Here is a 113,617-nt window from a genome sequence, read left to right on the forward strand (position 1 = left end):
TCTGGGGCTGCACAGAATAAGGACCACTGCTTTTATCTGTAACAGTGTTTCTTTGTGGTGTCATGAGAGTCTGTTTATACTATGGAAAATCCTGTCTTGGTGAGAAGGTTGAAATATTGTGTAAGCCTTGTCATGAAGAACTCAAAATACAATATTCTGGCCTCATGAAAAATGTAGCTATGTTAAGTAAAATAAATAAATGAAAAGGCAACCTGCTGGCAACTGGACTAGTGCTGCAAAAAGTTGTTTTACCTGCAGCTCTCTTATTCATGCCATGGCTTTATACAAGCAGTTATAGTGGATCTTAAAGTCTGTGTGGAATGAAGCAGTGGGGTTCTCAGGGTTGAGTGGACAGTTCACATGTATGGCTGGTGATAAGTATGACATGTTCACATGTATGACAGTTCAGGGATAACCTTTACTGAAAACTGGGAGCAATTTATGTGTAAGACCAGGTGCAGGAAGATGATGAATTTTGCTTATTTGGCATATTTTCCCAGGTTTTAACCAAGATGACAATACTCAAGGATTTCCTCTTGGTTTCAGCACCCGGGAGCTTGTTTTAAAGACTGTTTGTGATAATTACAACTTCAGTCCCAGGTTCTGTGCTCAGTGACTTATAAACTTTTCCAGAGTTAAGTAAATTTAAGCTATAACGTGTATTTCAAAGGGGTTTGGTCTTTAGATTTATCATTCCTGGTAAGTTACTTAAATAAAAAGTTAGATCACTTTTCTTCCAATAGAACAGAATCCCACAAATAGTTAATGCCTAACTTAGAGTGATTCGTTATACAAAATGTTGGCATTTTTAATAAGATTAATGTATTTCAATGAAAAAAAGCAGAAAATCTTTTTGAATTCAAATGTGCAGTTCCTTTAATCTAAAATGGTATTATGAATCTTTGGCTTTCTCTAGATGCAATCTAAAAATAAAAAGGTGAATTTCCTAACAAAGCCTTAGAAAATAAAGTACTGTTCTTTTTTCCTCTATGCATTATCATGGTTTGCATCAGCTGTAATACAGTTACAAGTGACTTGCAATAGTTAATATATTGAGAGCCCTTAAAATTATACTAAATTTTCAGGACCTAAAGAAAAGTTCAGTATAGAAAACAGTGTTGAAAGCCTGTGGCTGTACCAACTGAGGTCATCCTAACAGAGGAGGAAAGGATTTTATTTGTTCACTACCCATGAAAAAATGGGAAACAAAGTTTTGTAACTTTTTTCATATATAATCTTGAAAAAGTCTTTCTTCCCATTTGAAGTGAGGAATATTTCAGTGTCATTTTTTGGTGGTTTTCAAAACCAGTTACATAAGTTAATTTTAGCAATGTAGATTCTTACCGATTTTTCTGGACAAGAAATTACTACATAACTTTATTATTACAGTGTATTACACTATGTTGATGTGTTTTGTTTTTGTTTGTTTTTTTTTCCTCTGGAAGAACATTCCTATAGAAAGGAAATAGGAGCCAAAGTCTGAAATCTAAAATAAGGACTAAACAGCTTTTCATTTGCTTTTCTACCCTTTGAGATGCCAGAAGCAATTTCCTCTTGAAGCTAACTTCCTCTCTGGAAGTGATTTTCGTCTCCAACCATGTTGAGGCTCTCTTCTCATTCTTTCATTCTGACTAACTTGCTTTTTTCCCCTCTGACTTTCTACTGCAGTTGGGAACTTCTGGAGGTAAGTAATGACAGACAAGTTTCTCTCTAACTTTCTTTTTCAGTTCTTCTTCCCCCCCCCTCCCGCCCCCCCTCAGCCAGTCAGTCTAGAAGGACAAACAAAGCACTATTGGTGTCCTCTGTAAGAGAGCACTGATAGGGGCTGGCTGTAAATTGACGTGGCATGGAAAATCTCTGCTAGTTTGGAGCAGCTCTAATGTTGCTGCGAAATCAAGCCTACTCTTAACCAAGTTTGTAGCTTGAAATCATCACGGGCTTACGGGTTCTATGTTAAAAATGAATGGAAAGTACCTTCATTTTTCGGTTTGGGAACTGGATTTTTTCTCTGTTTGGATTTACAGCTAATAGAAAACAAAATCAAAGGGAATTATTTGGTTACTTTTTTTTTTTTCCTGTAGTAAGAGCGACAGATCTTGCTGCTCCCCCCACCTTTTCCTGCAACTTAATCATTTGCAGATCTTGCCATGGGGTGCGGACTGAGAAAGCTGGAAGACCCAGATGATAGCAGCCCTGGAAAAATCTTTTCTACACTGAAGAGACCACAAGTTGAAACAAAGATGGATTCTGCTTATGAATATGTATTGCTGGATTTTACTTTAGAAGGTATTTTTTTTTATGCTGTGTGTTTACTATTGTGAGATAAGAAATGGCATTTAACTTAGCTCTGTCTTGTTTGACTTACAGTAAATCTTAGATACTTTTAGCAAAGCCAGCCAGAGTGTAAGACTCTTATTTTGAAACACAAATCATGACGGAGGTCCTCACTTATATAAAATTACAGTGGAAACTACCGAAGTATTTTTAACAACCAAACCTTCCAAATTACACAACTGTCCTTGTTAAGGAAGCTGGCTAAAACTGTTAGAGATTTTCCTAGTTTCCTGTGAGTCAGATACTGCCATCCGTGCTCGCTCTGAATAATGGTTGTCTGAGTTCAGTGTGACGGTTCAGAAAATACGCTGTGCCTGAACCTTAATTGAATAACAATTTTTTTTAAATGCACTCCACTTCTGAAAACAGGCTGTCATTGTCCTTGTTACTTTATGCAGAAGTAAGTCTGTTCCTTAGTTGTATACTAGGAGTAACTTCCCCTCTTATGCCCACTCCACACTCTTGGTAGATATTTCTGTAAGGCTCTTAGAGTTTCATCTTACTATTTTTTTTCCAAGTGCTTTACTTGTAGTTGTTGAATAGTCTTTTGAAATCGTGACTGAAATGAAACAAAATCTGTATGCATAGCTAGAGGCAGACAGTGCTCTGTGGGATACTTCCTTCCCAAGGGTGTCCCATCTCTAACAGAGCAACTCCCTGTTCCACTAAGTTGAAAACATAAACAAGCCCAGATGGCTGCCCTTGGAGAACAGACAGCTCAGTTTTGCAGTCACTTTATAGAAACTTGCATTTTAGAACAGCTCAGTCTACTGGAACATCTTAATAACAAGGATTTGAAGTAAATGCAGTTGCTAGAAGGGTTTGATAAAGGGAGGAAGTGTAAGTACAGGTCTTACTGCAATTTCAGGAACTGTTTCATAAACAAAACTTGGCTTCTGCTTAGTTTTACCTCTAAATTAAAGGACTGTGGTAATATTCTATTTAAAATATAAGTATTTTCATTGAAAATCTGCAAGGTACAGATGAGAATACACATTCTACTAGGTTATAGTACGTGAAATCCAACTGTTTTTGTTAGTCTGTTTATTTACACAAAGTTTCTTTCTGGCTTGTTCCTTTTGAAGTAACAAAACTTGTAGTAGTGGTAACATGCTGGAAATAAAGCTAGGCTGCCTAATGCCTACATGGATTACCTCCTAATCTACTGGTAATAGAAAGGATAACTTTGAGGCTGAAGAGCATTTAGTGTTCTTAAATAGCCTGTGTTCTGGATAGCTTTCTTGTGTTTTCAAGTCACAGTTTCAGAAAGTGTTGTGTAAAGGATCTGTTATAAAGGTGGTTGTGACTTTTTTTTAAGTAAAAGCACATCAAACAACTGCAAATAAAGGTGCATCTCTGTGTTTCAATAACTTAGCAGTGAAGATTAATTTTCTCCTATCTAGTCTGATATTCAGAAATGCTTGGCTTCAGTGGCCTACTGTGGTATTATGAATGTCAAATAAGCAAAATCAGTTTCTGATAGTTGCCTAAATCGTTTTAGGTTTCTGACTGTAAGCAAGTGGATTTGTGGACACATTCTGTTGAGTGGTTCTAGCTTTGTGTGTATATGACCTTAAAATATTTTTTACTTGGAATTTCTTTCCTTTATAGAGAGATGATAATGAATAAAAAATGCAGTGTGTATACTGTCTGAGAGGTATTTGTGAACTCTGATTGCTTCTGAAATGGGGGGATTAGCTAAAATATTGTGGAGAATATGTTGGGCTTTTTTTTTTTCTTACCTCAGTCAACTCATACTTGCTACTACTTGAATGTCCTTTGGCTAAGTGAAACATTAGTGAGATCCCTTTATCACTTCAGACCAAAGTTTTCACTCTGCTGTCAGGTTGTGTTATATCTTCATGACACTCCTTCTGTCTTGCCAATTTTCCAAGCAAGGTCTTCCCCTACAAAGATTTCTGTTTGCCTGAGTGATTCATTACCACTGGTTCTTGCACTGTGTAAAACAGAAAATCAGCACTTAATCATCTTTAAGATCCTACAGAAAGCTATGTCCTGCATCAAGATAAAAATATAGCAACTCTGAGTGTGTTACTTCATTTCAATCTGCCTTACTCTGTGTTTTATCAGGTATGTGCTGTGTGAAGTGGAAATGAGCCTGCTGGAGAGACTGTCAGCAGTCCCTGATCTTCTCCCAAGCTGTGATGCAGATTAGGTCAACCATGCTGCAGCCTAAATTTGCTGGCTGGAGTCCTTGTGCGTCTTAACTAGTTATTAGCAGTGCACTGAACCTTGGCTTCTCCCCTCCTGGTCCCCATAAACTTCCATCTGTACTGTAAAAAATTAGCTTTCAGCTTCATGGAGGGTGATCTGCACCAGGAGAATCTCAAACAAGAAAATTAAAGCCCATCTTTTATTTTGGTGGAATTGAGTAGTACAAAGAAAAGGGAGCAGTGGACTCTGAAGTATAATTTTAAATGCCTGTCAGTGACTGTAAATCCCAAGGTCTCAATCGTGAGGCGTATCTCAGTTACAAAAACAGCTACTTTTTTTTCAAGTCATTTCAACTAAAAAGTAGGGATAGTTTAAATATTCCTACTGAAGCAGAATGTTTTATGCTTTGTCCAGAACCCTCCTGGTTAGGGAAAAGGAGGAACATTGATGCACCCTGCTAAGATGACAAGCTGTGAAGTTCTTGTCACTCTGAGTAACAGTATGAATGTGTATGAAGTAGCTGTTCTGTTGTCATCTTCAGTGTCCTGCATTGGAAGCTTACTGTGGAGCTGGCAAGTTAGCTGCAGTTCTGGTACCTGGTAAAAGTGTTTTGGCTACCTGTTGATAGCACATCAGGAGGGAAACTTTGTTAATGAAAAGGGGTTAAGACATTTGCAAAATAAGTGATGATCATGTTGCATCATTGCTGCTTTCTTGGCTTGTGGGTTGTGGAGCAGTTATTTCTCAGCATGTATGTCTCTAGATTTACTATGAGTGTAATCATGGGATGGAGGTATTGCTGAGGGCAAAATATTGTCCCTTTATGGAAGGGGATGAAAACTTTGGCAAATCTGTGCTGTCATCATTACTCTTCTGTTACTGTCTGTATATGATATTGATTTCCTGCTCTCTGAGAGCATCTGCAATTCCAGTTGTACTTGAGAGGAACAGGAATTACTGCCCCATTAGACTGACTGCAGCAGAATATACTGTTACCAGCATGGAATGTCCTTTGTGCAAGTGCTGTGGATCAGACAAGTCAAAAAAGATTCTCCAAGAAGTTTTCCCTTTATCTGTGCAGTTTTCCCCAAGAGCTGTGTATTACTGAGATGTTGCCTATTGATGCAAAATGCCTGCATGCACTCAGGGATCTTCCACAGAAATTAAACACCACAAGCTTACTTAGCTGATGTGTACTTGGGTTTACTGGAAAAAGGAGTTGGGACTATGTAAAAATACCAACCTGTGCTCCACAGATGACTTCTGAAGGGAAAAAAACAGAGAAACAAATTAGTTGTTGCAGGCTTAAATCTGTTATACAGGAACTTAGCTCAAAACTAAGGTTGAAGGGTACTGCATCAGTATGTTTAAGGCTTTGGATGGACAAAATAGTTGCTTTGTTAAATTCAGCCCTATTGTGTGTTTAGATGTTAACTCAGCTCTTAAATCAGCTTGGCAAACCTAGATCAAACAGAAAATGTTGCCAAGTACGTTAAAAATAGATCATATGAAGTTGTAAAAATAGTTACATTCAAGTGGTTGAATACTATTGAATCCTCTTTGAATCTGCTTTTTCTTGTATAAATAGCAGTGTAGCTTTTTAGCAAACGCCTTGGGATGGGTTTTGTGTGGTTTACATAAAAGAAACTCTCCTAAAACGTATGTGGATGTAAACAGGAATCACGTGCTTCTCTTCTGCTTTCAATGCTTTTAGCTTCATCAAATCCAGAAGTTATCAAGATCAGTTCTGTGTTGGATATAGCCTCCCAGGTGGAAGAATATTACAGCAAAGGATACGTTGTAGGAGCTGTTCATCCTATTATGCTGCCCATTGGACGTAGAAGGAGTTTCCCTGCAAGTCACATGTATCGAGTGGTACTTTCACGATTAAAATTAAGGTAACAGTGACATCATTTGAATACACTGATCCATTACTGAAGCCATTTGTAAATGGGTTGCTCAACTTGCATAACTTATTATCAGTTTGAAATGAGTGCCTCAGAGAATCAAATTAACTGTTTCTGGTCTAGAAAGGTTTTTTAATCAATGATAAGCACACTACAGGCTAATGTTTACTTTGCCATAGTAAATGTCCAAACAAAAATCCAAAGTGTAATATCATCTGTCTTAGAAACTGCAGCAAATAGAAGATTAACCAAAACAGTAGGAGAGGAATAAGCTGCTTTAAATTACTTTATCTTCTTCATTTTCAAAACTTTTGTTTTCACTTTTCCCAAGGAAAATGACATATAATTTGTGAAACAGCTTGTCAGGGAGAGTTTGGGTTTTTTCTTATTAAGAAGGAGATAATCATTCTGTGATCAGAGGTCTTACAGAAGCTTGGTTTTGACACTGAGGGAGATGCAAGAGTTGTTCCAGATCCATGGTCTTGTTTATTACTCATGTTTTCACTGCCTTATAATCACCATGTGATCATAAAGAACACAAAGAAATGTTACCATTAGTTTATTTGAATGTACAGAATATAACCTTTTGTTCTTATTTTGAAAAACTAGAAAAGTGAGGTTCTTAGTGCATTAAAAGTTGCTATGCTTCCCCTTCACTCCCGAGTCCTTATGTGAAGGGTTCTTTGATTTATTTGGAGGACTGGAAGGGTGTAAATTGGAAGCTGCCCCCTGCCACTCCATTAAGGCTTCTGTAGAACATGTTCATTTGAGGTAACTTCTCAAACCCCTTGCTTAAACAAGCGTTGTCCAGGGTATTTGCTGCTCGTACAACTTAACCTTGGTAAGTTCATCTGCAAACAAGGTGAATGGTTTTTCTTGTGGGCAAAAGCTTGGGTAAGAAAGCAGAATGCTTGCTCTCTGGAGCTGAGGCTTCTAGGGGCTGACACTGCCAGCAGCAGCTCCCACAACTTGCCTTATCCCTCTGGGTGGGGTATCCTTATAAAGTTGTTGTTTGAACCTTTAGGCCTTTGAATAGATGAGTGGTGAGACCCTGTAGCCTACCTGTGAAACTCTTGGTGTAGCTTCAGAGTTTGCTACACAGGTGCTTTATGTATTTCTGTTGGTTTTGCTGTAGGCAAATACACCTTCTCTGACTACTGTCTGGAAAGTAACCTTTTATATTTCAGTGGGTCTCATTGATGTTTCTTTTGAATTCAAATGGTTATGTGAAGGAAACATCAAATAAAATCCCATTATATTATTGATGTACACTAAATCAGACACTAAATTGTCTGAATAATAATCCAACTGGTTTTATCTAAAACATGATGAGTATTATTCTGTAACTTGAAATAGAAGTTAGTGCTTGTCAGCTTCTTAAATCTGAGAGATTTAAACACTATCTAGCTCTCAGTAATTGTTTGTGCATTGCGTTTCTAGTATTTGTCTGTACTGTTTCATACAACAGCTGCAACTCTGCTTTAGTTACAAAAACTGAGCAGCAGCATGTTGAGTGTAAAAGGACCACTTCTATTCATAGTGTTTTCTACAAAACCAAACCTGTTTTGTGCTTACTAAATTTATAGTTTAAATTTGTGGGGTTTGCATTATCAGAGATTTTTGCATTTATTACAATAGCAGGGGTGTTTATCAGTAAAGCTCAATTTCCAAAAGATGCCTATGAGTGGCCTTCAGATGAAATTCCTGTTAAATATTAATATTCTTACCATGGCATTGTAACACAATACCTGTCACTTTGCATAAGAAACAGAACAAGACACTAAAACCCACTGAGTTCTAAAAAGTATGAAGAAGCATTGTCAGGATTTCATAACTGTTTCAAAAGAGAAGAATTCTATATGCAAGCATGTGCCCAAGTTAGCAGCAAACTCCTGACAAAGACTGCTTTCTTTCTGTGTTCTAGCCAGAAGCATGCAGCACCCAGAGGACAAAGGCACCCCAGGCTGCTGATTGAGGAATGTCCTTTAATGTATGAAACACTGACAAATGAGGTAGTGAAAGAACTGTTAGAAAAGGTAATGGAGGCTTTTTCCAACTTTTCTTCAGACTTTTGTTGCTATCATACATATAAGTTATATTAAGTGGCTGATGTGTTTTTAGTTTTGCATTTATCTCATAGAAACTACAAAGCTTTTCTGAAAATGAAGAGTTCTTTTTCTTCACTAGTTAATGTTTCTAACGTAGGACTGAGTGTTGATTGCTGCAAAGCTTTGGGAGACTGGCTGGTTACACCACTTAAAGCAGAATCAAACCCAACTCGATCACTTTATATAAAATGCTTGTGTGATGTCTGAAGTTTCATGTTATTCCAAGTAAAGTACCTAAGAAAGTTTTTTTCATTCTTTAACAGAACTACAACATGTGCAGTAAGTGTATTAAGTATTTACTTGGCACAGCTTTTGAAAACATTGCATAGTTCAAGTAAACTAAAGTTCCACTGGAATGCAAGTTCTAGTTCTGGTTCTTTTTGTGTTTAACTTCCTCTGCAAAACTGAAGACTTGCTGAAACAGGAAACTATTGTTATTACAAGAGTTAATGATATCTCTTACATTAGTTGCCAAGGAAAGTAGTAGAGGAAAAAGCATATTGAAGATCTTTAATCATCTTTGAAGTTATCAGAGTTGCTTAAATTTTCTAAATGGCTTGTTTTGACTTTGGCAGGCATTTCAGTTTTAGTGTGATTCTGTTACATGCTTACACTATGGGGCTGTTGCCAGGCTGGTGATGTAGTGTACCAGCCAAAGATTAAAAGGAAAAACACACTTGAAATGAGCAGTGATGCAATCGTGGAAGCATATTTGGTACAGAAGTAGTATGGGAGAATAATTTGATTTTAAACTGTTCTCGGTGTTTGGATTTACCAGGGAAAACTTTCCATCACAGGGAGCTTGTAGCACAAGATGGCAGTGGGATCACCTTCCTAAATGGCTGCACTCCTTATCCCAGAACAAAAACCAACACCTCCAAGAACAGACACATCTCACAGGTGGCACAGATGTTAGTTGTAGATTGAGACTTCAGCGCAGAGAAAAAGACACACCACTGGCTGAAGGAGTTGAAGAGGATTATTTGCTTCTAGCTCCCTCCTTTCTCTGCTCCTTCAGTATTCTCAGTAATAATGAAGTTGAGTAGCCTCCGAGGGAACTAGGGGGTAATGAATCATGGCACATGACAAAGAGATATTTCTGTAGTATTGGAGGGCAGTATTTTTAGTATCAGTGGTATCACATGTTTAAAGAAACAATACTATTTATCGCTCCACTATGCTGCTTATCTCTGTGACACAGTAAATAAAGTACTTTGAGTTTGTTCTAAATGAAGGACTTTGTATGCCCTCAAGCCAGTACTAGTGTTGGCCACCTTTCTTGGCCTGATTCCAGATACATGCTGGAAAACTTCCATTTACTTTGAAGCATGAGGAGTGTCAAAGACAAACCACCCTTCTATAAGTACCCTTCTATGTCTTCATGTCCTCAGCAGTTCAGTTACACAGAACATGCATACAGAAGTTTTAAAGAAGTTCCATGCAATTCTAAAATGACTCTGCAGCTAAATTTCTGTTGTATTACAGGTTAACGAAGCTGCTAAAAGAGGCAAGAAGTTTGTGGGATTTGTAACGCAACACTTCCCTCAGCCTAAAGCCTGTAATGGAACAAGCCCAGATGGAAGTGCAGAGCTGGAAGCAACACTGGGCAGAAGAAACAGGGAACACAGGAGAGAAAACTTTGATGAAAACTATAAAAACTGGAATGAGGGGACATTGAGTGGTCATTCATCTGAGAGTGGGATAGAGGAGGAAATGCAAGGAGAAAGCAGACTATTAGAGGATTCAGACTTCCAGTTTGGAAAAGAAGTCAACCCTTCTAAACCACGGAAAGGAGATGGTAATAAATGTTGCTTGTTTACTGTAGAAATAAGGTATTCTATTGAGCTGTTAAGGTGTTGGAAAAAATAGAACATGCTGTTCTGTCAAATACTGGCTTTGGATGGTGCCTCTATATATGCATATGTAAATGCATATGCATTTCTAAAGAAGTTGCCAGTTAAAAAAGCAAAAGAAATATTTACCTTCTACTTTCTGTATATGAGCTGTGGTAATAGATTAAAATGATACTTCAGTTTTCATGTAGAATATTATAAATGTACAGTCCAAATTCTAATTTTTAACTTGAATAAAGGGAAACCCACAAACCACCCCCCCCAGAATTACCCACAGTGTAATTCTGGCTTGAAATATGGTGCAAGCAGGTAGCTTGTTTGCTTGACATGTGTGTAACAAACATGTGGCAGTAAAAATCTTTTCTCTTAGAAGGATGCAATTGCTATAAAACCTTTTTCCTAAATGCATGTTGTTTTCACTTAATATTAAATCCTAAACATTTCCAAGAATATGTTGTGATTGCAGTTGTGCCTGTTTCAAAGCTGACAACAGAGAGAGCCCCTTCCAGCCAGAGCTGTAATTTTACATGCTTCTAGCCAGCTCCCATAATGTACAGCAAACAAATCCGTTCCTAATGGATTCTTTCTGGTTAACGTGCCTTCAGGAAGCACCCTGAAAGAGATCACTTAAAATAATGCATTGACCATGAAATCAAAGACGATAATTGCTACAAAATGAATTTACTAGAGAAAAGTAAGCATTAGAAGTATAGGAAGGGAAAGTATAATTGAAAAATGTTGGTGCAGAGGTAGACAACTTAGTTGTAGAAGAGTCTGAGGTGCTTAATGTAGTCTGTGTGAAAGATTGCCTCAGAGTCTTCCAGGCTGCTAAGAGGAGAAGGTGGAAAGGAAGAAGTAATCTGAAGCATGAGAACTAACACAAGACAGTATTGTGTGGAAAGCAGGCAGCATGAAACTTCCATGTCAGGCTGCATTTTGACATAATAGGTTCTTCCCTGATGGGTCAGACGTGTTTTAATTGCTCTCAAAAGCAACCTTTTCACTTTGCTGTTAAAAGTAAAGCAGCCTCTCCAGTTTGTAGGCTGTCAGAAGAATGACTCTGTGCACTATGATCAGTGTCCTTCTTATTTTTAACACTTCAGTAAAAGCAGTTCTACAAGTGAGCCTTTATAGCATAATCTCCTAAAGCTCAACTCTTTCCTTACATCTTGAAACAGTGGGTTTGGTATATGTGGCAGAATAGAAGTCCTACAAGGAAAAAGCAGAAAACTGGTTCTGTTCAGGAGTGTTGTTTGTGCAGACTGGTGTGAGCAGGTAGATGAGCAACCAGTGCATCCCCTACGTGCAGTGCTCTCAGGAAACTTTTCAAAAAGCTTTAGAGGGGATATGCCAGGCTTCTCTATACTAGTCAAATAGTAAAGTCACTGGAACTTGTAAGGCAGAACTTTTGGAAACTTAACCTTTCTTGGAATATGTTGTATGTAACCATCACTTTAAAAAAACACTGATGTGAATTTTCCAAGGAAGTCTTATGAGTGAGTATGTATGTACTGCTGTGTCAATATGCCAGTTCCATTTACCTCTGCTCAAGTTCTAGATTTGGGGGTCATAACATATGAATTTTTACTATTACATTGCTTTTTGATTTATTCTATCAAATTTTGACTAATATATTGCTTGTGGAGGCAAACTTCTGGTAGATATGAGCGACTGAATAGTTGTATTGGAAAACAGTTTTCTTGGGAGCATAAGTGATCTCACTTAGCTGTATGGGAAAGGAAATTAAAGGTTATCAGGATTTATACTAATATAACCCCCTGTGGAGGGGATAAAATAAAACTGTATACTAGAATGACTAGAAAGAGTCATTCTTACTGAAAGTCCAGAATTTTGTTATTCTTTACCAAGAATAAGGTAAATTCATGTCATTTGCAGTGGGTGTGGTAACAATTCTCAGAACAGAGGGGTTCTTCCAGATGCTGATTCAGATTACTTGCACTACAAAGCCTACTTTGGAAATCTCTCTCTGTCTCTGGAGCCTAGAGAGACTAGCTTCTTATTTGGGGTCATCTAAGCCAAGTTCCTTTTGTTTTGGCAGTGTGAATACTTCCATGTTTAGGAGGTGGTTTTTATTGATTTATGCTGCTCAGCAGTATTAGACCATCTGAGAACATTTTTGGGCAACCAGTTTGTGTTATTTCTCCACAGCAGTGAAACACATGAGTGTATTGTGGAACACCTCTAAATAGCTAGGACTTGGTAACTTCCAGCAGTGATTTCCTGAAATGCTGTGAATCTGTGAATCTTAATCTTTCAATATTTGTTTGAATGTTTCTGTAACAGCAGTGTATTAATACCTACATATAAAATGATTTGAGTAGATGTAGGTTTTGTATACTTAACTTGCATGCTCACCAGTAGCTACTGAGAAGCCCCAGTAGGCAACTAATACCAGACTTAAATAACCTTCAGAAAATAATGGGTAAAAATTGATACAGTACATGACATTCCTTATGTTTACAAATGTAAAAAATTGTCATTGGTTATTAGAATTTCAAATATTTGTGACCAGAAGTTTTATAAGTGGCAGAAATGAAGTCTGTTTCCACGGGGTTCTTCTTAGCTCTTGTATATTTTCTTTATGCAAAACCCACCTACCCAGAGGGTCGGGTGGCAGCCCAAGTGTAGTAAGTTCACATTTTCCTTGTATCCCAAAGCATACTTCCCCTCACACCTTGTTCTGAGTGTGTTCAGATCTTAAACAGAGTACAGACACATCAGGAGACAATTATTAAAGCTGCTGCATAGAATTAGAAAATTACCTTGAAATAAGAGATTAGTAATATTATTAATTTTGGAGCACTGTCTTTAAGAGGTTCACTTTTCTTCCTTTCTCTTTTGCCAGAGAAGCTCTATACAGTCTTCAATGTTTTTGATGATGATTCCACCTGCTGGACCTATCATGAAGGTGTTTTGTCTATGAAAGTAACAAGGAAGGGGCCAGTTGTTAGTACTCTGGAAGCAGACTGGCTAGAATTAACTACATTTTATTATAAACAAGGATTGTCCTTAGTCGATTCTTTTGTACACTGGGAATCTTCTAAAGGTGAGTAAAGTCCCAGAATATAATAAAGCTTTTACTTGTTTATGTAGATCTACATAACTTGGAAAAAAACATAAGACCACGTTTTGTTTCTTGGTGTGAAGGTCAATATGTAAACATGTTCAGATAGTATATTGTAACTTTGTAGAATCTGATACCTAAAAAGGGAATAATTTGTCTTCTGGCCAATTAGAGATTGAAGTAATTGAAATTTCTCTTTTGGTTTATCAAATTGAGAATTTCCAAAGCAGGAAACTAGCGTAGTGATAAAACAAAATAAACTTTAGTTTGGTTTTGGTTTTTTTGAAGGAAAAGGTAATGGCAGGGGGGAGATCATTAGATGAATGTTTCTGTGACGTTCCTGTTCTGCTGCTCTGTGGATACTGTGCTGCACTCCAAATATTTCTAATGAGACAAAAGAGCACCTTGAGTTCTCATTAACCTTATTGTACCATTAAACCCAAGTTAGACTTTCCATGCTTCCTACTTTCTGAAAAATTCTTTCCAAACCACCAAACTGCATTAAAATTTGCTGTTCTGGTCAGATGTGGACACATGTAGGGAGTAGAGAAACCTGTTTTTGTCCTTGCATTCAACTGTAGGCAGATCCCCCAGGACTTGTTCACACAGCTGAGAGAGAGGTCTTCCCTGATCCCTCCTGCTTCCTGTGCTCTTCTGCAGGAATCTGCCAGCTCAGTTGACAGTCATATTGATATAATAGAGCAATTAAAATGATAGACCTCTGTGCCACAGGATCTTCAAATTTACTTCATTCTGCCATTTTTTTCTGGAGAGATCCTACCAGCTCTTTGGGAGTTCCTAGCCTTCATCCTCCTGATTAACAGATGCAAGCCTGTCAGTAGTGCCACTGCTGGCCCAGGCTCCTGCACACCATGCTGAGCCCAAAATCCTGCCTTTTGGCAGAGCTGTGGGTCAGTGCTGCACCACTGGTGACAACAGAAGCAGCTCTTTGCTGGCCAGAGTATCTAGAACTGTAAAACTGTTGCTGGTAAGATACATAATTTAGAGATTCCATTTCTATTTGAACTGAATTTGTCTGAAAGCCAGAAATGAAGTGTTGCAAAAAATATTAGGAAGCTACTGACTGTTGCACAATTGCTTGAAAAAAAAACTGGAAGAAGATGATAGTACCCTAGTGTTAGGGGTACAGATCAAGGCAAACTGACCTGGTTAATAAATTGTGAAACTATTAACTGCTATCAAACAACATTTGTTAAAATAAACCTAGACTTTATACTTCTCCAGAGTGATACTTTGGTTGAATTTATACATGTCTTGCTTGTACTAAGTTGCAAGTTGTTAGTGTTCCTGTATAATTAATTATGGCAGTTCAGTGTAAGCAGGCAAAATAAAGAGCTGCAGTGGAGGAAAGTCTTGTAAAATGTTGGTTATAAAGGTTTCAGGGCCCTTAAACAGTTTTTGCAATGCTCAGGCTGATTATCAAGAGCATTAGATAATTAATTGTCAAAGTTGCTTTCATAAGTCACTTTGTCTGCCTCTTATATGGGTTATACAAGGAGGGCAAAATTACTAGGACTTTGAGTAGTTGTTATATTTACTGTGTCTTATGCTTTTTTCTGTTAATCCTGACTTAAAATAATATGCACTCACCATCTCCTTTGCAAGGCAGAGCTTAAATAAAAAAAATTAAAACATAATCTTTAAAAGCTAAATTATATTGGTTCTTCAAAAGCAAAACCCTGACAACAATGACAACTCCTCAGTTTTCAGTGTTCTCTGTGGTTTTCAGTGTGAATCACTGCATTTCTGTAGCTCTGTGGTAAAGGAAATTTAGTGACTGTCAGAGGCACATAAGCTCATCAACAGGTTTACCTCAGATGGAATTTGGCAGCTAGTCCCTCTCAAACTGCAGATTTTATGCACATAAACAGTCTAATGGTGCAATTTGTAGTAGTTACCTTTTTTGCTCTGAAATTATTACTCCTGTTTATTCAAGTCAGTGGAAGAAGAAAATTTCCTTGGGAGGAAGAGAGGTGAGAATTCAGACTGCTAGATTTCAATACAGAGATTTTTTTAGTGCTGGAAAAGAACCCTCTGGAGATCTGTTACAGTTCACTGAGGGCTGGTTTTGGCAGCTGTTGAAATTAATCTTTGCAGCTGTTGTCCAACAAGTTTTACAGTCTTCCCATTCCTCACATAGAGAAGATCTGTCTGCTCCTCTCTGTGTGAAGAACTACCCCATCTTTAATGCCCAGGCAATAACATACCTCATCCAGTATTGGAGAGGATTTAAATCTGGTATTCTGAGGATTGCATAATTTTAATGTCTAATTTTAGTTTAAATTCAAGTTAGTCAGCTGTCAGGGTACATCTCCACAAAAGGCTTCCTGAAGGCTCTTGGGAGAAGCAAAAGCAGCAAATGACCCACTATTTGATGCACAGCTTTAGCTTGGGCCAGCCGGATGCTGTCGAGCTTGGATGTGTGAGTCAGGGAGTTGGGCTCTGAAACTTCCTTCCCATCAGGAATCTTCTTACAATTACTTGTGTTTCAGGCTCTTCCTGTGGCCATTTATGTTTTTAAGTAGCAATAGTTTGGCTTTGCACTTCATGGTTCACTTCTCTCTGTTCCCTGCCACCACACCAGAAGCTGCAGGCAGATGATATTGAGGTTGAGGAGAGAGGGTTTGTGCCCATCCTCTGCAGGAGATGTGTTGGATACAGGAAACTGGAATTCAGATTAGAGCAGGGAAGGGGTTAATGCTTTTGAGAAAATTAAATCATTCAGAGTTCAATTTGTGTAGAAAAAAAGGGATTTGAGTATTAAGTTGACTTGCATGCTCCAAGTTGTAATTAGATGCAGAAATAACCACAAATTTGAGTTTGCTAACTCATTTATTTTAGAGGACTGTTCAGTGAGGAGGGGGGGAAAACATCCCATATGTACCTCTTGGTAGTGTATCAACCTAAAACTTTGTTTCTGTTTATGTTCACAGGGGACTATTTGCCCAAATCTTTAGAGGGATTATTTATCTATGAAGAAGAAGGTGCTGGGGTTCCAGGTTCTAGCAGGAAAGGAAATGATGCAATAGTTGTTGAACAATGGACAGTCATTGAGGTAAATTAGTGATTATTTAGCAATGCTATTTCCTACTTTTATTTTTCTTGTTTTTTCCTTAGGGTGCTTGTACCAGTATTAGATAAATGTTCAGGATGGTTTCCTGAAGCCACTTGCATGGGCTAAACTCAAGCCTTAAATTATAAAAATAAAGTCAGGTCTGTGGCCATTGGTAAATGTACATAAAAGAAATATGCTGGAGGGATTCTGGCCTGCCATTTACAAATGATCATACCAACAGATACAACCACCAAAGAAAATGTTCTGGGATTTTTGTATGTGTTTCAGACCAATTTTGGATAGAATTCCAGCAAGTGCAGGTCACACTGACAATGTGAAGTATTTTTAAATAAAAAGGGGAAGAAGATAGCTAGAACTACAAACAGAAGGAAAATTATAATGAATTAGTTATGGCTTTCAGATGTATATTTTTATTAAAATGTTACTGCTAAATATGAAATACTTGGATTTTCCTAATTACTGTAGTAGGCTACAGCACTAAAATTTTTTAAATATTTTAATGTTTTAGGATTATTGCATCAATGACATCTGAAATTAGTCATTGTTGGAGGATATTAAGGGCTTACTTTTGAAATATCCAATGATAAATATGTTTACCAATGTGAAAAGAATTAACATAAAGCTTGTATGTTAAGAAAACCCAAACAAAAAAGCCTCACCAAAATCTTAATTATAGTGCTAGGTGAGATGCTTATTCTTCATATCTAAAGTAAAAACAAATACATAATTGACCCCTAAGATGGTGTTTAAAGTTTTGGCACTAATTTAGCAATGTGACAGACTGGACAAATGAGATGTGCTCTGTTGCTGAATCAGGGCTCATATCTGATGTTAATAAATTGCTTTCCTTGGGTTTTGTAGTCATGACCTTTCAGATTGTTTTCAGTTTGAAGTAGTGAATCTCCACCAAACAACAGTTTGTCATCTCAAAGGATCGTCCCACTAAAAGCGAGAGAGGAATTGTAGTTGTATAGAAATGTGAATAAAATCTGTACAGAGTCTCTTTACTACTTTTTATAATTATTAATGTAGGGGTGTGAAATTAAAACAGATTATGGACCTTTATTGCACACGCTGGCTGAGTTTGGATGGCTCCTGACCTGTGTCCTGCCTACACCCATCGTACGACATGACAGGTACCCACACTAGAGATTGCAGCATTTCTGGTGTACATGTCTGAGAATTATCAAGTAATTACTTGCATCCTTAAACGTAAAAAAAAGGAAAATGCTAATGTTAAATGCATATAAAACTTGAGATGTAAGTACCATTACTGTTGAGTCTTCTACTGTGGTGTTTTAGGTCTGCTGGTTTCAGTGAGTCTAATTCTAGACTTAAAATACATTGTGTAAATCTAAACATTATTTAGAAAACTTTTAACCACATAGTCAGCCCCCAGCAGTGGGGTTACTCATGCACTTCAAGTTTAAACAAGTATTGAAATGTTTCACTAGTTTAGGACCTTGGTGAATGACTAGTTTAGGTGATGGAAGAAGTCATGTCACAAGACAGTCATGCACTGTTTATTGCACATTAGAGTGGGGTGTGCTAATTCAGCAAGTTACTGGGCTGTTTCTCTTCTTTATAAAAATATTATGGTTCACTTGAAATATTGTACCAAACTACTGGATTTCAGTTTTCTGGTTGTTATACTTATTTAGATGATTGAGGGGACTCTGCTCTTTAAGAAGAACCAAATAGCCCACCTGAATCCTCCACAAGGTTCTAGACTTCTTTTTTTAACCCCCCCAAAAAGTACTGTGCTTTTCAGCACAGTATCAAGTTAAAAAAATGGCAAATGAAGCAGTGGATTAAGCACTCTTAATGCCCCTCTTCTCTCTCATCATCTTTTTTTAAGTTTTTCTTCCATTAGATTAAGATTGCCAAGCTTTGAAAACAAACAAATGTGCTGAGGCACAGCTTAGGGCTCACTACCAACTGTGGAAAGAGTGGATGACTTGAGAAATCTTTGGATCCCAGACCTCACTGTGTTAAATCAAGGCAGCATGAAAAAGATGTGAATGACAGTTTCTAAGAAAACTCCTGCAAGAAAGTGGGAGTTTTGTTCAAGTGATTTGACATAATTAAATCAACTCATGCATGTGAGAAGGAGGCTTTTCTGATCAGGAAATAGGTGTTGGGGTGTTTGGGCTGTGGATTTTTTTTTTTAATAGTTGATTTTAACCAACTGGTTAAATGCAAAGACAAGAAGTGGTAAAATAATATGGCATGTTCTGTGGAATTTTTTTTGTTTGTTTCTTTTTTTTTTAATAAGGGCCTCTGTATGTTTTGTTTTCTTCTAGAAGAAGCAGTTTCCAGAATACAAACCAAAATGGTTCTCCTTTCATTTCTTCAATAATTTTGCAGCCCAAATGTATTAGCTTTGAACATGGTGACTTGTAAGAGTATGTGAACTACTGAGCCTGGCTTTTGTAAACAGCTGAAATTTTTGGCCAAATCTTAGCTTGACAGTAAGTCTTCACAATGTGAATCTAATCTTTGAAGGATGTCAGTGGACAATGGGAGAGAGATTTTAGTAGTCATGGTGTGCTGTGAGTCATAGAATGAGGGACTTTTTAACCTACAAACTCTTGTGTCCCACAGGCAGTGTAACTGAACCCAGCCCTGCAGGGTTTGGACAAGCAGGGTCAGGAATGTCCTGAGCAGCTGCTGATCAACCACTCTGAGTGTCAGTCTGTGCCTGCAGCAGATGAATGGTGCTGCTTTGTACCTCATAGACTGCAGAGCAAAGGCAGGGCCCATAGAAAAAAATCCAAGTGCTAAAAGAAAAAAGAAATAGGAAAAAGGGCTAACAGCTTGATTAGGCTAGAGCTGTTAGTATTTGAATTAGTTAGAAAATGTACCAATCAGCAAAATATTAAAGTAGTGTTAGATTTCTCAAGTGGTGTTGCATCCTAGATGTGAAACAACCAGCCCATTAATAGCAGTGTTCATGCTAAAGGGGATTATATCCTGGCCAAATCTGAAGCTGGATTCATTTTATATCCACACTCAGATAATTCAGACTAATAAAAAGCATTTGTTTTCTGGCCTAAATGGTTGGGTAGGAGTCTGCGTGAATTGTCTAATACTTGTTATCCCACTGTGGCTTGAGTTACTCTTGGAAGAAATGGGATGAATCATGTTTTGTGTGCCTGTAGTATATCTCATATACAGCTATTCAATTTTCTTTAAAAAAAAAAAACTTGAAAAAGCCCATGAAGAAGAATTCCTAATTAGGAATTGAGAATTCATGAGTTGGAAAATTAACGACTTCCTGTCCTCATGGGCTAAGTAGCAATTGATAACTACTATTTTTAGGCATTGATGTTGGCATTTAAAGAGAAAAAATTCCTGAATGGTTACTGTGTGTCTGATATGAAAGATGCCATTACAGTGGTGGTGGTGATGGGTTATCCTAGGAATGCAAGTTAAATGTCTCAATAAAGAAGGATACTTTATGCTGCTCGACAGCTGGGGTTTTTTGCCAGACTTGGAACTCTGTCCTCAAAACCCAGCCTGAATATTAACAGTCTTCAGAAACACTGAAGAAATAAAATAAGCAACATTTTGAGATCATCTGACAAATTCATGTTTTCATATTTATTTTTATAAAAGAATTTGTGCACAATACTTAGATAAAATCTTCATTATCCTCATTTTTACTCACTGTAGTACTTTGGTCTATTCTGTTTTCCTCTTATTTATTGCAAAACTTTCCATCACTTCAGATCTTCTGTGATCTCTTCCTAGATGTTGTGCCCCCTGCTTGTCTGCAGACGAAGTGTGACCAGCTGGGGTGTGAGAGGGTTGCTGTGCACTGATGTGTTCCTTTTCAGGCTTTTGCAGGGTTAGGATTTGAAACAGTTCAAAAAAACACTAGGCTGTCATGTCTGTTCCTATGTGGTGCTGTTGTTGTAAAGTTTTTCATTTTTGACAGACATATGAATTAAAATAAAAAAAGAAAATAAATATATAAATAAAAATAAGTATAAAATAAAATGCCCAGAGCATTAAGCTGATGTGATAGCTGAATGTCACGCCTCACTGTCCTGTTTCAGGCAGGGGCAGCACTCTGTACAGCAGTTTAGTCTTTCAGTTCCTACCTCAATGGCTAAATCATGTTGGATGCAGGAAACATTTCCCTGAAAAGCTCTTTACTGTTACAAAGAGAGTGTACATGTCATTCTTGAAACACTCACAGTAGCCATTTTGTGCGGTGTTGTTTGAAAAATAAGCACTGTGGGGCTTGGGTTTGTTTTTTGGTCAGCACACTAGAGATTGCATAGAAGTTGCCCTCTCCTGACAGTGATTCTTTTTTTTTACTCTGGGGATATGAGAAAGCAGAGCATGAAAAAAAAAAAGCATATGATGCAACATTTGTTGTATCCATCCATGTCTTGGGTATTTAAACTGTGCCAGCAGTCAATAAAGAAATTTTTAGTCCAAAAAAAGCAGACCATAAAAGAATACCTGATGGATCCACAATAATATTAGTGATCTAAAGAGCCCCCTGTATTATATGCAAGTCTTACTTAATTGGTAAATGTCTTCAAGACAAGAATTTTGATAGTAATTATGCCAAGTTCAGATAAATAGCAAGAATAAAATGAACAGTGCTTTTAGGAGTTAAATCTAGTGAGTATCTAGGAGATACTTCGCTGGTAAATTTAGTGCTCCTGCAGTTTTATGATGATATTATAGGAGTTTGTAAAATTTCATACATGTTAGGGGTTGAAAATTAGAAGTATTTCTAAGGTTTTTCAAATGTTTCATTAAATGGATCCTTTAAGCTTAGTATCTCAAGCTGGTGTCAGTCTCATGACTGAAAGTTTAGGTGCTGTGTGGCTCCAAAGGAGTGCAAAGCTTTATTTTGAGAAATGTGAAAAAACCCACAACTGAATAGATGAAAAGAATTTCTTATTCCTTTTGTTCATTTTTAGAAAACTTTGTTTAACCTCTGTTTGCAGTGCTTTGTAAATAACATGTTCATGCATAACAACAAAATGGATCTGTAAAAATCAGAGCCATTGGAGTATTATTGAGCTTCTAGCTTGATGTTTGCTTTTGGGGACAGAAATATAGACATGTAATAGGACAAATTTCTTTGCTCATCCACCATAAGCAGACAAGCAAATTGATGAAGTTTCAACAAAAGAGTCTCTGTTGCTCTTCATCACTCTTGAGAGGAAAAAGCTTCAGCAGCCTGACTGTGCAGTGACCTTTATTTCCCTCCACTGATTACTGCAGTGCCTGAAAATGGACAAGGCAGGCTCTGAGCAGTGCAGTGCAAAAAACTGACTTTGGTTATTAATTTATCATGGCTCACTACTTAATCAGTGTTTTCAAAATGCCCTGACTTAGGAGGCAAAGAGGGAATGTGGAAATGTGAGGGAAGCTACAGAGCTTCCCTTGCTGTAAGCGCTTTTTCTCATTTAAATTCTGCGGAAATCCCACTGTCATTGAGTCCTTTGTGAATTAAGCTCATAGCAGCTTTGTCGTGTGTGGCATTTTAATAAGGTCAGACTTAGAAGATTGTTAATTTACTTATTGTCTACTCACCATCATGTCCTTTCTCTGTTCCAGTAGAATTTGTACAAGCTGTAGCTTAATGTTTGGGTTTTTCTCTTGTCTCTGAAGGAATGCAGACACTGTTACCAAATAAGCCGTAGGCTCTTCCCCATGCCCCGGACTGCGCTCAGCCTTCTTGCTTAGAAGAGAGATTTCCCAGTTGATGTTATCAAAACAGACATAACTGAGGCAGGGAGAATACCTAACCAAGTGGAATAAGGTTGCAGGACTGTGGACTTACTTGTAATGACATAAAATCTTAACATGTTTTCTTTTAATGATTGCAAATAGTGAGGTAGAGACTCTTAGAGCAGGAATCCTTGTTAGTTTAAGGAAATGAATGAATTTGCTCTCCTGCATTTTTGTGTTCCCCACTAGCTGGAGATTATGATAGTTCTCTGTTCTCATCCAAGGAAGACATGCAAAGATATGCCATGACCTGAGTTCAGCTGGACTGAAAGGAAAATTGGGAGGGGCCAAACACAGTCACAAACCCATCATCACCAGTTATTGATCTGAGTACACGTGTACTGAGTAGCTATTTATGCTGGGAACTCTTCCTGAGCTCATAGGGACAGTTTTAGTCCCTGATTTTTCTTGGAGCAAGTCCCTAATGTTAAATAAATTCTCAGTCCTAGCCCTGTCATGAAACATGCACCAGTTACCTGAACTTGGTATGTGAGTGGTAACCTCGTGACACACTCATAGTGAAGTAAAAGCTTGTGTTGTTTTAGTAATTCTTTCTGTAATGTTATGCATAATAATACTGGTTTATGATGGATAGACTAGGTAGAATCATAAATATTTCAGATGAACTCACTGTCTCTTTGGTGTTTCCATTTTGCTACTTGTCTTTAGTGCACTCTTAAATCTGAAGTCACCCTTTTACTGAAGCATTTCAGTATTTTTCCTTTATATGCATAAAACTCTTGCTGAATACTGCCCAGAAGCAGGAGTTGGGGAGAGAAGAGCTTCTAAAAATGTAGTATCTGCTATTTAGAAGAGCATTGGAATTTTTCAAACTCTTATTCTGGAGTTCTGGTCTTGAAACTCTTGCACTTTTTCATTGACACAGAGTTGAGCTTGGTAGTACATATGCTATCAATGTGGTGACCTGTATTTCTGGTGGAAAGGTTATGAAAATACATCTTCTGCAAGTTTTAATGTATTTATCACTTCTAAGAGTGTAATACTTCTGAAACATCATATCAGTAATGTCTGATTAGGTCTTGAGGAAAAACTTCACCTCATCATGTTCATTATTCTACAAGTATTTCCTTCTGGAAAAAAAAAAGCACCTGTACTGCTTTATATGTGTACCATAACAGTATTAAAATCTGTAAAAGTTCCAGGACTGAAGTTGCTCTTTTTTTTTTTTTCCCTTTATTTATCTTAATAAAATATTCTCTAGTCCTTCCTAGGCTCCCTCATACAAACCAGCCAGTGTCATTTATCTCATTGTTGATGTAGAGCTTATTAAAACTGAGCCAAGTCCTTTTATCCATAGGTGGGGGGACAGCAAGCTTAACCCTCTGTGCCAGTTAGATAGGTTACAACCAGAAAACAACTTTTATTTAGCAGTAAAGAATGGTAATTCCCAAGTTTCATGCCACAAAGTATTGAGATATTTGTTGAAGCTGTAGATCTATTGAGGTTGGGCCTGGTTGTTGTGGCATTAATAGGTAGTACATGTTAAATAACTCCAGTCATAGTAATACAAGTTATTGGTCTGTCCATATTTTTATGTGTATCACCTTAACCCAGCTCCATGCTTCTATTTCTTTTTTTTTAATATGTTTACAGAACTGTTCAGGAATTAATAAACTGATTAATGCTTTGTAGTCTGCCCTCTTCTTACTCATGGACTTAAATACACACAACTTAAAGTTGACTTTAAAAGGTATGAATGTGTTAGGGACAATTATTGCCATTAGAACACTGAAACTGTTTTCTTTACATTTTAGTGAAGGAAATCTCGCTACAAAGCAAGTAATTTTTCTTCAGAGACCTGTTATGTGGAGTTCTGCTGTCCAGACACCAGAGGTGAGTAACTCATTTATGGTATTAATATAAAAAAATTAGTATTTCACATAATGGTAAGATATAGAAACAAACTAGACTTCTCAATTAATAGGGGAAAAAAGTGGTAGAACAGGATTTCACTTATTACCAGTTCAAGTTTGTGGAGGACTTTTGCAGAGCTCACCTGTTATTTGTTTTCTCAGATGTTATCTCTTGAGTTAAGCCATGGAGAAAAGCATAAGCATGCTAAAAACGTGTTATTTGTTCTAAGAAATTACTGTGTCTCAGGTGGAAGAAGTTGCCTGTGTTGGAAGTATTTTCTTTGGAGTCTTTAGGAAGTCTTGAATGTTCTGATTGAAATCCTGTATTTGTTGCACATAAAAAAAGAAAAGTATTTTGACCTCCGAAATATCTACTTTCCCACTTTTAAAAGAAACAAGTGTCAAGCTGTAGGAGGGGTACTGCAGTCTGCAGGTTAATAGGGTGAAGGTTGTTGTTGCATGAAAATGTGTGACAGGATTTAAAACTCTGCAGCTGAACCTCCTCACCCTCTTATCCATTTTGAGGGAAGCTCCCCTAATAGAGGTTGTATCCAGTGCTTTTTGAGGGTTAAGGAACTCAGTCACCACACTCTGCTCAGTGTCACAGCAGTTACTGCTCCTGCACGGTGCTGCAGTAAATCCTGCTGGGCCAGCGAGGGATGAACTGCTGATGGGCTTTTCTTTGCTTTTGACATCCCATGGTGGTTATTTCTGGATTTCAATAGCTGTTCCACCTTTCTCTGTTCAACGTGGCTTTCCTGTGATAGTCTTAAGCTATCAATGTTTTCACTCATGTCCAGCACCAAACTTTACAAACTTTATAAACTTTATATACTGTTATAAGGCAGTGATACCTAGCTGCTTCTTTGTCCTGTACAAATAGTTCTGTGAGTCTCTAAACTTCATTCATATTTGATCTTTCTGTCTTTTACTTTCTATTCAGTCTATTACCGTCATCTGTGTTTTCCTCTGTTTAGTGTTTCTAAAATACGCTCTTCCTTTTTTTGTTCTTCTCTAAGCTTTTGCTTATCTCCAGTCTAACTTCCCTCCCACTGTGTCCCCTGATAATTAGTACTTCCATGCCTGAAAGAACTGCTTTCAACATGCACGATTCAAGTCCTGTTTTAATTTTTTTGTCTCAATTCCCATCTAGTTCTTGAACACTGTAATTTATTTTCTCATTTACTTAGCTGGAGCTTTTCTTTCTTCTCTTCAATGTTCTGTGTAGTCTTCCTTGCTGCTGTCTTAATCTTCTCTTCCACTCATACCCTCTTCTAAATTCTGCCAGTGGAATTTTTTGTCCTTTAACCACCTTCTATGTACAAAGCATCTTCAGCTTTTAGCTTTCAGTTCTTCTGCTCTCGTGCCTGAATTGTAGTCTTTCATTCCTAATGCGTTTCTGAGTATGTTTTGGAACACAATTTTGATACCAATATTGTAAAAATATGGAACATAATGTCAGTGCTTATAAAACAAAATAATGCTTTCCTATGTTTTTAATACTCTATATAATAAGGGCATGAACTCCTGATATGAGAACTCTTCCCTTGGTGAGACATAATGTTATTTCTAACTATAAGTGTCTCTTAAAAGGCAGCATCATTATCTGTCACAAGTTAGAATGGTTAAGACTCGGTTCTGTCAGGAAATGTAGTACAAACCAGTTCTGTAAAAACAGTCAGTATGAGGAACTGATGAATCTTTGAGATGTGGTTTAAATTAAAAACTTAAACTGTACTCACAGTTTAAATCCTGTCACCCAGTTATGAGGTGATGAGCAGCTTTGGTTTATACAAATAAAATGGTGTGTTTTGTAGTTCTTCTTTTATTTGTTGTAATAGGAAACCTTTGACTTTGGAAGTAAACAAGAAGTAGCTGATGTGTAGCCATTTACATCAGGATTTCTGTGTTTAAAATCTGAACAAACTTAAGATCTAAATGTGCTCTTTAAGTACCCGTGAATGTTTTACTTCTCCACCAGGAAATTTCAATATGATGAGGTCATTTTAGCATGGGATAAATAGGTAACTGGGGCTGAAGCTGAAACGTTTAGCAGAGTAACATTTTTCCTTCTGTTTTGCCAATTATGGTGGTTTTCCCTTAAATTTTCATCTTTTTACTTCATTGCTTTTTTACAAAAATGTTTGAATCGGCAAACAGCTTATTACTTTCATTTCCATCTAAATTCATGGATTTGTTATACCAAACTGGTACAGAATGTCATGATAGCTTTGCATTAAGTACCTGGATTTCAGGTGGAAAATAAGCTACTGAAATTTGAAAGCGTTCCCTTCTGCTCTAGAGACTTTTTGTTGTTGTTGTTGTTGTTTAAATAACTTTTACTTAAAAATCTCCTGGACACTGACAACACAGCTGGACTATTTTATTGAACTCTTGCAAACATTTTTGTAAAAACATTTCATTCCTGTGATTGTATATTGTTTGGCATGACGCTCTCCTTTTTATTTGTTGTGCATCTTTTCCTTGATGTTCATATTACATTAAAGCTGTCACTAGGAAAACTTTGGTATCCACAACTTAGGATGTTTTTGAAACACAAAAATACTTCAGATACCTGAAATTTTTAAGTTTAAAAACATTGCGTCACAACTTCTGTTTATTTAAGCACACCTTTATCATATTTGCAGCTCAGATACCTTGAGAAGAATGCTGCTGACAAGGCTTTTTCTTTCATAACTAAAATAAGAAAGCAGCCTCATACAGACCTTTTCAAACACAACTGTCAAGCCCCAGTGCCCTGGTCACATCACTTTGTGGTTCTCCACAGTGCAGGAGGGTCTGGCCATGGCTTTGCCCCATGGGCAGGTACAGTTGTTGGACTTGCATTCTGGAGAGTGGCAACACAGAGCCTGGGGTGCTTTGTGTACTCAGGGTTCTATTTGTTGATTGTTGGGTTGAAATTAGCATTGCTATTTCTTAAGGAAGTTTTGCTTCAGTAAGAATTGAGGGGAACTCTGCTATTACCTGGTTTCTTAATCTCACAGGATCTCTTTTCTGAGGATGGTATATTTTGTGTCCTTGCAGCTCATCTCTGCTGCCTTGTATATTCCTGGGGTAGGGTGTTATGAACTGGCTTATGATTTATGTAATGGTTCAAAAGCCTCTTGAGTTACAAGGGCTGTACTGTCTCAGTAGACTCTGTTTATCACATATCACTTGCTTTTCAAAGAAAAGAGTTCAGAAGAGGAGATGCCAGATTGAACCATGCAGTGCTTGAGGGGTTTCTGATTTTTTTTCTTTTCTCATTTCTTCGTTTATTTCCCTTAAGCAGACTTCTTCATTCTCTTGCTGTGGCATCCAGGCAAAACTTATTTCCTTTTGTTTCTCTTGAGGCAACACTGTTTCCCCTTAGCCTGATTTCCCAATATCTCCTGTAACAGCTTCCCTACATACATTTCCTTTAGCCACATGGTCCATTGTTTTTACTGTTTCAAAAGGGTTTGAGGAAAAACTCAGAAATGTGTAGAAGAGAGGCACAAACATGGTAAAAGCAACTGTCGTGTAGTTTTGTTTTTAAAGTGCTTGCGCTTGTGCAAGAGTGCTTGTGTCCTTCATGCACTGAAATGCAGCTCTGTGCTGAGGCTGGATTCCTTTGTTAGCTGGATGTGTTCCTTCTGTGGGCAGAGCTGTGTCCCTGGCAAGCATCTCCTGTGTTAGCAGTGCTTGTGCTGAGAGCAGGGCTCCAAGCAGGCAGCTTCTCTTAGCACTTCTGCCTTCCTGACCGTGTTCCTCTGTTGTAGCTCAAGGCTCTGACACTGTTTCTGGAGATGCTGCATCATCATAGATCTGATTAACTCAGGTAGCTCCTGAGGCTGAAATGAAATAAACCTTTTATTTATTTGTGATGGCTCAGAGGACCCTTGGCGTAGTCTGGTCAGTCTCTTGTTTGCAGAAATCATAATCTGCTTACTTTCTTTTTTAACATTGGCAACCATCATCATTCAACAACGTGCATCATTCAACAAGAAAGATATCAGTCAACCCAAGTACTAATGTCAGGCTGTATTTATACCAGGTTCTTCCTGTGCAAGGATTGTATAGAACTCGTTTCAAATGGCTGTACAGAAATAGCCATTGACCTCTATCTGCATAGATTCACCATGGGGATTGAATGCAATTCTCAAGGAATGTGCCATTATCTGAGGAGGCCTTTGAAGATGTTTATGGGCAGAACTGGAAAGATGGGAAAGCCTCTTGGTTGCACCATGAGATGGATCAGTGGGGAATCTTCAGTCCTATGAAGTGGTCAGGTCACACTTTTTGCAGAGTTCAGTATCAGTGGAGTTTCACTCACACCTTTGTGAAACACTGCACTGATGTTGAAGCTCCCAGAGAGAGCTTGGGTTCAGGAATGTGATCAACATCCACTGACTAACCAGAATGGCTTGCAGAGGAGGGCAGTAGCCAGAGACTGTATGTGGTGGCTTGTAGGTCTGTGAGTAGGGAAGAGTGAATGTGTGCCTGCAGTGGGAGCTGGAGGTGGTGGAGCTGTCAGCTGTACCTGACACTGCCAGGCCTTCCGACCCCTCCGGGCATGGGGATGCTGCAGGTGAGAGGCAGCTGACAGCAGGGGCTGGGCCAGCACTCTTCCCTGTGGAGCACAAGGAAGGGCAGCACATGCATATCTGTGGCAGAAAGTGTCAGTCAGGTTATTTTAGTCATGTATGTTAGGCAGAGAAACGATGCTTTCTTCAAAGAGCTGATTTTAGAGTGGGCTAAGATCTGTAAATTGGTCTGGTTCTGCCAAGTACTGCGTAAGAATTGAGCATTGTTGAGGTATTTTTTTCGTAGCATTCATTTGTGCTTTCTTGAATCTAAACTATGTATCTTTTTTTTCCTCTCTCAAAGTTTATTTATAGAGACCAAAAATGTATCTATTGGAAGTTTTCTCTCTAAAGGAGTTGGTAGTTTAAATGAAAGTGTTAAATGTTGCCTTGTGTTAAAATGCAGCTCACATTAAATCCATGCACAACGCATTGCAAAGTACTTGGCTAGGGGTTTTTTTTTCCCCCTAAATAAGCTAACATTTCAACATCTCTTGTATTCCAGAGGAAATCCTTAAGACAAGTTACTGGGGAGGAAAAAAGCAAAGTGTCTAGCAGAAGTGTTGGATTAGACACAGCTACTTCTTGCCCTCCAGAAATTGGACAACCACCTGGCGAGTTTCACCTGTCTCCTTCTAAACAGTGTTGGATGAAGGAGGGATCCTCCCAGTATGGAGGTTTTCCAGGATTCAGTAGCAGTGATGGAGTATTAAGGGAACTGGATGATGGACAGTATGACCAGGAAGATGGAGTCACTCAGGTCACATGTATGTGATAAAGTAAGTAACTGCATCAGATGGACATGTACATAATTCACACAAATGGATTTTTTTAAAAAAAATTATACTACTTTAAATGCATTGGTATAATCCTATGACTTTGCCCAGACTCATTTTGTATTGTTGTCAGTTTTTGTTGTGTTAATCCTACTGTAGTAATAATACTACTACAAAATCATTTCCTTTTCTGTCTCTCTTTAATAGTATAACTACAAGACTGGGTGTTCTCCTAACTTGTTAATGCTTTTGACAAGCAAGGAAGCACAAGCTGCAAAAGAGTGACAGTTTGAGTTGTGTAAGGAGAAAGGAATGAGGATGTTTAGTATTTTCCACAAACTGGAGGAATGTTTTTGGGTTTGATTGATTGTTTGTTGTTTGTTTTTCTAAGGGTGTTGTAAATATTGGTGGGGAAAGATGAACTGTCTGGCTGTTAAGTTTTAATGTAATTCTCACTTTATTTGCCTTGCATAAGTTCTAAAGCCTAGAGAAATGTCAGGTCTTAGCCTAAAGTGTTAGTAATTTAAGCTACATTCAGATTTGGTGTGGACAATAAAACTTGGGGTGCTGTAGGCAGACGTGTGCTCCTGTAATAGTTTCACCTCTGCAGGTTGTATCAGAGTTCCTTGTACGTGTAAGCCAGGTGCTGTCAGAGCTTCTAACTCGTGTAATGATGTATTTGTAACTTACTCATGAGTGGAAATTAAGAACCACTCATCCCCTGGAAGATACCTTGCAGTCTATGAGCAAGTAGTTTGAGAAGCTCAGGAGCAGCATTGACATCAGTGTGCCCAGTGAAGCTGCTAACAGAGGAGGAGGACATGGGCTAAACTTCATGGGCAGTATTAGATCATGCAGTATATACAAACATGCTGATGTGTATATAAAAACTGTCTCAGCTGAATGTATCTCACACTGGATAAGGTGTATTCAACTGCATCAAATACCAGACATCCTTACCATGGGGAGGAGCTGCTTGGGTTAAGTGAGAGTGATGCTGGCAGGGCTACGTGGGGAGAGGCACAAACAGGAGTTATTTTTATGCTGCTGTCTGGAAACTACACTTTACAGAGGAGAAGCTGAATAAAAATGTATCTCCAGAAAAAATTTCATTTTTCATTTAGTTTTAGAAGCAAAATACTATAAATGCTCTTCATATTTAAGCTAATGCAAAATAATTCAGTCAAGATGAGAAGTGAGAACAGAACTGAGCAATTGTATTCACAACCCTGCTCTCAATGTTTGCAGTACAGCACACACATCACCCAGGGATTCTGATACCTGTCTCTGTGTATTGTGCTGCAAACATGGAGAGAAATGTCATAAATATGTTTACCTACACCAGTCTGCTCCCCTGGGGGGGCATCCCACCAGCTGCTGTGGGAGTCTGCCTGTCCACAGTGGTAGGTTGCTGGCACTAAACACAGTGGGCAAATCAGTGCAGTAACACCAACAACTAACTCCAAATGAGTACCCCAGGAGATGACCAGGATAATGGAAGTGTAGCTGCAATCTCAGAGCTGTGCAGAAATAACATGGGCAGAAGCTGCTTATTTTGATAAGCAAAAATTAACTAATGAAGGAAAAAAGTTACACTTGCTGCTATTTCAGTTTATTTTTGTAGGGTGGGCAGGGGGGAAACCCATTCTACTGGCATAATTAGTGTAGTGGGAGCTTGAAATATTATTGCTGCTTCCCAATTTGATTGTGAAATTCTTGGGGGCAGGCTTGTTTATTTTTCAGTTTGGAAGAGGAACTCAACAACTATTTGTAGCTGGTTTGGGATTTTTTTTTTCCAAAACAGATGCACAGCCTTGGAGCTGGAGACATTGCTTCAGCTTCTTTTTCCCATTGCATGCACTGTGGGGAGCAATGGGAGCACAGGAGTACCTGTAAGAGGAGGCATGGTAAGAAATCCCTTCTTGCCAAGGCTTCTCTCCCAGCTTTCCCAGCATTTCGAGGTCAGAGATGTGGGGCATGAACCTTGCATTTCGTTCCCTGTCTGGGGCACTGTGTGGAGGAAGATCCCCCTGCTAAAGGGAGGGTGCTGGGCTGGGTGTTCCCTGCAGAGCCTGACCCAAATGCTGCTCTCTCTTGCAGCTGCTGCTCTGGGAACAGCAGTTGTGGTCACAGTTAGCAGGGATCTCCTCCGTGCTACACAGGGGGAAGAAATGACAGACATACATGTTACATCTGCCTCTGGCAGAAAGCCAGGGAACTCTAGCATTTTAAAAATGGAATAACAGCTGGGCTTTTGCAACTTAGAATACGTTGCTCTCCTTTTAAAAGTATTTTTCATGAGTTATCCAAAACTCTGGTGTGCTTGTAATTTTAACTACTAGTCATTCTCCATACAAGTCAAACCTGTAAAATAAGCAAGAATTGGTCAAAAACTTCAGCAATTCTGAATATTTCAAGTTTGAGCTTTTAAAATACATAAAGAAATTACTTTTTATTAAGCACTATTCCTGCTCATGGTGGTTAACAGTAGTGAATCCTTAACCAACACTGAACTACAACTATTAAGTTACAAAGTATAAAGTAGTAAATTTAATGCAGTTACTCTTTCTGGAATGCATTACTTGGATAAAAAGAGTCATTTAACTTTTAACTGAGATCCTATCAGCTGTTGAGAGTGCAAAAAATTCAAATAAAATAGTATCATTTTAAGAGATTTTCCCCTTACAAGTTATGGGAGGTACACAAGGGAGATTCTGTTCTGGTATGAAGGTACCACATGGATATCCACAGCTACACTCTAGAATATCATTACTTTTAGCAAGACTTGTCTTAAAATGAAATAAAATGGTATTCCTTTCCAGTAGTCCCCAGTTTTAACTGTGCTTTAGTTCTTACTTGTGAATCTCACAGGTGTTGGCAGTGCTGCAAACCTCTGAATTTCTTTCTTGTCTTTTTAATTCAGTATAAATATGTGAAATTGTTTCCTCTGAACACACTCAGCAATTCCTGTTAAAGAACAGCTGGGTTTTTTAAATGTCATTTTTCTCACAATATGAAAGTTGCCCCTGCTGTAGAAATATTAATCTTGTTTTCCCAGGTCTCCATTGTCTTTCACCTCACAGGCTCTGTATGGAAGAAAATAAAATACAGTTCTTCATATGGGGGGGGGGAAAGCCAACCTGACAGGAGTCAAGATAGAAATGTGTGAAGTGAGTGGCACAGAGGGTAGCAAAGGAATGAATTCCTCAGCATTTTTTTTTTTTTTTGGTACAAGAAATCAGGGCAATCATGGTAGTGGTAAGTAGCCAGTTTGAAATAAATCATGGTATCTGTTCAGCTGACTGTAGAATTCCTTGCTGCAGGATGTTGTGTGTAAAGTTACGTGGACTTAAAGGTGACCAAAAAACTCCTGAAAGGAAAAACATTATTCTCTCTGAAGGTCACTGAACCAGAAGCAGACTGTGAAAAACTGGTCTGACTGCACACCTCTCCTGTTCTTTAGATTATTGTGAGCACCAGGGGCTTCATCACTGGTGGCATGTAGCTGAGTGCTCTCCTGCTGCAAGGCTTGCTTTTGAAAGTCAGGGCAAGAGTTATATCTGACTTCACACTCTAGTCAAAGAACAGAGTAAACCACCTGTCCTCCTAAGGTGTGGATGCTGAAACAGACTAAATTGAAAATGCTTCTAAAACAAATTATGGAAAATCTTCTGTTTTGTTCCTTACAGTTAAAAATGCTGAAAGACAACTATATCCCACTTTGATAAGTGAGAAGGGGAGAGTTCATTTTGGGTATACAGGATTCTAATTTCAGAGACTCATTTCATCACCTGGTCTTACAACCAGAGCATTTAGCTATGCCTTTACTAATGTGGGTGGCCACCACTGTCCATTAAGTAAACAAAGTTTGTAAATCATAAGAGGTGTCAGAGTGACTAACAAAACTTTTTGTATGCTATTATGTGTGTATATGTACACACACTGCTCAGTTCCCATTTTACCAGAGTGCCTTAACTTACTTTTTATTGTAAGAATTGCAAATTAAAGCATGGATGCATTCTCTGACAGAAAAAGGAAGTACATTTTTACTCAATGACAGGGCTTCAGTCAGGGGCAGCCTGTGTGTCTGAACTGTAGTAGGAAAGTCCCTGACCTGTATGTGACGAGAGAAATGCTCTGCAACTATCAGAACAGAGATAGAAGGCAGCCAGTACTGTTCATGAACTTCTGCAAAAGAATGTTTATATTTTCTGATGCTTAAATTGTTTGGAGAGGAAATAGTTTTCTAGTGTTTACAAACAGGAAGAAACTGTCTAATGTTCAATGTTTTGTACCCTGCTCATAATTGTCAGAACAGTTTATTTACATACCTGGTCTTTTGCAATAAACTGTTGCTTAACTTCGGTGTTTCCTATCTGTAAAGTACTATTTTTGTAAGGGGTAAGATCTTTTCTATAGTTCATATAGGAAGGTTCTCACCATTAAAAGCACTTATCAAATCATTTGGTTTATGATGTTTGTCTCACACTGATATTAAATGGGTTAAATCAGTGTATGCCTTGCCTCAAGCTAGAGTTACTTTCTTGCAGTCTTGTCTGTCCAGTCTTGTCCAGACAGCTCACAGGGCAAAGCCTGATAGACTTACAGCCATCTATTAAAAGCTGATTAGGCTTTCCTTGTCGTTAGTCTGTTATTCTTTTGAAAGCAAAAAATGCAAGCTGCTGTCTTGACAATTCCCTGTGGATTAATTTAGAGAATCATGTAAGTTAAAATTTACATTTTTCAACACCAAATTCCTGTAGCAGAATTTAGACAAGTGTTATGATTTAAAGAAGTGAACATCCCTGGCTTGAGGTAAGCACAACTTGAAATGAAGAGACAAAGTGGTTTAGAGGAACTGGTCTGATGACCTGTTCTGATCTGTTTAAGCAGATGAACTTTGACATGTGAGAGAATTAAAATCTTAAAAGGAAAGTAGCAAAATCACCATGGCTGATGTGCTGCAAGATATGCTAAGCCAAAAATCAGGAAAAAATAATTTGGAAGTTAGTTTTTGCTTACAGTTGCTTTTGCATTTGTGACTTGCTGTCATAATGTGCTTACTTTGTGTCTGGGAGCCCCTCTTCTAGATCTGACACTTTTACTGTACAACCACCGTTTTATGTTTTGAGAGGTGTACAAATTTGAGGTCTGACTTCTGAGTTGCTAATGAGTATTGCATTTCTCTACTTTTGAAAGAAAACATACAACTTGACTTCAGCACACCTTGTAGCAGAGGGGAGAGCACTGAAGGTTCTCTTGGAAGCACACGGTTGCTGCATTCTTGGACGACGTGAAAAGTGAGAATAACTTGCCAAAATATCGTAGTATGGATAAAGAAACAGTTTAATTTCATCCTTTTTTTTTACAATATAATTCAAAGACAGTCTCAGTTTCCCTATTATGTAGAGTCTAAATTAAATGTGTTAATATTTATTAGACAAATCAATGGTTTGCTTAGGCTAACTGAAGTTTTATGGTACCATCCAGGCACATGTGTGTACACAGTACTCATGTAAACAATAGCAAGGGAAAATACAAGCAGTGTCTCACTTAGGCCTTATATATAAAATCAGCTTAGTATAGCAAGTCAACTTTACAGTGCAAATCTGAATGAGAATAAACAGGATTAAAACTTCCCGAGTCTTATTTTGAAGTGAAACTCTTAAAGCGTAAGAGGAAGAGGTTTAAAATTTTAATGCAGTCCTGAGCACCACATCATTTTCTTCAGTTTTGCAGAGGAAATGTAATTAGCAACCCCAGTTACATGTTTTTGCCTGTCTCAGTCACTGTAGCCGCTATACACGTGCGGAGTGAGTGGACAGAGGAACCACACCACGGATGGTCCTAGAGCAGACTGTAACAAAGCTAAATACATTTTGCTACCTCCAGGATGCAGTTCTCCTACCTGCAGTACAAACTTCAAGGTATCTGTCAAAATCAGGTTAACCCAGTCTATACAAGGCCAGTTCCAGCTAAGTGTATAGACAGCAACTAAAGCTACTTTCACTCAGACAACATCTCATGCAATTACCCTGCAATTACAATGATAAACATGAGACAAAAAGAGCTGCTGAAGTACTTAAGCTTAGTCTATTTTCTCATTGTTTAAATTCCCTTTACATCCAGGTGATACAGTTGCTTGAGGTGTGCTTGATTCATATAAAGAAACATAGAATTTAAGGCATGTTTAGTATATTATGAAAAAAGACAATAAAAATAGGTGGACTCCCTTCTTTCCATGTAAATATAATGTAGAAAACAAAGTGTAAATTATTGAAACCAGCTGAGCTAGCCCATTCTGACCTGCTGAAAGAAATAAAGAGGGCTCCTGGCAAACCTCAGAGAGAAACAACCAGCTAACTTCTTAAACAGCTATGCAAAATTCATTTTATATAGGAACACTGCTACTGCTTTTAGACCCTGCATTCATGTACACTTAGCAGTATTTCTGTTATATGCATCTCTAAAACATTTAGTTCTATCATTCTAGACATAACACAATTAAGCAGCACTCATGGAAATTGTCAGTTATTGCAAATCTGCAAACACAGCTTCAAATAAACATCTAATAGGGAACAGAAGCATAAATCCAAATCTTTCTGTCAGTATAATTCAGGTGGAATGAAGAGAAACAAATGTATGCTGAAAACATGATTAGCTCTTGCAAAGAATGGCATTCATTATTTCAGGTACTTAATGTTTGTTCTAGGAACACAAGCAGAGCCCATGCTAGTGTGTTATGTAGTGTAACATGAGTAGTTGAGGTATAATCTGTAAGCAGTTGCCACCAGAACGCACAGGTATTCTTTAGAGAGGTTGTGCACTGGAGAAGTCAAGTCTGCCTTAACAGGACAGCACCTGGCCCCTGCTGTACACAAACCTCCACTGTTAACAAAAAAACAAGTCCAGAAAGTGTGTTAGATATATATCAAGAATATATAGCATATATATTCAATAGCATAGTGAAATTGTCCTTTGGGTTAATACTATAGATCCTGTTAGCATTTGGATATACACATACAGCAATATGCACATCCAGAAGTAAATCTACAAAGCCATCTTAAAAAAATAAAAGGTAAATTAGGAGTAAGCTACATTGCAAGGAGACCCTTGCAGAATTATATATTTAAGGTGATAATCTTTGAACTAAGACTTAATATAGGTACTGCATTACAAAATGGCTTGATGTGAAATCTTCATCTCACTGTTTTCCCCACCCAATCAGACACCTCTTCAGGATTGTGATTCAATGATTGTTTAGCAGCAGTTTTAGAGAACTGTAAATTCTTTTATTAACAGGCATTATAAACAGATACTACTACTTTTATTTAAAAACCATGAGTGCCACATTGATGAATATACAGCTCATGAATAACTTAAAAGTATTTCCCATATTAAAAGGCAATGCACACAGCATACAAAAAGTGAACTAAACAAAGCTATGAAGATACGTGATTGAAGTGTCTAAAATGATATATACAGTACGTCATTAATGTTTTGTTTTTATTCAGTACAGGCTTCTGTACTGCTGGTCCCATCATGCCTCACTTTCCCCTGACACTGAATTTTGCACTTCTTCTTCCAAAATCGGTACAATCAGGTTATCCTTGGACATCAGATTATACTTCATCACAAACTTAGTGAACCGGTGACACAAGAAAGTTTCATTCTGGAGATGAAAAAAAGGGGAAAAAACAGTATGTACAGAAGGATTATTTTAAACAATTAGGAAGAACATAAAAAAACACCCCTGCTTATATGTAATTGTCTCATTAGATTTACAAGTCTTACAAAGAAATAGTCATGCTTAAATAGTACATTTTTAACTGCTTCTTTTTATCTTTACTGTTTGCTTAGTTGCTGCAATTAATAAAAAACCTACTGAAGTTTGTCACAGCTCAATTTAACAGCACTTAGACAAGAATATATTTAAATGTCAGTATAGTTCTGCAATTCCTCCTGCATGTACTACTGCAAACAAAACAGGGCACAGCCATTCCACAGCTGTTCCAGCAGCTTTAAGAGGGATTTGGCAAAGGCTTCCTTTTATATCCAGCTACACTCCTTATCTCCTTTTTATCTATTAATTTCTACTTTCCCATAACAAAAACAAACAAAAAAAGGTTACTGGAGGTGCACAAGCTGCCACCAGTCACTCCTTTTCTCTAGTTTTACAATTAAAATTCCTTAACTTGTACAGGATATATATCTATATATATAATATACATATTAGCAGTACTAACTATATCAAGTGCTTGAATACATTCAGAATCTTGAAAACAAGATTAATTTGAGTTCTTTGTATAAAAACCTTCAAATTTTGACCTTTTATGCCAAAATGAAGGGAAACCATAATCAGGTAACTAATAATATAAATGAATTTTTATGTGAACATATAACAGCTTTTCAGTTATTGTAAAACTGGAATCTACTATAATCAGTCCTTCACTTGAATACAGATCTTCTGGTCGGACTAAGATGTCTTATACAATTATATCAGAGCTGTAACTTCAGTAAATGCCCTGCTTTCCCGATGTAATTTGAAACTACTTACTTCATATTCATCAAATATCTGCCGGTGATGGAAATAAGCGTGTGAAAATATTCTGTAAATCCTTCGGCACACTGATCCTAATTTGGCTACAGAGGATTCCTTTATGCTAACCCTGTAAGCACCAGGAGAAAGGTTACAGAACAGATCTAATGAGTGAGATACACACTGACATGAATTCTGATTGTTAAAACTATACTGTGTGCATATTGCATATGGAATTTAGACTTAAGTATTGCAGATATCTGTGTCTGCAAGTGCTTATTTTTGGAAGCAAAGTAAAAATGTTGGTGTAAGCTCCACACTTACAAATTTTAAGTTTTTACAAATTACAGATTGTACTCTGACTACAAAAACAGTTTTGCATTTAGTTAATCATCACCACTTTTTCCAGTGAAGACTGGATTTCTGGTTTCCAGCATTGATGGGCAAAGAAAAAAAAGACTTCCAGTTGTACCTCCTTGTCGATACTGGATTCCTAAAGCAGCATGATCTTGACTTCTCTAGGGAGGTTTCTGTGATGTGAGCTGCCCATTCAGTACACTCAGTCTGTGTCTTGTGTGGTTGCTCTGTCCCACAGTACCCTGGTGTTGGACTCTGAAGCTTTCCTGTCCTACTGTTTTAAGTCCTTAGAGCTGCAGCATCTCTCTAAAGGCGAGCCTGTTATTTTGGTGGGCACTACTCCCATAGAAGCCCCATAACACTAACAGGTATTAGTAAAACAGTTTCCACCTAAAAAGCATCTGTCAGGTCCAGTAAATGGCAAACTATTTAAATAAGCAATTATTCCTTGGCTTAAAAGTGGCAATAGGCCTACAAACTTGTGACAGATGCAGGACTTCTGATAGTTCCAGCTTTAGTCCATAAAAAATGAATTACGCCTTTCCATGTGTTTTTTGAGTACAGGTGCCACCTCCTCCCTCCCTCCTCCCAAGAGAAAGTGTTTTTACCTGCTGGGGAAATATTTATTGCTATTCAGAAGACATGCAGCTCCATCAAGTGTGTGCCTGGTGTAGTCTATAGCAGGACACTACAGAAACAGAGAGTGAGTGAGCACAAGTATGAGCACATGCTCTTGTCATAGAACTGGTTTTAAAAGAAGCATTTTAGTTATGTCTCCTGATGCTTTCAAATTCACTGGTCATTTTTATTCCCAGAAGTTTCACATTGCTTCTGAAGGTATAACTACATTTCCTCCTTAAGTGAGCCATTTCTTTCCTCTGTTTCACAACCCATGTAAATTATTTCAAGAAAAAAATTTACTATGGAAATGTAATTATGCACATGAGTAAGTGAATTTAATGCATCTCTGTAAGTAAAGGTGCATAATAAGAATACATGCTGGAAGTGCACTGAAAGGAAAGATGATGGTTACCTCAAAGTTAATTTGTTTCCCACATAGTCAAGTTGCCAGACTCACTCTTTACAGGCTCTCAACCCAAACCTGCACCTGAATCTATCCATGCTTTTCCCTTGGCAAAGAAAACTAGAATCATGAGTGTAACTATGTGTATAACAAGCCAAGCCCTGGCTCTGCAGTCAAGCACAGGAGAAGGAAGAAAGTAAAGACGGACTGAGACAGGCTGAGAGCAGGAATGTCTGTCCATGTTGCTGTTCACCAGTTTCAGGAAAAGACTTCTCAGCTGTACATTTCTGTCAGCAGGTCGAGTTCCATGTGACCATTTCTAGGTAGATAGCACTGATGTGGAGAACAGGAGATGAGTGCTGCATGCTGAGGTAAAGAGCAGCCCAAAGTTCTCTGGTCCAGCTGAGTAAAACACTTACTGCCAGACATGCCAATATACCGAGTGGGGACAGGGCTTCAAGGAGGGAGGGGGAAAGAAGTTGACCTTCAGAGCTAAATCAAGACATCTCAGGAAATTAAAAGCAGAACAAAAAGGAAAAAAAGCTTACAGGAGAAAAGGGATAAGATGAAAAAGAACCAATACCCGTATTCAGGAAGATGAATACAAAGCTAAATATGACAGACTGCACTACTGCCATAACCAATAGTAACAAACACCTTCTGAGGGAAAAAAAAATGTATCAAGTTGTTCAGCAGAAGATCTGAACAAAATCTGAAGTAGCAGGACACTGAGGGAGATAAGCTACTGCCATGCTGATAAACCCACTCAACATGAAGCATTTTTATGGCTCCAACCTTTTAGGAGTAACTCCCCTAAGACTGTGCACATGCAGTCACTTCCTGAGTGCCAGGCTTACACTGTGGATCAAGGCCAAAATCTGAAGAGGACAACCTATTCTCAGCATGTACTCTTCTGTCCATTAAGGAAAGAGCTTTTTCCCTGGAGTTTCAGGCTGGCTCAGCACAAATTAGTAAAGAAAAGAGAGGAATGTGCAGAGTCACAAATACTGAGCTAAAAAGCAGTTCCTTCTTACCTCATCCTGTTCTTTTGTAAAACGCTACCGAGTGGCAAAGGGGAACAGCTCAAGTGATATTCCTAACCCACATAAGCACTTGGTCTGAGTAGGGAGCCAGCTATCCTGAACACACCAGCTGTGAAAAAAACTCCTACAGCACTGGGCTCAGTGATTTAGTTTTCCAAAATACATTCATACCTCTTTGGGAGTTTTATGTGCTGCACAAAGAAAAATCCATTGTTCAGTTGCTGTCATCTGAGTACATGTGTCAGGGTGACATTCACTCTGTTAAAACAATTGTTCAGTTAAGAAAACCACCCAGCAGCAAAAATGAGCTCATCTTTTCAAATCACTTCCTTGCCCTGTCCCCCACAAAAAGGGTTATTTGCCAGAATAAAACCCTACAAAACTCTTACCTCAAACCACTGGTTAGGTCTGTGTGTATAAATTTAGAGGAAAGCTCTGCAAACTCTGCATCTACACAATACAAAAAGTCTCCCCCCCATACAATATAAAAGTCTCAAGAAAAGAATTACCTGAAGCTTGACAGCTAATCCATTGAGCTCAAGGCAGAATTGTCTAAAAAAAATTTGAACACAGCAGCATAAAAATCAACTATTTGTTTATTCACTGGAAATATCTCATAAAAAACAGGGTATATACATTCTGATCTTCTTAACACCAGTAGATGCTTTTTTTTTAATTCAGCTAAACAATTTTATTTTAATTCTTAACTGACAGTACAGGCTGAGCTTAATAAATAATTTAGTGAGTGTTTAAGATACCAGCTTTGTTATGAAAGCAAGTGCTATTTCACAAATATAGACTAAAAAAAAAAAGACACTTCAATAAAATTAATTTCTTAAGACTGAAAGTTTTAAACTCATACAGCTGGATCATTCCATCCTTCTGAGATGTACTTGTAATAATTGAAGTGGCTAAAGTCCTACCACAGATCATTATCAGAATGGGACTTCTGAAAATACTGTTTTCACTGGAATGAATCTGGAAGTGCATTCTTTAACTTATGAGAATTTCCCCCTCCGTCCTACAAGAAAATCTGAATAAATTTTCCAAAACTGACAAGTATTTAGTGACAAGTCACTTCTATGAATCTACCAAGCTTTTTGGTGTATGTGAAAGGACAGGGGAAATCCTTACAATGTGTCTTTTGCAATTGTGTATGTACACTTTTTCCTTTCTTGAGGATTCTCTGTATCTATTAGAACTATTCCAGGCCAGAGAAGAGAAAAAGAAAACAGGAGGCAAAAAGTCAAGGTGTATAAATCTAGGAGGAGCTTGGAACTGTTCTTGTTCTTGAAAGTGTATTTGATGAACTCAGAAGATACACTTATGAGAAACATAAAAATCAGGACACAGGTACTCCTGCTTTCCCAGCTAAAGCCTATTTTCCTGCAAGTTTCAGAAAAAGCACTGAGAGCATGTGGAAATCACATTCCCAATTAGCAGAGATGAAGAACTGATGACACTATGAGAAGGTGCTATGGAAATTCATGACTATATTTTCATATTCAAGACATGCTAATACAACTTTTGAAGTGACTTAACATTGTCTTAAAAAACATCAAAAGCACTAGATCAGAATGCATTATAAATCTTTGGAAAGAACAGGGAATCCAGAAAATAATACCCATACTCCATAGCAGAAAAATCAGGTTACTTTTGATCTGTCACATTCCAATAGACTCACTACCACTCAGAACCAAGACACAACGTTGACAAAAGATGGATTCTTACCTTAAATGTTCATACTTCCACACGCCTTCATCCTGGCCTTCAGGAGGTTCGAGGATCTTATCAATGTTGGAACAGTCTGCCCTTATGTTTTGTTGAATATACTAGGAGAGGAAGGGGGAAGAAATCTAGAGCTTGTTGTAATTATAGTAAGACAGGATATCTAGGGCATTACATCTTTGAGGGACTTAGTTTTTCTCTTTAAGAAGTGATTGACAGACTAAAAAGTTAAAGAGTAGATGAGCGGGGTAAGAAAATGGGTATAAAAAATGCCAGATCTGAAAAAGGCTTTTCTTCAATTAGAGAAAGTAAAAGAATGGGTAAATTTTACAGCTTTTTTACAACATGTATGTCAAAATAAAACCAAACCTCATAGGAACCCCCACTATTTTCTTAAATCTGATTTGTTTAAACCAGACATGGGAATTCCAGTTATTTCTACTAACACAGTTACAGTTTTTTAATATAAATTGCTGCTTGTGAAATTCACTGCTGTGCAGCAACATCCAAAGCAGATAAATAGGATGACGTCATTAAAAACATTTCATGTAAGTAAGAATACCTGCTGAACAGCTAATGTACTATCCATTTCTTCAAAGGATTCATCAGGCCAGTTATAGAAATCCTGTTAAAAAAAAAAAAGTTTAAAGCAATTTAACAAACCTAGAGGGGGAGGGATAAAAACGCACAGCCTACAACAAGCTTGACCATGCAGGAAAATAGATGGGAGTTTATACAATTCCAGGAAGCTCCATCTTAACAGAAGCAGGTCCTGGCACACAGTCCTGGCAGAGACAGGGTGAGATGGGATTCACGCTCCTCTCGTTGCAATAGCAGAACATCTTGAAATGAAAGTTCTGCGTGACTCGGCATGTGAACATCATCACTTCTCCACACCTTGCTGTAACACCCACCGAGCCTGGATTTCTAACATTAAATACTGCACAGAGTGCCCATTTCATGTGGTAGGCCAGGTAGGAACGGGGAAGAAAAGAGGTCTGTAGAGAGCAGCACTGTACAATGGTTATAAAGCTAAAAATCTCAGCAATGACACAGCACTGAGAACATCTTCTCTGAACTGAGCTGTAATGCCACACTGGCCTAACGTGGTACCACAGTCCCTAGGTCAGTACCTGGGTGGTCGTCAGCCCTGCTAGTGCCAAAACCCTCCTCAAGTTTCACCTCAGCGTTCTGCAGCAATTCCCATCTGCTGCTCCTATGACCATCCCACACAGGCCTTTTCTTACTCTGCGCTTTCTGCATCTAAAATGTAGTGCTACTCCCTCATACCATCCAGAGATCCTGCACATCAGCACGCCCTGGCCATCCCAGGAGGTTCAGTGACTCAGTGAAAATGTCCCAGCTGCAAAGCTCAGCAATCTGCTCCTGAGAGAATAAGTCACCTCTGGAGAAAATACCTACAGGGAATACCCATGGCTGAAATATCATCAACTAATTGTATTCACACAATTAATAACTGTACCAGTGTAGTCAAAAAAAAAAAGAAATCATGTCTATAAAAAAAATTAATCATCACTATACACAAAACTCTTTAACCTACATGAACTTCATAATATTTGACAAAATCTAGGTCCCTGTCCAGCTTACTGTTTTTCAGGATAACCCAAAAGTTATGAAAGGCACACAACATTCCATCTCATTCACAGAGTAAACACCTATAGAATGAACTGATTTACATGGTTGTGTAATAGTTTTACTTCGATACGTCACGATAAAAGGAGGAAACACCTTGTGTCATACACTGCTCCGTTCTGAGCTCTCCTTCCAAAAGTAGAGTAAAAGTCTCACATCAAGGCCTCACAGATCACATCTCTGAAGCGAGACGTGCCTTTTCCAGCTGACCTCGAGACCCCAAACCACACGAATTTAGTTTCGATGAAGAGAGGCGATGTGACACCAGCGGCTCCCTGTGCCGGGAGCGCAGTTACGTAAGGGCGGGATGACTCCCCTGTGGGATGGGCCGGCAGGTGCGGCACACGGTGGGTGGGCTCCCTGCCGGGCCGTGCGTTCCGTGTTTTACTAACAACACCTCAGTGCCTGCCAGCGCCGGGAGCCGCCCCGCCCGCAGGGCCCGGGGAGCAGCGCCCGGGCCCGGCTGTCACAGCGCGCCCGGCCCGCCGAGGCGCCCGCCCGGTCCCTCACCGCCCGGCCGAACGCGGCCCCAGCCCCCGCCCCGAGCCCGGCAGCCCCGGGGGGCGGCGCCGACCCGCCGGGTCCGCGGGGAAGGAGCCGCCGCCGTCCCCGCTCCGCTCCCCCCCGGCGGCAACAAAGCGATCCCCGCAGCGGGGCCGCCGCCGCCCGCCCCAGTCCCGGCAGGCCCGGCGTGGCCCGCGACACCGCCCCGCCGGGCCGGCGGGTGCCGGCGCCTCGACAGCGGCGCTGCCCGTGCCCGCCCGGGGGCCGCGGGGCAGCGGCGGGGGCTCACCTGCGCCTTGGTGCCCGGGCGGTTCCGCCGCAGCACGGCCGTGCCCTCCGCCATGACCATGGCGAGCGCGGCCCGGATGTGCCGCGGGGCCCGGATGTGCCCGGGGCCGCGGGGGGGCGGGAGCGGCTTCTCGCGAGAGCGGGCGGGGCGGCCCGGAGGGGCGGCCTCGGCCCCAGCGCCAGCCCCCTCAACATTCCCGCCCCCCCGAGCCCCTTCCCTGTGGGGCGGCGCCGTGCGGGCAGCCGCGGGCGCCCCTTCCCCAGGGCAGAGCTTTGTCCTCCTGAGGGGCAGCAGCGACACCCCGCACACACGCCCGGCCGGGAGGGGGGCACGGCTCCGGCGGCTGCAGCGGCGAACGAGCTGCCGGGTTTGTGGAGCGGAGTGGTTGCTGAGGAAATCCACCCCGCGGATTTCACCCTGTTTCATCAGCACCCCCCCGGCAGCCCTGGCTGTGCGGGCGCCCCCGCAAGGTCAGTCAGTCCTGTCTTGTCTCCGCACAGTCCGTGGAGTTCTGTATGAAACAAACGGTGTGAATTTAAAAAACATTCCAGCTCCTATATTCGAAATATACAGTTGTTAAGCGAAGAACAAGCAGGTAAACATTTTGGAAGACCAGAGTGGCTCATGTTATTTACGCAGGATTAGCAGGAAGAAAATATTTTGGAAACTTCCCTGTTTCTAGGGAATAGATGGCAGAAAGGAGTACAGAGTAAGGGAGGGTGAATTGGTTCAGTCTGAGAGGCTGCGAAGCAGCAAGGCACAGGTGAGATACCTCCCTTATCCAAACAGCGAATAAGTGGCTGCAGGTGTGTGTCGTGTCCTGAGAAGTGGAGAAGGATTGTACCTGGTGCTGCCTCTGCTTCCACCACCGCACAGGATGAATGCTGTGTATAGTTCCCCCCCTCACTCAATTAATTTGCTCTAAATAACACGTGCTCCCCCATGTTAAAACCTCTTCCTTCTACCCATAGACGGTTAAGTTTGTGAAACATTTCTAGATTGAAAACATTGGAAAATGTCTAAGTAGGCTTTCCCATGAGAAAGAGAAGTGCACTTTGAACCCTGGCTTTGCTTGGGCAATGCCATGGGCAGGACCCTGCGGTGTTCTGGAGGCCAGGGAAGAGCTGAAAGCTGGGCAATGTGGGAGCCAGGAGAAATGGGTGCTGGGGTCACTGCCTGGCTCAGCTAACCCACAGGTTACACTGACCCTCACGTTACACTGTAACACAGGGCTGGCTCCTGACTTCAGGCGCCCCAGTTCAGTTTGCATTAGTTACTTTTTTACTGCTGGTCGGCACTGCTGCCCCAGAGATGTTAGTTAGCTGCTGGGGGTCGTGTGGCGAAACTCAGCTTGTGTAAGGAACCATCAAAAGGTTAAAAATGTTCAGGGAAATTGGTGTATTAGAATGAAGGGTATAAATGTCCTCTCACCTCGTGAGATCAGCTGTGTTCTGACATTAATTTTTTATGAGATTGATGTTACAATTAGTCTCAAAATAAAAGCACTTCTAGCTAAGTCCTTCAAAATTCAGCAGCTTGTTTGGGTTATTTTTTGTTTGTTTTCTTTTTCTTTCCCTTTCATCATGTTCAAGGTTTAACTGGTATCTCTAGCACAGGAGAGTTGGGGATTTGACATTTCCATTTGTCTCTGACTTTTATTTCATGGCCATCTTGCTTTTAAAATGGAAATAAATCTGACTGTGAACAAATACCTCTCAGAGAGAAATATGTATCTGTTAGTTTAATCTGCAACTGGCTCAGGGTTTTGTAGAAAAGAGGAAAGAAATCTGCCCTGTTTATTAAGATGTTGAAGTCTGTAGGGTATCTCATGTTGCCTCTTGATAATTAACCCTGTGTTCCTGAAAGCTGCTCATTATTTTATTGGATTTCAAGTTGCTTTTAAACAAAATCTGATCAACGTTAATTTCTGGGTTTTGATTCAGCTGGTCCTCATTGCCTCATGGCTTTCAAGAATGAAAAATTGAATATTTGGCCAAAATCTTACTAACCCTTCATGTGTTGTTGGGGTCCTGGCCTTCCTTTCTTCTCTGTTGGCATGTAAATGTTTCATCCTTGTTTTACCATGGCAGGATAACATAACCAGGATGAGAAAACCTTTCTGAAAATAGTAAAGCTGCTGCTCATGGAAACTGTTCTGAAATGTTAAGACAGGAAAGTCACAAAAGGAGGGGGAATCCATCTTGTTTCTTGATGATTCAGATAGACTGAAGAAAGGTGGAAAAGGACTGTATCCCCCCAAAAAGGGAGGTAGGGCAACATGCAACATTTATGCTAAAATTGAAGTTCTGAAATAATCTAGAAAACAGTGGAATAAAGAAGCCTAAATTTCTACAGGAACAACACAGCAGATAAAGAGGATTTGTGATTGATTCTGTCCTCCTCTGTAGAACCTGAGGGATATAGAATTTGGCATGCAGTCATGGACTAAAAGACAGTAACAGCAGACGGATCACCTTGGCTATGCAGCAGTAGCCTTGTCCTTGCTAGCAGTGATAGCCTCACAGTGCAAGAATAGAATGTTCCCTGTCTGTCCATCCAGCAGATGTTCAAGCATGTCCTCAATTTGATTAGGCTTAGGAATGCTGTTTTTCCCCCACATCTGTAAATTACTTATTCCCATCTAAGTGTGACCTCTGGTTTTAATCAGTTATGTAAACACTGGTAGATCCAGCCATGCTAGATATTTTACTAAATAAGCACGGTATCAAGCTGCTGAAAATCTGCTGGGGCTGAAAGCATGGGCTGGAGGCAGAGCTGGGGGCAGCCAGGCTTGCATGGTGAGACCTCAGTGATCCTACCTAATTTGTCTCTAAAAGCCATCATGGAAAGAAATGCTGAAATGTCAGGCCTAAACATTTCTCCGTTGGGAGTTAATTCCTACTGCATTTTTTTCTCATTGAGATGGGGGTCCAGTTTCCCTAAGTAGTTTGGAAATATCTAAAATACCTTCCCCTCTTTGGTATGTAACTGCACCAGAGCGCCTCCCTTATCGTGGAAGATAAAAGCCTGCTGGCTCTAGGGGGAGATAATGCTTCTCAGGGAGTTAGTGTTTCATTACACAATCGATTGTCTTTCAAGGTACTTGTCCCGTGGTTATCTTAAGTTTCAGCTCTGACCTGCAGTGCTGGAACTACTGAAGGAAAACGCCAATAGGGCAAATTTCATGTTTTATACTAAAACATGTATTTTTATTAATTTAGTACCTCCTCTGTCAGTACATAGTTCTGTGCAAATTGAACCACTGGACTGGTGCCTGGTTTGCCTGCAGCTCCAGAGCAGGCAGGGGTAACCAGCCAACCCCCCCAGGGCTGTGGGGAACAAAAGACATTGCAGCCAAGACTGTCAAATGCAGCTCCTAGTGGGATAGCTGGGGGATCACTGCAATCTAGGGAAAAACGTGGCTCCAGCTCACCTCTGTGCTCAAGTTCAGCTGATGGAGGAATTTTCTGTTGGCAGAAAATACATTGTTGCAGACTACAAACATATTCAAATGTTCAAAATAGATTGCGTGTCAGAGCTCAAGTCCCTCCCTAGTGCAGCTGCTGAATGGAGTCCTGAAAAACATTTTTCATTACAGTTCTTTGGTGTTACTTCCAGAATAAGGGTTATAATGTATCTAGCAATGTTGATTTATCAGCTTGAATGGAATGGCAAAGAAGTTCAGTTCAACTACAGTCAGTAGTTTCAGCAGCAGTAAGTCATATACTGACTTACTTCACTCAGACAAGAGCATCTTAACAGTGTCTGTTCTTAGACTGCACTAGGTCACTGTACCCACACCAGCTTTCAAAGTGTCACTGGGAACAGTGTGTAAAGTGCAGATTTGTGTACTCCTGCACCAACAACCTTGAATCTTTTTCAAGGCAAGATAGAGTGGCTAGAAATATGCAAATCTGATGACTTCAGCATTACTTGAGTAAATGTCTTGCTATTTAAGAATGGTGTGCTAAGTATAAAGGAAATCAGTTTGTGAAATCAGGTCTCTACTGAGGCATGGGAAAGCTGGAGATCTGGGTGCAACAGCATAGTAATCACTAAAGAAACTTCACTGAAGCTCAGCATTAGCCTCATTTCTGCCTGACTGGTGTGGGGAAGTAATTTTCTATTGACAAAATTCACTGAGAGATAAGCAAGAATAACCATTCTTATCTGCTTCATCAATGAACTGGGTGATTCAGTTCTAGCACAGACAGGACTAGTACCAAGCTCCTCCATTCTCCCATGGGACAGGCTGGTTGTGGCAGGGTGCTTTGTGTGCTTTAACCTTCCAGTGTTTCAGGGTCTTCAGATAAGGGAAGTTAACCCCCTCCATGCTGTCTCAGGAGTTCAATGTGCAAGGGAGATAGCTGAAAGGCCCAGCATGACTGCATCTGCCTGAGCCCTTTTACACTCATTTGGGGAAAATAACATATTATTACAGTTGAATGTTTCAGAGAGATTAGTTCATTACACAATTGAGACTCAGTTTCACTGAGCAACAGCAGAAACTGAGACAGAAGCAGAAGAGTTTTATAAGTTTATTGTAAAGACCTTTACAACCTCATTACAGAGATAAGGATATAAAATGGTGTTGTTTGGAATAATTAAGGCTGGTTGGTGGTCATCCAAATTTCACTGTTCAATGGAACTCAAGCAAGATAACTGATTTCTGACTGTACATATTTTTATTTGTGTTCCATCCTTACAGTGAGATCACAAGTTATTTCAAAGACTCAATGCCTGCTTATTATAAAATAAAGGACATTATTTACATGATGAAAGAAAAATTTCAGCATTTTAGTGGAATGGATGACTGATACTGCAACAGGTTTAGTCCAGGTATTTCCCAAGAATGTCACCATCTCTAAACAAGTAGTAGTCCTGCAAAGAAAAGAAACATTAGTATCTGACATAGCAGGTTTTTTGTTGGTTTGCAAAGCCTGTTTTGTTCTGAGGTCAGGGTTATCACACTCATGAAGTACAAGAGCAAAAGTGAGCTAACCAAGAAGTCAACATGTAGAGCTAGTCTGGAAAACATTCTTTTTGTTCATAAGATACTCTTTGGAGAGCTACCAAGTTACTACTTTTAGTAGCGGGAAGCACAAGAACTGTGAGAAAACAATTCTGCAAGCTTTCCCCGTCAAAAGCAAGGATAACCCCAGTGATTTCAGAGCCTTTCTGGGTTCCCTGTGATCTGCTTGACATATGGAACCATTTTGTCCACCCAGCAAAGATCAGATCAGAGGTTTCCTTTTATGCAGGGGCCAAAGTAGCAAATACAGGTACCAGAAGGTGGCTGGATCCCCCTGCTCCCATTTGAATGCCAACCCCTGCATTTCTGGAATGCTGCTAACACTACAAAGTAACTCCAATGTTTATTACAGGCAGTGTGGCATTTGGAGAACCAGCCTAATTTGCTCTCATGAAATTGGGAAACCTACCTTGTCTTCTAGTACAATCTTAGTACCACCATACTCTGGTAGCAAAACCTTTTCACCAACTTTTACACTCACTGGCTGAATCTCACCATTCTGAAGGAGATAAAAAAAAAAAGAAATCCTTAGAATTCCTCTAAACTACAACGATCCATCCACATATTAAAAAAAGTTCAGGAAATCGCAACAACTCTGCATTTAGTTTTGACTGTAAGTACTGTGAGGTCTTTATTTGACACACTGAACAGGACTTTACTTAAAGGACCATGAAACCCCTTTGTAAAATCAAGGGAGAAAGTCCATTTCTGTATCCTATAGCCAAGGCTAATTTCTCCAAGTGCCAGTTAAAAGCACCTTCCCATCTTTGTTACTTTGATCAACTTGTCACTGTTTCTGGCAAATCAGTTGTTTAGAAACACCTGACAAAGTTTAATTAAATTTTTGCATTATAAATAAAACATTAACACATTAGTCAAACATTATCACCATTTCACAACGTAAAGCTTTACAAATCAGACAGTGACGCAAACCAGCAGGGTATGTATGGAGGGGCTCATGGTAAAGAAGGGCCAAGTCATCATGCCCAGGTTGAAATTTAACCTGTTTTCCAGTGTTGCTGCTAACTCAACACTGCCTTGGTGGAGAAAAAGCCCTTCTGATGCTGAAGCCCACAGCCAGTGGCATTTTTGTGAAGACTGTTTTCTTTTATGGTTTCTGGATATGTAATCAACGTGCAAAATTAACAAAGTTATATGATGCTTATTTGGTTTGATTCCCAATTTTGTTTAGTCCAATAAGCCTAATCCTTATGGACAGTAACATTTTGCACAGCACAAAATACCACATTCTGGGATTCTACCCTTTTCAAGTTACAGAAATTTGGGCATGTAGTAATTTTAACTAAGAGGTCTGCTGGTCCTTCCAGGACCACAAAAAAACCCCCACTCCATTTTACAGCTAATGAAAGGAATGCTGGTATTCCAGGCCAGAGACAGTTAGGAGAATTTCCACTTCCTTTCTGAATCTGTACTTCCAACTTCAGCCATCAGTCACCCATTTTTGTGAGCTATCACATTTGCACTATAACCACCCCATTCTTATGGCAATATTCCAGCTACTCCCATCCCATTACTAATTCTACCCAAATGGAATGCTTCAGGATAGTTACCTTTCCTCTGGCTCCAGATCCAACTGCTACTACTGTTGCTTGCAGCACCTTTCCTTGAGATTTTTCTGGTATCATGATTCCTCCTTTGGTTACTGTCTCGGCCGCACACCGCTCGACCAGTACACGATCAAAGAGGGGAAGAAATTTCCTAAATGCTTTTCCCGCCTGGGAAAGTAATTGTACATTGTAACAAGAGGACTATTAGGAAAAAAAAAATGCAAGTTTAAAAAAAACTCCAACACATAGTGATTTCTCTTATGGGATAAATTAATAGTTTGAGAAAACCACTAGGCATTTATTTAACAGCAGCAAGCAAATACTACCTCTGATTGCATCAGAAATTGCTAAAGGCACAGGCAGATGCTGGGCAATCCTGACAGTTCAGCCTCAGGAAGATGTTCTCTAGCTGGGCAATAAACCACCCACAGATGGAGCAGACTCCTCTGGCTGGAAAGCTCTGCAGGCTTTTAACCCCAAACCCTTAACTGTTATAGTGCTGTGAGCACAACTATTGATTATACGAACTGTATTTATTCAGTTCACAACCAGATGTGAAGATTATTAAGGACCCCTTGGGACAGCTGCATCTGTATTTGTGGAGTGGCTTAAAGTAAAGAAGCAGAAGTCCAGTTGTGTGGCCCCTTGTCAGTCTTTTTCAGGTGCTTTGAAGACTTAACCTTTCATATAACGGTACGTGAAAATCCAGGAGTCTGAGCCTTGTCAAGTTACTTGTACTGACTTCTACAAATAGACTTTACAACAAAGTTTAGGTTCAAGCCCCTGGAAACAGGAAGGTAAGCACACTTCTGCTCAACTGCTTCTGTATCTGCCTCTGCTTAAACAGAGTCAGGGTGGGTTTTTTTGTTGAGTGTTCTTTGGGGTTTTTCCTCGCATTTGGTTTTGAGGTTTTTTTTGCAACTACTCACTGCTCCTTGTCTGCATTTCAGAAATATCAGTTTAATTCCCACGTGCTAGATATATGCAAGCACATGCATTTATCCCAAGGAGCAGGGGTCAGGAAGAAGGAACTTGCTTTGATTTATAAGGATAGATATGGCAACTTGCCAAGTCACATGGAGCTCCTGCTCCGCTAGACAGGTACCCAGAGCCCCTACTCGAAAGAGCTAGAAACAAGGGCCTGGCATCCGTGTGCCCTTTGCTGGCACTCACCAACACACACACACACACAGGTGGGAGAAAACACAGTTACGGGCAGAGCTCGAACAAAAGACAGCGCATGAAAGATGCCCGTCCCTCCAACCGCTGTCACTGCCACAGTGATGAAAGACAACAAAGGGAAAAGGCAAAAAGGTTGCTTATTGTGTCAGTTTTCATTCTGTAAAGACAGAACATCTCTTAAAAAAGAGGATCAAAGATGCTGTTTCACAGAAATAAAACTGCCAGACTTACGACCATGAACATTTTACACTAAGTTGCAATTCTTCACGTCACTATTATCGTAAAAATCAATATCGCTGAAAGAACAGGGGCAGTGCAGTCTTTACCCAGTTGTTCCTCAGTGTAAGTTCTCTATAAAAACTGTTACAGAGCACACAGCAGGAGCGCCCGGGGAGTGCAGCACACAAGGTTCATTTCTGTTTCTGCAGGATCACGCCGTGGCCTGCACGGCCCTCCCCGCAGAGCCGCTGTCCCCGGGCTGCTCCCACCATCGTGGCGGGAGGAACCCTCAGATGGCGTTTCTGGGCAGCCAAAGGCGGCCCCTGCGAACCCCCGACACGTCCCGGCCGCAGCCCCCGCGTCAGACGGTGTGGCGGCTTCTGCCGCACGTTCTGCGTGACCTTGCGGCGCTGCCCGCCCGCCACCTCCCCTTCCCTCGTTCCTTCTCTCCTTGCCTCCCGCCCGCCCTCCCGCCCTCGGCGCTGCCCGCGGCACGGACCGGGCACACCCGTGCGCGGCGGTGCGGCCGCGGCTACTCAGGGGCCCGGCAGCTGGCCGCGCCAAGGGGACGAGCAGGGGCACCGCCTGGCCCCGCGGCGTGTCGGTGCCCGCGGTGCTGGACGCGCCCTGCAAGACAGGAGGTGCAGCGGCGCTCGGGCGGCGGCCCTGGCGCTGCCCGCTCCCTCCCTCCCTCACTCACCATGGCGCTGCCGCTCTGCCCGCACCACTGACCGCGCTGCCGCCAACACACACGTGAAGAAGGTCATGGTCTGCGCATGCGCGCCCCGCGCCCCGCCCCCCGGCGGGGCCATCTCCCCCCGCGCCGGCCCCGGATGCCTTCAGGGCCACCGTTTGTTTTCGACTACTGGGGCTACGTCCCGGTCCCGGCGGCGGCCGCGCTCCGGCGGCACTGCGGACCCGCCGCACAGCGCCCGCCGCGCCCCGGGCCGGGCCCCGCCCGGAAGTGAGGTCAGTTCACCTCTGACCCGCGGCGGGCATGAGCGTTCCAGAACGTTCTGGAATCGGCGGGCCCCGGAACATGAGTGCTTCATGCTGCAGCCCGTAGCGCATGCGCAGAGGCGGCCAGCGCCCCAGCACTGCAGGCGGGCCTTGGGTGGGCGCGGCGGCCATGCTGGTTCCGGGGCCGGGCGGCCGGGGCCGCACATGGGCTGGCGGTGGCGGGGGGCGGGGCCGAGGCGGTGAGTGCCGAGCGCCGCCCGCCGCCGCCGCCGCGCCTGACGTGCCCCGAGCCCGCAGAGCCGCGGAGCTGCCCCCGCGCTGCCGCAGGTGAGCGCCTGACAAGGCCGGAGGCGCGCGCCCGGCCCGGCCCGGCGTGGCCCTGCCCTGCCCTGCCCGGGGGAACGCGGCGGCTGTTCCCGCGCGGCCGCGGTGACCGCGGGGGCTCCACGGAGGGAGCGGCCGGGCCCGGGCGGCGGAGGCGGGGGGCGGCCGCGGGGTCGCCGTGCCCGGGCGGCGGGAGTGTGGCCCACAGCCCCCGCGTGCCGGTGGCGGGCCCGGGGGGGGCGGGTGGCGCTGACCTTGCTGCGCGTGTCCTGCAGCAGCGGCCACGTGCCCGCGGGGCCCGGGCCGGCGTGGGGGCCTGGCGGGCCCGGGGCGGCCCGGCCCTCACCTCTGTGCCCTTGGGGGGTGGCGGCGGGCGCGGGAGCCTTCCCGGGCACCCCCGGCACCGCCGCGCTGGGCACTCGGAGCTGCGGGGGCCCCGCGCTGCCCTCGCCGTGTCCTGCCCCGCCGCCGGGAGGGCCCGCGGGAGGAGCGCGGAGGCCGCGCACGGGGGAGCTGCTGCAGCGCGAACCTCGCCGTGGGGAGCGGGGATCGAAGCCTTGTTCGCTGCAGCTGCTTCTGTGTCTCGGTTCCAGCCAGCCGAAAAACTAAAGGCTCATCAGGATCACCGGCTTTACTTCCTAAATCCATTTCCCTTCTTTTACTGTAGAAGCAGCTGTGAGAAGCCATCCTGCTGATTTTTTTTCTCTGCATTTGTTTTAATCTTTCAGACATGCTCCGTTTATCTACAGTACTCGGTCAGATCAGACCAGTGTCCAGAGCACTCGCCCCCCATCTAACACGAGCCTATGCAAAAGATGTGAAGTTCGGAGCAGACGCCAGAGCTCTGATGCTACAAGGAGTAGATCTTCTAGCAGACGCTGTAGCTGTCACCATGGGGCCAAAGGTAATCGGAGACTTAACACTGACCTGGTTGAAAACACCATAGCATAAAAGTTTGTTAGCTTTCCCTAAGTGGAGCTGCATGATTGCATCTGCAGAACCGCAGTGCAAAGGGTGAGGGGTATGGACAGGCTGCCGAAAGCTGCAGGCAGCTGAATTCCCATGTTTGTCACCTGAAGCCTCACAATAGTGCACGTGCTTTTCATGGTAGCAAATTAAAATCACTCGGATTACTGTGAAAGGTGCAGTGTAGTGGTTTGAAGGTTACGGTGATGTGCATAATGTGTTACTACCTCAGTTGATAGCTTGTAACAACGCAGTAGATAATGTAACTGTCTGTGTTGTGGGGTGGGTTAATCAGCATGTGGAGTTTTCTGTTTCTTGGGGGCAGATGGGTTGTTTTTACAAATTACAGTTGTTAATCAGGGGGTTTTTTTAGTATTAATGGGGTGAGAAACACATCCATAGTGTAGTGTTGAGTGTTCAGTTGGCTGGTAAATGTTACCAGCTTCAGTGAAATGCCGTGGCGGTGGCATTCCTTCATGTTACACTATATTCTGTCCTGTGAGTTCTAGGTCTCTTGAGAAACTGGCTCTGGTATCCTGCATAGTCATGCAATGTGCAGTAAAGCTTGAAATGAGCTTTGTTTTTAAGGAAGAGACACTGATTTTCTTTGGGCTTGTGTGAATGTCTGTTCCATGTAGTACATGTGCATGGTAGTTCTTCTCAAGGCTGTTCTGCCTCTGTAATGTAATTCATGTATTTTCTGTATGTTTTTAGTGTTCTGTTAGGTTTATTCAAAGGCAAAAATGCCATAAGATGAGCAGATGGAGGTTAAGGAACGTGATGTCAGCAAGCTGTGTCTGTTTTCCCTAAACAAACGAAGTTTAAGTGTGGTTAGTTAATTCAACTTCTGTTTTTTTTGATTCTGCTACTTTGTGAGTGCATTGGCTTAAGGGCAGCTGCTGATGCAACTTTGTGTAACCTTATGGGTTTTTGTTCCAGTGTTCTCACTTTTTCTGCTGTTCTCTATGTATTTGTAGAAATCTGGGGATTGTACAGCAATGCCTGACTGTGCTTTTAGTGTTTTTAATAAATATCAATCTGGTGAGGAGACTTCCTTTAGGTACTGTTCTGCATTTTAAGGAATGTGGTTTGTGGTCTCACACAGTCTTTTGATAATGCTCCAAAGTGTTCAACAGAACCAGTTTATGTGAGAGCTCAGCTTCTCAACATGCAGGAGTATTCCAAGTGCACGTGTGTTTACTGGTGGTGTTCCCTGCTTCAGGAACATAAATTTTGTCCTTTCACGTGATTGGAGAGAAATAGGTTTTGTTGTGCCATTCCTCTCAAAGCTGCAAACCAAATATTTGGTTTGTAGCAAAATATAGAATAAAATTAGGCAAAACTAGAGAGACTACATGAAGAACTTCCTAGTAGCAGGATCCACCAGAGAAGAGTTTTCTTATTCTTGAACCACTTTTAGATTTGAAAGTGCAGGTCAAATAAAACAGTGGTAAGCAGCCAGGGTATGAATTATTTGGCATAGCTTTTTTATGTCACAGAGGTAAATTTACGTAAGCTGTTCCCCAAGTTCAGCCTGAGTAACTGAGGCGTAACCTTTCCTCTGTAGCTCCGAGGGGTGGCTGTACTTGGGGAGCAGCCCGTGTCTGGCAGGCAGCCCGAGTCAGCTCAGTGGCTGAGGCAGATGTGCTGGGCTCTGTGCAGGAGCACAGTAGGCGCTGCAGGGGAGTCCTGGGCTGGCTTGGCACGTGATCCCAGCTCCGGGTGGAGCTGGAGCCACACTGGGGCTCGAGCAGCCATGGCAGGAGCCAGAGTGGTCAGCCCTGAGCTGGACCTGACAGACAGGGTGAGAGCACTTGTGCGGGGTGAGAGCACTTGTGCAGGGTCCACTGGGAGCAGCAGAGCTGGGTGCTCTCCCTTCCCTCTTCCAACAGCTCCAGCTGTCAGGATAGCTCAGGAGTTTCAGGGCAGCAGTGGAGCAGAGGAGGCTCCTTGTGTTTCTGCTCCCTCCAGCTAAAACTGGAACGTGATTGTTTGGGGCAGCTGTTCAAGCTGTTGAATTCATCTGGGAACAAGCAGTCTTCTTGTGCAGGTGCATTTGCCCTGCATTCCCTGGGTGGTTCACAGTTTCCCCTGTTAACTGTGTCCGTGTATGTTGGGTACAATAGTCCAGCTTTTCAGTTGGATCTGAATGTGAGCTAAGAGAAGAAAGGCTTGGTAACTTGCAGTGTTTGAGAAATTAATGTAACACATTAAGACAAATTTGTTAAGTATTCTCAATTTTCTTTGCTGGTCACCAGTGAGGTTTGCAAGTCTCTACTTTTTTTTCTTTCTAGCACATGCAGCAAATTGATCCTTGTATTACTTTTCTCAATCACAAAGACTTTTTATTGTGGTTTAATAGAAATTTTGCAAGTTTAGTTCTTTGTGTTGCTGTATATTTAATTTTCGGGTAAAATATTAGTGTTAGAGGGAATCTCTTCAGTTATTTTTGTCTGTAAGGCCAGTCTGTCTTTAGTTGCAGACTGTGGTATTAAGCATTGTGGCTTAGGAATGAAGCCTCATTCTGTGAAAGCATGAAACCTTGGAGCCATTTTTCCAGTTGTGGAGAACCTTGGTAGTGTTTGCTGAAAAGTCCCAGCTGAAGGCTCTGTGCAAGGTGTTCAGCTGTGGCTGTTCAAAAGGATCTTCATCTTCAGCTGAGCTCTTAAGAGTAACGTGCTGTGGGTTGGCTTTGGTTTAATACTTGTTCTTTGTCACCCTAGGGAAGAACAGTTATTATTGAACAAAGCTGGGGAAGCCCCAAAGTGACAAAAGATGGCGTGACAGTAGCAAAGGCAATTGACTTGAAAGACAAATACAAAAATATTGGAGCCAAGTTAGTTCAAGATGTTGCCAACAACACGAATGAAGAAGCAGGAGATGGTACCACTACTGCCACGGTACTCGCACGTGCTATTGCCAAGGAAGGCTTTGAGAAGATCAGCAAAGGAGCTAACCCAGTAGAAATTAGGAGGGGTAATTTTTTTCCCTTGTTTTTAATGTTTAATCACAGTCATCTATTTTTCATATCCTGAATTTGACTTTATGAATAAGTTGCCTTCTTTTTGAAGAGGGCCACATATATGAAGAGCCTTTATATGAAAAATGATGCTTAGAGAACATACTTGTTTCTATTACCTTGCTGACTCTGAACAATCCTTCATTTTTCTAGTCATTTTTTTATTATTTTATATGCAGTTAACTTACTTGTCATAGGTAAACTCCTATTTCTGCATTTACTGCTGCCGTGGAAGGCAATTTGTGACAAATTTCAGTCATGACAAAATATCTCGCACCAATTCCAAAAAAGGTCACCAGATACACAAAAGGCAACATAGAACTAGAACTATTGGGTTTTGGACATGCAAACTTGATGCATTTTTGCAGTGTGGACTTTTTTTTTGTAATGAAACCTGTTCAGTGGGGTAGGTGGGTGGGTGGTTTGGTTTTTTTCTGTGCTGTATACCTTGTTTTGTTCACTCACAAGTATTTTCTCCATGTTTAGGGGTGATGCTTGCAGTCGATGCTATTATAGGTGAACTGAAGAAGCTGTCTAAACCTGTTACAACTCCAGAAGAAATTGCACAGGTTAGAAAAAAAACTCAATGAAACATAACCCAAGTTTACACAGCTGTTCAGAAAAAAGTTTTGGGCAGTTAGGTTTAGTGGAGTTGGGTTGTGTGCATGTGACACCTGGGTATTTTTCTTTAAACATGAGGGTTGAAGTTATGTTTTGATGAGTGATCTTCATGGTTATGCTTTCTTGTTCCTATTTTAACATGTCCAGTATTCTGCCTTCAATTACACTGCTGGAAGTTGCTTCAGAATTAGGTTGTTTTTTTCACCTTCAAGTTTCATTCCTAAGTGGGGCTTGAAAACATAAATTTGTGTACTTGGGAGGAATTGATGAGAGCAAAGCTGTGTTTGTGGATGGGAGGTGAAGGCAGAGTTTGGAGGATGTGGCAGATCATTCAGGTTGAGGTGGGTGCCCAGCTGGGTTTTGGGCACCGGGTGTGTTGGTCTCTGTGGGTTGTACCTCCCTCTGGCTGCAGATTCAGGTGGTCTGTGTGTGAGTCCAGTGCAGGGAATCTGGCCTTGTGCTGGAGCTCTCCAAGAGCTGTGAGCCCTTCCAACAGAGATCTTGGGTCCTGGGGTGGGTGTGCTACAGTCAGCTGCCATGTCTTGTCACATGTTAATTGAAAATGGTTATCCTGGTTTTCCTTATAGTGGGAAACAAATTACTTGTGTTGTGAAATGAAATTAAATGCTTTACTGTTTCAGGTTGCCACGATATCAGCAAATGGAGATCAGGAAATTGGCAATATAATCTCTGATGCAATGAAGAAAGTTGGACGAAAGGGTGTGATCACTGTCAAGGTAAGAACTGGCCAACATGCAGACTAAGGGCAAGGTGACTGTCTTTTCTCCAGTTAGGGCTGTGTTTTGTCTCATGGAATGTAGCTGCTGCTGCTCACATGGTCTCCCACTATAATTCCTCCCCATCTCTCTTAGATCAGGGTTTGAACATCGTTCCTTTTATTTGGAAAGGAAGCACATGAAAACTGGTGTGTGGTTCAGAGGCTGTCCTTCTGTTGTGCATAGTATGCTAAAGTTATACTTGTGCTTTTGGTAACAAAGAAGGGATCTTTTAATGTGGACTTTGTTGCATCTAAACAGGATGGAAAAACTCTAAATGATGAATTGGAAATCATTGAGGGTATGAAATTTGACAGAGGCTACATCTCTCCATATTTTATTAATACAACCAAAGGTGAGTTACCAATAACCCATGTCATATACTTTACAGTGGCTCTTGTAAATTGCAAATAATTATAATTATACTTTACAGTCCCTTATGCTTGTGCCACAGAAAATAGGGCAGGGGGTCCTTTCCCATCAGGAAATTTTAACTTGGTAAAAGCTTGGAGTTTTGGGGGTTCGCTTTCCTCTCTGCACAAAGAGAATGATCAACATCAGGCTGGACCTGCAAGAACAATGCAGGACTGAAAGTGAGGTCTTGGAGAAAAGAATTTGTCTCATTTTTTAATGCAGTTTAAAAAGTGCAGCTGTTGCTCCAACATAGCTGTTGAAGTTTAAAGAATGCTTGGTGTTTTTGTAATGGAATTGTTTAGATAATGTGTGCTGTTTCTGCAGGGCAGAAATGTGAATTCCAGGATGCTTATGTTTTAATCAGTGAAAAGAAAATTTCTAGTGTACAGTCCATAGTTCCAGCTCTTGAAATCGCCAATGCTAACAGGAAACCTTTAGTCATTATTGCTGAAGATGTTGATGGAGAAGCTCTCAGCACTCTAGTCTTGAACAGGTGAGGCTTAAAATCCATTCTTTTAGACAAATACTGGTTTTTTTTATTATTTCCATCCTTTTAAAGGAGTACATACAAGAGAGCGTGTTTAATATTTCTGTGGTGTAGTGCTGTTTGTTCTCTTGTCTGTGCCAAAGAAACAGCAGCTTTGGACATCACCATACTTTGTGTCAACTCAGACAGAAACTCAGTTGTGTCTTAACTACTATTTTGGGCAAAATCAGCTCAGTTCATGAAGGTGTCTTGTTTGCTTGATTGGTGGAGCTGTACTGAAATAATTGGATTTAGTAATTAGACTCGTTTTCTGAACACATTTGGAATGTTGTTCTCTGAATTTTTCTCTTCAGGCTGAAGGTTGGCCTTCAGGTTGTTGCTGTAAAAGCACCAGGTTTTGGTGACAACAGGAAAAACCAGCTTAAGGATATGGCAATTGCTACCGGTGGTGCTGTAAGTAATGATGTTTTAAGTAGGTTTTTGCTCTAAGAAACGTTAATGATATTTAAGGAGGAAAATTAATGTGTATTTTTAGGTCCTTTGCTTGTATTTTATGGGCTGCAGGCTGTGTTCTGTCTTTCAAAAATGTAACAGTAACTCTAATATTAGAATCTTCCTGTTTTTTTAAAATGTAGACACTGAAAATTGCTGTGTAATACAGCCCTGGCCAACCTTGTAACTGACTGAAATCACACGTGATTTCCTTGCAGGATTTAGACTGTTAAAGGGAAGGAGGAACTCCAAGACAGTATCTTAGAAATATAGCAAAGCTTTCTTGCTGCCTTATAAGACTGATTGTCTCACAATTGCCTGAACTCAAATGTGGCAAATATAATAACTGAAAATGTGTAGAATTGACTGAATGGTTTTCTTAGCTCTAAACTTTGCATATACTTGGTGCACTGATTAATGTCCCTTTATGTGCCTTTTTGTTACACATACTTCAAAATCATGACATCATACTGGGACACAAAGGAGGCTATTGAAATAAAACTTCATGTTTAAGCTAACTGCAGCACAAAGTAACAAGCCAGCAAACTGTTTTAAAGTCTGTGAAGTGCCAGTATTTTTAACTTCTCAAAATACACTGAGGTGACCGGTGACAGGACCTGAGGAAACGCCATGAAACTGTGTCAGGGGAGGTTTGGGTTGGATATTAGGAAGAGGTTCTTCACCCAGAGGGTGGTTGGGCACTGGAACAAGCTCCCAGAGATGTGGTCACAGCACCACAGTTCAAGAAGTGTTTGGACAGTGCTCTGTAATGGTGTAATTCGTGGGTTTGTCCTGTTCAAGGCCAGGAGTTGGACTTGGGTGATCCTTGTGGGGCCCTTCCAACTCAGGATGTTCTGTGAGGACTGTGTAACACTACTTTACTTCCCAGGCACTTTGAATCAGTGAGCTACATGAGTCAGGTGCGAGTGAGAAGCTGCTCATTTTCCATTCCATGAGTCAGTTTGTGAGGTACCTGCGTGCCTGGACTCCTTTAAGGAGAAGGGAAGAGTGTTGTTCAACTGCAGTAGTGTGATTATTTTGCACCATTAGTTGTATGTGTTGTAAAAAAATTGATGTATGGGGAACCTGTGAATTCCAGCTTTTCACATAATTTCTTTCAGGTGTTTGGAGAAGAGGGTTTGAGCCTAAATGTGGAAGATATTCAGCCTCACGACTTCGGTAAAGTGGGAGAGGTCATTGTGACCAAAGATGACACGATGCTTCTGAAGGGGAAGGGTGAAAAGGCTCAGATTGAGAAGCGCATTCAAGAAATTATCGAGCAGCTTGAAGTCACCACCAGTGAATATGAAAAGGAGAAGCTCAATGAGCGATTGGCCAAACTCTCTGATGGAGTAGCAGTATTGAAGGTATTAAGAGATAATAATGAACTAAAACTGTGTTTAGGTTTCTTGACTGCTGAGGTACAGAAGGCTGCCAGCACGGGAGAGGCTGGATTGGCTTTTTGGCACTTGTCAGTGCTCTTGGTTGTTTAGTTTGGGGGCAGCAGTGTTTAGCCAGCAGTGCTCTCCCACCCGGGCTCCTCGTGTGGGCCTTGACGTGTGCCTTGCTGCTTGTAGGTGGGCGGCACGAGCGACGTCGAAGTGAACGAGAAGAAGGACAGAGTCACTGACGCCCTGAACGCGACCCGCGCTGCCGTGGAGGAGGGCATCGTCCCGGGAGGGGGCTGCGCGCTGCTCCGCTGCATTCCAGCGTTGGATGCCTTAACCCCAGCCAACGAGGATCAGAAAATTGGTGAGGAAGTTACTGGAATGTGTGTGGAAGTGTTGCGAGTAGCCTTTGTCCTGACTTGAGGCTTTCTCAGATGAAATGCAGGTTGCTTCCAGTGAGTTTTTAGTTACTTGATCTCAGGAACCTCACGCCCCCTTGGTATGGTGGTCTCTGCTTTTCAGGGAGAGGGAGGTTTCACTGAGTGCCTGACTTGACTGTGAAAGACCCAGTAACACTAAAGCAGCAGTGCCCCCTGCAGAGAGTGGCAAATGGTTAAAGTTGAGAGCTGACTGTTCCCAGCCATTGCAGAGAGATGAAAAATCTAATAATGCTTAAGAGATTGTGTGGCAAATCAAATGGAAAAAGGCTTTGTGCCATGTTACACATAATGAGTACTCCTGACTTCTTCAAAATGTAGTAAAACTAAAATGTGTGTGAATATCCTGCAAAGGTTTCATTTGTTGACAAATGTCAAGTAGCAGAGAACCTTTCCTCCTGGAACTGATACAAATAGATTATGTTTTTGCTCAGAGTGTTCTCTGTATTGATCTCCAGCAGCTCGTGCAGGCAGGCCTTGGCAGTGGGAGCAGTGTATGCAAAACATAGCTCTGACCACCCTTTTTCTTGCAGGGATTGACATAATCAAGAGAACACTGAAAATCCCAGCAATGACTATTGCAAAGAATGCTGGTGTCGAAGGATCATTGATAGTTGAGAAAATCCTGCAGAGCCCGTCAGAAGTTGGCTATGATGCAATGCTTGGGGACTTTGTAAATATGGTAGAAAAAGGAATCATAGACCCAACAAAGGTAACCTAAAGGTCTTAATTCTCAGCTTCTTCTCCTCCCGGCTCCTGTGACAGCCAGCAGGCATTAAGTTATTTCTCCCCTGTTTTAGGTGGTGAGAACTGCTCTGATGGACGCCGCCGGTGTCGCGTCTCTCCTATCAACAGCAGAAGCAGTGGTGACTGAGGTTCCCAAAGAAGAGAAGGAGACGGCAATGGGAGGAATGGGTGGCATGGGCGGAGGAATGGGAGGTGGCATGTTCTAATTCCTGGGGTAGGGATGCATCATGAGCTGTGCTGTTGAAGACTGACAGTTCTGACTTTAAAAACTTGAGCTATCAGTGTCAGAGGGTGGATAGTGACTGAAGTGAGGCTGGTGTTGAAAAATCACTGTAACCATCAGTTACTGGATTTCATTTAACACACGTGTAATTGTTTACAGTCATTGTCCATGCCTACAGATAATTTATTTTGTATTTTTTGAATAAAGACATTTGTACATTCCTGATAACTGGGTGCAAGATCCATCTACCGAGGTCCTGATTTGAACTTAATTAAGGCACTTGATATTTTATTACAGAATTTCTTGGTGCTTGCCAGTACTAGGAAGAACTTGGAAGCCACTGTGCGTGAGACTAGACAATTGTGTACAAAGTAGGCAAATAGAGTTATGTGACCTTTATGTAATAAACTGCTCAAAAGTTACAAAAATGTATCACCTTTTTCATCTGCCATAGTTATGGGAGAGCCTGGACAGCCTGCCTCTAGGATTTACTAGAAATAGACACTTAATGCTTGAAAAAATGACAGGGCATTTCACACTGAGAAACATTCCTTTGTCTAGAATGTTTCTGAGAAATGCAAGTGACTTTAATTTTGGTAAGAAATACCTAAGCTGAACTGCACTACAGTTCTTTGAAATATTAAACAATGCTCTGAAAACAAGGCACGTGCACTGGCTTTATTTTGCCCTGTCTATGCTGGTTGTTTCATGTGCTTGAACAGGCCCAGTGCACCTTTCACAGTTCAGAGGAAGGGAAGTGCCCTGAGGGTATCAAACAGGTAAGTCTTGCCTAAGAAAGGGTTTGGGGAGGGTTTAACCAGTTCCTTTGATCAGATGTAATATATGGTTACCTCCTCACTTTAAGCCTTCCAGTCTTGTCTTCCTTTCTGGTAATGGGTTGCAGAATTTAGTTATTTTGCGCTAGATGCTGTTTTACCATTAGAAATGTTGCTTTGCCACTTACTGGGTTCTTTGACCTGACAAAGCTAATACCTGTGATGTGTAAAGTCGTCTGCCTTCCAAACTGCAGGACAATGGTGTTCCCAAACTTCTGTATGCTCATCTCTGATTGCCTCAACAAACGAAATTGCTGTACAATTTCTCAGTGCTGTAAAACTGACCTCAATCCAGCTGTCACTTTCCTCAGCTTCCTGCCCTTAATAACTGTCCTTCACAGAGGGGACATGTGACATGCCAACTCCTCTTTCTGGAAAAGTAAACGATCTGAAACTATTTGAGGGCTGTCTTTATTCTGAAACATACCTTCCTATGTTACATAACGTGCTGTCCTGTAGTAACCACGTGGGTTACAGACACTTTGGAGAAAGGAGCAGCTTCAGCACCTCACCTAGAGCTTCACCTAATTTCAGCAAGGAAATTGGGTAATGTAAGGCAGCACACAGTGAGGATTTAAAATCTATTCAAACCTATTCACCTGTGTTTCTTCAGAGACTGGAAAGAATAATTATGGCAGGGACAGAAGTACTGAATGTGGATTTAATCAGGACAGGTGGTGCTATCGTAATGGGCTGATAATAAAATGGTAGTGTAGTAATGAAAAACCCCTAAGAACTAAGGGTTTTAGTGCTCTTGTATGCTTTTTAATGACAGCTGGCTGTGGGTGTGCTTGGCTGCAGGGAGCAGAGGACATCTTGTTCCCTTCTTCCAGGGAGGACAGTACTGTGGTCCCTTGCTCTCAAAGAGGTAACACTTCCTTGTTTTACAGTGTGGGAACTGTTTGCATTAGATGAGTAACTAACTGAAGTGCAACTTTAAGGGTGCAGGAGTAGGGGGGGGCAAGCTCAGCCTGCCAAATGTCCTACAAAGTGATCGGTGTCTGGAGCCCAGACAGATCCACTGGGAACCCCTGGCTGTAGCTGAGACTGCTGCCCTCAGATTACAGTACTCCTTATGTGTATCCCCTGCATTTGGTTTCTGACAGTTGAGGGTGCTCTATAGCACTTGCAGGTCCGTTCAGAAGCAGCCAGAGATTCCCAACTCACCTTTGCCATTCACCTGGATTGAAAGCACCCACCACTCGGTGCCTGGCAAAGCGTTCCATTCTCTGTGAAGCCAGAGTGTCGGTTCCCCTTGGCTTGGCCAGAGCTGGCTGAGTTGATGCTGTTAAATTACAGTCACACTACTAATAACTTAAACTTGAGTTAATATGTTACAGTGCTAGAAGAAAAATCATGAGCTTGGATAAGGCAGAACTTGGACCGTGATTACAGGAGCCGTGTGGCACGTTAACGGCAGCCTGAGATATGTTGGGTTACGGGAGCTGCCGGTTGTCTGTTACTGATAAGGCTTTAAGTTGCACTTGATTGCAGCTTCTGAACTTTCTATACAGGTCTGGCTGAGCAGGTGTGTTTGGTATAGTATAAAATCTTAACACACAGCCCAGATAAGAAATAGATGCCCCAAAGGTGGAGCATGGCACTTAGAACAAATGAAGTGTACAAACAAGGTTATAACTGAGGTGGTTACAGTTGTCCCTTTACGTCTGATGAACTTCATGGAGCATCAGCTCCCGAGGTATGCTGGTTTCTGGGCCATGGAGTTTGGATGCTCTTCTTTCAAAGGCAGCAACCATCTGCTTTACCACTTCATCAAAAAACAGTGTAGCAAGTTTTGAGTGTAGAAGTGAACGGAATTCAAAAGAAACCTGTTTAAGACAATAGAGAAGAATTATTTTTCCTGTTATCTGCTGTTGTGATAAAATGCTGTTACAAATAGACAACTCTTAAAGAATCTCTAGTGAAGTTTTCAAGTAAGTTGTGGGAGAAAGAACAGGTTGTTCTGAGGTAAAGGTGAGTGTGTCTGTGAAGAAAAGCTGTGTTCCTTGGTGTCAGGACTGTTCCCCTGGGCTTTAGAATTAGAAGAATCCTTTCATTCAGCTCTCTGAAGTAATCATTTACCTAAGCTGTCTTTAATAAATAATGTATTACAAAACAGATTTAGGATAATGAAAAACTACTGACAAACAATAACTTTGTGCACAGGATTCACTTGGGGGACTAAAAGTTGTCTGAAGAAAAATCCTGCATGACAAGACAGCAGACTTACAGGTAAGCTGGAGCACACCCAAGAGACTTAAAAGCAGCTTGAAATAGTTACTTATTAAATACCAATATTTTAAATCAGTCCTTATTGGTGGCAGTAGTTCTGGTATGTTCAAACAAGCAGTTTACTAACTAAAACTACAGATTTGGTTTGTTTTGTATCTCCCACCTGAACAGCTCCCACTCCCCACCTGACATGGGCAGGCAATGGAATGGATTGAGATTGAAGTATTTGTGTCATCTCTGAGAAATCAGCAGATTCAATGCCAAATGGAGCAAATAGAGCTTCTCCCAAATTCCTTATGAGCAATGCACATTAACTACAAAGCTGTAGAACAGAAGTAACTAAATGACTTGGCCCAAAAGCCAAGTGTAGCTTCATTTACATTTTCTTGACCTCAAGCAACAGTAAAATTAATGTGTATTTTGTAAGTCAGAGACTTACCATTCAAGGCATGCAGAGTTCTGCAGAGCAGGGATAATGAATCTGGCATCATGCTCTGGAATTTCGTAAATCTTGAGGTGTGGTGCATTTATATACATACACTTAGGAAGTTTGCAGATGGTAAGAGTGGTGGTGTGTTTCAGTCTATGCACCAAATCATTTCAGAGCTGAAACCAAACTAGGGAAGTTCCCTGCTGGATATGTTTGTCTCCTGGAATCAGGCTGGCAAAACAGGATACAGCAGCTTCTGGGAACTGGCATAACCCAAAACTCAGGTAACATTTTCTAAAGCAAACGAGTGTTCTTGAAATCAAAGTTTTCTCTCGAATATCTGTAATTGCACGGCGTGTTTTGAGGAGTTTGTTGTGAAATGCTTATCATTCCTGTCTCCATGTGCCCAGAGGCAGAACTAGCAAGGGTTAAGGCCCTAGGGAGGCAGCCCCAGCTCAGCTGGCTGCACTGGCTGCTGCTGCCTCAAAAAGGGCTGAGCAGTAAGATGTGTCCACAGTGTTCCCCCAAGACACAGAAAATGTCCATATCAAGTGCAGTTTTTACTCCCTTTAGGTGACCTGAAATGTCAAAAACGTGGCTTTGGTGTGGGGGTGGGTTGTGTGTTTCCTCACAGAGTCTGTGTTTAGATTATAGGTTTAAATAGTTGTTTAATTCAAGTTTTCTCAACTTGGATTTTTATGGCTTGGGATTTAGGATTTGGGTTATAAGCTAGCTTATGTACTGGTTAGTAGTAGGAACTGGCACTTATTTCCCTGGAGAAATTCAAATATCAAGAGCAAATAATGTGCAAACATCATGAACAAATCCTATGAGAAATGTATTTTTTTGAGTGCCACTAGATTAATTTTTATTCTTGAACCGTAAGAAGTGAAATACAGCAGTAAGCTGAAAGTTTTTAACCCAAAGAGGTTAATGTGCTAGTTTCAAAATACCCAAAAAGCTTTTTCCTATTTACTGAAGATAATTTTCAAAGTAGAATATTCCAGTAGATGGCAGCAGGATTAACCCATCTCTGTGCACTTTTGCAGCCTGTTGTGATCCCCAGCTTAATTATGTGCTCAATGCAGCTCCTACACCTTATGCTATAAAATGCAAGAAAAAAATGTGATGACAGACTAAACAGACAACACTGAAAAGCAATAACTGGAGTGGAAAACAACTTGTCTGGGAGTAAAATCAGGCTCAATCAGGTACTGGATTTAAAGAGCAATAGTTTGGGCTGCAGTGATATCCCATCACAGATTAGAAAGATTAGACAGGAAAAATCTTTTATGCCAAAAGGAAAAAGTAAGACTTAAAATACATGACAGAGTAAAACTGAAAGCCAGGAAATCAAATCAACCAAACTGCAGGCCCAACAGGACAGATGGTACCAGAAAGTAGGTGCTCTCCCAACTTAGGCTGTAGAAAAATTAAAGGAAACAGCAAACTATGTTTAGCATTTCTCCCTCTGGATTTGACTGTCTGAAAACTTCAGCATGTTTAGAACTGTATGGTGAGAGGTGCCCATCCTCAGACTGTTTTCTGATACCTGGAAACCTCACAAGAGATTCCTGTTTCTAAAGGACACTGTAGTGGTTTCTGTGTGGTCAAGTTTGCAAAATACTTTTGGGATAGTATTGACTAAAACTAACTTGTTTTCTGTGTATTTGTGTTTAACAAAAAGTACCAGGCATTTAAAAAAAAACCCACACAGTTGAAGACAGTGTTTCTAATTAAGGCAGTGCTCCTTAATTACGATACTTACTGAAAAATCCAATGTACATGTCCTTGGATATCCAGGGATACCTGGGCTCAAACGCCACACTGTTTCCAAGTGATTAAATAGTTTTCCATCTGTGCACGATGCCTAAAAGAAAATTTGAAAAGTCAAGCTGCAGTTAGGCTTTTACAAACGTGACAAGCTGGTATTACTGAAGTTTGCATTTGCATTTCTTAGGCAGTGATGGTCACGGCAAAGTTGAAACTGTTCTCGCAGCACAGCCAGCATAAGGTCCCATTGTGTCATTTATGGCAAAATAACTGAGTCCCTTTTAAGGGAGGGGGGAAATTTGTGTCTTGAGCATCATGAAACAGATCTGTGGCATGATACATGGAACATCATGCTAGTTATGTACCAGGATTTTGAACAACACTGCTTTAAGCAAAGGATATGGATATTTACTGGGGATTTAGGTAGATATGCTTTGTTACATGTATAGAATGTTTTAGATACTGATATATGGACTGGTAGCTTTGGCCATAGGAATGGTTAGCCCCAAGACAAATGTGTTTGAAGACAAACTCTGAAGATCCTCTGTCACAAGATCCTGTTGTGGACCAAGAGCTGCCACAAAGTCAGTAGACCATACACTTGAGCTCATGATCAGCCTATACTCTGCCTTTGGGTTCCAGGCAAGCCCTATTTGGCTAGTGCTTTAGGAGGGCTTGCAAACAGTCCTTTAAAACAGTAAAGTATTGGCAGTAGTTTGCATTATAATTTTCATGGCAATAGTGTCTTTATTTTCACTCATTTTGCTTTTGGCACATAGAGCTAATTCTGTGTGGCTATATTTATAAAAGAAAAAGATTGAAAGACCTATTCTTCAAAATCATCCAAATACATAACCTCAACTGGGTTAGAATTTGGAGAGAAAATTTCTGTATTTCTGTAGCTTTTTTTTTTTAAATCTTTTTTTTTCTTTTGTTACAAGTTCTTATTGTTGCCACAAGCAGCTCTGCTCCAGTAAGACTACCCACGAGGAATAGGTGTTGCTTGGGTTGGAAAGCTGTGGTAAGGTGAGTCATTAGCAGCAGCACAAAAATAGCTATGTTTTTCTTTCCAGGAATGAGATGATGCAGGGCCTTGCCACTTCTACAACAGAAAGAAGGGAGTAGAGGGAAGATTAGACACAATGAGCTGGGTTTGCTTCCCTACTGCTGCCAAAACAGCAGGAAGAATGGGAAAACTGTCACTGTGTCCCCCCTGCTCCCAATCTTATGAGTAGCAAACTCACTCCATGCTTTCCCCCTCAGCAAAGACTGCTGTTACCAGTGTGATTATTCAATTGTTTGAGCACTGCTGCCTTAAGCAACAACAAAAAAATCCCCATTTTGTCACCACATGAAAGGTGCCTTTGCCCAGTTACCTCAGAGGAGAGTGAAATAATCCAAGCACACAGTGGCTTCTCTAGAAATGTCCTACAGTCATATGAACATAATGTAAATCTCTAGGAACAGTAATTGCAGGCAGAGAAAAGGCCAATGAGTCCAGGAGGAGAAAATCTGAAGAAATGGTTTACCTCTCCAGTTTTATGGGGTTTTTTCCTGAGACAGGAACACCTCTTTTGAGTGAATTAAGAGGGGAAAAAGAGTTGGTAAGCCAGTCTGATAGCTGTGTGAAAGAAAAAAGCCTGTCTTGTCAGGGAAGAGTAGAAGAGGAAAGCTCTCAGCATGTGAAACACACATTTCCCCTTTGTAGCTACTCAACTTTCTTAATAAAGGGAAAAAAATCTTTTTTTCTTTCCAGAATCAGTAAGTGCATTAAATAAAAGCACTTTGCATATTCCTTTTCCAATTTACATCTTTCCTGTACTTCAGAAACTCATTTTCAGTTAAGTGTCTCTTATTAGGAAGCCTAGAAATAAGAGTATTCAAACAATTATCTTGAACAGCAACCAATTGTTGTAATTTCCACTGATTACTCCAAAACATTCAGGATCTGCCACACGAAGGGAGAGACAGTTTTGCTGTAAGGAATCTGTTCCGAGCCATTCTTTACTAAAACAGGTTTGAACATATAAGGCAAGCAAATGCTTAGAAGATCCAGACATCATTTAAAATTTCTGCCTTGACACTTTTCTACTTTTCTCTTAATTACTGAAAAGCTGAAAGGAGAAATACAACTGTTCCTCTTCTGAACAAATTAATTGTTAAAAAAAAATTGACTTTAAATCCACTCTTCCATTTTCTCATCAATATATTGAATAACAAGCTCTTCAGCAGATCCTACACTTACGTTTAAGGCTTTTCATATTAATTAGTTAAAATTGTGAGAAGAAAAGTAATGACAAATAGCAACTTTGCTAAGGCATCAGAAGCTAGTGTTGTCAAAGATAACTTTAAAGTAAGTACTAACTTTGTATTTAGAGAGTCTTGGACAAAATTATAACAAAATACAAATCAGAAGTGTTATGTCTTCATTAATGGCTGCCATCTTCTCCAGCAAAGGCAAGTTAAAAAGTGATTCCTCTTTCTCCCCCATGTGGTGGGATATGTTTTAAAAGCACATTGAAATTCTCCCCCAGTTTATCTAAAATCCTTAAAGAAAAGCAACACAAGTTTTGAGCCACAGAAAGAACTTCCAGCATCAATTTTGTTTCGAAACAGGATGTTCCTGGAATATTCAGATTTCAAGAATAAATGTTAAGGAAAGTTAGGAGAGGAAAAAAAAAAAACCAGTTACCTTAACTAAATGTGGTCTCACTAGGGTAACAACTGATGTGTAGTTCTCTACTACAGGAGGGAATCCTATTTCCAGCTGTGCTTTGCAGTACCCAGAGCGCTTCGAGAGTATGTCTGACTTTTTACACCAAGGAACAAACAGTTTGTAATTCTCCACAACAGCAACAACTTCATACATTTCTTGCATAGAATACCTGGAAACAGAAATAGGAATGCTACAGTTACAAGGTATTTTAACTAATTCAGTATTGAAGTGTCAGAGATGGTATAAATGGTGTGGGCAGCTGGAAGGTGAACATACAGTCACCTGAAAACTACCACTGGTTCTGGAGATTAAAAATGCAGCTTTGCTAATTAAGAGGAAAACAAAGTAGTAAACTGGTGATAGTCTTTACATAAAGAAGCAAAATACAACACACCATCCAGCAGTAAAGTTAATGAACATAAGCTAAAGAATAACCCAGGTCTTTTGCTGTTCTTTAATTAAACAGTCAGGACTCTACATGAGGATTCACATAATCAGAAATGGAACCAAACTTCCCTACTTAGCATTAGGCTTCTTTAGGGGTCTGTTTGGTTGGTTTGGTGGGTTTTTAAACACAGTGAACAGATAGATGCATTAGATACATTTTTTTTTTTCCCAACCACCAAAGTAGTCTAGCAAATTAGTTACCAATTTTGAACAATTAAACTGAACATGTTCTTTAAAAAAAAATCAACATAAAATTCTAAAGAAGTTAGTGAATATGACTCTCTCTCAAGTGTCATGTAAATGTGCATACATTTCAAATGAAACATTTTTTTTCAGCACAGCTGTGTCTTCGTTGAGGTTGATCTTAGACATTCCATGTTAAAAAAATCCACACTGCATGGCTACCAAGACAAGGTGCATCAAAACTCAAGTACTGCATTTAATATGGTTTCAACTGAGGAACACTACGTTCCTCACATCAGCCCAAATTTAAAAGCTTAATTAAAAAGTACATACAATGGAAAAACCTTCCAGCATCACAGAATGGCTGAGGTTGGAAGGGACCTCTGGAACTCGTCCAACCCCCCTGCTCAGGCAGGATATTGAAATCAGATGAAACACATAATAGCAACATTTCAGTTGATTCTACTGTAACGTGGCAAAATATTATTAGCAATGGTTTTTAACTTTTACTTCTGACTCAGGAACAGATGGGATTAAACATGGGCTTCAATTCTTTAAAATGAAGCATATGTTCAACAGTACTCAGCAGTGAGTACTCTTGGACAAAGGCCTTTTTTTAGTGACTATGCAGATATGTTGCAGTTCGAGAACTATCACATAAAGGAATGTTAAGTATGGACAGAAAATTATGCTAATAAAAAAGTAATTCATGCTATTGTGGGCCAGAGACTGGGGGCAGATCCCAGCATCATTAAACGAACTGGAATTTTCCCACTAGCACTAAGGCAAACTGGATTTCAAAATCTTTTTCTATGTGTCTTAGTTTCTTCATCACACAATTTTCTTCTTTTAAAGGAAGAAGAAAATCTTGAGAACTACAATATAACCTAGAAGCAAACATTAGCATGGATTTGGGACAGAATGAAACAGAGTTTTCACACTTCTTGGTTTATTCATGTTTTACCAGATGAAATTATAAGTGTATTACTCCCTTTCAAGGTTGGTTTTGTTTTGTCATGGAACAGAACAGTTATTTCTGCTCTTTCTTTCTGTGGGCCAAGGGTTTTGGGTTTCTGCTTTTTTTATACTCAGATTCATACTGGTAAATCCTACCTTTACAAATTCTGAAAATCAGAACTCCTTTTTACATTCCAATTGGGCAGAGTCATAGGCGCATGTGTCTGTAGGGATGGGGGGTTTTAACTCTTTTTGAACTTCTAGTGTTTCAGATATAAGCATTTAAAGTCTCTTTCCACAGTTTTATACAAACCCTATAATTCTTCTTTCAGAATATTCTTTTCTTTTATTTACTAGTGGTGCAGCAATGTTGAAGAAATTCCTTGAAAAAGTCTGGCTCGTTACAGGTGCTTGCAAAGGAGAAGTTCTGGTCATCAGAACACCACAAGAAACCAAGTGCCTGAAACAGTGAAAATGCTTTTAGATGTGTTTCATATCAGCAAAATAAGTAACAGCACATTCAAGTGGGACAAACAACCTGTTGTATAACATTCCAGAAAATGTCTGTCAGATGGAAAAGCAAAGGCTCATAACAGTACACAAACTGTCAAACATTTCTTTTCCTTAAGAGAAACTAAAAACAGCCCCCAGTCATGACAAAAGTAACTGGCAGAGTGAAACACAGAGGCCCTCATTAAACACTTGAACACATGGCAGCCTGAGTTCATGTACAAGTCTCATATGCACTTAATTTGCAGAACAGGTTTTCCTGATAGCAAAATCAAGGTTTGCAATACTTATCCCTTTTGGAATACACAAAGTAGAGAAGATTTCACTTGGAGATACAAAGTTGAACTCTGGTGCCATCCTTCTCTTAAAAGGACAGTTTAATTTTGAAAGTCCATTCGGAAGGTGCATTGTTACCCAGCTTTCCAAATTTCCTTCAGAAAATATAATCAAAACCTTGGACACAGTGTTTTCATAAATAAAGCTTAATTACCTGTAAAAGGACTAATAACCTTAAGATTGTACCTCAGTGTTCTCTGTTTGTGAACATCTACACTAAAATCTAAAAAATATTCATTGTGATTAACAGTTCTGTTCTGCTAAATTACTGATTTTGCTGAGATCAAGTAGATCAAAATGCAAAATGCTGCCTCAAAAGTTGTGATTTTTTGCATCAGGAAATTAAAAATGCTACTCTTTGTCCTCAATGACTCTACAAACATAAGCTAAAGAGTAACCCAGGTCTTTTACTGTTCTTTAATTAAACAGTCAGGACTCTACATGAGGATTCACATAATCAGAAATGGAACCAAACTTCCCTACTTAGCATTAGGCTTCTTTAGGGGTCTGTTTGGTTGGTTTGGTGGGTTTTTAAACACAGTGAACAGATAGATGCATTAGGTACGGGGTTTTTTTCAACCACCAAAGTAGTCTAGCAAATTAGTTACCAATTTTGAACAATTAAACTGAACGTGTTCTTTAAAAAAATCAACATAAAATTCTAAAGAAATATAGTAGTAACCCATGACTGAGCACATCAGCTTATGTGGTCACTGTGTTGGGAGACAGGCAAATAATAAATTGGTATTGAGTTAGAGGAAAATAATCATCATTAGCAGATGGTTAGAAACAATATGTATAGACTTTTTTAAAACCAACTATGCAACTGTGATATGAAGCAAGATGAGTGACAAACACAGATTGTAACCACTGCAATTGGAAAGAAATTATTTAAGATGGGACAGAAGTACTGTGTCAAAATTAAGAAAGGATGGGTCCACTTTAAAAGCCCTTAGACAACAACTCTGCAAATGTTTGCAACTGTATCTCAAGGGATGTGGTCACAGTCTGTTTTGTTTCCACACAGACTGGACAATACTTAAGGAAAAGCTTTGACAATTGCTTTGACAGGAAGTTGAAGGGTGCCAGTAGCATCGTAGCTGCCTCAGCCCCAGTCACAGAAAGTGTTCAAATGTATGGACATGACCTCATTCTGCACAGCAGATTTAAATCACTTTATCTGGGGCTATGTACAGCACACAGTCCAAACTGGTCACCAGGTTTCATCTCTTGGTCTGTTTTTATTGTAGGGCTGTACCAGTCTGTTGTTTCATACAGTTTTATCTAAACTTGTTTCGCCTGCAAGGCTGAAAAACAACCCCTGCAAACAATCCCTTGGCTGCTGTAAGACAATGTCCTTTTCACCATTATTTTGCCATTCGAGGCAGACAGGGTTAAGAGGTTACAATTCTAACAAGCGTGGTGAGACTCCATCCCTCTCCCGATTTTATCTGAAGAATAACAGACGCTGTGAGAATGTGCTGGGCTTGGTCCCAGCTCAGGAAAGCAGATCTCTGCAAGAAATCCCAGAAGCGTGGGTTTCCATGGACTGTTTTTGTGAACCTGACCCGGGCCACAGAAGAAAAGCCAAGTCCATGCTAGAATTCAGACACACCTGCCACCTCAGTGTTTGCCCTCTGCCAGTAACAGAACCATCCCCCCTCACACTGCTCTCACTGCCTTCTTCCACTCCTGCCACTCGCTGCTTTCTCCCTAAGCATTTGGGCTCTGATGACAGTACCACCCGACCTCCATGACCTGAAAGAGAAGCATTTCTGGTGTATGACATGCACACGTAAATAATCTATATTCAGTGGTTTTTTGTTGGTTTTTTTTTTTTTTCTTAATAGCTACACAGTTTTCTAAGCCTAAAGGTTAATGTATTTTTGAAAAAAAAGGGATCTCCAACCCCTCACTGTAAAGACTGACATTAGTGCTGAGAGCCAATTGTGTTTACTGTACCCCAGCTGATACTTCCATCAGGTTAGTGATATCTGATGGCCATTTTATGATCTATGAGACATGAGTTGATCCCATGCAAATTTTTTGCTGACAGCTGTTCACATCCCAAAAAATGAGTGTACCAGCAAGTATCCTCATTAGCATCTCAGTCTGAATAAGCAGAAGAGACTATTTACCCCTGGCCCCTTGCAGTCTGCTGCTCAGCACAGCCAGGGTTCTGCTGAGCTGGCAGCAGGTACAACGTGCACACCAGTGACAACTGCAAAGCCAAAGCAACTCCAGATTCAAGGCTACAGATAACACAGCTCCGGGTTTGACCCCGCACTTGCTTAAAACCAGCTGCCAAGGCTTTCGCAGCTCACATCAGAAACATTGTCAAACTTAGTGTCCAGCTAGTTACTTAATGTGTTTCCTTATACAAAACACCCTTCCCAGCAATTGGATTTTGCCCTCGAGACTCAAATAAATGACTTTTTAAAACAGCGCTTTTGTTTACCAGGACTGAACTAATTTAATACTGCAAACACATCCTTAAGATTCTACCACAAAGGATACACAGTAAGAAGTGTGCCCCAAGGTTACATTACACCACTGCACAGTAACAATGATGCCAAATGATTGCTTGAAATTTGACATCATGAACCAACATCTATTCCACTTTTTGACAGTTTTCACGAGTATGACAGACTTTGACAAAGAAACACAGCAGCACTGCTATAATCATTTTTCTTCTCCTAACATTTCAAATCGCGCTCTCTCTCATCTGCTTGCTCTTTTTAATTCCAGTTACAAGATTAACTCTTCTCCAAAGCGTATTCCTTTTCTCGAGTTGTTGCAGCCAGCCTTCCACGTGCTCAGGGGAGAAGGAACATGTTTCCTTACGAGAAGCAAAAACCACCCGGGCGTTTCACTCAGCGTTTAGTTTCTCTGCACTCGCAGCCCTGCAGCCGCCTCGGGCAAAGGACGGGCGACTTCCCTACCGGGGATCCGGCCCCTCTCTGTCACCCCCGCGCTCACCGCGCCCCGCGTACCTGCCGCCGGCCCCTCCGGCCATCACCCTGGCGAGCGCCGCTCCGCTCCGCGACATCCCGGCCCGTCTGTCGCCGCCTGTCGCCGCCTGTCCCCTCCTGTCGCCGCCTGTCCCCTCCTGTCGCCGCCTGTCCCCTCCTGTCGCCGCCCGTCCCCGCCTGTCGCGGCGCGGGGCCGGCCGGTCCTGCCGGCGGGGGCGCGCAGTCACGGGACGGGCGCGCGCGGCCGCGGCGCTGCCCGTGATTGGCCCGGCGGCGCGCGAGCCCCGCGCGCGGCCATAATTGGGCTTGTGGGCGCGGGGAGTCCCCTCAGTGCCCCCCCGGCCCGGCCCTGTCCCTGTCCCTGTCCCGTCCTGTCCCTGTCCCCGTCCCGCACAGCGCCTAGCCGGGGGTCCCCGCCGAAACAGCTCCCTCCGCGGCCCCTCAGCTGGAGCTCGTCCCGCTCCTGCTCGGTGCGGGCTCAGGGTTACGGTCACCATCGTCATTAAAACTCAACAGTGCGGCCACAGACCCGACTGTAACCACAGAGCGTCGTTTTAACACGAGCTGAAGCAAAGAGCTCGCTACTTTCTTTTAATTCGCATTTCAAATACAGCCTCCCTCAAGGAAAGCCTGCTTTACAATTACAGTGTGATTGACGAACTACTGTTTGAATGTAACTCATCACACATTCCGTATTTTGTACTTAATATGTATTACATGTAAGTTGTTTAAAGGTAAGTCTGCAAAATCTATTTCCATAAAATAGCTTGGGTGGTTTGGGGTTCGTTTTGTTTTATTTTGTTTAATTTAGTACCTGGTGGACTGGCAGCCCTCTGACTGGGAATCTTGAACTAAGTTTAGTGTTTACTCACCCTGAACTTGAACCTGTGTCTGGGTTGTGTCACACTAGAAAACCAGCTCGGATACATTGTCATCAATGTCTCTCCAGCTATGGGAAGAACCCTTTACCACCCAATTAAATGCAACTAGAACTTTAAATGCAATGAAAGCCATTTAGTCAATGCATTGAAAAGCAAGAAAATTTCTGGACAAAAATAACAGTTCCAACTATGTAAGCCCACAGCAACCACCTCTTCAGAAAAGTCCTCCTTTTTATCCCTCCTTAATTATCCCAGTGTCCTTGCCATTAGCAAAACCACTCACCATTAAACAAGAACACCGCCAATTTGGATGACTGAAACTAGTTGGAGCAGCTTTCACTTTACCACCTCAGGGCATGGTGTTCTTCAGATAAGCTGTCCCATAGCATATTCCTATTAACTTGATGTAAAACAGAAATATGTGAAAACCCACATTCTCCAGTGCAGGCTGAAAACAAGCAGCCAATCCAGAAACACAAACAAAACCCCAATCCTGGCCTCCCTCCTTCTCCTTCAGTCCTTATTACTAAACTCATCTGTGTGTTTTGCAACTTCCATCAGAGCTGCTCTTATTTGCTGATGTCTGTGTTTGCCATGGGAGTGTGTTCTGTCCCATTGTTCTGTCTTGTTCTGTGGATCAGGAACTGCTTCTTAGAGAGATTGATATCTTTCAGAATAACTGGAGAGTCAAGTGTTGAGAGGTCCAAGATGATGGATGTCTGAGGCACTTTGAGGGTTTTTTTGCCTGTTTCGTTTTCTCCTGTAGGCTCAAGATTGCAGTCATTAAACCTTGTCTGATACCTATTGCTAGAAAAGAGATGTGCATTTGCTAACTTTGACAGGAAGAGGGTCTCAAATTAACACTTAACACTTAGAGGGATGCAAGATGTTTCTGATACACCAGAAAGAGATGTATAGTATGGTCACACAGAATTTTTTTTCTGTGTGCTATTTTTTGTAACATCACCATCATGAGAAAAGGTTAGGTTTAAACTCTGATTATGAGATTTATCCTATTAAAAAACAATTAAGAATTTTAAGGACACGTCTAAGTGGGCAGAGAGACAGTCAATCCTAGATGAGGCAAGTGCATCCCTGTGTAAAAGCAGGTTATTTTTACACAATTTATTCAGCTCTATTTCTACAAATTACTGAAAAGGGCAGCTGGTTTAGTATGTTCCTTTAAGAGATAAAGAGCAAAGCAAAATTATAGCCATTGTAGTTTTGAATAATACTTGCCTTTGAAAGATCTCAAAATATCTCACAATCATACATTTAGGCTAAGAAAGATGATCTACAAGCGTGGGTGATGATTAAGTCTCTAGTTACATGGTCTGCAAATGATGCAGCTTAGGAATTAAGGGCAGATTTACTATTTCAAGTGGATTAATCAACAGCTACAATATAAAATCACATGAATTTTCTTACATTTCATGTAGCAGCAGTGAACTTGTAATAATTGAAGTATTTGGCTGTAAACCTGTTATGTAAAGGATTAGACTTGTTAGACCTTTGTAAGATTTTGGTGGGCCTGTAAATCCAAAAAAGGTTGAAATCTCAGTGGATAGTTGCTCACAACCAGTTTTGAAATCCAGCTGCTCTGTTCTTACTCTGTCCCACTTCCAAAATGGTACTCTCTGTATTTATTTAACTGCTAGGGAAGAACGTGATCCTCACTAACCCACCCAGACACCGGGCTCAGCTCTGGCAGGCTGGGGGAGGGTTGCTGCTGGAGGAAAGTCGTGTCTTGGGCTTCTCCAGAGGGCTGGTGTGGCCCTTCCCCAGCTGCCCTCCCCTGCCAGCCCTGGGTGCTGTGCCAGCGGTGACACGGGCTCTGTGGGCCTGAAGCCTGGCTCCTCTAGAGACAGAATGTACAAAAAAATCCTTCTAGGGGTGCCCACAGGACTGTGGGAGCACGGATAACAACCCCATCCCCTCTTTCATTTCTGTTCCTCAGCTCATCCTTGCCAGCAGTGACACACAAAACAGGGGTGGTTTGTGTCCAGGTCACACACACACCTCCTGTGCTGCAGAAAACCCCTCCAAAAGTTTGTCATCCAAAGTGTGTTTTTTCAACTCGCTGGCTTTCCAGTGACAAAAAGGATCCTTTCTACCTTATTCCTTCTTGACATCAGAAGCAAAAATGTGGCTAGAAGAGATTTTATTTTGTGCCTTTTTTTTTTTCTGTTCTCATATTTTAAGTTTCTGTGGAGTTGAAACATAGTTGCTGCTGTTGAGTATTTCTTCACTTTCGTTTAAGAATTTTTGCCCCTACCTTTAACAGATACATGAACATCAGCGAACTGTCCCTGGCATCTGAAGCTAAGCACAGACCTGGGATAAAATGAAGCATTGAGAGTTTAGACCAGGTTTGTAGCTTTTCTGCATAATGTCAGTTCATTGTACAATTCTTCATAGCGTTGTGTGGGGGGAAAAAAATGAATACAAATAAAAAGTTGGTTTTGGAAGAAGCAGCAGGAGAGTGTAGTCAGAAGCCTGGCTTCTTACAGTGAACCAGTGCCAGAAACTTCTACTGGCACAATGGATGGGGTCGATCAAGGACAGGCAAAGTGTCTGGATACTTCTTCAGCAGCAGTGCCAGCCAGTGGCAGCTTAAGCTGCCAATGAAGTTGGACTTGAATCTTACGTAAAGTGGGACCTCACAGGTCTGTAATTTAGGTATGATTCCAGATCTGCAAAGCTTATGGGCTCTGAAATCCAATCTGTTTCAAATCCATTCAGGAACCTCCATGAAGTGTGTGTACATGTGTGTACGTGGGGGAGAGGGATGGGAACCTGGGCTGGAGAAGTAGGACTGGGAAACCACTAAGTAACAGCTCTGTCAGTATCCTGTGGAAACTGTGGGATGGAGTTGTTGTTCAGGAGACAAAAGTCCATATTCAGGGCTCTGACAGGCAGACAAAGAACCTGGGGCAACATACAGAATTTGCCAGGAAAGCAGGGAAGAGACACAAGCAGAAAGCAGTTTTCTCGTTGTTTCATCACAGCACAATTCCTGTTTGTTCTTTGTTTCCCTTTTATGGCACATTCCAAAATGACTACTTTAAAGTGTTCCTTGGGATCTCATCCCTGAGCTGAGTTCTGTTTAACGACAGAGGTAATGTAATATTGCAACTGTTCTGCTTAACATGAGTTGGAAGTCAGGCCAAAGAAACAAGAGAAAGTTACTGCAAATTGATCTTCATAGTGAATCTGAGCATGTGATGTTTCCTTAAAATAGTTACATGCATTAAATTCTTGCAGTAGGGAGTTAGTGTCTGCCTCAACCTCACTCCCACATGTCCCTGGCCAGCTCAGGAAATATCTCCTTCTGTAGCCTGTGAGTATGTGCAACTGCTTCCTTCCAGAAATGCAGAATGTGAGTTTAGTAACTCTTAAGACCCAGAAGCCCCTCTGCACCTTCAAATGACAGTTGCTCTTAGGAACATTTGAGTACACGTAGTTCTGTAAAATATTACAAGCAGAACTGTTCAACAAACTTCTGCAAACAAATCAATACAAAGCAGACAGATCTATAGATCAATTGGCTGATCAAATGTACATGTTAACACAAACACATGACCTTGGCATTATTTGCCTTATGACAACCCTCAAAAAGCCAAAATGTGACCTACCAGCTTTCCTAAGGGGAGTGATTGGTGAGGAGTCAATGAGTTTTGCCATCATGCATTTATCACCCATTTTTGCAAATACTTTGTACATTTTACCTTACCAGAAGTTTTCAAATTGACTCAACTTTGCTTGTTGCAGTGGCTTCTGAGATGAGGAACTTAGCAGTTGTACAGAAGAACTGCATGATAGTAAATAAACTCTAAGTTTACGTATGTCACTGTGTTATGAAATGTCACTGATGTGTTGTATGAGTAAGCAATCATGGACTTTGTCCTTAGGCTGCGCCTTGGTGTTTTACTGAGGTTGATACTCACTCGTACTAAAGTTCAGAGAATAACAAATGAGCTCATTCACAACATTTGACTGTGAGGGGGAGTTCCAAGGGCTTTGCAGGAGGACAGAATCAATCCCACTCGGTTATGACGTACATGGTAGACAGTGATGCTGAAATATGTGTACATCACATCCACAAAACTGGGAAAAAGTTGGTAAATGAAATGTGGAAGTGGTGTAAGGTCAGGGCAGTTAAACCATTTGTTTACATTCCCACCTGGGTCATGTGTCATAAACCTCTGATTGTTTGTCCTCCTCTCTTCCAGACTCTGTTGAGTTTGTCCATGAATTTATTGAACTTTAGAGTCTTAAAACGAACTCCATCAATGGTTTTGCCTGTGCCAAGTAAAAGGAAATGACTACTTTCCAGGATTTTTGTGCAGTGCCACTTTTAATGGCCTAGAAGTAATTTACTTCCTCTGCAGCAGCACAGTGCTATGACAGACATGTAGCTCTGATTTGCTCTCCACGTCGTCACTTTCTAAAGATTTTTATTGTTTTGAATTCATATACTGACTTAGAATTCTAATATGTAGTAACTTCTGCTTTTTGTTATCAAAGTCCACCTCCTTGATCTCAGATTATTTCTTGCATGAATCAACGATTCTCAGTTCCATCTTCCAGCAGGTTCGGCCAGTTTGGTGTCATCTGCCAATTTTAGAAACACAGCTTCCCTTTCTCCTTTACTACAATATCGGGTAGACTTGACCTGCCTGAGGGGCTGTCACCCAGTTAAGCCCCATCTTGTGGCAAGTGGACACACGTATGCTTTATTCTGGTGTGTTGGCACCGGGGCAGTTACCCTGCTTGGGTGAAACAGAAGGCCAAGCAGTTCGGCAAAGAGCGCAGGGCACCCCAATTCCCGCGGGAGAGCCCCGGATCAGCGGGCAGGACAGTCCCAGGGATCCCTGCCATGTTCAGCGGCCCCATCACGGCCGCCCGCACCGGAAATGCCCTCACACTTCCAATGGCACGGCGGCGGCGCCAGTCAGAGCCCGCCCCCTGCGCTTTCTGCGCTGCCATTGGCCGAGCGCGCCGTCCATCAGCTCGCGCCGCGGGCCGGGGTGCGCGCGTGCGCAGTGTGGCGCCGGGAGCCGCGCGCGGCGGAAGCGGCGGGGCCGCAGCAGTTCCGCCTCGGCATCGGTGGCGCTGCACAAAATGGCGAAGATCGCCAAGACCCACGAAGGTAAAACGGCCCGCGGGGGCCTCGCGCCCGCGCCCGCCGGGCCCGCGCGCTCTGGCATCGGCCGCCGATTGTGCTTCTTCTCACGTCAGCGCGGCGCCGGGCGCGGCCGGGCAAGCGGGCACCGGGCGGGCCGCGGCTCTGTGTAATGGCGGCTGCGCCGTCAGCGCCGGGCCCGGGCCGGGGGGGAGCTGGGGCCGGGGAGCGCTCGCTGTGCCCGCGAGGCACGGAGCGCGGTCCCTGCGCTGTCGCCCCACCGGCGCGGCCCCCCTGCCCGCAGGGCCCACGGCTGGCGCTCGGGGCAAACCCCGGGGCGGGTTTCGCATCGAAACGCCAGCGACGCGCGTTTATTGCGGTGCTGGAGCCCTCTGGCCTCGGCCCGCGGTGAACAGCGGCCGGAGGGGCGGGCGAAGGGGTGGTGCCGCTGGAGCCGGCGCGGCCCGGGCCCATCCTGGGCCGCCGCTGGATGAGAGAAGTGCCCCGGGGGAGGGGAAAGAGCGCGAGGGCTCCAGCGTGTCAGCTGCCATTTTACACGCGTTTCCTGCCTGTTTATGTATGAAAACTGTCTCTCGAGGGATTTGAGGAGCGAGGGCTTTCACAAGCCGTGTGTAATTCCCGAAAGCGGCGGAGCGCGCTGCTGCTTCCAGCCCTTCGTAGCGGGAATCAGAGCTGTCCTTGTGGACATCGACCGTGGCTCTTAAGTATCTTCAGGCAACGCATAATAATTTTGAGAATTATACCGCTTCTCTGTTTCTGCTTTTGAATTTTTTTACTCGTGTTTCTGTGTACGATAGGTGGTCTGTTTTAATTTACATCTGTAATTCCCTAATCGAAAACCACCTCCAGACGGTGGTTGTGCCCTGGGGGGTAGACAGGGCGCCCACGTGGTCATTGGCTTTGGGGATGGGGTTTCTTGTTTCCAGTTTTGCACTTAAACTTTTCAAACGGACAGCCATCATCTCCCGTGGGAGTGAGGTTAATATAGTCTTTAACACTGCAGACCTAATCTGAGTTTAGGGATGAAGAAGGGCTTAAACTGCTATCCTCGCTTTTTTATTATTTGGTTCGATTTTTTTTTTTTTTTGAGTTCTTGGACATTTCTGTAGAATTACAGGAGTTGTCGTTTGTTTTTATGTTGTGACCTGCATAAGGGTTTGTGAGAGTATTACCCATCACGGTGCTCTGCCTTTCGTATTACTTGAAGAGATTTTCGTAATAAAAGAGTAGAATTGTTGTAGGATTGTGTTTTTTTTAATTTAAAATGCTTGTTTATTGGAGCAAATGGTGATCCATTGACTTCAGTGAAAACATGGACGCGCTGCACGTTTTAATTAGTGTTGTATCAGAACACGTTTTAAGCAGGGAGTTGTTCAATAAAAATATGTATACCAGGGTATGATCATGTAATGCTCTTTCCCAGCTTGAACAGGCTTATTATTTTTCTTCTGAGCTCTATCCTATTTTTTCTTTTTCAGTTACTGACTAGTTTTCCAAGTTGAGTGTTTGTTACTAAATCATCTTAGAAGATTTTTCATGTATTTGTACTGGTTTGTTAAATACCTGTTGGCTGATGTGTTCAAGACACAACTGGAAAGATGCATCAAAACAGTTGGAAATTGTGTCAGCTACATAATTTAAGGGGGAACTCTATGTTTTAGGCTGAAAAGTAAAGTTTTAAATGGCAGCTTATAAAGCCTCAATAAATGATTGAGCTTTGAATTCTGCTGGAATTAGTTTTTAATTTAATTTTTTTTCTTGGTCAGCAAAGAACAAAGAGATCACCAAACATAATAGAGAGATCTAACGTGTATAAGAGTGCTAAAGTAGCTAGAAATAAATTGCATAGGGCAAGCTAAATGTGCAAAACTGTGATAAGGCATGAAAACGTAGGAACTGTTTACTCTGTAAAGTACTACTTCAGTATAGGGTCTGGTTCTGCTTTCCTTTTTTAATGTTGCAAGTAGAATTACATGTGTGGTAATGGAATACATATTTTGAGGAAGGCTCTCATGACCTGTCTGAGCTAGATGTTCACTGACTTCCAATTCAAATGTGTTGACTTTCATAATATTCAGCATTTATAGTATGTTTCAAACAGCTGTGCATGTTAAAGTTATTTCTTTTAAAATACCAAACTATATTTGAGTAAAATATAGAAAAGGTATGAGCAGGAAGATATTATCCCCCTCCTCTTTTTTCCCTCTTAACTCTCACTCCCTATACTGTTTCTCTGTCTATGACTGAAGTTTCTGTTGATGTCCTGGTTTAACTAAATCATCAAATGAGTACTTGCTTTGCACAATGTGTTTTTAAGCTTTGTGATTACTCTTCCTTAATTTGATTTGTATTAAAGTGCTTTGTTAAATAGGGTGTGAGCTTTTTCAGGACGTTGCACCTTAGCTCAAGGAAGGTAAACACATCTTGAACGTCAAAATAGCATTTTCCAGCTAAATATGTGATGCTTTCCAAAGGGGCTGCCAGGCTGCCTGTTGCTGCAGACCTCCTGGTTCAGGGGTTTTTGTGTATGTCAGGTGGGTGTTCTCTCAGAGTGCTCCATTTAAACTGGCACCCAGGAACTGTGTGGCATTAGGTGAAAGTTGTGGTGGCCACAGGTGGAGTTTGTTGACCCTGTCCTATGCAGACTTTCTTTGGTGTAGATAACCCGGCAGGATTTGCTGTGAGGAAATGAGAATGCTCCTTAGTCTGTTAACAGATGTAATCCCTGTACATTTAAAGGAGAAGGCCAACCATAAATGAGACCTGTACCCTTTTCAGTAAACTTAGCTGTTCAAAAATAAGAGAACAAGGCTTTAGTATGCTAAGTGTTGGTAAGAACTGTTAATAGGAAGTTATTTTTGCACTAATGCTATTGCTGCAGAAATCCTAGGATTATTTGAATAGACTCTATTGACGGTAGTCGTGGGGGGAGGCCATGCACAAGCAAATCTCTGTGGCCCATCCTGCGGGGCAGGGGCTTGTATTTGGCTGAGTTATGTGTTCAGGTTGATTCAGTGAACAGGTGATGGAAAGGCAGGATGATCCTGCATTGTAGGCAAGATCTGTAGGCTTTTTTTGTGTTTTGAAGTTGGTTACAGCTATGGATGTTCAGACAGGACTTTCTATGCTACTAAAGGAGGCAGAGTGTTGTTCTAGTAACTGCTCTTTAGAAATGAGAAACAGTGTTATTGTACTCTAAAATCACTCAGTGCCAGTAGTGTTGTCCTTGGGAGAGAAGGAAGCTTTGGGTATTCCCTTTCACTCCAGAGCTGCATTGCACCAGGCTGCAGAAGGAATCAGGAACTTGATCTGCTCTCTGGAAGAAACAGAAAGAATTAAAAAATCTGTGAGAAGAGTATTTTAGTTGCAGTGGCTCAATAAACATGCCTTAGGATGACTTCACCAAAGTGGAATACCTTAAGACGAGATGGGTGAGCAGGATACATGTGCCTCCAGAGGTGAGCAGAGACCCCTGAGGGCAAGAGAGAGATCCCTACTTTGGTAGTAGTTTCTTTCTGCTGCTTCTCTGGGAAGTAACATATTGGGGAGTAACGTGCCTCAAGTTCTGGGCTCAATGGATTCCCTTGTGCTGTGCAGGATTTTAGTGGGAGCTGGATGTACCTGCAGGCAGGAACCAGCAGGTGCTCACAGCTGGAAAATAAGGCTTTTGTCACGTTTCAGCTTCTCATGAGCTGAGTTTCTGTAACACAGAGGTGGCTGTCCAAGTTATTCTGCTCTAGATATCTCCAAAAGGTCGATGGAAGCCCTTAAGTGGCTGGAGCAAGATTTTAATCAGCCTCTGTGATATATATTCTGTCGGTGGGACTCTTGGTGAGTTTAGAAGCATATTTCTGCTGGCTTTACCACTGCAGGAATTGCTGATTTGCTGTCAGGTTTACTGAACACTGTGCTTCACTGCCAGCTCCTGCAGGCTGTGTGTGAACACTTAGTCCTGCTGTTCTCACTCAGCTATATGGCAAAGATTTCTTAGGTTAAACTGTGTGTTCAGTTGCCTCTCTAGAAAACATGCCTTTGTACAGGAGACATAATTTGGCTTACAGTGGTGTGTGGTTTGTTTGTTTGCTTGCTTTTTTTTGGTTTGTGGCAGTCTGATAAGAAAAGATAAGAAAAGGATCCAGCCCTGACTTTAAGTAAAAACTTTAAGTTTACAGTTTGAACTTTTAAACCAAGCAATTCTGATCCAATAATTTGCATTAGCAATAATCTTACCTTTAGAAAACCGGTATTTTAATTTTAATTTTTGTCAAATTTCTTAGCAGATCTTGTGGTATAGTGTCTTTTGCAGGCTGACTTGGTTGGAAAACCTTATGAAATTTTTTCATCCTGAAAAAGAGAAATGAACAATAGTAAACACCTAGTGAATAGTCAAGATTTAAGATTATTTATGAACAGAATTTCCTGTAGCTTCTTTTGTAAATTGGCAAATTTCTCTTAAGTTAATGTAGCAGGCAGTACCACTTTGGGTGGGAGAGGGTCAATCATTGGTGTTGGGTCTTTTGAGACCTTCCTCCCAAGCATGATCCTTTGTATTTCTGCAGCCATGAAATGCATCTCTTGGGTATTTTTTTGGCCATGAAAGTAATTGATTTGCTGAAGTTTACATTATATGGATAATTGCCTATACGTATCTGTTGACTCAAAATTCATAGGGAAACAGTGGTAATTTTATGGAGTTAGTTGTGCCTTAGTATACCTGCATCACAGTTATATTTGTTGAAGACAGTTGGATTACTGCAGTTTATTTTCTCACTGTGTTACAACAGATAGAGGAAGGCATGGTTTAATTTGGTTCCTTGTTTTGTGGATTAATAAGCTAGTGTTCTTTCTGAAAGTACCAAATTTCTATGGCCAAAGATGTCCACCAGAGTTGATTAGAGTTTGATCTTGATACAGTAAAAGAATGGCAAAGCTCCCATTTGTCCTGTTTGAAGGGTGTTTTGTTACCCAGAAGAATAGTAGACTCTTAAAAGATGGTGGTGCAGGCAGGAATAATGATGAGTAAATAACATCTGATCTGCCAAAGTGAAAAGGAACTGGTCCTAAATTTGGGGATTTTTTTTTTGTTAAATTGGTACCTGGTGGCATATTAGTTGTTTTTTTTTTTTAATTTATTTATTCAAAGACAATACAGCTTTGCAGTGTTGTTTTATTAAATTTCAGCTTTTAGAACTCTTGCAGTAGCTCTTTTGAACCGATTTGTTTGAATTAGCAAAATTGGTGATAACATTGTGGAGGGCTTTTTTTAATGAGAGGATTACATTTGTTGCAAAAGTGTTTTCTTAGTGTAGTGTTGAGAAATATTGCTGTGGTGTAAACTACCTTCTCTCCTATCTCTGGAAGATGAGATAGTTTGATTAGTTTGCTTTAGGCCATACAGTTAAAGTAGTCTGTGCAGGATAATATTACAGCTTCAGGAAAAGCTGCTTATAAATAGAATATACTTTATGGTATTTATTTCTTTATTATTTAAAGCATTATACTTTATGGTACTTTATAGTTTTGTGTGTCATGTAGGTTTGTTTCTTTTGTGATAATCTTTTGAGACTGGGCAAAAAACTCAGTTTGCTGTACATAGTAACATGATTATTACATACGTGTAATAAGACTGGTGGGGGTTTTTTTGTGTCTTTACCCTAGATATCGAAGCACAAATTCGAGAAATTCAAGGAAAAAAGCCTGCTCTTGATGAAGCACAAGGAGTAGGCCTTGATTCCACAGGATATTATGATCAAGAAATTTATGGTGGCAGTGACAGCAGGTTTGCTGGATACGTCACTTCCATTGCAGCAACTGAATTGGAAGATGTAAGTGATTTTATGTATTTGTTGTTTAGGGCGTGCAATCTAAGTATTTGTAGATCAATTTAGAGTAATTTTTAATAGCAGTTGTTTGTAGTAAAACATTTGTTGTCTTTAAAGCCATATTGCACCAAATATTTCTTATCTGGGAAGCTTATAATCATAGAATAGTTTGCATTGGAAGGGACTTCAAAGATCGTCTGGTTCCAACCCCCCTGCCATGGGCAGGGACACCTTTCACCAGACCAGGTTGCTCAGAGCCCCATCCAACCTGACTTTGAACACTTCCAGGGATGGAACATCCACAGCTTCTCTGGGCAACCTGTTCCAGGGCCTGACCACCCTCCCAGTGAAGTTGGTTTTTTTTTTTCCTAATATCCAGCCTAAACCAAGTCTCTTTCAGTTAGCAGCCATTCCTCCTTGTCCTGTCACTACATGCCCACATCCCTTCAGACGCTGCAAGGTCACAGTTAGGTCTTCTCTCAGCTGAACAAACCCAACTCAGCTTTTCCTCATAGGAGAGGTCTCCATCCCTCTAATCAACTTGGTGACCTCCTCTAGACCTGCTCCATCAGGTCCATGTCCTTCCTGTGCTGAGCACCCCAAAGCTGGGTGCAGCACTCCAGGTGGGATCTCACCAGAGCAGAGCAGAGGGGCAGAATCCCCTCCCTCACCTGCTGGCCACGCTGCTTTGGATGCAGCCCAGGACAGGGTTGGCTTTCTGGGCTGCCAGAGCACATGGCCAGGTCATGTCCAACCTCTCATCCACCTGCACCTCTGAGTCCTTCTTGGGAAAGCTGCAGTTTTGAGCCTGGCTTGTACTTCATGAATTGCCCTTTGAGAGCCTTGTAGGCCCAAGCAAAAGGCAAAAAGTTGTGGCCTGGTAGTTAATCGGTGTCAGCCTTGCCTGAGTTAATTAACTTTGTTCTGTTGTTGCTGCCAAGATTAAAAATGACAGTAAAAAAATTCTGATAAATCTTTGTCCAACAAACTTTAGTGACTATTCTAAGATTTTTATTTTTACGTAATTTCAAATTTGAGAGCAGTTTTGAGCATTGGCTTTGTCACTGTGTTATATTCTCCTTATGTATCCTGCTTGGAAGATTACTTGATGTTAATTTCTAATTTAAACATTTGATCACGTTTTCAGTTGCAGGAGCAGTCAGAAACTGCAGTTCTAGTCATAAATACATAGGTAACTACATATTATACCAAGTTAATTATATTTTTAAGAGTGAAGAAGATTGTTATGTGCAGTTTAGTACTAGTTGATATGTTGATTTTTATTTTTTTTTAGTGTCATCCATAAACTTTTAAGGATTCCTTAATTAAAAATTTCTGTTAGTCTGGAACTCACTGAAAAGTTTCCTAGTTTTAAGAGCAGTTTTCCTTTTGGGTTACTGTAAGTTATGGCATAGAAACTGAGTACTAATATGAAGAAATAGATAACAAAAGTGAGTGCCCCTTATTGCCATTATGATTGAGTAAGTATAATAAACTAACATGAATATATCTCTGAATTGTTCACTGTTTCTGAAGCTTTTTTATAGGGTTATTTACTCAAGCTTTGTTCCATATAGCTGACTTCTAAGAGAAATAGCTTGATTATCAGTGCACCAGTTTTCATATGCCAACTAAGGAGCTGTATCAGAAATGGTAATACGAAATACAGATGTTTTGTCTAACTAGTGTAGATAAACACAAGCATACTTGATAAAAGGTAGCATATTTCAGAATACTTGAGCCTTGTAGAGAACAAGACACCTTTTTAGCGGTATGGATGTAATAATAAAAGCTATATGAGAAAACTTGCTAAAATTAGGAATAAACGTGTCCATTTCCATCTTTTCTGTGACCACAGTGTGTTCATTTGATGTTAGTTTACCTAAATATAATATCAGCATGACAAATTTTTCATGTCTTTTTACTGGCAGGATGATGATGACTACCCTTCCACCAGTTTGCTTGGGCAGAAGAAGCCAGGGTACCACGCTCCAGTGGCATTGCTTAATGACATCCCACAGTCTACTGAACAGGTACGTCTCAACTGAAGGCACAATAAAATACTGGCTTAGGTGTTAGGGGAAAGAAGTGTTAAAATTTATCCATAGCACACCTTGTCTTTTGGAAATACAAGATGGATGTAAAGGGCTATTTTTTTTTAATTTTGCTGTAAGCCTGTTACTGCTTTAGCTTGGAATTTCACAGGGGGATAAAAATTGGCACTTGTGCATGTAAAGCCCATATGGGCATATAAACTAAACTATTGAGTTGTTTTTTTTTTTATTGAAAGTCACATACTTCAGAAATCAAAATAACTGGAAATCTTAATGGCCTTTATACATCTGGTTTTTTTGAAGAAAACGTAATCATGTAATTTATATTCCTGGAGTATTTTTCTATGAAATTCAAAACCATTTGAAGTGGCATTAAGTCACACTACCGAAAGAAAGGGAAAGGTTGACAGCACAAAATGCTTTTGTAACATGGGAATAAACTCTTAATATAGAAGATTTTTATCAGAAGTGCTTTCATAAGAAGCTGTGTTAAAAAAAGTGAAATTCTAGTTACGGGAGTAAAATTTATGTTAGCGTAACCTTTTGACATTATGGAACGTTGAGATGAAAAATAATCTACGCCTTTTTAGGAATACCTGAAAATGAATGCAGTACCAGACAGATTTCATATTACTCCTCATACATATGTGACTAACAGGCTTTTTTTTTTGTTTGTTTTTAGTATGATCCTTTTGCAGAACACCGTCCTCAAAAGATTGCAGATCGGGAAGATGAGTACAAAAAGCACAGGCGGATGATGATAATTTCCCCTGAGCGTCTTGATCCTTTTGCAGATGGTAATTTATTTTGACTTTTCTATACCCTGTATGGAATTTTTTGTCTTTAATTGTCTTTAGCCCTTTGATTTCTGTTGGCATGCTTATAAACTTAGTTTTGTTTTTAAACATCCCCTTTTCATAGAGATTTGGTTGAAAATCTAGATGCCATATACTTCATCTTTATAATACGAGTTTTCTTTCCAGGTAGAAGGACAAGAAAATTGTCAATGAGCCATTGCCATAGAAACACAAAGGGTTAAAGGTTTCTCTTTTCTTTTGTTTTGGGTTGTGCGTTGTACTTTGAACAACTTGTGTATTGAGTGCTCAGATTCATTCAGTACCTTGAAAGTTTTCATTCCAAGTCATAGATTTACAGGGTTACTGCTTTTGAAATGCTAGTTCTCAAATAGAGCACCTTATTCTTACCATCCTATGTAAACCTTAGGTGGTATAGCTAAAAGAAACAAGAGCATATATAAGACTTTGATACTACTAATAGTTCAAGTCTGTTCTGATAATTTTAGAATGCAAGTCAGGAAAAGGGGTGTTAGTGGGTCTGACAGAAATTTTCTTCAGGTGAGTGAGTTTCACATGTGGCAATAAGATGCCTCTTGGCTTAAAATTAGTAGCTGTTTTGCAGGTTTTACAATTGAGAATTTCAGCCTGCATGAATTAATAGGGATATTAATTATTTTACTTGCTTAATTGTAATTGATATAAACATGTATTGTCAGAATTCACAGGCCCATACTAACTGTCCTTAATTTCTTTCCTACAGCAGTACTGCTATATGCCAGTCCTGTCTGCATTCTTAAGGGTGCAGTTCAACACATCCTGTGTAGATTATGGTGAAAAAGTATTCCAAAGGAAAGTCCTATCAAAGCTAGTGTCAGAAAGACACAGCCAATTGGGCAGTGATCTTCAGCGTAGAAATGTTTAAGAAGTGTATTTTTTTCCCTAAAGTATAATGCTATACCACTTGTATAGCAAATCCGCACATTTTTCTTTAAGAAAAGTGTTTTTCTTGACAAGTCTCATTTCTATAAAGTTGGGCTTCTTTTAAAGTATTTAAAAATTTAATTAATGCAAGATACACAGCATAAAACAACATATGGTGTACAAAACCCATTTCCTGTGAGTATTGTTGTGGTGGTGTATGTACTGTATTGCATTCAACTCCCAATCACAATTGTACCTTGAGAGAAGAAGAGGGGGAAAGTGTCATCAAATGGTTTTGTGGGGTTTTTTGTTTTGTTTTGTTTTTATTTTTTAATGAAGCCCTGTTACAATATGACACTAGAAGGTCTGTGAGACATGTCCAGATTTGTCAAACTTATAAATGGGTCTTTATGATAAAACAGTTTAAACATTACTTAGGTATGCAATAGTTATTTATAGTCAGATAACAAGTAGGATTTAACAGCTTACACAAGGTAATGTTTTGATTATAAATATCTTTCCAAAGTGTTACTAATGGTAAAGAGATAATTTTCTAGGCTTCTATTCTGCTGCTTGAAGTCAGAACTGCTGATGGAGACAAAGGCACGAAAGTGTACGTATTCCGGATTAGCAACCCAGGAACCCATCACTTCTGAAGACTCTTAACTGTGTTGTCATTTTATCATTTTTATCGGCTTTAAAATATTTGTTTGAAACTGCAGTAGTTATGTTTGTGTTCAAACAGGTTAAATTGATCAGCAAACTGAATAAACGTAAGATACATGTAATTTTTAAAATTTTCGATCAAAAAGTAAAATTAAATGATCATGGAATAATATAATACTAGAGCAGGACAGTAGAAGTCAATAGTTTCTGCTTATCCTGTACTCATTGTGCTCCATTCCTGTTGCTGTTCTCTTCCACAGGAGGGAAGACTCCAGATCCTAAAATGAATGCCAGAACATACATGGATGTTATGCGTGAACAGCATTTAACAAAAGAAGAGGTGTGTTTGGGGGAGGGTTTTCCACTTGAACTGAGTTTCAATTTACAGCCTTCGAAAGCACGTTAAGAGAGTGGGAAGATAAATTCTGTTGACTTTAAAGTCCTTTTCCTTGGAAAATCCTGTTCTTCACATATTGAAAGTCAATAGAATTTAAAGATGAAAGTTTTGGAAAACATCCGTTCTACATAATAACTCAGTAATGCAGGGAGAAATATACTGAGACTGTTTTCATATGGATTTTTTTACAGCACTTGGGCTTTGTTGTTTATTTTCTTACAGAGGATGAGAGACAAATTCTTAACAGTGACTGAGAAGTATTCAGTGTCAGATGTTTATTTTTGTGAGCTCTGTGTAAAGAGAATCCAGGGAGGTTTTAAAAGGCTTTTGTTCAAGTACTTACAACAGATGTTGCAGTACTAAGATGTGATAGAAGGTTGACATTTGATTTTAAATATTAAGAAAAAAGAAAAGGAAAAAAAAGGGTAAAGCAGATGCTTTAATCATGGCTCTTAAAAATTCATTTTAATTTGTAAAAAGATACTGGTAATAAATCAGATTTCTTGTGTAAAACCTACAGTGCCATCTTGTTAATTGGAGCAAGACCTTGTAGTTCCAGTGACTTCTGACATTGATTTATACTTGTCTTACCCTAATTTAGGATTTAGTTCATAGTTTTGACAGTCTTACTGCTTATGGATCCATCGATAAGTGCAGAACAGTCTGGGTTAGTGTGCTGTTTCACCAATATCATCACAGAATTTTAAAGAGGAAGCCCAGGGCTTTATGTCATGGGATATAGCTCGCATGAACATATTTTCTAAGTCATCCACCTTTAATTTACTGAAGTAGAAGTTGTTTGAAACAGATGGGTAATGATTTTAAGGCATCCATATGGGTGACAGAAACGGATAGCTTTCAGAATTCTCCATGCACTTGCATTTGCTGTAAGAATGGCTTTTATAGAAAAATCAAATCAATCAATTCAGCCCCTCTAAGCACATACCTGCTCTGTCAATACAGAATAATTTGAAAAAAAAGTGACCTTGAAATGAAAGCAGTAGCTAATTGCATGTTATTTGAGCAAAACCTCAAAAAACAGCGTAAAAAGATATGGTGGAGCTGAAAAAACTCTTTCAAAGGTATAATCTGAAGAGGCCTTCTTGAGAAATATGTTTCTTATGTTTGTATTTTTGTGCTTTTGAATAGAGGGAAATTAGGCAACAACTAGCTGAAAAAGCTAAAGCTGGAGAGCTTAAAGTCGTCAATGGAGCTGCATCTCAGCCACCTTCAAAACGCAAACGGCGTTGGGATCAGACAGCTGATCAGACTCCTGGTGCTACACCTAAAAAATTGTCCAGTTGGGATCAAGCAGAGGTAATAATCCTAGTGCTCATCAGCTATCTAAAAAGACATTATTAATGCTAATCCTCTTGAATGTCAGAAGTTTCTTACTCTATTTAAAAAGAGCAACTGGCAACCTTTTACTGTATAGTGTGAGTGATACTGATGCTTCTGGTCTTGTCTTGTGTAGACTCCTGGACATACACCATCTCTGCGATGGGATGAGACTCCAGGCCGTGCAAAGGGCAGTGAAACTCCTGGTGCCACCCCAGGCTCGAAAATATGGGATCCAACTCCCAGTCATACACCAGCAGGAGCAGCAACACCTGGCCGGGACACGCCTGGTCATGCAACACCAGGCCATGGAGGTGCCACTTCCAGCGCGCGTAAAAATCGATGGGATGAAACACCAAAAACAGAAAGAGGTATTGATGGCAAACTGGAACGTGCATGATAAGTTTTGAATGGTTAATTGCATTGGATTTTTTCACTTTAAGCTAACAGTGGGTTCAGAAGTCAGGCAAGAAGTAATTGTGCTCTGACATCTAGTGGTTGAAGTGGAATGTTGTTCTTGTCGGAGTTGGTAGCGTTGAGTTCTGCCTGTGAGCTTCACTCACACCTGTGAAAGTATCTCAGCTCAAAAACTGAATCAAAGTTTGGTGGTGTATCTACTGACTGCTGCAGGGTGGGATTTTCATGTGTAGAGGACATAGTGAGGGAGCTCACGTTGCATTGCTTTTTGTAATACATTTGTGTGTGTTGGCTCTGAATGGTTTAATTCTTTTGAAGAGGTTTTCATTAAAACAAGTTTTGGAAGCGTTTTCTCACCTGCCTTACTTAAATTTGGCTCTTGTGTCAGAACAGTGGAAAATTGTTGCCTAATGCTTTTATTGAGGGAGTACATGGAGTAATTTGTTCAGTTTCTACAATACCCGATTAATTCTGGTTTTTTTAGAATATTATCCTTTTATGCTAAGAGTCAGCAAGAAGATGACACATTTTTGTCATAAAAGGAAATTCTCTGTTGCATGTTTTTAGTGTAATGGTTGTATTTTTTTCGATATTCACCAAAGTAGTCTTTACTTTTTTGTCTACTCTTTGTTTATTTGATATTTTTTAATTTGTATAGAAATGAGGACAAGATACTGAAAATGAGTCTGGATATTGATCCTATAGTTGGAATATGTACTGTTCAGCTTTGTGCAAAAATTGTTTTGTTCTTCCTTAGATACCCCGGGCCATGGCAGTGGATGGGCTGAGACACCTCGTACAGACAGAGGGGGGGACTCCATTGGTGAGACACCAACCCCAGGAGCAAGTAAAAGAAAATCCCGATGGGATGAAACGCCTGCGAGCCAGATGGGTGGCAGCACTCCTGTTCTGACACCTGGCAAAACACCCATTGGGACACCAGCTATGAACATGGCAACACCTACACCAGGTAAGCTCAGTCCCTTGGCTACAGCTTCGCTTTGTTTTGTGGGTATGAGGATCTACCTTTCTATTGTATCTTGAAATAGGCTGCTGGCTAACATGCTCTCTTGCCTGTAGGAAAGCATTCAGTATGTGCTCAGTTTACTCTTTTCAATGTCCTCAGCAACTTGGTTCTGGAGGGGAATTGAGACTTAAGTAACATATCTGTTGCTGCTCAGTTTAGTTGGTTAAAAATTTCCAAAAGGCTCTCTAAAAGTCTGATATCTTACTGCAGATTTCAGGTGCTATGGAAACACGAGAGCACAGAAAAGCTAAATTAACAAGTAATCTCCTTCTGCATACAGAAGATTTTTTGTTAAAAAATACTTTTTTTTTTTTTTAAATTTGAATACAGGTCATATCATGAGCATGACTCCTGAACAGCTGCAGGCTTGGCGCTGGGAAAGGGAAATTGATGAGAGAAACAGACCACTTTCAGATGAGGAATTGGATGCTATGTTTCCAGAAGGATATAAGGTAATTCATCTGGATTAAATACAGCAGACCATGATGGGGTTTTTTCTTGCCAGGGATTACTGATTTTTTTTTTTTTCCCCCCTCCCCACAAATAGTATGTTTCATGTTAACTATTGATTATTGATAGTAGATGCTTGTTTGATTTGGTTACTGATTTTATTGTAAATCCATTAGAAGGGAATATCTAAAGGTGATCTGAAAGGCGGGTTGTTCTGCTTGTCTGTGTTGGGAATGCCTGTCAGGGCCAGAAATGAGCTCTGAATGGACTGATAAAAAAATATTTTTATCCCCGTGTAGAAAACAGAAGAGAGTAAGAAGCAAGTTACTCTGTTGATGCAGAATTTGAAGTGCTTCTTTAATACTTGGAGACTTCAAATTTTATTATCCAAGCTCTCAACAGTGGGAATGAGCTTTCTTCTGGAATATTGTCAATACAAGATAAGCAGAAATAAAAACTATCGTAGTGAATTTGTATTGGTGTGAACATGGGATCTGATGTAGGCAATAACGCTTCTAAAAATCCCTAAACAAATAAAATGAAAGCTAGAACTCGAGCCATGTTTTGTATTTGATGCCTCCCTCTTTTTATGTCGGTTGCATTAAATTAAATTTTGTTCTTTCTCCTGTAGGTTCTTCCACCACCGGCTGGTTACGTTCCCATTCGCACTCCAGCTCGGAAACTTACAGCAACCCCAACACCTTTGGGAGGGATGACTGGATTCCACATGCAGACAGAAGACCGGACTATGAAGAGCGTTAATGACCAGCCATCTGGAAATCTGCCATTCCTGAAGCCGGATGATATCCAGTACTTTGATAAACTGCTGGTAAATGAGATTTCACTCATGCTGATGTAGCTTTCCTGTTTTCTTTTGAATATGTAACAATGCCCTTTTATTTGTCTGGATTTATTTGTAGGTTGATGTTGATGAATCAACTCTGAGTCCTGAGGAACAGAAGGAGAGAAAAATAATGAAATTGCTTCTGAAAATAAAGAATGGCACACCTCCCATGCGAAAGGTAAGATGAATTGTCAGGTGCATTTATGTAATTGTTTTTCAAAAATTGGCAAGAAAACAAGTGATGCAACTGGAAAACAGTTGTTTAATACCAGCTGATGCCCAGCCAGTCCCTGAGCAGGGGTTCTTGGCCATCTTTCTCCCTGGTTTATACGCTGAGCATGATGCCATATGGTGTGGAATATCCCTGTGGTCAGTTGAGGTCAGCTGTCCTGGCTGTGTCCTCTCCCAGCATCTTGTGCCCCTCAGCCGCCTCGCTGGTGGAGTGGGATGAGAAACAGAAAAGTCCTTGACTGTGTGTAAGCCCTGCTCAGCCATAATTAAACATCCCTGTGTTATCAACACTGTTTGCAGCACAAATCCAAACCACAGCCTCATCCTGTGAGCCTCATCCTCAGCAACTGTGAGGAGAATTAACTCTGTCCCAGCCAAAGCAGCACATCTGTTTAGTGCTTTCTTCCTCCTCTATATCTCTGTAGCTTTTTGTTTGTCATTCAATGTAGTTTAGTATTGGTGCTCTTTCTGCAGTAATGTCAGTCACTAAATGTTTTATGGCTTGAATAATTTTATTTTACAATTTTAAGAGACTAGATTTATAGTTCCTTTTGCTGACAGGGCTTTGTAATTTTCTGGATTTTACTTCCTACACTTAAATTACCAGTGTAGCTCTTAGTTAAGTTTTGGCCTTAAACATTAGGTAACACAGTAGCAGTCTTTTCTGCTTGGGTTTGCTCTGAATTTACAAAAGCACCAAGCTGCCTAGGTGCAAGTAAGTGCTGTGAAGCTGATTTTTAGATGGAGACAATATTAGACCAGAAGCATGCTTTTCTTGAAAATTGAACACCTAGGAGCTAACCACATGGTGTTTGTCATCACACATTTGTGTTTAAACAGATCAGCATAAATTCGTTTGAAGTAGAGTTTTGCCCTAATAGGGGTAAGTATTTTGAAGCCTGTGGCTGCAGTCAGTTACATTTTAACTTGGTTAGTATCTGCTTTGTAATTGTTCACTGTTGTTTCCTTAGTTTTAACCAGCGGGCTTTTTGGTTTTGTTCAGGCTGCGCTGCGACAAATCACTGACAAAGCTCGGGAATTTGGGGCAGGGCCGCTGTTCAATCAGATTCTGCCTCTGCTCATGTCACCAACACTTGAAGATCAGGAACGTCACTTACTTGTCAAAGTCATCGACAGAATTCTTTACAAATTGGATGACTTGGTCCGACCATATGTGCACAAGGTCTGCTGCAGTTTAGTATTTCATCTCTGATTTGCCTTTTCTGCACTTTGTGTGCATGCTGGAAGAGGATGATACCATGTTTTTTTAACATAATTGGCTTTCATATTTCTTAAGCCAAACTTTAAGTTTTTATAGTGGAATTGAAGTGTGGGCTTTTTAGTATTATGGCATGATGTAAATATTATATATATTATATATATATATATCATGCATCATATTGGAGGTGGGAAGGGAATCTTACCTGATCTAGGTAGTATCACTGGACCACGTCCTTTAGAGACAAAAAGCTGTAAAAACAACATAGATTTATTTTTTTTTCTGATCATAATAAAATTTTAAGCTTGGATCCATGGAATCATCTTTGTTTCATGGACTCTACTAGAGCCAGAAATACTATTAAAAGTTTTAATGAAGGGCAATATTAATTTGTTCATTTTTTTAGATCCTTGTCGTCATTGAACCACTGCTGATTGATGAAGACTACTATGCTAGAGTGGAAGGCAGAGAAATTATTTCAAACTTGGCTAAGGTAAAATTTCATCCTTCATCAGAGCACGAAGTTAGCTTACAGATATAGCTGCATGTTTATAGGTGTGGCAGAAGAATTAACTGTGCTGTTCATAAATCCAGTTGGTATGTTTCCTGTTTTTTCCTTCAGGCTGCTGGTTTGGCAACAATGATCTCCACAATGCGACCTGATATTGATAACATGGATGAATATGTCCGAAATACAACAGCTCGAGCCTTTGCTGTCGTTGCCTCTGCTCTGGGAATTCCTTCTCTGTTACCCTTCTTGAAAGCTGTCTGTAAAAGCAAAAAATCCTGGCAGGCTAGGCACACTGGCATCAAGATTGTGCAGCAGATTGCTATTCTTATGGGTTGTGCTATCTTGCCTCATCTCAGGAGCTTGGTTGAAATTATTGAACATGGTAAGTTCTGCTTTTCCAGGCTATTTTTTTTGTACTCACTTTACATCTGGAAATTTTTTCATACCCTCAGTAAGGCACAGTTACAATAAAGTGCTGGTTTTGTTTTTCTTCTGACACTGAGAAGCATTTCAGCTGACTCTGAAAGAGGAATAGTGGTTCAGTATTCCTGAAAATAAATTAATCCCTTTTACACTGCCCCTCTGTTTTTGCTGTTTTGAACTTAAGACACAACAAACACAAGAAGTGCTACTAAACACTACTCTTTTGCAGGGCTGGTGGATGAGCAGCAGAAAGTTCGCACCATCAGTGCTTTGGCCATTGCTGCTCTGGCTGAGGCAGCTACACCCTACGGTATTGAGTCATTTGATTCTGTTCTGAAGCCTTTGTGGAAGGGTATTCGTCAACACAGAGGAAAGGTATATCCAAAATACTTTCTGTAGTTTGAACTGAAATGGATGTGTACCCTCTGTAACTAATTAGAGACATATTTCTGCCTTTAAATAGGGTCTGGCTGCCTTTTTGAAGGCTATTGGTTACCTGATTCCACTCATGGATGCCGAGTATGCAAACTATTATACCAGAGAAGTCATGCTAATCCTTATCAGAGAGTTCCAGTCTCCTGATGAAGAGATGAAAAAAATTGTGTTGAAGGTATGTCAGAATGATTGTTTAGCATTGATATTGATTATGTATGTATTTCCTTTTCTTAAAAAGAAACAAAAACCCCCAAACCAACCAAATAAAAAAACTCCAGCCTAAAACCCACACCCCACAGAATTAAAATTGTTGGATTTTTGTTTCCTGCCAGGTGGTAAAGCAGTGTTGTGGTACAGATGGTGTTGAAGCAAACTACATCAAAACAGAAATCTTGCCACCTTTTTTCAAACACTTCTGGCAGCACAGAATGGCATTGGACAGAAGGAATTACAGACAGGTATTTTAGTGGGTTTTTTTTTGTTGTTGTTGTTGTGTAGGGTTTTTTTTTTGTTTTCTTTTAGTTGGAAAATTATTTACAGTAGAATAAAATTCATATTAGAATGTTCATTCAGGCTAGATGCTTAATTTTGTCTGTGTCCTGAAACTGATTTTTGTTTGTACTAGTGATTTGGGAGTTGTGTAGCTAAGAAGGCTCTCAGGCTCTTAGGAGTTTATCAAGACATTTTACATCTGTGTGTATGAGTCTACCTCAGTTGTACAATGGGGTAGGTTGCTCCATTTGTGTTAAAAACATTCAATGATTTCTAAAGGTAAAAACAGTTGTTTGTAGTGGACTTAACGTTCATGATGCTGTTTCTCTTCAGACAAGAGAAATTATTTTCAAGATGGAGAAAGTAGATTTTTAACAATGCTTGCTTACCTAACATTTGTGTATTTCAGCTGGTTGATACAACTGTGGAGCTGGCAAACAAAGTGGGAGCAGCAGAAATTATTTCTAGAATTGTGGATGATCTGAAAGATGAGGCTGAGCAGTACAGAAAAATGGTCATGGAAACAATTGAGAAGATAATGGGAAATCTGGGGGCAGCAGACATCGATCATAAACTGGAAGAACAACTTATTGATGGTATCTTGTACGCCTTTCAGGAACAGACAACAGAGGTATGGCCAGGGGTGTTCAGTGTGTGGTTTACTTCAGTTGTAAGCCATTTCACTGTTAGCAATACAGAAATGTATGCTTCTAAGGTAGATTTTTTTTTTTAGAATCACTTTTTAGATGTCACTGCTCTAATCAATGAAATCCAGAAGCAATCCCTGAAGTGTTAGCATTTTAATGGCAGTTTTAGATGGTGTCAGCTTTAGTTCAAATGTAGTGTTGCTGTTGGTCTGATTTTTCCTTTGTTTTTACACTCAGGATTCTGTGATGCTGAATGGTTTTGGCACAGTGGTTAATGCTCTTGGCAAAAGAGTTAAACCCTACTTGCCACAGATCTGTGGTACAGTTTTGTGGCGTTTGAACAACAAATCAGCTAAAGTCAGGCAGCAGGCTGCTGACCTCATCTCTCGTACTGCAGTGGTCATGAAGACTTGTCAAGAGGTATTGTATGGACTTCTCCTACCAAATTTGCTCTAGCTTGTCATAGTAATGAGAGGGGAGAGAATTAACTTCTAAATCTTTTTACTTGGTTGCAGGAAAAACTGATGGGACACTTGGGTGTTGTTTTGTATGAGTACCTGGGTGAAGAATATCCTGAAGTACTGGGCAGCATTCTCGGAGCACTTAAGGCTATTGTGAACGTTATAGGTATGTTTTTGTGTTCATTGCATGGCTGTTCAAGAGAAAAATGAACAGGCATTATAAAACTAAATGTGCCTCTTGGAATTCAACAGGTATGCACAAGATGACGCCACCCATCAAAGACCTGCTGCCACGTCTCACACCTATTTTGAAGAACAGACATGAGAAAGTGCAGGAAAATTGTATTGATCTTGTTGGGCGCATTGCAGACAGGTAAGTTAAGTAATGAGGACATACCTGACCCTCTGTGTGGGCAGTTATTGCAGCAAAAGCTCCAGTTGAGTACTGGATTTAGCATCTGGGTATTCTCATATCTCTTGATATCTCTGAAGTTCTATGTAGAGCTTCAGATGGGAGATTTAGCAGATGGTCTGTTGAACATATTGTAATTATATTATTTTTAAAGCACTTTATAAGAATTATGTTGTCCACTTATGCAAACTTAGAATGCACACAATATAATGAGTTTTGAGTACACCTTTGACTGGGGAAAGTCTAATATTAACAGATACCTAATTAAGGAAATGGTAATGCAGTATCCCTCTGTTGATAGCAAATGAATAGGTGCTGCAGTTTCTGTGGTTTTATTTAAAAAATCCTGACATCACTGAAGAGATAACTCACTTTATTCACTTTCAGAGGTGCAGAGTATGTTTCTGCAAGAGAGTGGATGAGGATCTGCTTTGAACTGCTTGAATTACTAAAAGCTCACAAGAAAGCTATCAGAAGAGCCACAGTGAACACCTTTGGTTATATTGCAAAAGCTATTGGGTAAGTTGGTTTAACATTTACCCACTTCTACACACAGTTACCAAATATAGTGATGATTGGCAGTTTTCTCCTGAGAAATAATCAAACTTCTCTACATTTTAGATGTGCAGACTTGGTTTTACTCATTTTGTAGAGGAATACAGCCACCTATTCTTCATTATCGTAGGATACTGCACTTCTGAACACAGTGTGTAGACTAGCAAGGTTAAAGTACAATTTGGTAGTAAAAACTATTTGTCCCATGAATTTTTGATACTGTGATATGCATTCAGACCCTCTTTGTATTATTTCATAAACTCTCCTTTAAATAATCTTTCTTATTTTGTTTTTTTTCCTAAATCAATACTTCTGTTTGCAAAGGATTTTTTGCCTCTAAGGTGATGCTGCAAGTCAGCAAATTGTAGAATGAAGCACAGTTTCCATCTTTTAAGTGACATATTACTTAATGCACATACAGCAAGCAACCAAGGAGTGCTGTAACTGCATTACCTCTGCAGACATAACCTGTCTCTGTCAGTGTGTACAGTTTTATACAAGTTTGTAATCACCTGTGGGATCAGAGTAATAGTGGGGATGCTGTGCTACCCTCCAGGGTTTACATGAGGCAGAACAGAAGGCAAGGAAAAACCCAAGTAGAGAAAGAAAAATATGTTGGTTATGAAAATAAATTGCTTCAGCTGTTTGAATTTAGTGGTTTATGTTGTTTCCCAGTTCTCTAAACATTTTTTAAGGGCTAAGCCATGCTTCTCTGCCACTTGCAGTTTGAAACTCAACCTACTTGATCCAAATCCTCCCTGAATCTATTGACATGGATGCCCATGTTATCTCTTTCAGACCTCACGATGTGTTGGCAACACTGCTAAATAACCTGAAAGTACAGGAAAGGCAGAACAGAGTATGTACTACAGTAGCAATTGCTATTGTGGCTGAAACATGCTCACCTTTCACAGTGCTGCCTGCACTCATGAATGAATACAGAGTTCCAGAACTGAATGTCCAGAATGGTGTGTTGAAATCTCTTTCTTTCCTGTTTGAATACATTGGAGAGATGGGAAAAGATTACATTTATGCTGTTACACCATTGCTTGAAGATGCTTTAATGGACAGGTGAGTACACTTCCTCTATAGTACTTAGACATAATCATATTATAAGTATATAGCTGGTTCTTAAAAGTAGCAAATATACATATTATCCTTGTTTGCTTAGGGTTTTAAGTAACCAGCATGATTTGCAAGCTGTTATTTGCAAATAATTCACATTATATGCTCCAATTTTATTAATATTTTGAAAATTAAAATGATACAAGTGTCTTAAGTCAAGATTTCTTACATTAAAACTGCTTTTGATAATTTATGTTGTTGGAGCTTTTGCTGTGGAATTAGTGTGGATTAATTTGTCAGAAAATTTCCCATCTTTTTTCACTTCACTGATTTTTGATACTCTGCTTCTTGCAGAGTTAAGTGGGGAATAAAGGTGTTATTAGTGCTTTTTAAAAAAGTGTTTTGAAAAGGAATGCTGTGCTTGTCCAACCATGTTGCTTCTAAGTATAGTTTGTTAATAGACCATTGTTCTCTTTGCAGGGATCTTGTGCACAGACAAACAGCCAGTGCTGTGGTGCAGCACATGTCTCTTGGTGTTTATGGGTTCGGCTGTGAAGATTCTCTCAATCATTTGTTAAATTATGTGTGGCCCAACGTGTTTGAAACCTCTCCTCACGTCATTCAGGCAGTCATGGGGGCTCTGGAGGGCCTCAGAGTTGCTATTGGTCCCTGCAGAATGTTGCAGTACTGTTTACAGGTATGTTCCTGGGTGTGCTGGGATAGCAGAGACAGCACTTGACTTTTTTGCCTCCTGGAAAGTCCTTGCCTGACAACTGAAGATGATTTCCAGCAAAGAAATACTGTGGCTTTTTGTCTCTTTAAAGTTTTCTTTAAACGTGGCATTCTGTACTAAGGATGTGAATAACTGAAACATGCAATAAGCAGAGATTTTGTTCTAGTGAGGTAGCTGATTACATTGCAGAACTTGTGTGGAAGTAGCCGATGACCTAGAATATAAATTGACTAAAATAGCCTGGCACTTTAGGTTTGTAAATTGGAAGCATCTTACAAATTTTGAGAACGTGAACTAATGACTGGGGAATAAATTAGTCATGTAAGGGCTTAAGAGAACAAGTAATCAGTGAGATAAATAAACAATAAATTAACATATTGGCTTAATATTGAGTCAGTACGATTTGTTATTAGCTGAGAAAAACAGTAAGACATTTAAAACTCTTAAAAGTGAAACCCTAGAGAACAGTACTTTGATTAGAATTTATACTGTTAGATCAATACACATTTACAGAAGATGAACTGACTGGTATGTGCTGGTAAAATCTGAAGGCTCCTTTTCTGTGTCATTGCATGTAACAGTTCTTGCTGTGTTGGCTGCAGAACCTAAATTCGCCTGACAGATGGGGAGCAAGGATTAGTGTAATGCAGATCAATGTAGAGAAGGTGTGACAGCATTTTATTAGTTATTTGCAAATAAGAAATTTAAGAGTGGGGACCTTAGCAAAAAGATTCTGACATCAGTAGGAAGGTGAAAAAAGTTTCTTGCAGTGTATGTTTTTGCAAGTACTACTTGAATGTCCCATTGTATAGAACTGTCCTTTTCCTGGAGCTTTTGCATTCTGCCAATTTATTAAGTGCTTATTTTTGCAACACTTGATTAAATTCAATGAAAGATATTGACACCTTTTAAGCTCTTAATAAATTCAGTTCCATTCTGTTTCCTAGGGTTTGTTTCACCCTGCCAGAAAAGTCAGAGACGTTTATTGGAAGATCTACAATTCGATCTACATCGGCTCCCAGGATGCTCTGATAGCACATTATCCAAGGATCTATAATGATGAAAAGAACACCTATATTCGTTATGAACTTGATTACATCTTATAATCTTCTTGTTCAGTTGTTTGTGTTTAATGCACAGCTGTTGTTCAATTAAATGCTTCAGATTTGACGATGTAAAATTTTAAAATTTGGAGATCAGCGTAGGGCTGGTCAGAGGCAGAGCTAGGTATCCAGTAGCATGATTTTTTAAATATGTCCTTGTTTTTTGATGTTAAACAGTTAAAGCCAGTAGTGACCAACAAAACAGTGATTACAATGTACTGGAGGGATTTCGTTTTGGATCCATCTTTCTGAAGTTTTAGATTTCATTCCTTGTGTTTAAAGGGGAAGTTTATTTGAGAAATAAACATTTGTGTATAAAAACTAATTTGTGTGTGGTTTTTGGACAGAGGGGCTTGTAAAATGAGGCCCTTTGGATTAAGTATTTGTTCATGTAATAAATAGGTGGTATAAAACATTTTAACCCTTTTTGTCATCCACTAGCTTTTGAATAAATAAGAAAAATGTACCAACTGTAGTTAACGTGTGTCTCTTTGTCATGCAGTAATGTGGCTGTAGCCTGGCTGATGGCTGTAGTAGTAGCAGTTTATTCTCATGGAAAAAGTAGTGTTTAATTTCTTGTTGATGCTGCTTCATCTGCAGTATGAAGGTGGGCATGGATTAGCTTGGTAAATTTTCAGAAGTTAAGCAGTTTTATTGTAAATGGTATGTGTTAAATCAGTTGTGGAAATTATGCATATTGATCACATTCTGTGTTTTTTAGCATTTATGGCTGTATGAAATGCCAAATAATATTTATAGGCCGTGCTATGATCCTGTTAAAGCTTTAGGAAAGTTGTGTCCCTAGCACCTTAGATGAGGCAGTTTCTAAGAAAAGCATTCTATTTTCTTTTGCTTTTTGCCTTCTGTGCACGTACTACAAAGGAAGAGGTTTTGATACATGACAGTAAAGGACATACAACACGAGGTTAAATCATTCTGGTAGTAGTTACATTATCACATGTTTGTAAGGTAACAGAAGGTAGTAGTTGCCTATCAGGTGTGGTGTTCTGTGAGTCCTTCATTCAAGCTGAGTGATTGATTTCCATCTTATCAAGTTCAGTGCAGTGTTGTTAGCTGAGTTCTCCCTGCTGTTCAGCATATGAGAAAATTCCACCCTTCCTTTCAAGGCTTGACTTTTCGTTAGGGACTTGGGACCCTTTTGTTAATGAAGGTACTAATTTGTTAGGAAAGGAAAAAGACTTAATTTAGAATAAAGCTCACTGCTAAATATTGTTAAGTGAAAACAGCTGGAACTTCTTGAAGTCTTTATTGCTGTACTGTTCCCTTGGAGAGTAAGATGCACATTGGAGTCTGTTTCTAGTGCTTTGTCATTGAATAGTAGTGTCTGTGTTACAGATGGCCCATCATCTTCATTGCTTCAGGAGCTGTGCAAGATAGAACCAAGCAAGTGCCAATAGAGAGGGAGGAGGGCTGGAAAAAGCCACTGGCCAAAAGAGAGCTCTGAAACAGGTAGGAATTGAGGATGGCTCGTGACTTGAAGATGCATCTCAGCAAATTTGTTATAAACAAGTTAAACTAAAAAGATTCTCATAAGGTGGAGGGGAGCAACTTGAAATTGTGCTTGGTTTTGTTTGTTTGTTTGTTTGTTTGTTTGTTTTTTTTTCCGAGCTCATCACGTCCCAAAAGCATTTCCATAAATCTTTTTGAGGAAGATGGAATCTGTTTTTCTTTCCTGAGAAAGGGAAAGGGGAAGGAGAGCTCTTTGAAAAAGAATGGTGCATAAAATTGTGGTGTTCATTTTTGGTCTTTTTGCTATCCCAAGTATCTGGTATGAAACTGAGTTTGAAATGGCAGTTCTTCATACAGTGTCATCAGTGAGCCTTTTTATCCTTCTCAAAACTTTTATGGATCTGTGGAACTCTAAACTAACAAGACCATCTGTGGGTCACAGAGTGCTTTATGTGATTTTTTTTTAGGAGCCAAAAGCAGCTCTTAAAAGATTTGCCTTTGTTGTTTAGCAACCACACTGAGTTTTTTTCAACACAGGAAGATTATTTAGCAATAACTAAGAATGCTGACTTGCATTTCTGTTCTGCCTGAAGGAAAAAAAATGGGGGGGAAATAAGTATCTATCTAGATATGACATCCATCCCTCTGTAGAGGGGTGCCATGTTTCTTTTCCAGGACAAACTTAAGTCATTAATGAATGAGAAAGTTTTACTTTAAAGTGGTGACTGGTGCTCACCTACAGACTTCTGGTTCTGGACAGCAAAGGACAAAGTTTAAATGAATGGAAAGATTGGGTCACTACTATTTAGGTTCCATTAATGGATAATTAATTGTGCCATTAATGCAGAAAACTAGGCAAAGTGAATGAAAGATCTGTTTTGCTGCTGCTTGTTTATAAAAGGGGAGACACACAGTGGCTTGGCAAGTGAGAATTTACTGTGCTACAGAGTTCATGTGGTGTTTGATAAGTGCAGGTGCAAGCATAAAATCTGAATGTCCAGAGAGCCCCTCAACTTCCTAATTCAGGTTTCTTTGTAAAGGGAACCAAGAGCCTTTACACTTGTCCTCCAGTCCCCTTTCTGGGTACAGCTCCTAACTTTATCAGTGAATGGCAAAAGAAACTGTGGGCAAAAACTTCACTGACAGCCAGTTGTTCTGAACAGGCTCATCCAGTGTGCAGAAAGAGCTGGAGGGACCTATAGGAAAAAATAGGTATGTGATTTTTTTTTTCTTAATGTACTTTTTAAAATCAATTACAATTATGCATTTGGAAAGGGGTAGTGAATTAGGAGAGTATAAGCCATACTGCAGTAAGCAATACTGCATTTGGCTTTTCCTAGTTTAGAATATTTAATTTTACAATTTAACGTGGTTTTTGATTGTAGGTCATTTTTTTGTTCGCCCTTTTTAATGGAAAAAAGGATGCAACATTTGTATATACCTACGTTTCCTATGTTTTCTCAATTTTATGTGCACTTGTGGTTTCATTTTCTTGCTTTTATACTTCTGTGTGTCTTCTGATATGATTTCATGCACCTATCCCTCCTTCACTCTTACTGTTCTGATTCAGCTGTACCCATTTTGCTAACACCTCAGTTTTCCATGGCATCTGTCTAATGTGCATCTCTCCCCGCTCCTCCTCTGCCCCAGAAGCCGTGCACTTCCCCCTGGGTCAGTGTCAGACTTACCTTCACCCTGCACCTCTTGGCACAGGAGCTGTGCTGGCAGCGAGAGCACTGAGAGATTCTCCCGACCTCTTTGTTGCACTTGCAACTTCAGGAGTTCCTGGATGTGTGGATAATCAGTCACTGCTGGAAAATTCTCACTCTGATTCTGCTGCTCAGCCTGGAGCATGCCAGGTACAGGGGGGTCTTGAAGAATAGAGCTGCTAAATTCTAAGTTGTTTTGGAAAATACTGGGGAGTGCAGTGGGCGTGTGTAGTGACATGGCAAGGTTGATACTGGTCTCTCTTGCCCAGCCCTGGGCTGCTCCTCTGCCAAGCAAAATAAAGATGGAGCGTGTTCAGTGGCTTTTTACATTCGGTGTCTTCATCTCATAGTGGAGCCATTGTAGGAATTAGATGAGGCTTGTGAAGTGTTTCTGTCCAGACAAGGAAAGAGGATGTTAGGTTACCAAAATGCTACATTTTGCAATGCTCTTTTCTATGTACCTCCAGAGGGAACATTGGAAAGCTTATTTCCAAGCACAGTAGAACTTCAAGCCTGAAGTGCTGCTTGAGGCTGGGTTGATGAGTTCAAATTCATTAATAAAGGTTTGCAAGTAACCCTGAATGCATTGGCAATTGTTGTTACAGACATAAGGTCGATTTTAATTTACCTTTTTTCAGATACCCTGAGATGGCTTAAGGAGTGACAGTTTACACAAAAGCAGAAGTTTGATACCCAGCATAAGGTTTTGAGATTCTTTTGACAGAATTTCAAAGAATTGTGCAGCAAAGTATTGAATGCGATGATATTTAAGTAAAATTGCATGTAAGTCCTCAAAAATTAGCTAAACAGACTTCCAGCGTTTTGTTCTTGTCAATGAAGTAATTCTGCTCTCTGAGAAATGGTTGATTGTGAAGTAGCTTCTAGCAGGTTTAGAAAGGTTGGAAGTTGGTATGGTTGTAATAAAGAGAAGGGTCCTAACAATAAATGCTAGGAGTCATTAGAAGTGTTTGTTATCACTGTGGCATACATTGTGTTCTCCAGTTTTAAAGGCAGACCAAACCCAAGTGTTTTCCTTATCAGTTTTACATCCCTGTGACTCCCAGCGATTACGTGGTGCAAGTTCTTTTTCTTGGTTGCTTTTCACAAATTTGTCTCTCAAGGCCACTTTCTTAAACCTTTTGGTGCAATGACTGTTGTGAAATCGAGTTTCAGCCAGTGTTGCATCACACTGATTATTCTACACGTTTTTCTCCAAGCTGAACAAAGTATTTTCCCTCAATTTAAGCTGCTGTAATGAACACCCTCATTACTAATAGACTGGGGTGGGATGGAAAACAGCTTTTAAATTTGTGATTCTTCACTAAATGTGGGAAGTGTTGATATGCAAGTAAAGTGATTGCCTGTTATTGAACGTGCATCTGCGAACCAACTGCAAAATCTCACTCCTTGTCACTGTAATAAAAATGGGAGAGGTAAATGTGAGATTCTCTGTGATCCAGAGTATAAATTTGTACATCAGTGTGATGCCATATGCTGGAGAGTCTTGAGTCTCACCAGCAGTAACTGAAACTTCTGCTCCCCCTGGCCTCCAGTGCTGGCTGTCCTGTGCCCCAGGTGGTTTAAACTGCAGCCCTCCCTGCACTCCCCTCCCAGCTCCACCTCTTGAAACCATTGTAGGGCTTGTCAAGGCTACCCAGAAGTCTGGGTAAGAGATCCAACACACCACTGGGTAAGGAGTGCCTCTTCCTTATCCAGTTACACACAGTCACTCCTAACAGAAGCCCCAGACCGAATGCTCTGCAAGTTATGAATAAGCTGTTTTATTTGCAGGCTGAACAGCAATAAATGTTTTATGAATTGTGAATAAATGGGGAGGGAGTAAATTAATGGACTTGATCCATTTATTCCAAGACTGTGTTAGATGGATCTCAAGTCAATTACTGTGTCCCTCTTGGTAGTGATCATAATTAGAATTTCAGGTTTTCTGAAAGCTTGCTTTCTTGGTAAAAAGAGATGTTTGCTGTTTGCTTGCTTGTTTTTAAGATCTCCAGAATCTACATACATTTGTTTCTTCACTCTAAATCTCCTATTCCTTTCACACATAGGAGAACTTTTGGTCACCTTGATAGCTGAATGTTTCTTTGTTCTATTAGCAATCATCTTCTGCACTGAGCTGGCTAATAAATTTATTCAATGACCTGTACAAGTTGTTCCCCTCCTGCCCCATTTCCTCTGAGGGCTTGTGTTTCTCACTGAAGAAGGCCATCTTTCACTGGTTCTAATGCTCTGAACCAGTTTCTTTGTGTTAAAGCCCTACATGATCCAAGCCTAGGGACCAGGCTTGCCCTTTGTTGTTCTTTACTGGCTTTTGATTGAGACCAGATGTGACAGCTGTTAACCACTGTAGGGTGACAGGGGTCTGAGGTGACTTATTTCTAGACTTTTCTTAGGTAACTTTAGAAACAATGACCTTCAATCCCTGCCTGTCACCCAAAACAGTAGAACAGAACTGTGTTCAAATACAGTGATTTTTGCTCTGAAAGCCGTACATTTTTGTCTCTGTTGAACGCTAAGTCTCCCAGGATCTGCAGATCTTGAGCCCAACTGATAAAAGGAATAGAACTGGTCATTTATTATTTTAGCTAATAAAAGAGGATATTGTATATTAACTTTTTCACATTCCAAGGCACTAACAACAGAATGAAGGTTAAAGGCGTCTTGATATTCACAATTAAAGAATGGAGCCTTTGTTTTTAGCACAGTATGCAGCTGAGACAGAAGGAATATGGCAGGAAATGAAAACCAGGTGGCTTGAGTTTCAATTTTTAAGACCAAAGAAATGACTTTCAGAAAAGGCTATTTCCTCACTTAATAAAAATAGGTTAAATGTACACAAAATCATTTAATTATTCTCTATATTAGTTTGCAGACGTTTATGTATGTGTATCTTATGTTTTCACAGACCTAGCACAATGATGTGTAGATTGATCTTAAAAACCCTGCTGAGAGAGAACTAAAGATTTCTGTAACACTAGGCTCTGAGTTTATTTTGACAAGATTGGAAAGTACATAATATTCAGTGAGAGCAGGCAGTTTTTTCTCTCCAGTATGTATTAGACATTTATCTGCATACAAACATTAGTGTTAATGTTGCTGTAATACTACTACCAGTTACAGGATACTACCAATCTTCACAGGATGGGTTGGGTTGGAAGGGACCTTAAAGATCATCCAGTTCCAACAGCCATTGTCTAGATCAGGTTGCTCAAAGCTCCATCCAGCCTGGCCTTCAACACTTCCAGGGACTGGGCATTCACATCGTCTCTGGGCAACTTGTTCCAGTGTGTCACCACCCTCATAGGTGCCCTCTTTCAGTTTAAAGCCATTCCCCCTTGTCTTATCACTCCATGCCTTTGTATAAAGTCCTTCTGCAGCTTAACACTCCCTCTCCAGCTTGCATCAGTAGCTTCATAAAACCCACAAACACCCTAATATTTAAAAAAAAAAAATCGAAATGAAGGGCATAATTGTTTCTCAGTGTTTAGTGTTATATTTATTGTAAAAGATGTAACCATGGTAACTTAAAATTAGCATAGGGCATCTGCAAAATAAAATGACAAGTCATTATTTAATACAATTACAATTTTTTTCAGGTACAGGTTTCATTTAAAGCTTAGGAAACTAGAGACAGCACACTTTACAAATCAGCTTGGTTTTGTTCTCTTGAAAATACTGAACAAGACTTCCTAGTGACAAGCTGTAGGATCTTTTTGTAACCCACACAGCAGTACAGTTGTAATTGCTATTAGAGCTCCAAATTTTGTTTTGGAAAACTCAGAACTCTATTGCAGCTGGAGTCTCCTACAGGAAGAAGGAGGCTGGATCAGAGCCTTTGCTGTTTGCCCAGGTGATGCTGGAGAAAAGTGTGTTGGAATGCAGGTGTAAAGCTACTTCTCCAGCTGAAGGGTCTGCTGTACAGGCCCTTTTGCCACATGCTTTTCTGTGGCAAGAGAGTCACTCACATGTTGTGACTCAAAGAGCACTCTCAGGTGGCCACTGAGAAGCTTCTCTTGCAGCATTTTCATCCTGGAAACTGGGCTTCCTGCTCAGTATCTAAACTGAGGCTGGAAGTGCCTGCTGATAATGGGTGGTTTTGCCTGTGCAAACTAACACACTGTTAGACATGTTCTGCAACTTGTTGGTGGTAGGGCAAAGTATATTTTTCTTCAAGTAGTTCATTCAAAACCTGGTGTATCTTAATTAGGTAATTCCAAGAACTGTTTTTCTTGTCTGTGGTTATACTGTGCTTCAGGATGATGTTTGAAATTTTCTGCCATCTCTACACAGAATATGATAGGCCTGGGACAGCAACTGGCCAAGATTCCTGCATCAACCTTATTTTCCTAAGCTTTTTGCTGACTCTGGTATTCTCCTGAAGAGGCAAATGGGCTTCTTGACTTGCTAAATTTAATGAGCAGGTCTGTCTTTGTCCAGAGCATTTCCCTGATAGTC

The 113,617-nt window shown here is 40.6% G+C and overlaps 5 protein-coding genes and 2 long non-coding RNA genes across 15 annotated transcripts; 5 read left to right on the plus strand and 2 right to left on the minus strand.

Moving 5' to 3' along the window:
• Nucleotides 1-913: 913 nt before the first annotated feature.
• RFTN2 (raftlin family member 2) lies at nucleotides 914-34,839 on the plus strand. 5 transcript variants are annotated; one of them, XM_051787974.1, is made up of 11 exons: nucleotides 914-1,684; nucleotides 2,082-2,286; nucleotides 6,224-6,407; nucleotides 8,341-8,452; nucleotides 10,010-10,322; nucleotides 13,244-13,444; nucleotides 16,417-16,538; nucleotides 17,592-17,695; nucleotides 24,095-24,173; nucleotides 29,264-29,537; nucleotides 34,734-34,839. In XM_051787974.1, the coding sequence occupies exons 2-10, from the start codon at nucleotides 2,148-2,150 to the stop codon at nucleotides 29,531-29,533; spliced, it is 1,524 nt and encodes a 507-aa protein (XP_051643934.1). In that variant the 5' UTR covers nucleotides 914-1,684; nucleotides 2,082-2,147; the 3' UTR covers nucleotides 29,534-29,537; nucleotides 34,734-34,839. The 5 variants fall into 5 exon arrangements, with proteins under 5 accessions (XP_051643934.1, XP_051643933.1, XP_051643935.1 ...); XM_051787973.1 differs by lacking the exon at nucleotides 34,734-34,839 and adding an exon at nucleotides 29,742-34,727; XM_051787975.1 differs by lacking the exon at nucleotides 34,734-34,839 and adding an exon at nucleotides 31,347-34,727.
• Nucleotides 34,840-34,862: 23 nt separating this feature from the next.
• LOC127471235 (MOB-like protein phocein) lies at nucleotides 34,863-53,514 on the minus strand. Of its 2 annotated transcripts, XM_051787976.1 has the most exons (8): nucleotides 44,672-44,832; nucleotides 42,788-42,850; nucleotides 42,229-42,329; nucleotides 41,007-41,049; nucleotides 40,669-40,755; nucleotides 39,039-39,118; nucleotides 38,092-38,203; nucleotides 34,863-37,206 (listed from the first exon to the last, which is right to left on the minus strand). In XM_051787976.1, the coding sequence occupies exons 1-8, from the start codon at nucleotides 44,729-44,731 to the stop codon at nucleotides 37,075-37,077; spliced, it is 678 nt and encodes a 225-aa protein (XP_051643936.1). In that variant the 5' UTR covers nucleotides 44,732-44,832; the 3' UTR covers nucleotides 34,863-37,074. The 2 variants fall into 2 exon arrangements, with proteins under 2 accessions (XP_051643936.1, XP_051643937.1); XM_051787977.1 differs by lacking the exons at nucleotides 34,863-37,206; nucleotides 38,092-38,203; nucleotides 39,039-39,118; ... (3 more) ...; nucleotides 42,788-42,850; nucleotides 44,672-44,832 and adding exons at nucleotides 49,197-49,552; nucleotides 50,113-50,202; nucleotides 51,275-51,439; nucleotides 53,373-53,514.
• Nucleotides 53,515-53,797: 283 nt separating this feature from the next.
• On the plus strand, nucleotides 53,798-64,759 carry HSPD1 (heat shock protein family D (Hsp60) member 1). The gene is made up of 12 exons (XM_051787970.1): nucleotides 53,798-53,959; nucleotides 54,685-54,860; nucleotides 57,646-57,898; nucleotides 58,428-58,510; nucleotides 59,204-59,299; nucleotides 59,600-59,693; nucleotides 60,077-60,245; nucleotides 60,593-60,692; nucleotides 61,853-62,098; nucleotides 62,309-62,483; nucleotides 63,090-63,268; nucleotides 63,357-64,759. The coding sequence occupies exons 2-12, from the start codon at nucleotides 54,687-54,689 to the stop codon at nucleotides 63,507-63,509; spliced, it is 1,722 nt and encodes a 573-aa protein (XP_051643930.1). The 5' UTR covers nucleotides 53,798-53,959; nucleotides 54,685-54,686; the 3' UTR covers nucleotides 63,510-64,759.
• Nucleotides 63,651-82,716, minus strand: COQ10B (coenzyme Q10B). 2 transcript variants are annotated; one of them, XM_051787985.1, is made up of 5 exons: nucleotides 81,747-82,716; nucleotides 73,414-73,560; nucleotides 71,490-71,682; nucleotides 68,793-68,894; nucleotides 63,651-66,191 (listed from the first exon to the last, which is right to left on the minus strand). In XM_051787985.1, the coding sequence occupies exons 2-5, from the start codon at nucleotides 73,533-73,535 to the stop codon at nucleotides 66,024-66,026; spliced, it is 585 nt and encodes a 194-aa protein (XP_051643945.1). In that variant the 5' UTR covers nucleotides 73,536-73,560; nucleotides 81,747-82,716; the 3' UTR covers nucleotides 63,651-66,023. The 2 variants fall into 2 exon arrangements, with proteins under 2 accessions (XP_051643945.1, XP_051643944.1); XM_051787984.1 differs by lacking the exon at nucleotides 81,747-82,716 and adding an exon at nucleotides 76,940-77,082.
• Nucleotides 65,801-68,306, plus strand: LOC127471239 (uncharacterized). Its single transcript, XR_007904600.1, has 3 exons — nucleotides 65,801-65,890; nucleotides 66,529-66,594; nucleotides 68,074-68,306. It is a non-coding gene; the product is annotated as an uncharacterized LOC127471239 (long non-coding RNA).
• On the plus strand, nucleotides 71,603-73,561 carry LOC127471240 (uncharacterized). The gene is made up of 3 exons (XR_007904601.1): nucleotides 71,603-71,716; nucleotides 72,999-73,142; nucleotides 73,458-73,561. It is a non-coding gene; the product is annotated as an uncharacterized LOC127471240 (long non-coding RNA).
• A 112-nt stretch (nucleotides 82,717-82,828) lies between the features above and the next one.
• On the plus strand, nucleotides 82,829-106,431 carry SF3B1 (splicing factor 3b subunit 1). Of its 3 annotated transcripts, XM_051786657.1 has the most exons (25): nucleotides 82,829-82,951; nucleotides 88,604-88,770; nucleotides 90,699-90,800; nucleotides 91,504-91,618; nucleotides 93,466-93,545; nucleotides 94,752-94,919; nucleotides 95,077-95,311; nucleotides 96,115-96,327; nucleotides 96,715-96,836; nucleotides 97,466-97,663; nucleotides 97,755-97,856; nucleotides 98,913-99,092; nucleotides 99,535-99,621; nucleotides 99,751-100,021; nucleotides 100,292-100,437; nucleotides 100,526-100,672; nucleotides 100,830-100,955; nucleotides 101,399-101,620; nucleotides 101,874-102,056; nucleotides 102,152-102,263; nucleotides 102,350-102,470; nucleotides 102,897-103,028; nucleotides 103,863-104,135; nucleotides 104,610-104,826; nucleotides 105,810-106,431. In XM_051786657.1, exons 1-25 carry the CDS (start codon nucleotides 82,924-82,926, stop codon nucleotides 105,966-105,968), a joined length of 3,906 nt encoding a protein of 1,301 aa, XP_051642617.1. In that variant the 5' UTR covers nucleotides 82,829-82,923; the 3' UTR covers nucleotides 105,969-106,431. The 3 variants fall into 3 exon arrangements, with proteins under 3 accessions (XP_051642617.1, XP_051642619.1, XP_051642618.1); XM_051786658.1 differs by lacking the exons at nucleotides 82,829-82,951; nucleotides 88,604-88,770; nucleotides 90,699-90,800; nucleotides 91,504-91,618 and adding an exon at nucleotides 91,649-93,152; XM_051786659.1 differs by lacking the exons at nucleotides 94,752-94,919; nucleotides 95,077-95,311; nucleotides 96,115-96,327; ... (15 more) ...; nucleotides 104,610-104,826; nucleotides 105,810-106,431 and adding an exon at nucleotides 93,097-93,152.
• The last annotated feature ends 7,186 nt before the right edge of the window (nucleotides 106,432-113,617 follow it).

The sequence above is a fragment of the Manacus candei genome, unplaced genomic scaffold (genome assembly GCF_025592945.1).
Source record: "Manacus candei isolate 608988 ecotype Guabito, Panama unplaced genomic scaffold, ASM2559294v1 h1tg000023l, whole genome shotgun sequence".
Taxonomy (NCBI): Eukaryota; Metazoa; Chordata; class Aves; order Passeriformes; family Pipridae; genus Manacus; species Manacus candei.

Excerpts from the sequence above, each read along its gene's own strand:
- SF3B1 (XM_051786657.1), top strand. The coding sequence starts at position 82,924 with ATGGCGAAGATCGCCAAGACCCACGAAG. Across the intron at positions 91,619-93,465 it reads TCTTGATCCTTTTGCAGATG|GAGGGAAGACTCCAGATCCT; the intron begins GTAATTTATTTT and ends TCTCTTCCACAG. Across the intron at positions 97,664-97,754 it reads AGTACTTTGATAAACTGCTG|GTTGATGTTGATGAATCAAC; the intron begins GTAAATGAGATT and ends ATTTATTTGTAG.
- COQ10B (XM_051787984.1), bottom strand. The coding sequence starts at position 76,995 with ATGTCGCGGAGCGGAGCGGCGCTCGCCAGGGTGATGGCCGGAGGGGCC. Across the intron at positions 73,561-76,939 it reads GCCGGAGGGGCCGGCGGCAG|GCACTTGGTTTCTTGTGGTG; the intron begins GTACGCGGGGCG and ends TCACTGTTTCAG. Across the intron at positions 68,895-71,489 it reads TGAGACCACATTTAGTTAAG|GCATCGTGCACAGATGGAAA; the intron begins GTAACTGGTTTT and ends ATTTTCTTTTAG.
- HSPD1 (XM_051787970.1), top strand. The coding sequence starts at position 54,687 with ATGCTCCGTTTATCTACAGTACTCGGTCAGATCAGACCAGTGTCCAGA. Across the intron at positions 58,511-59,203 it reads CTCCAGAAGAAATTGCACAG|GTTGCCACGATATCAGCAAA; the intron begins GTTAGAAAAAAA and ends TTACTGTTTCAG. Across the intron at positions 62,099-62,308 it reads ATGGAGTAGCAGTATTGAAG|GTGGGCGGCACGAGCGACGT; the intron begins GTATTAAGAGAT and ends TGCTGCTTGTAG.
- LOC127471235 (XM_051787976.1), bottom strand. The coding sequence starts at position 44,731 with ATGGTCATGGCGGAGGGCACGGCCGTGCTGCGGCGGAACCGCCCGGGC. Across the intron at positions 39,119-40,668 it reads CACATAAAACTCCCAAAGAG|TGTCCTGCTATAGACTACAC; the intron begins GTATGAATGTAT and ends CTGTTTCTGTAG. Across the intron at positions 37,207-38,091 it reads AGATATTTGATGAATATGAA|AATGAAACTTTCTTGTGTCA; the intron begins GTAAGTAGTTTC and ends TTTCATCTCCAG.
- RFTN2 (XM_051787974.1), top strand. The coding sequence starts at position 2,148 with ATGGGGTGCGGACTGAGAAAGCTGGAAGACCCAGATGATAGCAGCCCT. Across the intron at positions 8,453-10,009 it reads TGAAAGAACTGTTAGAAAAG|GTTAACGAAGCTGCTAAAAG; the intron begins GTAATGGAGGCT and ends GTTGTATTACAG. Across the intron at positions 16,539-17,591 it reads AACAATGGACAGTCATTGAG|GGGTGTGAAATTAAAACAGA; the intron begins GTAAATTAGTGA and ends TTATTAATGTAG.